This window comes from Diadema antillarum, unplaced genomic scaffold, assembly GCF_040938485.1.
Source record: "Diadema antillarum isolate AM-2024a unplaced genomic scaffold, OU_Dant_1.0 seq00000725_RagTag, whole genome shotgun sequence".
Taxonomy (NCBI): Eukaryota; Metazoa; Echinodermata; class Echinoidea; order Diadematoida; family Diadematidae; genus Diadema; species Diadema antillarum.
In genome coordinates, this window is record NW_027271628.1 from 901,182 (window position 1) to 1,045,360 (window position 144,179).

Here is a 144,179-nt window from a genome sequence, read left to right on the forward strand (position 1 = left end):
TGATGAAACATCAGGGAGGCAAAATGAATTCAGTGAAGGTATTTTATTGCCCCCATCCAGCCGAGAAAACGCAGTCTTCAGCAAATCTTAGCGTCAGCACTTACCCCACGTCGTTTTTTTTTTTTGGGGGGGGGGGGGGGGGAGGGGGGGGGAGGGGGGTTACAATTTGAGACGATTTGGCATCCTTGAGGCGCGAGCTGATCGGCGAGGAGGAAGAGCGTCCTTGATGCTAGTTTGTGTTCCAGCCTGTCGTTTATTGTTTAGGGAAAGGCCGACAACAACTGTTCGGGACAGTTCCCGCGTCCAAGAGGGAATAGTTGTGCTTACGAATGGCTTTAACCGGTCATGGTGCAACACTTTCCGCTTTCCTTTTGGTTGGGACTGAATTTCGAAGATGATATCGCTGAATTTCCGCGTTACCACACAAGGCCCAATCCAGTTCGCGGCTTTTAACTTCGGGGAAAACCCTTTTTGTCTCGTAGTGTCTAGATAGTAGACAAAATCTCCAACACTGTAGTTATTAACTGAAAGCCTGGCATCGTAATCTCGCTTCTGCCTGGCCGAAGTCGCCGATAGGTGTTCTCGGGCCAGGCGGCTTGCCTCCCCCATGGTCGTTACGAGGTCGACCGCGAAGTCGTCATAGTTGCCGTGTTCGGCATCCGGCCGATCAATGCCTAGTGCAGTCTCAATTGGCGTTCGCACCTCACGTCCCAACATGAGAAAATTTGGGGAAAACCCCGTACTTTCATGGATGCTGCTACGATAAGCCGCAGTAAGAAGTGTTAAGTTTTCGTCCCAATTTAACTGTCGTTTATCCACAAATGATGCAATCATATTCGCGAGAGTTTGATTAAAACGCTCTATCATTCCGTTGGCAGACGGGTGATAAGGGGTAGTTCTTGTTTTATTTATTTCAAGCAATTTGCATACGTCCTGAAATAAATGTGACTCAAATGTCTTGCCCTGGTCGGAGTGGATCTCGAAAGGCGTTCCAAACCGTGAGACGAACTCGCGTACGACCACGTCGGCTACAGTTCGGGCTGATTGGTCCGGAATGCCATATGCCTCGATCCACTTTGTGAATGTATCTCCGATTACAAGGACATACCTATTCCCTTTAATGCTAGTCGGGAACGGCCCCATAATGTCAATCGCCACTCTGTCCATTGGCGCTCCCGAAATGTACTCAGTGAGAGGCGCCCTCGGTTTCGTTGTTGGACGCTTTCGCGCCCCACATTTAGCACAGTTAGCAATAAACAAACGCACATGTTGTTTCATATTATACCAATAAAAACTTCTTTGGATGCGGCTATAGGTTTTCTTAACCCCGAGATGACCTGACATCACCGCAGCATGATTAGACCTAACAACGTCGTCTCGAAGTTCGGCGGGAACCACAAGCTGTAATGTCGACGTCAATTTGCTATTCGTATCGTGACGCTTATATAGTAATCCATCAATGATGGTCAGCTGCGTCCATGATAACCACAAATTCCGAACTGCTGGACTCTTATTATGTACAAGTCCACGGTCGGGTCTTTCCTGTGATTTCAAAAGCCAGTCGACGACGATCCCAATGTCGGGGTCGTCCCGTTGCATAGCGATCAACACCTCACGGCTTACATTGTTGAATACGACTCCCTGCTGCCCGGAAACAGTACCGGCTAGGGCACCTGTGTCAGAGGTGCAGGGCAGGTTATCAGCTTCAGCTACGTCGGCTGCGTGGTGACGACGAATCCTTCCGACTCGAGATACGAACTTCGAGAACCTTATAGGTGGGGGCCATCGGATCTTTTTCACAAACTCTCTCACATCACAGATTGAATACACAAAACATGATCCCATAGCGCTAACTACAAGTAATCCAAAGAGATAGCACATTATAGTAAACAAATCACAATGCGAAATACAACATCCGATCACGACAACGAGACACGATATAATCCACATAAATGTCCCGACATCAAACAGCAACCCCGTTTGGTGGTTATCACAGTTATCGGCATTTACATTATCCAAACACGATAGGTCAATAATAATAGATGGCGGCTCCACAGCATTAATACCATGAGAAATTTTAGACGACGATCGAACATTATTCACAGAAAGAGGGACGACGTCGTCTTCTTCGAAGAAATCCGACCACGCGATATGCCGTTTTCGACACACGGAACATCCACCGCAAGGGAGCTCCTCCAATATGCTGTCCCTGTCGTAACAGTCGCAGCTATCCGGGACGCATGGTAGTCGTGACATTGCGTCCGCGTTGTTATGCCTCTTTCCTTCTCGATGTTCGATATTGAAATTGAACTGCGATAAAATCTCTAGCCAGCGGGCCATCTGGTCGGTAGGTTCACGAAAAGACATTATCCATCGAAGGGATGAATGATCCGTGCGAATGAGAAATTTCCTCCCTAAAAGATAATGGCGGAAATGGCGCACAAATGAGACGACTGCTAGAAGTTCGCGACGCGTCGTGCAGTATCTCCGTTGCGTCCTCGTTAACGACCGGCTAGCGAAGGCGATTGGGCGTTCTACCTCACACTGGGCGATGTCGTCCCATTGTATTTGCGATAACACGGCGCCAATTCCTGATGCTGAGGCGTCCGTATCAAGAATGTATGCCCCGTGATCATTCGGATAAGCCATGACGCTGTCACTCGTGAGCGCAATTTTCAATTGATTAAATGCATCTTCGCATCTATCATTCCATTCAAATTCGCTTGATTTTTCCAACAGCTTGTTCAGGGGAGCGGCGATTGTCGCGAATCCACGAATGAATCGGCGGTAATAAGAACACAGTCCTAGGAAAGATCTTACTTCACTCACTGATGCTGGTGTAGGCCAGATTCGTAGCCGATCAACCTTTTCGGGGTCAGGCTTGATGCCGACCTCGCTCACGATGTGGCCCAGGTACGCGACTTCGGATCGAAACATGTGACACTTGCTTGGTTTTAATTTAAGGCCGGCATTTCCAAGGCGACAAAGTACTTCATCCAAACGCTGAATGTGTTCCTCAAATGTTGAGCTCATCACAATTATGTCGTCCAAATAGAGAATTAGGGTACGCCACTGGAGTCCCTTCATAACGAGCTCCATGGCCCGCTCAAAGGTGCTGGGGGCATTACATAGACCAAAAGGCATAGTTACATATTCATAATGGCCACTCCGGGTACTGAAGGCAGTTTTCGGCCTGTCTTCCTCCTTAATCTCGACCTGCCAGTACCCGGATTGAAGATCGAGGGTTGAAAATATTTTGGCGCCTCCCAAGCAATCGAGACAATCCTCAATCCGGGGGAGGGGGTAGGCATCCTTCCGGGTAACTTCATTTAGCTTTCGGTAGTCGACACAAGGCCGTGTTGTCCCATCGCGCTTTTTGACGTATACCAAAGGGCTCGACCAGGCACTGGTTGACTCCCTAATGATACCAGCCTTTAGTTGAGTTTCAATTATTTTGTCTTCTTCGTCCACGAAGGCACGAGGTGGACGTCGGGGACGCTGCTTTATGGGCTTGGCGTCCCCTGTGTCAATGGAATGTTGAACAATAGAAGTACGTCCGAGATCCGTAGGTGAATTTGCAAATATTGATTTGTGCTTCTCAAACAATTTGCAAAGTTTGTCTTTGTCATGCAAATCAACATGTTCACACGAACGATCGTATAAACTCAATAAATCATCCGACCATTCGCTCGTCGTGCTTTCACTATTTAGAGCTGTACTCGTTTTCACATTACTAATACCAACATTAACGCGTCTCTGGGTACTGTCCTCACGATCATAAAATTCATGAAATTCATCAATACTATCCGCGGTGGCTATCCGCGTGCCCTCGTGCAAATTAATTTCGTTGTCCGTCAAGTTAACGACACGTATGGGAATATCGATGTCATCCCGGGTAACATCCACTAGGCATGTCGCGACATTGAGGTTGTGTCTATCACTTGCCTTCGGAATGGGCTCAATTATCGCTAGCGACATTTGAAAACGATGTAATTCATCGATAACCCCCGGGACAATGAACTCTGATTTGGGGGGAATTGTTACGTCGTGTTTAACATATACAGCATGATTACCACTGTCATTTGTGAGTTCTATTGGGTACAAACGGTCATTAATTCGAAGTCCATGACGAGCTTCCAACACACAGTCAAAATGATGCAAAAAGTCGAAGCCCAATAGGCCATCATCATACACATCAACTACATATGCATCCCAGGTAAACTGGTCCTTTTTGATATTTACACTTACTTTTATTATACCGTGTACTGTCAGCAGCCCTTCATCCGCGGCCTGGAGCTGGATATGTTCGGATGGGGAATGTAAATCTGGGCGGGAATCTTCCGGCATTTGTTCATAAATTTTCCTTGAAATAATCGTCACTGCCGCCCCGGAATCGACCAATAATTTACACATAACACCATTAACATCTGCATTAATGTAGGCAGTTATTCCTGTACTTTCATTAACACGTATAATCCTAGGTGCGTTTTCACTAGTTCGGGCGGGGCCCTGGTCGACGAAGCCGCCCGACATCAGTTTCCCGATGAGCGATCCATGCTGGCTGGTTGGCCACTTGACGACTGCTGCTGGCGCGCCTGCTGGGGAACTTGGGGTGGGCCATGCGACTGCTGATGCAGGAACTGTTGGTGATGCTGAGGTATTGACGATGACGGTGGCGGCTGCGACATCCACTGCGGCATTCCTTGCCCCTGGGTGGTGATATTCGACGGAGAAGGAGCGGGGTTGAATTGTTGGGGCATGTTGTCTCGTGGAGAGTACCGTCGATAGGGGCAATTTCTAGCGAAATGCCCTAGCTCTTGACATTCATAGCAGCGGAAAGGAGTCGATCGAGGCCGAGGTCGATCACGGGGCTGCCCCTGGTATTGGCGGGAGTCATTATTTCCTTGTCGAAATTGGGTTCGTATTTCCTCAGATAGCTGCGTGATTCGGGTCTCGAGGGTCGACATTAGGTTAACTAATTTCTCCTCCGAGACCGATGTCGACCCCGATGACGACACTGAACGTATTCCACCCCGAGATGTGTTTCTGACGGCCTCCTCGCGCAGGTGGTGGTATCTTTCGGCTATATCCCTAGCCTCCTGCAGAGTCGTTGGCTCCTGCATACCAATCGTCATCGACATCGAGTTGTCCCCTAGCCCTCGCAAAAAGTGCCGTGTGGCAATCATCTCCATGGTCGCAGCATCCGCGGTTGGATAGCCAAAGGTTGTCAGCCGTCGGATGTCCGCCGCGTAATCGGAAATTGTCTCCTTTGGCCCAAGCCGACGTGATTCGAGTTGCGAAACAAAAGCCGTTGGGGTCTTTCGTGCAGCGAACCGGCTTTCCAGTGCTGCGATGAGCTTGTCGAGGTCGTTGACCACCTCCGCGCTCAGCTGTTGAAATGCAAAGTCCGCAGCGTCTCCACGAAGACACGCTAACAGGCGAAAACGCTGTTCCCTCTCGTCCCACTGACATGCTTGAGCTAGGCTGCGAAACGAGAAGATGAAACCCTCCCACGGTCTGCCTTGTCCATCGTAATGTTCTTGCGGGGGGAGGCTAACAGTCACACGCGTGGAAGCCGCCCGGGTCCCTTGCTTGTCAGTCTCTCTGGCGTGATGCCGGTCGTGTTCGAACTCGTGTTCGTAGTCGTGCGGTAGGTGTTTGTTGGCTTCTTCCAACTCGCTCTCGAGACGTTTGATTTCCTGCTCCATCTCCGCTTTCCTAAGTTTCCTCCGAGCCATAGTTCGAGTCTCAGAAATTGAAAATTGAAAATTGATAGAGGCACGTGTTGAAGTTCAAGGAATCCCACCGCTGCCACCAGTGTAACGAAATTTTGGTATGGAGAGGGCGATTTGTAGGTTGAGAATACTTGACTTCCTTTCCTCGCTTACTCTCCTCAAAATCCGTTATGTGGTTAGTAAGCGTGCCTACGGTTTAGCCAGTGTACTGGAAATTATGTAATTAATTGTAAGGTATTGCGGAACAAGAAATATTAGAGTCACAAGTCACAGAGACCACAGGAGGCATCATATGGAGTTTGTCCAATTTATTTGTGAAGAAAGTTCCTTCCACCACGAACATTTCAACGAACAAAACTTATTGATCTACATGCTGAAACTCCTAAACGAAAAGACTCTTCAACTAGGCATAAACAAGTCTATTTATACTGAGGTCACCTGTTAGCGGCCGCGAGAGTGGCCTTGCTGGGAGAAAGCAATCTGACCTTGCGGCCAGCTGTCGCCGTCCATCATTGTGAGGACGAGGGCGTGGCCTTACATGTCCCTGTCCTCACGCGACCCTGTCCTTAGCTGGGGTCGCATACGGACGCGTCCTTTCGTTACGTAAGAGCGAGGTCGCATGCGGACGCGTCCTTTCGTTACGTAAGAGCGAGGTCGCATGCGGCGTCCTTGCTTTTTACGACACGAGGCCACTGCTCGCGGACGCGGAAGTTGCAGAGTCAGAGAAATCTCGAGGGAAGGTGAGACGAAAGTGCAAGCGAGCAGAAATGAAAAGAAAGCGTGGGGGAGAAATAATAGTCAGCAGAAAACGAGAAGCAGGAGAAAGTAAAGTAGCAAGGATGACACGATGACAGAGGCCGATCGTCGAGCAAGGACGAAAAGAACAAGGATAGAGCGAGGACGAGAAGCAGACATGATATAGAGCCTCAGTTTACTTTCAACATTAATTCAAATGTAAATCGATACAATACATAAAGATGAATGAATAAAAATGGAATAAAAATGGAATATACGGAACATATGATGTAAATGCTATATCGTGAATTATGTCTCAACAGGATTCGTAACAATATTATAATGATAGCCTTTCTATTGGCTCTTCATGACATTTCAGTGTAAATACACTCAGAAGATATCACAAGATTTTGATAGAAAGTGTGTGCTATGTTCTACGGTCATGGTAATGTGCATCATGTTTAAACATAATGTGAAATTTATTGTGCTAGACCTCACAGCTAATAACTTTCCATAAGGCATAGTTGTCATGTGCGTGTAGGAAACATTGTTTTAAGAGTAAACTCCAATATTTAGTAATCGATTAATCTTACTGATACTCTGGCAACACACAAGGTTCCTTACTGGAAAGAACCCTGTGTCCCGTAGTGTGGTCACATAGTAAACTATGTGAAAGCGCTCGAATTTAACAGTGCGGGGATTTCACACTGTGTGGTTTGGTTTTCGCAGAGTGTTCACATGGTAATGTTCTGTGTCAAGCTGTGAATTGATGATTCACAATGTGTTCACACTGTTAAAAAGCTCGAATTTAACAGTGTGAAGAGATTTCACAGTGTATTCCCATTGTGTTCACACTGTGTTTTTCACACTGAGGGACACTGCGTTCTTTCTAGCAGGGTTGACACATGGCTAATTGTCAGATTGGCAGTTTAAGCGGTTTGAATCATTTTTAAAATATTTTTTTTATTTGATGGAAATGAATAAACTATTGAATTGAAATGATTTGATTTGAACTGTCGATGTCGTCAGCCTGTTGACACAAGGACATTTTTTCTGTTTGTAACAGAATATTTTGAAAGTTGCTGACATCATCTGAAACCGGATTATTCTAATATTTCTTACATATGAAGCATTCCCTTATATTTGCAAATTAATGATAACTTAATCACATTTTATGATAATTATGTAATGATAACGAACTCGGATATGACCATAGAAATATGAAGCAAAAATAAGCATTGATTCTACGAAGGTATTTTTGGATGGTTTTGGACAATAAGGAGAACTATACATGTAGAATTGAATTAAATTGATTTGATTTGAACTGTTGTTTGTCGTCAGCCTGTTGACACAAAGACTTTTTCTGCTTGTAACAGAACATTTTGGAAGTTGCTAGCATCATCTGGAACCGGATTGCTCTAATATCTCTTATATATGAAATTACATATAAAACATTTCCTAATATTTGCAAATGAATGGTATCTTGAATTACATTTTATGATGATTATAATAATATGATAATGACAAACTCAGATAAGACCACAGATATATAAAGCTAAAAAAGGTATTGATTCTTCGAAGGTATGTTTGAATGGTTTTGGGCAATAAGGAGAACTACATGTAGATCTATGTAAGGTATATATCTAACTGCCATAGGATAATTTTACTTATCATCATTGTGAGGACGTGTTTTATACAAAGTACAAGCAAGTATTTGTGTCATATTTTGGTGCACATTTTCAATCCGAACTTACCTGAGGGATCTGGCAGTAAAGTAAAGCAATCTACTCCCACGCCTTCACCGCGTGTACATGAACTGTTACCTCCGTCACTATATGTAACGTTACAGCTGACGAGTTCAGTCTCATTCCCATTGCAGTCCACGAAGGAAAGGTGGACAGATCCATTACCTGGTGTCGGAGAGTAGAATTCAATATTCACTCCGTCATTCCCTAGTTGACGACAAGTTACCTCTGCTTCCTTGGGACCCCAGGTCGTACTGCACACAGTTCCCCATTCGTTGTTGTGGTAGATTTCAAGTCGACCGTCTCTAGACGTCGGGCCGTCAGCCAATCTTACGTCACCTTGCAGGAAATGATACAAGATTGAAGCCCAACCACCATATCTCTGTGACTTTATAATTTTCTCGTTTGTCATAGAAGGGATCTACAACATCTCATTGACAGAACAGAATAGGGCCTACTAATCTTACAAATTTGTCTTCATTTGCACTTGTTTGTATGTTTTTTGTTTCTTTCTTCTTGTTGTTTCTATTGATCATTTATGAGTAATAGTGGCGAGAGAGTAATGTTGAGTTAGAAGGCTCATCCTAAGCATCTTTCTTTTTACAAGGCTCATATTGCTGACTGGTCATGATATTGCTCTCTGAGACACAAACATGCACCCTGACCTGTAGAGATGTTTTCCCACGTTGATATCTATCATTAGCAATAGAAAAAAAAAGAAAATGAGATCGGACTATGACAACAACATCGATTAGGGGTAGATAAGGGCATCTGCGTAGATTATTCAGTCACTGAGGTCAACTGGATAAAAATGCCACATATCACTGAGTAATTCTGTAAAGGATTCCCTTTGGACCAAAAAGACCAGGTTGATGCAATCGCTCTTGACTTCTCAAAAGCTTTCGACCGGGTGCCCCATGAAAGACTATTGTTAAAACTCCATCATTATGGTATTAGAGCTCATCTCCTTGACTGGATCAGATCCTTTCTCACCACTAGGTCACAGAGGGTTGTTATTGATGGTGTCTCATCTGAGTGGACCCATGTTTCATCAGGAGTTCCACAAGGGACAGTCCTGGGGCCTCTCTTTTTCATCTCATTCATCAATGACCTCACAACTGACATAACAATCCAAGATAAGATTGTTTGCAGATGACTGTCTCATTTACGTCCCAATCCGTAACAATTCAGACCACCATGCTCTTCAACAAGACCTACACCGCCTCCACCACTGGTCCAGCATATGGCAGATGAAATTCAAAACTGAGAAGTGCCATCTTCTCTGATTCACCCTGCGTCATAACATCCTAGAAGGAAATTACTCACTGGGTAACTCCCACCTCACAGCCGTGCAGAGTTATAAATACCTAGGACTTACTTTCACCCACAATCTTTCATGGCAAACCCATGTTAATGACATTGTTTTTAAATCCAACAAAATGCTAGGTTTAATAAAGAGGAATTTAAGACGTTCTTCGCAGAAGATGCGACAGAAGGCTTACTTCTCCCTCGTGCAGCCACGACTGGAATACTGTGCCACCGTCTGGAATCCATTTACAAAGAAGGATGTATCCAGAATTGAGACAGTACAGCGACGAGCTGCTCGATTTGTACTGCAGAGGTACCACCACAGGGACAATGTGTCCGATATGATCTAACAACTTAGTTCTTCTCTACAAAATAAAGGACAACAATGTAGCCATCAACGCAGACCATCTCTTGACACCCATGCCCTACACAAGCACTAGAAATTATCATCCACACAAGTGCAAATCCATACCTGCACGAAACCGGCTATACCAGAACTTTTTTTTTTTTTTTTGTCGAGGACCATACTGGCATGGAATGCGCTCCTCGCTTCCACATCAATAGCAGCCTTTTAAAGGGTGCGCTCACATTACTCAACCACTAAATGATGTGGCCTTTTTTTTTACTTGCACCTTGTACTATAAGCACCGTCTGTCTGCACTGCACGGGACACTCACAAGTCCCCTCGATGCTACATTCAGAGTGATAGGTCCTGTCGAGCACCGTAGTAGAATTAGAAGTATTATGAGTAATTATATTGATGTGAGAATGTAATGTAAATTTCTTTCATGGAGGAAATCCGTGGGACAATATGTATTCTTGTTGTCGACAAAAAAAAAATGATATGTAACTATTTCTCGAGAGCTGAACGACTCGACTGGCCAGCAGGCAATAACGGGACAACAAGTAAACATTTTTTTTTTTTTTTACATTCAACAAACTAATATCTGATTTAAAGTAAACAAAAATGAATTTGAAATTTCAATTTAAAACTACTGAATCATTCGCATACATTGTTACTTGTAGGTTCTTAATGTTCTTAATGTGTAAAGCCGTTGTAACAAAAGCGTTTTAGATACTTTCTTCGGTATCAGAATTATTTAAACAAAATCAACAAAATGAGAAAAATTGTCTCATATTTTTCATGTGTCAAACATATTTTACCGAGAACTATTGATTACATTTTTTTCTCTAATGATTTTCTCAATTCATTCATGACGGAGAAAACATATCTCTTCCGAACCTTTAGGTACACTCATCCCTTATGAGGCCTGTCCGAGTTCTTCCAAATTTTTTTATTGACTTGTAACGTAGTAGCTCCAGGTTTTTGTGTCCAGTGTTTTCTTCTGTCATCATATATTGATCGGATTGTGGATATCAATTCCGTGCTGGATAGATTTCTTACCAGGACTTGGCAAATTTTGATACATGTATTACAAACCGTTCTTTCTCAGCTCAAAATTATTTTTAAGTTCGAAATTATGAGAACATGATGATATCTAAGTGTCATAATTGTGTTCAGTCCTCTTAAACGATTGCTCTTGTGGATTAAACTTATCAAAATATACACATTCACTTCAATTCATTTCAAATCACAAATTGCTAATGGTAATTTTCGTATTTACTCGTCAAATTCTAATGCTTAATTTGTTATCATTTTATTACCGCCTTTGAATTTCACTGGATATATTTTCATCAGAAAAGAGTTGATGGACTTAGTTCCTTTTGATAATCATGTACAGAGTCAAAAGGAATTGTGCTGATATTTGTCAATTCTATTGAGAAACGGCATTTCAGTCTTTGCCAATCAAAAATTCATTCATACATTTTGCAGTTGTAAGTTCGTTGAAAACATTCTGCTCGTTAAGTACATCACCAGCAAAGTAAAATGAATAAATAAATAAAGTATAAAAGGAAATAAAGAGTAAGTAATAAGAATAACCTTCATTTCTTAACATCTATGAACAATATGAAAATCAGCAAGCACCGATTATTCGGTGTTTGCAGTGGCCATGATAAAAATCCAAGTCGCAATATGTCAACCAGTTGCATTCACCATTTTTTTTAAAGATCCTCACCTTCGTTTTGCTCTACATAACACCTCACGCCCGCGTCCTCGTAATGTATACAGTCCTCAATACCCCAACCCCTGTGTTCACAGTCCATTAATTCTGTTTCATTCCCGTTGCAGTGTACGTCATCTAGGTAAATAGGCTGATCAGGTTTTCCTCCGCCAAAGTATGCATGTCTGAAGACATCGGTGGCGTTAGCACAGCCAAGCTGTCTGCACACGACCGTTGCATCGGCTATATCCCAGTAATCGTCACACACAGTCCCCCACTGAGAGTCGTAGAAGATCTCTACGCGCCCCTCGTAACTTCCTGAACCATCAACAAGACGTACTGCGCCTGTTTCTTGAGCACCTGTACATGACATTTAAGAAAGAATGCAACCAGATAGACTAGAGTGTTCGCGATTTTCATGCCACCTAGTATGACGATAATAAATGGAGAAAAGAAGAAGCAGTCGTAACTTTGTTAATTCTTCACTTCGTGACAGGAAAGCACCGAATCATCATACACTTTGTGTCGAAACTTCCGTGGGATGATGCGCGTTTTCCGAAGTGTCGTTGATCCGAAAATGAAATATCGCTAGTAATTCTCAGGGTTCGTTAAAAAAGACGCAATGAGAAATAAAAAAGTAACATAAAGGTTCGCAGCAACAAACCTTCAGAATATCGAACTTTCAGTATCAGAAAATCTTATTTCATATTCGGATTAACCGTTTAAATAACGAACTGTAATCAGTTCTATACGTCCCAGAATTCTCAAAGCCCAAACTTTGAACAGGTTAGCAGTGCCAGTCAAACTATCAGAAATTGTTTTCAATTTGGAGCCTCCTCTTTCAAAGTTAAGTGAATCTTAAAGTAGGGCCTGATGGGTGCTTCTAAATGTAGTATCCTGCATCAAAAATGTGCATGGTCTTAATTGCGAAATGGCTCACAAATCACGAATACACCGAAATGTTTGGGTATTTTCCTTCCTTCATTCTTACTTCTTCAAGGAGAAATTTTGGTGGTGGATTTGTGAGAGAGGTTTTCTGTTTACAAACGATGCATTATCCTTGTCATTTGGATACTGTCCAAACACATCCAAATAAACTTGCCGAGAACTAGACTTTCATAAATCAACATTTAGTATTAAGGCCTTCTTTTTTTAAATTCTTCTCAAAGTCAGTAACGCTTGTATTACCTCAATATAGGGCAGACTAAGTGGGATTTCTTTTTTTTTTTAATTTAAAGTTAATCGAAGGTGGTACTTGAATTGCTGATCCCTTTGCAAAAAGCAACAGAGTTAACTAATACAGATATACGCTTATAAATCATTTTTTCAGCTACCTGTTAAAAATGCACAGCCGTCGTATGATCTCCTCATGATGAGCAATCAATTTGTGCTGCACACCTATAGCTCAATTGTTCAGACAGCAATACACCCACTATTGATATTGCTTTTCTACTTTTATTTTTGTGGGTCTTTGTATTTTTCCGTGTCTACTCTAATCACATACGGGTTACATAGATTCGATGAGAGATTCGATTCACAAGAGCTCTTACCAACATCTGCAAATGTCATTCCGCAAAGAAGAGCCAGAAAGCATGCTTTGACAGATTTCGGCATCGTGTCTTGTCAATCCAGTGTCTGTTCTTTACCTCGTACCTCAATGTTAGATGAGTGAAATAAACTACTGCCTCCTTTAGAGCGGGAATTCATATATATCATAACGCATACAATTTGCGTACAGCTTGACGTGATATGTGTATGAAGAAATATTATCGCTTTTCTCTGGCATTTCGGGCTATCAAAGCTTGATCCTGTGTGGATGGGAAGGGTACGCATTTTATCACAGTCCTCTTCCAAAGTCCACATACCTAACCTGAAGTGTGCCGTATCTTCCATTCTCTAGCAAATGAGTAACTCATAACCAGCGTCGTGTATTAAAATAGATTATTGTTACCCATAAAAACAAAAACATGCCATTAACTCGGGAAACCTTTTTGTTGTTGTTGTTGTTGTTGTTGTTGTTTTGTTTTGTTTAAATCATTACCTTCAATACACCAAAATCATTTTCTCCAATGGATTTTTTAAAGATAAATGTAGTGTAGTAGTATTCGTCATCATAGAATACAACATCCACTGGAGCCGAATTTCGATTCCATGACTAAGCCATACACCCCCACTCGTACACAGACACACGCAGATACACAAACACACCACACACACACACACACACACACACACACACACACACACACACACACACACACACACAGCCACACACACACTGAGGCGCACCCACACAGCACTCCCACACACGCTTAGTCCAGTGCGGGGAAACAGACAATTGAGATATTTCCTTGATAGAATGGCAAAGTTTAGTTATAGTTTAACACAATGTTTGAACTATATTAAAGCACTGCTTCTCCCGGGTTCTCACCATCAGTTCAACTATTCTTGCTTTTTACTAAATTTACTTGTATATATGATTATGTAATTTTGAGTGTCTTTTTATTGTACTCCAGAAAAATAGTGAATAGATGAAAAATGATTTTCTTGATAATCTTCATCGCGTGACATTTGCTCAAACAAAATATTGATTGTCAATGTTATCTTCATTTCTCTCACACTCTGTATTTGTCTATCTTTCTCTCTCTCTCTCTCTCTCTCTCTTCATCGATTTAATGACATAGTTAACTGTGAGAATGAACAAACTGAGGCTTTTTTTTTTCCACAACTGATTTTAGGATATTAAAGATATGCTTCTCTCCTCTCGCCAAAATGCTTATAAGTTTTGATGTGATATGATTTATTTTATGAACAGTGGTTTCGTTACAAAGACCTAGTTCTAAGCTGTGCGGTTACAAGCGTAATGGACTCTTCACACAAATATTATTACGAGTATGATAATTCAGGCAAAGTAATACATAGGTCTTTAAGATGACTGTCATGTGTTTATCTGACCGCTGCAGTTCAAAAGTGGTGATTATTAAATGCTTCTCTTCCTGTCGACTTTATTCATACTTTCACTTTATCCTTTAATATTTCCCCCCATTTGAGTTTTAATAGGTTTCTCCGCTCTTCGGAGATTTCTATTTCGTTGTCGGAAGAACAGATAGTATGAACGAGGCAACAAGTGACTTCCAGATCATCTCCGACTTACTTTCAAATCAGATATAAATCATACACACATACAAGACTATTTTGTTTATCCGAAATGTTATTTTACATTAAACTATTACTGTAACATTATCATGTCATATTTCATTTTGTAACTCTAACACCATGGTCTGTAAAGTGAATGACTTATCATTAACCCAGCTGATAAATTCCGTTAATACACAAACTTGGTGTCATTGGTTTATTCATTGCCGAATTCTTTCCATCAGTATTAAAAGTCAAAGAAAAAAATAATGCGTTAGCTTTTCATAGCCGTATATTGCTTAGTATTGGTCCAAGCTTCAACAATAAGTAAAGAAAAAGGTGAATGCGTAATTTTACGTAAATACGAATGTATACGTATTGATCTTACTAGTCTCTATAAATCCGTATCTATAACACGCACTGAATGTATAAGAATATGACGGCATACATTAACCTGCAGGTATGCTCATACAGTATCATAATTATATCAAGGAAGCCGGTAACTAGGATATTTCGAGGGAACGGGGGGATGATATTGAAAAAAGGTCACTTATCTTAGGGAGTGAATCGACAGGGGGTCTTTTGTCGTTGCGGATATTCTTTTTTTATACAGTTATACGGGCCTGTTATAAAAGTATTGAAAGACAACAAAACGTAATGTGATAGATCTTATAATCACTGAATCATATAACATTGCACACAAGATTGCACATCATAATCAGTTTCACATCATCCTCAGACATACAGTACAAATATCTGTCCTAAACGAAAATAGATTTTGCAGGTACGTTATGTATTCATGTAGTTTATTACATCCATATTTGCAGAATATAGCAATTTGAGCATAAGTATAGTACAGGAAAATCAGATAAACTAAGGCAAAACAACCTACCATTTCTCGTAAAATTTATTCTGTTATAACACACACCCTTTGTCTTTAGGCAACGTCTATTGCGGAATGTACACGTATGTACATGCTGCGTTTTAATTGGTCAAACCCACTAAATCGGCGCAATACTTAAATTTTGGCGTCGCTGACCCTTCTTCCTTCATTTCGAGGACATTAAAGATTGATAAACCTAATTCTTGCATCTCGTATATTCTGTGGCATGTGCTAGTAAATTTCAAAGCATATCCATAGGGATATAAAACTGGTACAATGTATCATGGCCCCCTAAGTTGGGGATATAGGTGGACAAAAAAAAATGTCCCTAGAAAACAAACAAACAAACAAACAAATCCTGTCAGGGTAATGCTAATGAAAATTAGAATCCTTCTTAAAACTATGTTTATATGAACGCTTATGATTATTCAACGCAAATAGGAAAGAAAGATCGTTTTGTCGTGCTTTTTAATGCCGTTTTTCACCTTCCATTACTAAACCTTCTCTAACATGTTTTACAATTAATATTGATGGAACAAAAGGACAAATATTTTGTTTGATTTAAACGATTTCCCATTTCACAGCAGTCATAGACACTACAACCAATTATATCAAGATTGATAAACTACATTTTTCTGCCACGTATCTAATTACAAAATTATTCAATGATCACTTTAATATAAAAACGTGTAACATACGTTACCCCGGTTTGAGGTTTTTTCAGAAGAGTGGATGGGGCTTTACTTTATTTCTAAGTGCTGACTTCTTGAAAGAAGCCAAAGAAACACAAGAAAAATAATGCTCTTTTATAGTTAGATATATTGTTATAGATACATGTGTATTGTACTATCATTTCTGGGCACTTCATTGTTCCGCGGAGGAATATGTAAATAAAGAGTTCGACAAGATGACCGAGATCGACCAAACACCTTGTTTGAGAGTCTGGGTATTTTTGGTGGTATACATGTGTATTGTACTATCATATTTGGGCATTTTATTGTTCCGCGGAGGAACATGTAAATAAAGAGTTCGACAAGATTACCGAGATCGACCAAACACTTTGTTTGAGAGTCTGGATATTGTTGGTGGTTATGATGGTTCGTTAGGCCAAGTTAACTTCCGTAACAATATGACATTTATTTTCATAATACTTGGAAGAATGTATTGTTGCTTCAAAATGAGGGATATCTTGTAACATTCATTACCCTACGTAACGTAGGCAACCGATTCGATACCTTTCATTTTTTTTTTCATTTCATTTCATTTCATTTATTTCATTCTTTCTTTTTTCAGCAAACATAACACAAAATGAATCAGAAGATATAACATAGGCATGTATTTGACTTTACATGATAGATAATGGTAAACAAAATAAAAAATTATACATGCATACCGGCAAAATGCACACCGTCCGTACAGACCTTCCCCCAGCCTTGAAAGCTAGAAGGAGTGTCCTCGCGAAAGCTGCGTACAATCTCCGAAAAGAGAAGCATGTGTCCACGAAAATATCGTTGGTAGGTCCAAATGTGTTACTTCACTGGAAAGAGAAAGGCGCCACGAGCTGGAATCTGTTTCAGGATTGAGCTTCTACACTGCTTGTGTTAACCCACTCGAATTCGTTTTCTTTCCCCTTACCCTTCGTCCAAATATGTCAACTAGTCTTCTAAGTATATCTTGGTAAAATGCAATCTTGATCAGTAAAACATATCGTGTTTGCATTATCTTGAAGACTTTTTTTTTTGTAAAAACTAGAACACCACCAATGTTAACTAAACAGAATTGTTGTGTTGTTATTTCATAGCCTTGGCTCATGCCGTACATGTTATACTTGGCTGCCTTTACAGGATTCATGAAATCGTCATACACTAAACCTGCCTTTTATCTTTCGTCTATTTTGCTACCAAGTAGTCCTATTTTAAGCTTACTGTGGTGAACATGAATCTTGATGTTTGAGATCAGAATCCTTCTTGTGTTCCCCTTAAGTATAATATAATCTTCTGTAAATACACATATGTATTTGTACCGATATATTGCTTTGAAGATATATGGTAAATATCTTCACTTAATGACTTAATGCCATATCGCACGTGTCATACTCGGCTGCCACTCTGGTATCATGAAACCTATCACGACTGCTTATACGCCTTTAAATTACGAGTATTTTTCACTCACACAGACTCTGATACCCTGCTATGTCTCTTGTTTTGATATGAGACTAAATCAGCTTCTTTCAAGGTTTTGTAACACAAATTGGTAGTATTTTACTTTAACTCAGTCAAGTTACAAACTGGACAAAACTTAGTCTCAGCTATCTGACTGGGTTGGGGAGAGGGAATGGGGGGGGGGGGAGGTAGGGTGTGTGACCGTTGATACTCCGGGAGTCCGTCCATAACATGTCTATTTGGAGTCTGTTTTGGATTGCTTTCTTATGTGTTTTACCATGCTCGAAGTCAGAGCAAATCCTATTTTTCTCCCTTATTTTGGATATATTTTCCTTCCTGAATATGTTTCGATCAATTTTTACTTCTCAATGCATTTCCTGTATACCAACCAATGACTACCGTCTTACTTTGTGTCTCATCTGTTCCTGCTCGCTATTACAAAAAAGCCACATGTCTGTAAATGTAAGCAACAAAATGCAAGTAATCTTGATTTGTAAGCTATTCGGTAACACCTTCTGGTATTGTCTGGCATTTGGAATTCTTCAACTTTACACTGTTTGTAAGACTAGCTTCATATCCTTAGTCACTCATGCAACGTCTAGAAAAATCCATGAACCTGCTGTTCCAGCTACTTGTTACGTAACGTTTATACTCGATCAACTCACGCGTAGATACAACGAATGTCAAGGACCTCACTTTGTCACTGTCTATAGCGGTTCCTTGTTATTTGGTTCCTTCTTAAAATATTCCATTATTTATTGCCCATGCCCATCTCTTGAAATTGTATACCTGTTCTTAGTGCGTAGTTTCACAATGTGCAATGCACACCTGTCATTACCACCTCTTCATATATTATCCCACGTAAGCGCCTGTACTTCTGTCATTACTTACTATTGGAATGTTGTTTTTGAAAATTTTCTCAAAGTGACAGATGGAAAGCGAATCTACGAATATGCATTCCTGGTAAACAACCCATTATGTAACTTGTGTTTGTTTGTCACCAAATATGGCTGAACAAATTAATGCAAATGTACTTCCTGTTATGAACAATGAAGTATGTGATCATCAGTCAGCTGTACTAAATTCCCCCTTAACGTGTTCTGATTGTGAAGAAGGCGACAGCACCGATTTTATCACATCTTTAAATGCAGAAACCCCGGAATTAAATCTGGATTTTGATTTCAATGATGTTTCACTGCAAAATGTATTTTCTAACTATCTTTTGGAAAATGACATAGTTACCTTGTCTCATTCTAACCCTAAAGATCTTTTTGTTTCGCATATCAACATTAGAAGTTTGAATAAAAATTTTGACCAATTTCTTTTATTTGTTAATGAGTTACAATTTAGTCATATGATCATTGGCCTCAGTGAAACTTGGTTCAAGGAAACGTCACCTGCTTCTCAATACTCCATCAATCGTTTCAAATTATTTACCAATAACAGGACTGGCAAAAGAGGTGGTGGAGTAGGTTTTTATGTTTCACAAACTCTAAATTGTCAATTGTTACACGAATACAGCATCACCTCAGAATGTATAGAGTGTATTTTTATAGAGGTTATAACTCCAAACAAAGGTAACATTATCCTGGGGTAAATTTATAGACCCCCGCATTCTAACCCTACTGAGTTTATTGGGTTGCTTCATGATCTCCTCTCTGATAAATATTTTGACAACAAGACATGCATTATTATGGGAGACTTTAATATAAATCTCCTTAATTATAATGATACTGCAGTTTGTCAAGACTTTCTCAACCTTATGTTGTCCAAATCCTTTATCTCTTTTATAAGAAAACCTACTGGAATTTCCTATGTCACTTCAACTCTCATCGATAATATTTTTGTTAATAATTTATCTCTTGACGTCACATCTGGTATCGTAGTTTCTGACATTTCTGATCACTTCCCGATTTATGCCCTTGTACCTCAGTTCACAACCAGAAAAACTCCAACATCTAACCATTGTACTCGTGACACGTCTGAACGCAATCTAGATAGGCTCAGGGAGGGATTTGGGTCCGTTGACTGGTCCCCTGTCTACAACGCAGGAAATGTAAACTCATCCTTTGAGGTTTTTATGAAAATTTTGATAGAAACTTGTGATAATTATATACCCTTGTGTAACCGATCTAAATTTAATTATAAAAAGATACCAAAACAGCCTTGGATCACGAAATCTCTTCTTAGGTCTATTAATAAGAAAAACAGATTATATTGTAGATACCGTAAATCCCCAAATTCTTCAACTAAATCTCGTTATGTTTGTTATCGAAATACGCTGACCTCTACGTTACGCTTAGCTAAGCAACAGTATTTTTACCGACAGTTCGATAGATGCAAAACTGACATAAAGAGTACGTGGAAGGTGATCAACACAGCTTTAAAATCCAGCACTGAGGCGAATTCCCCAAATCGTATTCTAAAAGAGGGTCGCGTGATAGACAATCCAGGGGAGATGGCAGATGTATTCAATGACTTCTTCGTTAATCTTGGGCCAGATCTTGCCAAGAAAATACCTCGCTCCGGGACACCTTTTCATTCGTTTTTAAGGGAAAGGAATGCACACACTTTGTTTTTTGTTCCTATTATCGAGGAAGAAATCAAAGAAATTGTTCGCAAACTAAATAACAAGAAAAGTACAGGTGATGACGGAATTTCAGTTTTTCTTTTAAAAAATATAATAACTGAAATAATTACTCCCCTTACTTATATTTTCAATCAATCTTTGTTAACTGAAAAAGTTCCTGAAAAGATGAAAATTGCTAGAGTTGTTCCAATATTCAAAAAGGGTGCTAAAGAATCGGTTAGCAATTACCGTCCAATATCTCTTTTAATTTCAATTTCAAAAATTTTGGAGAAACTTGTTCACAAACGAACCCTTAGATTCCTTATCAATTGCAATATTCTTTCAAATTTTCAGTTTGGATTCAGAAAACAGCATAGCACAACCCACGCTTTGCTAGCTTTCATTGATAAAGTAGCCCATGCTTTAGATGAAGCTTCCCATACCATCGGTGTTTTTCTCGACTTCTCAAAAGCGTTCGATACTATAGACCATGATATTTTGCTTTATAAGTTAAGCCATTACGGCATTCGTGGGACAGCTCTAGATTGGTTTAAAGACTACCTTACTAATAGAAAGCAATATGTTTATTTAAACGGTCATGAGTCTCTCTTGAAAACAACTTCTTGTGGTGTCCCCCAGGGTTCCCTACTTGGCCCATTATTATTTATTTTGTACATAAACGACCTCCAATATTCGTCTCAGATTCTTTCTTTCATATGCTTTGCTGATGACACAAATTTATTTCTTTCACATCGTAACTCTAACACGCTTATACATATGTTAAACAATGAACTGAAACTTGTTCAGTCCTGGATCCACGCAAATAAGTTGTCACTAAATATTGAAAGACTCATTACATGCTGTTCAGCAATTCTCTGCAATCTGTTTCTGATTATGTTAAGATCAATGGTATCAATTTAAACCAGGTAGATAGTATTAAGTTTCTAGGACTTTACATTGATAGTGATCTATCCTGGAAAACCCATATTAACTTTTTAAGTAAAATTTTGTCCAGAAACATAGGAATTTTGAATAAGCTGAAATATTTTTTCCCCATACATATATTACAAATTATATACTCAACAATGATTTCCCCTTACCTCAACTATGGAATTCTTGCATGGGGTAATTCGTCCAGATTTTTGCTTGATTCGCTTTTCCTCCTCCAAAAACGCGCCCTCAGAATTATCAATAACGCTGGATATCTATCTCATACAAATGATTTTTTTCACAAGAATAAAATTTTGAAATTGCCTGACTTGTTTGATTACAACCTAGGTATTTTCATGTATAAATACTCCACGAATGATCTTCCTGATGTTTTTCTTCACATGTTCAAAAGAAACTACTCAGTTCACAATTATCCCACCCGCCAACGGGACGCTTATCACCTTCCACGTACTCGAACAATTTTCGCGATGAAAACAATTATGTATGCGGGACCGAAATACTGGAACGATCTCCCCTCTGAACTCACAGGTTGTTTATCACTATCATCCTTTAAATGCAAATTAAGACAGTATTCATTGAATAATTACATTAATTCAGCTCACTGAAATCTGTTTTGTGATGCACAGGACTATCCCGCTGTACCGTACTCCAGGGTTGTTGTTATGTTAAAACTAGCTATTTGTGCCCTCAAATTCTGTCACTGTGTCTATGACCTATTGCATTTTCTTCCTTCTCTAAGACATTTGGGGCGAGGTAACAGCTGGTATTTTAATTCCTTCTGCACTGTAACTGGTTGTTGAATGTCTTCTTTTTTTCTGGGGGGGGGGGGGGATTTGCAGGTGCATGTGTTCCCTCCTTAATACACGCAATGTATAAATCTTTAATATTTTTTAACCGTATTATTGTTATCATATATTGAGTCATATTGTTATTATCGCCAGAACGACAATGGTTCATCCGCCTACAGCATGTGGCTTATCCGACCCCAAATCTGTATTAGAGAAGAATTTGCTGTATAACTGTATAAATGTACTTTTTTATTCTCTATGTTTTGGTCAATGTTGTACCCGTGCTCCCCATCTTAATCTTTAACTCGATTTTAACTGGGACCTACGCTCAACAAGCTCGCTTTTAAGTAGGTTCCTTCATATTTCTTTAGCATCCATTCACAGATTCAAAACGTCATAGATCGACCACTATATGTTTTATATATTTGCAATATTTTATGTATATCTCCAGCTTGATATCATGTACTTCATTTAATTTTGTTATATTTGATGTATTTTTTCATCGAGAAATATGAAAATAAATCGAAATCGAATCGAAATCGAAAATACAAAGTCATGTTTCGAGGAAAAAAAAAAGAATTGAGAGGTCCACAAAAAAGCATGCTTGTAAATTGTGAACCACTCAAAGGATTCTTGTGAACATATTTGTTTACAAAGACAGGACAGAACAAGACAGGAGAAACACAACGACATTACATGACTTGACAGAAGGGTATACCATTGAAAGTAATAAAGCACAACAGGATAATGGAAAGAAAGGAAAGAAAGAAGAAAGAGGAAAAGAAAGGAAAAGCCCACACGCTGAACATCGGGATCGGGAGAGGGAATTGAGGTGCTTCAGAGCTCGAGCAGCTAACCAAAGTTTGTACAAGTAAGATGATGTAAAAATTACACAATGATGAATTCAATGATTGACGATGAACCCTTAGGTTGTAGAGACCAGCTAGCTAATGAATAGTATATATCTTAGTAAGAATTTAACCAAAAAAAAAAAAAAGGTTTCAACTTACGCTTAAACGAATTCAAGGATAGATAATTTTTTATATCATAGCTTAAAGAATTCCAGAATCTAGGGCCGGTGTATATAAATGTATTTTGAGCCAATAAAGTTCTCAGGAGGGGTAAATGAAACTCATTAGATCGCCTGGTGGGATAATTATGAAAAGATTGATTTCGTGGAAACATTGCATTAAAGATGCTGGGAAGTGCATTTGTGTTATAATTAAACATAAATTGACTCAGCTGAAAGAAAAACACCTTCTTTGTACGATCCGTTGTGCACAGTTATGACTTCATAATGGTACAATACTATGCAGGTTTCAGTCGCAGAGTGTGATTTTAACCTGTATTTTGTCATTTTTAGTCTATTAAGAAAAATGTCTTTTGAATTTGTGACATCTATACATTATTTAAAATTGACGAGAGTTATTGTGAGCGACAGGGTGTTTTCACTTTTTTAATTGTACATCCCTCATTCTGAAGCAACATTACATTCTTCCAGGTTTATTTCCCTGCAAATATGTATCAGTTTCAATAGCATTCATCACTGAAAATTAAGATGCAAGACTTTTGTGCTGTCTAGTTTCTCAAATATTATGGAGGCAGACTAGTCAGATTTGATGAAATTTCAGAATTGCGCTGATTGGTGGCTTTGACAATATTGCATGCTTTTTTTTTACTCAACAGCTGCTCTGCATTCACTGTGATGAATTTAGAACCTTTAAAACAATTCCTTGTGATATTTATCATTACATAGATAATTAGACTATAACTTGTACACAGCCTGTAGAATCTTCCTTAACTACCATACATTGATCCTCCCTTATATTCAAAGATTAAAGGGTGTGTACAGTTCTGGTGAAAGTGATGATTGAGCTTTTAACGTTTTGCGAGATAGTCAGAAACTACTCTATGATCGAGATGTCAAAGAGCATGCAACCTAAGGGGTATCAAAAGTTTATTTGATGACAATCGGTTTTAAAATGGCTGAGATATCCAAAAACAAGGTGAAACAAAGAGATCCTGATAGAAGGTGTGGCCTGTCGCCTCCTATTATAATCACTTTTTTATATATATATCAGCCATTTGAAAACCAATTTTCATCAAATAAACGTTGAATCCTTCTTAAAATTACATGCTCTTTTATATTTCATAAGAGGTTTCTCATTATCTCACTTAGGAATGTTCAAAACATGAATCCCCACCTCAACCAGAACTGTACAGTCCCTTTAACACTGTACTCGCATAAGTACTGTTAAGTAGTAGATTTGCTGCTGTCCTATTCTTTCTTCGTGATGAGTGCGGTTCCAGTGGACTCGCGGATATCCACGTTTTGCTACTTTGAAGTGGGTAAGCCCGCCATGACGTCGGGGTAAGAAGGTGGAGAATCTTCATAATTCACTTGGGTATTATTTGGGTCGTAATACATGACGCCATTCTGTGGTAATGCCACGGGGTTGGTATGCCCCGTTGGCATGGTTTGGCGGCTGTCGTGAATTTGTGGGGCTGTGGTTGTCCTCTGTGGTTTCTTCTTCATGGAGCACAAGCACATGATGATGCCAATGATAAAGCACAGCGCCGCCACCGATGCAATGACGATAATTGCAATCAGCTCTCCTGTCATGGGATCCACTGGTTCAGGTACTGCGTGCAATTTATAAAAATATGATATCATTTCAATTGAAAAGCGCACTTGATTGTAGCACGCTGGCAATACAAGCCGAATAAAAAGTCAACCAACAGTTTAATATCATTAAGATCCGCATAGAGTAGGACGCGCATAAGACCAGGCGTCCACTAGGGCGCGGACAAGATGCGGACAAGCCCCGGAATGCAAATTTGGTATTCCGCACTCCTTCGGGAACCTGTCCGCACGTTCCTGAACGTGTCCGCTGACTGTCCTAAACATGTCCGGGCGTTTCCGCGCCTTCGGGAGAGAGAAAAATTTCCGCGTCCAAATTTTGATCGAGACCAAAATTTGGACGCGGAAATGAACTTCCTGACACCTTCGGCGACTTGTCCTGACGATGTCCTGACGATGTCCCGCCTGTCCGGAAACCTTCCGCTCCTTCCGCACACGCTCCGGAAAGAATCCCGCGGTGTGGGGAAGCTTCCCGAATGAAAGCGGAAGACACCAGGAATGGTTTAGGACAGCGCGGAGCCGATGCGGATCTAAATATGCAAGTGTCCGGAACCGATGCGGAAATTTTGTGATCCAGACACGAAAATGTCGACACTTTCCGCGAGCGTCATGCCAATGAAACGCAAAATAAGCAAGAAGGGAGGCGAGGCCCCCATGCAAATATCCCCATCACAGGCACGCCTTTCGTCTAGTGATGAAGAACAGGTAAATCTAAGGAATTTCCGGTCCCACAAGGCAAAGAAGAAGGTAGTAGAGACTGTGCCAAAAGCAACCAGAAAGAAGTGAAATCAGCCCAATAACTTCCTAGTAAGTTTGTTTTGATTTGATCTTTTCAGAAATTATTTTTCATCTGAGTGACTTTCCTGGTTCCTATTGCTTACTATAGTACATTTTCCTTTATGTTGTTTTCGTATTTTATTTGCAAACAAACTAGGTTGTCCCATGTGACAGCCCAGCTGAAAAATCACAAAAGTAGGTGGAAGTACAATCAGAAAAAAAAGCATAGAATTTTTGGCTAAATGTTAATGTATTATATAAACATGAACAAGTTGTTATTCATACGTAAATGCTTTCTAATGATACAACATATTAGAACAAAAGACAAATTCATCACACTACAAAGCATGAATTCAATTGCAAAGATATACCTGTGGCCTCATTACAATGTAATATCTTTGAAGCCCAAAATAACAATGAAAGGTAAAGATGATGGAGGAAAATGAAGACTTTTCTGTCACTTCAAAACTCAAGTGAAATGAAAGAAAAAAAGCAATAAATCATGAACTCGAAATAGTGTTAAATTTCTGTCTTTCTTTTGCTTTGTTTTTTGCTGAGTGTATATATTTAAGTACACATTAAGCATCACAAATCATTTCAGAAATATTCTTTACCTGAATGATTTTCGTAGTTGTTATTACCTAATATTTTTTTTCTTCTTTTTGTTTTAGTTGCAAACAAACTCGATGGTCCAATTTGACAGCCCAGCTGAACCCCCCCCCCCCCAAAAAAAGTAAATTAAAGTAGGTTACAATTATTTCCCCATTTTTACACTTCATTGGCAATAGGCTAGTAAGCTCTTAGCATGAAAAAAAATATTCGGACTTGAAACTGTTCAAAAGTGATCAAAATAAGAGAGGGTTAGAGAACGAAAAACAAATTTAATGATTAGGATCATTTTGGCATGCTCTACAGAAGTATCAGACAAAACATGTATATACTTCACGATGGATAAAGCACATGTCTAAAAAAAGGGAATAAAGAATATATATATATACATATATATATATATATATATATATATATATATATATATAGTAACATAAGTAACAGTTAGTAATATAAGTAACAAAACTGCAACAAAGTTCATGCTGTATTCACCATGGGTTTATTTCTTGTGAAGAAAACCGTTGGTGAATACAGCATGAACTTTACAAAGTTCATGCTGTATTCACCAACGGTTTATTTCTTGTGAAGAAATAAATCGTTGGTGAATACAGCATGAACTTTGTTGCAGTTTTGTTACTTATCTTTTTATCTTGCCCACACGTGGACTACCTTATCAACATGATTATGTATACACATATATATATGTATATACATTTACATTTTTATGTATATTATATTTTTTATGGTTCAAAAAGTTTGAGAATATCATCCATGTGACTGTAGGCAGAGAAAAAATTGTTCTCCCAGATGAGACAAATCAAAAATAAAAAAAATGAGTCGTCAGTCGACATGCAGACAATCCTATTCTTCGACTTTTGGTGGTCACATTTATCAAATGATATTGACCAATCATATTAATATAATATCAGCCGCTACTGCGGAAGCAAAACAAGGAGCTTCAATGACGGCTAGCAGTCAAATGAGGAAAAGTCAAAGTCAGCGCCAAATTTATACCTTTCCATTTTCCTGGTATTGTCCGCAGTTTGTCCGCATGCCTAACTTTTGTTGTCCGGAAGGCATCCTGATTGTCCGCGTGCATTCCTGGTGTGATCCTAGATGTTTCCGCGCTGCCCGGCTACGATTAGCATATTCCGAAGTATTTCGCGCTCTTCCGGAGTGATTCCTAGGAATGTCCGCAGTCAGTCCGCGGACAGTCCGCGGACAGTCCGCGGACAGTCCTAGGAATGTCCCAGGACAACTTGATTCACAAAGTTATTCCGCGCTTGTCGCGGACAGGATGCCGAAATAACAAAATTTGCTTCCGCAACCCTTCCGGGGCTTGTCCGCGCCCAAGTGGACGTCCGCCCTAACACACCTAGTCAACACATTGTTAAACAAAAAGTGATGAAGATCAGTTCAATTCAGTAAAGTCGATATTGTCAATGGTAGGAATATTTTAAGGAACAAACACGTGTATACCTTCTTGCTAAAAATGATTAAAAAAATAACCATGCCGCATTCTAGCACAACATAAATAGGGCCTACTACTCACGATTCGCAGGCACTTGCAGAAAGTATCAACCCTACACTTCGTTGATTACACACTGGGTTAGCTTAAACAAAAAAAAAAAGTCATCTGAGTCAGTGGTGTGATTCAGATTTAGATCCACCCAGTTGGCAACGAAAAAAATCAACTCCATATTGTGATACAAAAATCTGAGATAGAAAATTCCAGGCATCTACGAATGAAAGATATGACATAATCATCGTAGATATCAATCCATTCATGATGATATTCATACATCTTTTTGTACGAGGAGAAGTATTTTTGAAACGGTCAAAATATCAGTATAGTATCAGTATATCATTGTCTTTGCAGGTATATTGCATTGTAGGAGATTCAATGTAAAGAGTTGTTATGACAGTGTATGATTTGCTTACTCTTACTTTGCAAACACTGGATTCCTACGTCATCGTAGTGTTGGCAGTTGTGTATACCCCATCCATTATTACTGCAGTTTATCAGTTGTGATTCGTAGCCTGTGCAAGAAACGTCGTCGAGGTGGATCGGTCCGTCGCCAATCCCGTAATAACTTGACGCAATTGCAACCCCAGGAAACCCGAGTTGGCGACAGGCGACCAGGGCTTCGTTTGTTGACCACCCGTCGTTGCAGATGGTACCCCACTCGTCGTTGTGAAAGATTTCAAGACGACCATAGTCATGGCCGCCAACAAGACGTAGCTCACCTTCTTCATGTACACGACAATGGGTGATTAAAAGAGTACGTAACTACCGAAGGAAGACTTAGAACATAGGGTTAATTACAAGTATTTCATCAAGCAAATATCCTATGCCATTAATATTTACCTTCCACATATAAACCCTACAATTCATGGACGCCCCCCTTCCTCCATACAGTATACTAGTACATTTAATAACCATACACACATTTCATATTCACAAAACTAACTAATATTCACATAACTATACATTTATCATGAATTACTGGATCACCTGATGTAAAACAAGAAACCTGCAAATCAGTCATTCACGTTGCTTCACACCAATTATGTTAGGTAATAAGCATCAAAAACATGAAGGCAAGCGTATATGTAAAGGATCGAAAAGGCAACCTGCCAAGAAAAGTTATTTTTGTGCTTATTTTCTCTCCGTCAAATAGTATGTAACTTTGATTAACTTTGATTGCAATTATGTCCTTAAATGAGAGAAACAATCTCAAGAACGACATTATGGAGTCATGTTAAATTGAAACTTTAAGACCACAGTCACAGCACTTACCGACCCACTCCGTGCACTTTATTCCAACATCCTGTTCGTGGGATGTGCAGCCACTGACACCCCATTCACTGCGCGAGCAGTCCATTAACGTATTTTCGTTTCCCGCACAAGCCACTCCACCCAGTTGGATTGGACCGTACCCCGGCCGGTAGTATTCGTAGGACGACACGACACCTTCGAAGCCGAGCTGACGGCAGACAACCAGTGCGTTCTCGTAGGACCAGCTGTCATTACAAACCGTGCCCCATTGCTGGTCATGGAATATCTGAAGTCTGCCAGCCCAAGGTTTTTCACCATCAACAATTCGGACGTCGCCGTCATGAGCTGATTTGTTACGTTATTCGCAGTAATTAGACACGAAGAATACAACATAAATGACTCGATTACTTTCATGCTATTTCTTTCAACTCATTTTAAATACACAAACTAGAATCTAGTAAAGTCTTCATTGCCCTGAGAGGAACAGAGGAGTTTATGGTGCATTTTATGTGACATATCAAAATGGAACTCGTGAAACTGCAAGGTAATGAAACTACTTGGCCTTTTAACCCTATAAAGCCAAGCTATTTTGTTTGATTGATACTTTATTTTCTGCAAATCAATATATACATAAATTGAATAATCGTGAACATGGGAAACATACAAAGTATATTTGAAACAGAGTCGTTTGACTTGCATAAACAACGATATAAAAGGAAATTAATGATATTACAGTATGCATGTCTATGCAGCTGGGATTACAATAACAATATTATATTTAAGAAATGATAATGCAGAGGGCCGCCATTGTAAGCATTGTTTGAAAAGATGGCCGGCCCGAGGAAAAGGTAGGTAGGTAAATTGGTAAACAATACAAATTCTGCTGCGAAGATAGCAGGGGAAAATAAACTCTGATGTGTGATGGTGGTGAATGTGCGTGCGAGTGCTTGAGAGTGCACAGGGGCAGATAGGCAGGGATTTGGAATGATGAAATTGGTTTACTGGAAGAGGGAATGACTTACGATGTTGCTACTATCGGGAGACCAACATAAGTCATATAAATTACTCGTGCTTAATTCGTATTTGAAGTATACTGTGATAAAATATGCTTCTTTAAGTTTGCTTTGAATGAAAACAAGGAGGCACACTGTTTCAACTCCTCAGGAAGAGTGTTCCATGTATCCGGACCGTGATGTCTAATCGACTTTTGAGCAAGTAAAAGCTTTGGATTACTTAAATGAAAATCATGGGAACGACGGGTAGGGTATGAGTGAATATGATCATTAGTTACTAGGGCATTATGGAAAAATGGTAATAAATTTCGAATGTGTTTATACATAAATATAGCAGTTAAGTATGAATGTATATCATGGGCCTTTAGAGTTTTTAGGCGATAAAATATGGGATCAGTGTGAGCCAAAAAATTTGAATGTGTGCATATACGAAGAGCCTTTTTCTGAAGAAGAAAAATTGTGTTCAATTTGGTTTTGCTACAGTTGCCCCATACAATATTACAGTACATTACATATGGTAAAAATAAGGTGTTGTATAACATCATTAAAGTTTGATCATTAATTAAGTATTTTATTCTCCTTAACACACCAGTTGCTTTAGATATTGCTGTTATAATATTCTGGACATGAGTATTCCAAGTTAGATTGTTATCTAGGGTCACTCCTAGGAACTTGGTTGAATGTTTCTCAGCAATGTTTATATCATCAATAGAAATACTTTGAGGAAGGGTGGGTTGGGATTGAAGCGTATGAAAATGTATAAAACATGTTTTATCAATATTCAATGAAAGCTTATTACTTCTAAACCATTTCGAAATATTACTTAATTCCATGTTAAATGTATCAACCAATGTTACAATATCCTTGTGGGAATAAAAAACATTGGTGTCGTCTGCAAATAAAATGAAGTTTAAACGAGGAGAGGAATCAATGATATCATTAATATAAATCAAAAAAAGTAGGGGCCCGAGGATAGATCCCTGAGGGACACCACATGACACGTTCAAATGGAACGAATGACTGGATTTAAATGCAACATATTGTTTTCGATGACTTAGATAACTTCTAAATCATGACAAAGTAATCCCTCTCACGCCACAATCATGTAATTTTTCAAATAAAATGTCATGATCAATAGTGTCGAATGCTTTACTAAGATCCATAAAAACTCCAATTATGTGCTCCTTTTTAATAAGCGCATCAATAATATTATCAACAGATTTGATTATAGCATAATCGGTAGAAAATCCTTTCCTAAAGCCAAACTGATTCACATTTGATATTTCATTTTCAATCATAAACGAGGAGAGACGCTTTTAAACTAATTTTTCTAAAATTTTCGATATTGCAGGTAACAATGAGATGGGTCTATAATTTTTCACCAATGATGGATCTTCTCTTTTATAAATGGGGATAACTTTGGCGATTTTAAAAGAGTCTGGAAACTCACCGTTAAGTAAGGATAAATTAAATATATGGGTGAGAGGGGCTGCTAAGGGGTAAATTATTTTTTTCAAAAAATTCACCCTTAAGTTGTCAGGCCCATAGGAATTACTACATTTCAGAGATCGAACAATATCAATAATTTCTGATTCATTTACTGGAGTAAAAAACAAAGAGTTTTGATTACTTTCAGGTAAGTAATCTTTATAATTTTTGATATCTTTTATGGGAATAGATGCAGCTAAAGAAGGACCAACATTAACAAAAAAAAAATGTTAAAAATATTTGCAATTTGTAGTAATAACTTTATCATTATGGGTAATGCTATCAGGACATTCCGTAGGTTTCTTTTTGAGTATTTCATTAACAATCCGCCAAAGAGCATTTTTATCATCCTTATTAGATTCGAGTTTATTTGAAATATATGATTTACGTGAAACTCGAATCAAAGAAGTTAATCTATTTCTATATGTTTTATACCTTTTCACGTTTTCAGGAGTAGGTTTCCTCAGAGATATTTTATAAAGACGGTTTCGAGTAAGAATGGAATGTATAAGACCTTGAGTAATCCACGGTTGCCGAGCTCTTTTCCTTCCATTTACTTTGGGAGTTAAAGGAATATGTTTATCATAATAATCTAATAGTTTTTGTAAAAAAAAATTCGTAGGAAGAATTAACATCTTGGAGTTCAAAGACGTCATTCCATTGTTCTTCAAATAAATCTTGATTCAATGAATCAATATTTTGTGGCGTTTCATTTTGATACATTTTCAAATATTGTTTGGGTTGACGACGTATTGGAGTTATTACAGATTTATCATTAATCATAAAAATCGGTAGATGATCAGATATATCTGAATAAAGAATACCGTTCGTACAGGTTTCAGTTATAACATTAGACAGTATATTATCTATTAATGTTTTACTATGGGTGGTGTTATTTATTCTGGTAGGTTTATTGATGTGGGGATGCAGTGAGTTGGAAAGTAATATGTCATGGAAATGGGTGATGGGTTGTAATAAATCATATTGTAATCTCCCATCAAAAAAATGGATTTTCTTTCTCCAAAAATTTCGTTAGCACATTGGTCGAAGTTGTCAATAAAAGATTGAACGTCATTTTGTGGAGGACGGTAAATGGTACCAACTATAATATTTTTCTCATTATCATTTAAGATTTCAATAAATAAACTTTCTGCTCCCTGAATACCCAAATCAGTTCGAATTTTAAATCTAATTTGATTATCAACGTACATGGCAACCCCACCTCCTATGCCATGCTTTCTGTCATTACGAATAAAATTATAATTTTCAATGCCAAATAGGTCCGGGGAATTGGTGTGCAACCATGTTTCGGTGACTCCTATAACGGAGAATGGAAAATCATTGAGGGAACTTAAAAATAGTTCAAACGTATCAAAATTTTTAGTTAAGCTTCTTGAATTAAGGTGAATTAAACTGAAATTAGCACAAATCTGATTTGCCTTATTGAAAAAAAACTGACTGTTGAATTCATTGATAGTGAAATACTGGCTTGTGTGATTGACTAGCTGTTGGTCATCTATTCCAAAATCAAAATCCATTTACAATGAGTGACATTACGCAATAATGGCCTATCATGGTGCAACGGGAAGTGCAGTGCACATCGTATACACGGGATGTATACGATGAGGTGCATCGGTGCGTGACGTGCTGTAACTGACCATTAGGAGGAGTGACTGAACCAAAATTACTGACATGATCTGCAGGACTGCAGAGCATAGACACACAAAAACACAAGAAAGAAAAAAAATATTGAAGAGTAATAATCGACCGTAACTATCTGCCTTACGCAAAGCAACATAGAATCAAAACGGCAATAAACCAGCTCTGAATTTATCAGTTCTAACATTAACTTTAGAAAATAAACGTAAACCTTATAACTGAACTGAGTACAATATCACGATTTCGGTAATGAGAGTGACATGAACAGCAAAGTTTCTCGTAATTTTTTTTTGACCCCTTCCAGGCCCAAGGGGGAGGGGGGGGGGGCACATTGTGCCCCCTATATAACTTCTTTATTATATGATGTATGACCGTCATATTGGGCACATGGGTATAGCAACTCATACTCTACATGACTCATTTGAATTTGAAATTTCTCAAGGTCATCCACTGAGGGCGCTATTTACCAAAATATTAATTAATACATAGGAAATATGCTAAAATCATTTATTTTTCTTTTTATTTCTTTATCCCCAGTATATATGTTTCTATTTTATATTTACCAAAAAGGAAAAGCAACTCAATCTTCACTATTGTTATGGTTGAAATTTGTCAAGGTCAAGATATGGGGGCGCTATTCAATACAATATAAAGAAATATATGAAACCTATGATGTATTGATTGGAATGGGTACATATTCGAACTTAAAATTCAACCTTTATTTTCACTTTTTTTTTTCAACAGAATGTACAAGAAACAATATTATGAATTTGACAAGAGAGTCGTTGAAAATATACATAACCAGACAGGATTAACAATATGTTCATGTCTACATGATCAGTACAAAAAAAAAAAAAAAATACACTGTATTATACACTCTGCGAAAAAAAAATGGAGGTACCCACTCAAAAGACTATGCTTATATCATGTGGGTACCTCTTAGGGAAAGGGGGAAAAAGGAGGTGAAAAACTTAGAACTACAAAGAGTGCGGAAAACTGGGAAAGAGGGGAATAAAAAAAAAGAAAGCAAAAGTGTGAAAAAAGGAACAAAAAACAAGGAAAAGGAGAGAGAGAGAGAGAAAAGCCTAAATCATTTTGATGCATACACCAAGGGCGAAAGCCCACAGAGACAGCTAGCCAAGTGTCTTCGAAAGTGATACATTAACGAGCTGCTTTCCAGCGGAAGAGATTGTAACTGTAAGGACGAGAGCACATTATGGAATACTAGCAGGCAGTAAAAATTTGATTGATGCCTCAAGAGAACACAGCCTGTAGTGAAAGAAGAGAAGATAATATCGTGCTTACGAAATATATTACAAAATCAAATTCATTCGGTGACATTATAAAACTTCAAAAGACACATTTTCAATCTCTTTTTAAAAGAATTCAATGAAGGTGCATTTTTTATATCCGTAGGAAGGGAGTTCCAGAATCTTGGACCTACATAAATAAAAGTCTGCTGAGCTAGCAAGGTTCTTAACAGAGGTAAATGAAATCCATTTGACTGTCTAGTTGGGTATGTCCGGTTGCGCATAAACATGGAGTTAGAAATAAACGGGAGGCAATTATTATTATAAGTATACATAAATTGCCCTAATTGAAGTAAAAACAAATCTTTGATTTTCAGAATCTTATCGTCAAAGAACAAAGGATCTGTATGAGAATATGGAACGGTATTACAAATAATGCGAAGAGCCTTCTTTTGTAGAACCCTATCCAATAATAATTGGTGTGTGTTTCCCCATATCAAAATTCCATAATTCAAATAGAGCAATATCAAAGATGAATACAACGTAAACAACGAATGTTGAGGAATAGATAGTTTTAGTCTATTAATAACACCTATGTTACGTGAAATTTTCTTGCAGACATTATCAATATGAAATTTCCAAGAAAGTTTATTATCAATTGTAATACCGAGAAACTTTATATGGGAAACACTTTCTAAGACAGCGTAACCAAAACAAATGTCCATATTCAAATTATCTAAAGTGTTACTAAAAAGCATATATATTTTTTTTTTGATATTCAAAGACAGCTTATTTGCTCGTATCCACTCACATCAATTTTGTAATTCAGAATTAACTGTCTGCACAAGAGTATTTGGGTCTTCATGTGAGTAAAAAACATTTGAATAGTCGGTAAAAAGTATGAACGATAACACATCGGACGAAGCACAAAAAATCATTAATGTAAACAAGAAACAACAGCGGGCCCAATAAACTACCTTGTGGCACGCCACACTTAAGTTCTCTCATATCAGAATTATGATTGTTCAAAAAACATATTGTTTGCGATCAGTTAGATAACTCTTGATAACTCCTGAACCACTGCATATTAGTATCACATTTCATACTTCCAAAATATAAACATTTTTAATTTGCAGATTGATAATATGATAAACAAATGATGTTACAGGCCAAGCTTGTGTGAAGATAACACAAAATAAAAGGTTAGTTTTTGGAAAATGCTGTAATTTCGATTATTTCTATTATATCTATTGTTTGATGCATATGTCATATAAAAATAAAGGAAATAATTAGAAGATCAATTCCAGGATAATTCACAACCATTATTACTTCACATTTTGGTTCTTCAGCAAATTACAACCAAGAAAACTCCTATTTCATCCATTATTATATTGTTAACTGAAATTGGAACAGAAAAATCATGCAAAATCTGACGAACATGGTTGTCAGTTTACAGTTGCCATGGCAACCAACAATATCTGACATATATAAAAATGTTTGCAATAAGATTCTTGAAAAAATCACCAAATTTGGTTGAAATCGAGTATAGGGTGTAGGAGTGGCAAACGAAAATATGGTAGGGCACAATGTGCCCTCCCCCCCCCCCTTGGGCTTCATAGGGTTAAAGAAGACCAGATCCGATTGAAATCAAGAGTGTGAGCGCTAGCAATATAGTGGGAGTCATTCTTGACAGATTCTGCCCTTGTCATTTCGTTGGATTAAGAAAAATGAATGCACCAGAAAATTGAATCATCGCCTTCATAATATAGAATTTCATCTGTACTATGTTGATGAATCCAGGTATCAGTTATATGTGCAATGGGAAGATGGATTAAATAAACATTATGGAACCAACTATAGGTATGAAAGTTAATCATAGTAACTACAATTGTAATACAACTCATAACTTGTTATGCTTATAAACAATATCATTAGTATCACCAGAATCTGATTATTGTCCCAGTGAGCTTTTACTTATGAGTTTACATTTATAGCCAAAAAATGTCATTGCCATTAACACAAACGACTTTTAATCAGACGTGCAGTAAAAGGCTGTCTAATGTCATTCTCTCATCATTTCTTATCTTATCTTGATTTTCAAATATGAATATGACATAAATTCTGGACTAAATTAAATCCATTCTGTGCCATAAGATATCATTTAATGTTCAGTCTGTATACTCTGATGCACCGGATTTCAAAGAATTAACACCGTTCACTTACAAGCTGTATCTGTAGATGTATGTTATAAAAATAATATAAATTGTGTGGAAAACTTGACTGAAATGACTAAATGAATTGACAAAATGTAATTATGGTAGGACAGGGCGATCGTGGGGTACTTGTGGTTGTTGGGGTCAAGGGTCAGTGCTCCCATCGCCCCCCCCCCCTTTCTTTGATAGGATCGGGGCGGTACCTTCGACACTCTATTTCCTGTTTGTTTGTTTTTTATTTCTAAGTGACAAAATTGTGGGGGCAGCTCCCCACCCACCCTTCAGCCCTCTGTTCCTCTGTTGTGTATCATACACTTTATGGTTGAATTTTGACTCTGAGACCATTTTTTCTATTGCGGAAAGGTGCGTTCGTCTTTAACAATTTGATTTTCCTGTGATGTCCCTCCTTCATCTTCAGGTGTACAAAAATAATTTCATAAGCATGGTTGCTTATGACTGATGTCAACTGACTTGAAGTCGGACCTATAAAGGATAAATAATCACAATATATCCAATTTGCCTATCACAAACAGTATACATATTTGTCATTTGCCTCGAAATAGAACAAGAAATAAAACGTTATCAATTTTTTTTGAAGTTGAACATGATTTTCCAAAAAGTATGGTATGCATAGTAGACTTGGAGGTTAGGGTGTTCCTCTGGTTGATTGGTACGCAAACACCATACAAACTATCGGGTTTTTCCACCGCTAATTCTCATATCTCTAAAAGAATTAGATGCGGAGAATGTAAATACTTCCTCTTGAATCTATGCGAGAAATGATGATAAAGACATGGTATCGTATACGCTGTATAGTAATACGTTACATGTCACCTTTAAAATCCCCATAAACTTCCTATAAGTAAGGCCGCGGCAAAAGGGTTGAAGATATATAGGCCATACATATTGAACAGGTACTCTCATTTTTTTTTTCCTGGCAGTGCATATTCATTTTTTTATATCAATCTGTAAAATGTTTTATAATTTCGCAGAGGCAGCTTGAAAAGAATGCAATCATGACCCACTTCAACAGGAAAACCGTAGAGGAGAAATTATCAGGGGGAAAGCGAAATTACGTTCGTAAGGCAATGGGAAACTTGTCATCCTATGACATCATGATGTCACCAAATCCACTTGAATTTATCCACAATCACTTTTCAGAGAAAATAATCACGCAAAAATATTCAATTCCAATTCAATAGGCACTCACCGTAGTAGTCGCGTAAACATGACAGCCATATGTCTCTGGCATGTCGACATTCGTTTTCTCCCAAACCACCGTGGGGGCAATGAGAAAGTGCAACCTCGTCCCCAGTACAGTTGACATCAGATAGATGGACAGGCCCTATGAATCCCCTCGGTGCATCGATCTCGGTAGCGTCATACGCATCCAAGAAGCCAAGTTGCCGACAAGCAACTTGCGAGTCAGTTTGATGCCATCCGTCTCCACACACGGTGCCCCAAGAGTTACCATGGTAGATTTCCAGGCGACCATTTCTTGGTACTGTCGTGCTATCGGTAAGGCGAATTTCCCCTTGCAAAGCTGCAGGAAATGAGCAATATTTTCATCTATCAAAATGCAGGCTATCTGATGATTTAAGGGTATCATGATATTTTGTTTTATACGCTGATGATTCTAGACTGGAGGAAATACCAGATAAAAGTCTGCACAGTTATGACTGATATCATGAAAGTTGCAACAGGCCTTAAAGCAAAATGCCATATATATGAAAGCTTGATGATTATGTTCACTTCTTTTCATGGCTAGTACATACGACGTCACCCCGCTGTCAACAGGGTTTTATGCTACAAAACTGTCTCATGATTCACCAGATGTGTTTTCGACAGGCAAAATGGTTATTAGGTTAAGAGACCTACACTATCGACTCCTCTTTAGCGCTTACGCTTTGGCCCACTTCCCCGAGTCCGAAGAAGTCCGATCCACTCAGGGCCGGCGCAGCCGTGGGGGCCGTGGGAGCTCGGGCCCCCACACTTTTTTGTGCACCATACAAAGGAATACATAAGGTGTCATCACTTTGGGCCCCCACACTTTCTTCAACCCGGAAGTACCTAAGCGGCAGTAAAATAGAAATAGATAGAGATCTTGAAGTATGGCGGCGGTAAGGTTATGTGTTTTCTCTGACCTTTTTTTTTATATATATAACACCTTTTATAACACCTGCGCCGGCCCAGCCACTGCAGTCAGTGGTCCGATCACAGTTCGGCTCATGATTCGGCTGAGGGGGATGACAGCTTTAGCAAACTTCTTTTGTGATGTCATAATAACAAGCACATTATGCAGGCACGTACCCTGGCATTACTACAGACTGCGCGATGCGCAGAGAAGACGACGAAGGCAACGTTACTTAGCAACACCTACGCACTTTACTCTTGATGACAGCCAAAGAGATTTTCCGCAGTGACTGCGGTGGGGAGGAGAAAAATCTCTTTGATGACAACTTCGGTAATCTTCGTATCAATGCTGACGGTGATCGGCAGTATCATCAACAGCGCCCTCTACACTACCGGGACTATGCCCCTTTAAAGTATTAGACAGGCTGCCACCAAACTCTGGAATCGACTGCTCCTCAGTCTCTACAGTGTGAACCTGCACTTGTAGTAGACAACAACTAAAACTTCCATGATGTTGTAAAGCAAACACGAACAACACCCCCCTCCCCCCCCCCAAAAAAAAAATAATAATAATAATAAATAAATAAAATAAAAAATAAAAAAAGAATGGGGATAACATTTTGTCAAGCACAGCGTGTTTTGATTTGGTTTTCGGAACAAGTAACTTCGAAATGATGTTGTATGTTCTGAAGTCAACATTGACGAATATGCCCGACCCCATACAAGCATGATGACACCACAAGCTCTTACAAGATTTTCAGAGATGTTCCTTATTATCAAACTGGAAATGTGGTATAATTGAGAATACAGTCGAAAATTCTGGTCCATATTCTCAATTCGAACTTACCTGTTGGATCTCTAAGTAAAGTGTAACAATCAACACCCACGTCTTTGCTGTGTGTACATGAGCTGTTACCATCATCACCGTATGTAACGTTACAGTCGACAAGTCCAGTTTCATTTCCAATACAGCCCACGTGAGACAGATGGATTCGTCCATTACCAGGTGTGGGTGAGTAGTACACATTGTTCACTCCGTCATTCCCTAGTTGACGACAGGTTACCTCTGCTTCCTCGGGACCCCAGGTCGTACTGCACACAGTGCCCCATTCGTTGTTGTGGTAGATTTCAAGTCGGCCGTCTCTAGACGTGGGACCGCCAGCCAATCTCACGTCACCTTGCAGGAAATTATGACATTTTGTACGGCAATCATATTTCATACATTTCTCATTTTTTACATTATTCTTATCACCGAAGCAAGTGGGATATCGGAAAGGCGCCGGCATAGCAATTATGTAACAATAATTAGTAAAGGACATGATGTAGTTCTAATATCAAGCCATGGAAGACGTTTCACTGAGATGATTCTATTAGTAGAGATAATAGGCTCTAGGACTGCACTTATTTGTATCATCACACAGGGCGGAGGCGAGGGGGGGGGGGGGGGGGGGGACTCAGTCGATAGCGTGCTTGCCAAAAGGAAAAGACGGAAATGTAGGATTCGAGTCTCGGCTAGTCTAATATACAGTCCCTTAACTCCAGTAAGAAACAAAACACTTTGCCCACTAAATCGACATAAGTGGCGGTCCCATGTCTGAGAGAGACATAATTTAACCCTAACTAGGCCGGGCTATTTAGGTAGGAGGCCCCCCCCCCCCCCCATATCTCGGCCGTCGAACGCGCGATCGCGACGAAAATTGGCACACACATTGCCTATGATGTAATCTAAAATACCATGAAGTTAATTTTTCAAAAAATTATCATTTATGCTATCAAAATTATGCTAATTTATGCATAATTATGCATGAAATCAGACTATTTTGTATAAATCACAAAATAAAGCTCAAAACTGGCACTTTTTTGTAAATATTCTTTTTAGTGTCCTCAGCAAATGTTGTAAAAAAATGTGATATCAGAAAAAATTCAGAAGTATTTTATTGTTTTTTTGAATTTCTTATGTATTCCTCTGTTTTTTGGACTTTATGTTTTTCATTGTTTTTTCGATGAAATTTGTCCGCGACATCGCTCCGAACAAGAAAATATGTTATTCATTGATTTTAATCAATAAAACACCCAAATAATCATGCTTTTATGAAATTTGCCTGTAAGCACAGTTTGCATTGAAATTGTACACGAATTCACGTTTTTGAGCAATTTTGGGTCTGACATGCATGTACATATTGATGCGTAACTTCGGAACCGAGCGCCCGGGCGTCGCAAATTTGGTGTCAAAAGATGCGGGAGACTCGAAAAAAAAAGTCATGAAACGTCGCGGCGATAGCTTTTTGCAATTGCGATACATCGCGCGGAACGTCGAGGGGTGGGGGGGGGGGGGCCTCGGAGGCCCCCCTCCCCCCGGCCTAGTTAGGGTTAAACATGAAATTGACCCAGAGAACAGGTGGGACATGCTGACCCCTCATGGTCTGCCCCAGTTGGCAAGCAATCGTCATACAAGCAGAAGGAGCTGACTTGTTTGTTGTTTGCCATTTATTAACTTAAAATGTATGTAGTCCAAGAAATGATGGTGCATATGAAGAGTTGCTGGTCTACACACATTATCGTATTGTGCATTTTCAATTATCTTTGAATATGATCGGCCATTGTACCATCTTATAAAGTGCGAGGGCAAACATGAAATCTTGAAATGCCTGGCAGTCTAGAGATATTCTTTAGGTCAATAGTAAGTACTTTTATTACATCGTCTTGATTTGGTTAGAAGACTGCCTGTGCCTATGCCTATCAAAGAGTGTGTTCAGAAGCTTGAGGTTTTTTTTTTTTTTTTTTAGTAGACTGCAATGTCGTACAAATTTGTGTGTGTGTGTTTGTGTGTGTGCAATTATGTGAATTGAAAAGTCTCTTTGCAGTTATATTACATTTTTGGTGGAAACGAAATGAATAAATGAAATAAATTTGTCATATTATATGCAGTATGTGCAATTTCAATGTGGAAAATTGCTATAGGATTTTCAATATCTTAACCGACCTCACTTTGATCGATGTTTTCAGTTACTTATGACTTCCTTCATCTTTGGGTTTTTATGCCATCCTTTGTGAGAGGGCAAACGTGTGATCTCGGAATGACAGGCTGTCTACATGGTCTAGATATACATCGTCTATGTCATAAACATGCCTCTTGACCTTTAGAGATAAAACGTACTCTCTTTAGGTTAACAACACCTGTTTAATGACATCATAACCATGATATTAAGTTCAAAGTAAGTTTAAAATTAACGCAGCCTCATCAATAACTCTTCTGTTCATTAACTATGTGATAACGTATACAGTGTACTACTGAACTACCCCACAAGTCTTGAAAAGACAGAGTTTTACCATTGCTACAGTCAAATTTCTTGCAACCAAGCCTTCTGTCTGATATCTTTCACGAAACCTGGTCAAACCTTCTCAATTCTCGGTACCTTTATTTCAACTCTTAAAGGCTCTTAGTCCTTTCTGTGAAAGGAACATTGAACGCTGTATAGGCTACAGCACTTAATGGGGTATTCTCTGCCGATCGGCTCGTAAAGCACACTTAGGGTTAATTAGCACTCTCAAAACTTAGCCTAGATCAATTCACACTGTATACTAGGGGCAATGTAGTCGTTCGTCTGTAATCTCTGGAATCTAAAGCGTAAACGTAAGAAGACGACCTACTGCGCTTAACTTAAAGATAAGTGAGACAGAAGGGAACTTCTCTTTTTTTTTATGGGAGCTATGGTTATTTGAAGATATGTCAAGTTATTGATTCGTTGACGATCGCCTTGAATACCACACACAAATTTTACTACTTTTCTTACATGGTATAATTATAATGGTTTTTCTTCAGCTGCTTAAGTCCCTGATGTGAAATTCTCCAATGATGACATTAGAAAAATGCGTTATACAACTTGTCCATTTGAATTTAGGCGTTAAAAGCTCATACAAACGTTTTTGTTTTTGTTTTTAATCCTCATTACAGAAATGAACATTGGGCATCACTTACTTCCATTGGCACTGAGAAAAAAAAATACCCTTTAATTTTTCAGCTAGTAGAGGTTATTAAGTTTTTCTCTTTTTTTTAAATCGGTTATACGTATACCAGCAAAATGCATATGTTATATATAACATCATTTCTCATGTACAGGAAAGATTCTTAGGGTATATTACACAGTAATGTAGTAACACGCCTGTCCTGGTCAGACCCCTGGTTGAATATGCCTCCTCCGTGTGGGACCCATCAACTGCAAGGAATATCAGCAAGATTGAGATGATCCAGCGGAGGGCAGCCAGATACACTCTAAACCGATATCGGAATACATCAAGTGTATCATCAATGCTGCAGGAGCTGGGATGGACATCACTACAACAGAGACGTGAACATCTGCGTCTTGTGATGTTCTACAAGATCCACACCCAGCTTGTACCATTCAACTGTGAGGCTTTCATCACCAAATCCACCAGACCATCCAGAGGTGTGAACACCCAAGGCTACCACATCCCTCAATCCCGGACACAACAGCACCAAAACTCGTTCTTTCCTAGAACTGTTAGATCCTGGAATGCCCTCCCTGACGATGTTGTGACGGCCTCTTCAGTTAACGCCTTTCGTCTCCTGCAGACGGAAGGCAGCAACAGCTAGAATCGAGGCAGTTTTTACTTGCCCCCTGTAAATTATTGGCACATGCACCTTACAAATGTGAGGAATATAAATATACAGAGACAAAGTGAACGGCTTAATCTATCTCTGGTTCTGCGTGTGCGTCTTTCACTATTTACTGAGTCTATCAAGATGGACCGAAGGAGGAGGGTGAGGAAGAGAGCATCACTTTCGTTTCTGTATGTACTGCCTATCATTGATGCTTCTTTTCCAACAGCCTGCGAACGAGGTATTTCGTTCACCTGCTCCCTCTCCTTAAGTTCCAAACGCAGAAATCATTAGTTAGTTGTTGCTATATCTAAGGTAGGACCAGTCTGCGATGAGCGTTTTGGTTGTAAAGGACAACTTTTGTGAACAAAGCATGCATAAAATAAAAGCACGGTTTCAATTATGCATTTCACCGATTCAGATTCCATGCAAACAATTGTTTGCATGTTTTTATTCAGCTTTTTCATTATAACATTTATTTCAGGTTTGCTTAATTTCCATTAGATTCTTACCTTCTGTGTACTCTGTATGACATCTCACTCCTGCGTCCTCAGAATGAACGCAATTATGAATTTCCCATCCGTTGTGTTCGCATTCTGTTAGCTCCGTTTCGTGGCCACTACATTGCAAGCCATCCATAAAGATAGGCTGTTTAGGCGTGCCACCACCAAAGAAGGCCCATCGGAAGGCGTTGGTGGTGTTAGCAAAGCCAAGCTGTCTACACACAACTGAGGCATCGTCGATATCCCACAAATCGTCACACACGGTCCCCCACTGAGAGTCGTAGAAAACCTCGACTCGTCCCTCGTAGCTTCCCGAACCGCTGACAAGACGCACTTCACCTGTTTCTGGCACTCCTAATGATCATTGGGAAACAATATAATTGTAATGTGATGACTTTTAGTATATTGACATAATCATATTTTGTTACTCAACTGAAAGACAGATAGTTTTGAATGTTCCCTCCAAGAAACATTAGAATTTAGTGAAGACATAAGACAGCATGCCAGTTTTCATTTATCTGCGATCTAATTCCGGTTTGAAAGTTCTTCAGAGGAGATTTTTCAAATAACCTATTCCGACCTTGTATGGCAAAGTATCATAGAAGTGTTATAGGTTTGCATGTCTTGAATTTCATAGAATAAGAAAACTGGAAGTTCTTCTGTTTTGAAAAAAAAAAGGTTAATGTTCCTGAGGAACAATGGTGATGGAAAGTGATGATCTTATTTTTCATGTATCCTCTGAAAGCTCTTTGCACTCCCATTGCCTTAAAAATATACAAGAAATAAACTCACAAGAAGGAGACAATTGACAGTTGAAAGATCTAGTGACGCAAACATCGGCAAAGGTAAGACATAAGTAATGAGTTCCATAGTGTGCACAAACCTTTTTTGCTTCATACCAAAGAAAACAACGCAACATCGTTTCATATATATTTCCAAACCTGACATTGTTAGGTAAGCAGCTTTGACCCTCATAATCATTATCTGAGGTGTAATTCTACTAGAATTGTATTGCCATTTGAGCTTGCCTTGTAGTTAAAAAGATATAAGGTGCGTTAACAGGAGACACTGATGCTTATTACAGCTGGCCTTACTGTTGATGACATCAGGAAAGAAAAAAAAAGGAGCAGGAAATATCTTAATTCTGAAATTATCAATAATACGCCACACGTATTTTAATCAGTAGGTCAAGAATAGATAATTCATGTACCGTCCAGATTAGCTTCTTTTTTTTTTTTGCTTGTCAATTAACCCCGCAAGTGGTACGAGAAAATTCCTGATGAGGTAAATGGGGAGGGGGGCTTATCAGCTGATTAAATCAGGAAGTGACGTCAGAAATTTAAACTGCCTTGCCCCTTAACCCCTTACAGAATTCCTTAATCCGCCCCTGGCTTTGGTTGAAAGGGACCTTAGATTTCCAATTTTTTAAGTGACGTAATGAGAAACCATTATGAAATAGGAAAGAGCATGCAAATCTAAGATGAATTCAAAATTCATGTCATGAAAATCGGTTTTGAAATGGCTCAGATATCAAAAAACAAACGAGAGGTCCTATTTTAGAACCACCTTTTCAGAACCACCGTGTTTAATTTGTTTTGGGGGATTTCTCAGCTCTTTCAAGACCGATTTTACATAAAATAAACTATGAATTTCTCTAATAGTCTTTAACATCATGTCTTTTCGACTAGTATAAAAGTATAGATTTGAATCTCTCATCTCATTCAAAATTCTACCACCCCTTAAGGCTATTTGTGGCTACTTTTGTGTATGCTTTTCATGCAAAATTTAAAAAAAAAAGTAAGGGGAGGGGTCTGACTAACCTAAGAATAGTGAAAGAAGATAGGAAACTCTGATTAATGCAGTTCTTATGCTACATAATTTAAATGAACGATCGTCTATGAACACAATCTGAACTTATTTCTTTTTCAGTTGCGATTAAGTTTGATTTTATTTGTCCACTTGTATAGACATACAAAAATACAAACAAATGCACAATGGAAATAAAATAAAGACTGCTAATCTTACTTGTGACATAATATAGGATTACGGCCTGTCAGGTACACAAAAGGAAATGACGTACATGTACGTTTGAACAGTTATATATTTCGTGGACACCGTCATCAATAAGCAAATAGAGTGCTTGTTATCATGCGATGAGAATTAATTTAAGTGAAACCCCTTGTTACTTCATTTAAATATATTCACTTTCATCAAACGAATGTAGAAAGTGTCATTTTAGAATTAAATTTTACAGCTACAAATGAGGTCCAAATATGTGCTTTTGCACAAAGTACCACGGGGAAAATATTATATGGGACTACACAGACATCGCAAAACATGATTCATGACTTTAGAATATCCTAGCAAAAAATAAATGAAGACCTAAAAATCCTGTATCGGTTTCCCAAGACACTATAATAATAACGTTAGTTTGCGAATTTGGGAAACGTTCCAGTAATATTTGAAGAATTTGACACTCTTTTTTTTTTCAATTGCGGTATCTTTTTCAATATGCAAATTTCTTTGAAATGGTGTATTATGACATTAATACATTCAGGTCATACAAATGTAACATTTTCGAATAATATCCAAAAAGTAAACCAAAACATTTGATGGGAAAAATGTGTGTGATTATCTAACGAGTACTTGATTTAAGCTGTAGAGTAGCCAAATGATACTTAACACGATCCACGGACAAAAGAATGAGGGTTAATTTTTAAATGAACTGTTCCCACGTACCTATACAGATTGATATCAATATCAGTCACAGATAAATTCTTTCTCTTTTTTTTTCTTTTTTCTTTTTGCGCAACAACAATCACTGTGGATCCCTTACCAATGTCTGCGAATGTGATCCCACAAAGCAACAGCAAAATACATGCTTTGACCAACTTGACCATTGTGTCCCTCACCTTCCAAATATTTCCTCTTTCCAATACCGTCACAACATATTATGGCTAAAATACTGCGTCCTTTTGGCATGGCAGTTCAGACGTATATGCGATTCGCGATATACGATCTGACATCAGGCGTATATGAAGGAAATAACGCTGCTCATCTATAACATTCTGTGCACAACCTTTGAGCCCAGAACGTAAATGCAAACAACCCAAGATGATCTGAATGTATACGTCCTAGAGATAGAGTAGCCATGTAGATTCATACAAAGTCCACGCACTTTACCAAATGAGTGCTTTAATAATTCGAGCTAAAATGAAATGATTACTTATAAAACGGAAATCTAAAGGACAAGTCTAGTTTCGTATACATATGGATTGAGTGAATGCAGCAATATTAGTAGAAAACATCAGTGAAAGTTTGAGGAAAATTGGACGATTCGTTCAAATGTTATGAGTTTTTGAAGTTTCTGCGCAGTCACTACTGCATGAGAAGACTACTATAGTGTATATGTCACATGCGTAGAACGATATAAGGGAAAATAAAGAGTATTTCACAACATTTTACTTTTTGAAAAAAACAAGTGTTCATTACCTTGACTTGTAACTGACGTACGTTAAAGGCAATATTATTCCCCTTCCTTCTGAAGAGACAAGTCGAGTGTTCTTTTATCAAGCGAAAAAGTGAAAATATGTCGAATTTTCTTCATATTACGGAGTTTCTTTATATCGTTGCACACATGTGATATCACAAGCTGTAGTAGTTCTTTCATCCAGCAGTGAATGCAAAGAAACTTCAAAAGTTCATAAATTTTGAACGAATTTGTCTAATTTTCATCAAGCTCTCACTGATGTGTTATACTAATATTGCTGCATTCACTCGATCCACATACCCATGAAGGCGGGCTTGTCCTTTAAGGCTCTGTCATGGCCAAAAATAGGTAGGAGCCTATTTTTTTTTTCTTGAGGGAGGGGGGCGTGACTGGTACCGAAACAGCTAGTGATACCTTCGATTCGCATCGAAAATGGAGGAAGCAAATTTCCTAAATGTGAAATCGAAGTAATAAATTCTTACATTATTGATTCATTCTGATTAAAATATTTTCACCTTTACTTTGCCCGCAATGTTTTTGAATTGCATTGGTGATTCATAAACATGTTTCCCTGTTACAAATTTTGCTGAAATGATAGATTGTTCGGTATCGTTGTATATTCCGTTCTTGTTATAATTGTATCGTCAACGTTATTCCTGTTATACAAAAAAGCACTGTGTGTTATTATGCCCTGTCAAAAAAAAGGAAAATAGAATAATATGAATCGCGTAAATCATGAAATTGGACCAATCATTGATTTAGCATTCTGTTTTCACAACAACAAAAAATGCCCCCATCTCCGATCCTAATTAGGGCAATAGTCACCATCAATAGCCTATCATACAGTTTTTGTATATCACTCTTGCTCATTACCAGCGCTTTCGAGTCAGAAACCAGAAATTTAATGCTGCTCCCATCACTATACTATACTATATTTTTTTAACTGGTCGCATTCTTTTCTTCCCGTCGAACCCTCTATCTTTATCCAGGCCTTGGGACTGACTGAGTCTTGCACTGGTTTGTGCACTCCTCGGGCGACATTAGCTTAAAGGGATGGTACAGTATTGGTAGAGATGAGAATTGGGCTTTGAACTTTTTGCGAGATACCAAGAAAACACTTATGATATAGTACAGAGCATACCATTTTAAGAGGATTCAAAAGTTTATTTGATGAAAATCGGGTTTGGAATGACTGAAACATCCAAAAACAAAGTACAACGAAGCGATCGTAATAAAGTGTTGGTCCAACACTTTATTGGAATCACTCTTTTTTGGGTATCTCAGCCATTTTAAAACCAATTTTCGTCAAATAAACGTTGACTTCCTCATAGAATTACATGCTCTTTTATATTTCATAAGAGGTTTCTCATCATCTCACAAAAAAAAATGTTCGAAACCTAAAATTAGGTCTCAACCGAAACTATACGATCCCTTTGGTAAGGCAGTGATATTGATATAGACTTACCTTACAAAACAAAATAGCTTCTATCATAGTCTTTATCCACGTTCGTACAGTTTTGGCTCTTGAGACAGTTATTTCGACAGGCACTCCCATTTGGAATAATTTAGATTCTCTTGTAAGTCAATGAAGTACACCTGTATTTAAGGTCCTTTAAGCGAATACGTATTGAAAGCCAATTTCTCAGTATGCTTCGTGTCACTATTTCCTGCCTGTAAATTAGACTTTTTTATTCGTATCCTTACAAGGGAGTTTCGCTCAGGCGATGACATTTTTGACCAAAATTGTCACTATAAAAACTTCGGTACCTTTTAAATGTGGTCATAAGCACTTTTAATTATTAGTGCTTACGTATTACTTTGCAATATCTATATTCTGTTTCTTCTTCGTATACCACTGTTTTATTGTCACTAATGCACTTTACTTGCAAACGGTCATTCTGCTTTGTATGTGTACGCAGGTTCCTCATAACACACGTTATTCTTATTTGCTTATGTTTAATTTCTTCTGGATCTGCAATTCACTATTTTGTATCGCTCATTGTGCAAAAAGTATCGTAGTAAAGGTCCTGTTTACCTTTTGGTGCGGTGATATACAAAATGTTCAAGATATCAGTTTTGATGTTTATGTGTCAGTCAAATGTATCACAAACATGACAAAACATCCTACCATATAATCATTTTTCAATAAAGCCTAATATGTGTATAGGAGATACCACTGTTTTTCCTCATTAAACCATAGACGGTTTAGTCTGGAAACATATCGTTCACATTTTGTATGTTTATCAATACTTACCGTCGATTATACTGGTTGATATGTTGACATTGGTTGTTTCTATTACTACCTCACATTTTAGAACTATTTTGAAGCACTAATGCTGGGTTTTTGTTTCATCTCCAAACGGTAAATAGTGCCTTTAGGCATTTTGCTAACACTATTCAATTCAATTCAATTCAATTCAATGTTTTATTTCATTTTTTGACAAGAACATATAGACATCACTTTTTAGGGTAACAGAAAATAAAGTGCGTAAAACAATGTAGGATGAAAAGACTGTACAATGATTATAGAACCATAAGATAATTATACATTATCATAAGACTCAAGTGATTGGAAGTAAGTAAACAGTATGCAAAATTCGAAAAAAGGAGGCACACACTGAAAAGAAAAAGCTTGTAAGATGTGGGCCCCTCAGAGGAAAAACACCAGTTGAAAGCAAAGAAAAAGTCTGGAAGCCCACTAGATAGAGAGATCAGCGAATTAACATGAAACAGGACTGAAATAGGAGTAACAGTACAACGGATAATTAACTATGAGACGAGACAAAATGAGACAAAACTAACATAACAGTAAAAGAACAGAACAGACAAAACGCTCGACAGAGACAACGATCTCGTCAGAAGTATGTCAAGAGAGTGGGGAAAAAAGTGACGCGAGAAAGAACAAGGTAATAGAGATATAATCGCAGAATTATTCTAGCATTATATGAGTATAATAATAGGAGCTAAAGTATACGTAGCAATCATTACGTGAAAACGTAAGTTCTTTGATAAGGAGTTATAGCAGCTGGTTAATTCCATTCAGGATTATGATATGATTGCAATTATAAAAAAAAAAAATCAGTTTGATTTTGAATGAGTATACAGGGGGACATTTTTAATATTGGGATGCAAGGAATTCCAATAACATGGGCCAGTATAGACACATGTGTTCTTGGTTAAAATCGTACGAAAAACAGGTAAATGATATTCATTAGAACGTCGAGTTGGATATTCATGAAATGACAGATTTTTAGGAACATGGAATGGAAAACATCAGAAAGATAGTTATTGCTATACATATACATAAATTGTCCTAAATTAAATAAAAACTAGTCTCTAAATTTTAAACAGCTTATTTCAAGCAACCAGTGCATCTGTATGAGAACGTATGGGAGAGTCACAAATGACGCGAAGAGCTTTCTTTTGCAAAAGGAACACTCTATCCAACAAATTTTGGTGAATGTTACCCCAAACTAAAACTCCATAATTAAGGTAAGGCAATATCACTGAGGAGTGTAACATAAGTAATGATCTTTTGAGGGAAACACAATTTTAGTCTCTTGATAACGCCTGTATTACATTTATTACAAATATAATCAATATGCAATTTCCAAGAAAGTTTCTCATCTACAATAACACCAAGAATTAAAAATCAAACTCTTTCTGAAGGAGTGTCATCCAAAACTATGTCTGTACTTAAACAGTATAACTAAAAAGCATATATTTCGTTTTTTGAAAATTCAACGAGAGCTTATTAGCTCTAACCAAATATATATATATATATATATATATATATATATATATATATTTATTTATATATATATATATATATATATATATATATATATATATGTGTGTGTGTGTGTGTGTGTGTGTGTATATATATACAAGCGTGTACAAGCATATCAATGTGTAGGCCTATGTGTGAAGCGTCTCGCATGCTCACATTGGTCAGGCCAATAGCTAGGATTTCCAGTGTATGGTTCAAAAGATAAGAAATAGTGGATTTTTCTGTACGGTACAGTAGGGTCTCTTTTGTTTGTTCGTTTCGTCGAAAGTAACATTCATTAAGAATAACAAAAAGCTTTCTGAACAATAAGAATCACTGCATTACATCACATTGCACCATATATCTGCCAAAGCATGATGAATCTACAGAGAACTTCAGGCATACACAAAATCAGAGATTGCAGAGTCATCATCGATATATTAAATATTTGAGCATCTACAATTTGAAGAATAAGCTTTACGCAAAGAATGCATGTGTGACGAAAATCTGATCAACGAAGAAAGCAAAACAACCCACCATTCCCTCTGAAATATGGTCTTCATGCAACACATTTGGTGTATCCGTATGGTGATACAATCATCCATTGGTAAATAGCGGTTTTGAAATGGCTGAGATATCCACAAACGAAGTAAAACCAACAAGAGGTCGTTATGATAAATGGTGGTTTTCACCATTCATGAAGATCGTCTTGTTTAGGATATCTCAGCCATTTGAAAACCAATTTGTATCAAATAAACTTTGAATTCCTCTTAGAATTATATACTCTTTCATATTTCAATAGAAGTTTCTCATTATTTCACCAAAATAAAAAAAGTTGGAGACCTGAAGTCCCATCTCAACCAAACTATGTCATCCCCTAAGCTCTCTGAATTCAATGTTACGATGGTTTACATTTGCCTTCCATATTTCATTTCATTTTATTTCATTTATTGTCATATTTCTCAATGAATAAGAAATACATCAAATGTAACAAAATGGAATAATACATTATGTCCAGCTAGGAGACATACATAGAATACTGTAAACATATAACACATAGTAGTCGATCGATAAAAGTTGGAATACGGGAATAAATGCTAAAGAAATATGGAGGAACCTACTAAAAAATATCATATCATTACCTGAATAATCAAAATCTGCAGAGCATGATCAAAGGCAAGCCAGCATCAATCGTAAACATAATGGAACTTACATAGGAAAATGTTCATTCTGCTAGTTCAGAATAAATGGCTTATGGTAACAATGGACATCACGATAACGAACTCTGAAGAGCAACTCTTTACAATGCTTAATGTGAATATACGTCTTTTTAAGGGTTTCAAATTGGAACTCTCAACACACTCTCTGAATAGCGACAGGTGAAATCTGATCACAATCGAACGGATTCACGATGATAGTCGTCTGCATATTTTGCCGCTGACAATATTGCTGACAAGTTTGTAGTTTGAATTGAATTGAAAAGAATAGAATAATTATATGAGAAACGCAGCAGGAAATAATAGAACGTTTAAACAAAATATAAATTATCTGTTGTGATAGACAAGGTAGTTGTATTCCCCCTTGTGCCGTCGTTACTCGAAAAGATATATTGTACAGACTCTATCAATCAAGAGAGCTACATGGGGTCTTCTTCAGCTGCCATAGACGAATTAAACAGGGTGTTTCTAAAGAAAAAATATTAAACGGAAGTTCAAAGGTCAGCTATGTCAAAAATACATGGTTTATTCTTGTGAAATGCTTTTATACTAAAGTACAACAAGTGGTTGATCAACTTTAATTTGGCACTTTGCTTTCGTTATAATTGTCACGGATCACAGAATAAGGGTTCTTCGAAGAAGACGGGTACAAAACCTTCTATGCCAAGTTTTTGGTTTGTTAGGTACTAAAATTAGTTTTCTGTAGGCTTTCAGATTTATCGTTTATTTTTGACACCCAGTTTCAATGAAATGCTACCCCCTCTGCTACGTTTTTGCAAGTGAATGTAATATTACATAACCGGCGTCTAGCTGCAATCTCTGTTTAGCACATCCTTATTTCCATTCATTTCATTGAATAAAAAAATGAGAGATGAAAGACGTTGATTGCTTCGGTTACCGGTGTTTTCTTTTTAGGAACACCCTGTAGGATATAGATCGTTCATTATTTAAGAAAGATTAACACTGATGTATAGATATTAGTTCTCTCTAACAGATTAAATACTACCCACTATCTGAATTCCTGCAGGTGACATTCCTGATCCTTCTTGGACTGGTGTAGCTCCAATAGACTCTCCAATACCCATGGATGACTTTTGTAGTCGTGGGCAAACCTGTCACGGCTTCGGAGTAAGTAGGTGGAGAAGTCCCATAATCCACTACAACATTATTTGGGTCGTAGTACATGACGCCATTCTGTGCTAACGCCACAACATTGGTATGCCCAGTTGGCATGCTTTGGCCGCTGGCTTGGATCTGTGGGGCGGTAGCGGTAGTGGAGCTCCGCGGTTTCGTCTTCATGAAGCACACGTATACTACGATGCCAACAACAAAGCAGAATCCCGTCACAGATGCAACAACGGTAATTGCAATCAGCAATCCTGACATACATGTAGGTACAACAGGGACCACTGGTTCAGTTGCTGCAATCAATGCAAAAAAAGAAAGAAAGAAAGAAATAAAATACAGTTATGAATCCAATTAGAGAGAGAGAGAAAGAGAGAGTGTGTGTGTTTACCGTTCTAGGACAGCACAAAACCAAACTGAAGAGCGATTCAACATTACAACATACCACCATCTGTTCTGAACGACGAGGACATTTAAAAAAGCAACATATTTTCTTCAAATTGACAATGCAGTAATGGAAAGAACTTTGTCAGTCGTCAAACGAAAAGTTATACGATTTTTGTTATATTTCTCTTTAAATTACTTTGACTTAACGTCATTTCCTAAATTTGTCATTCCACATCTTGTAAAAGTTAGACTGCGGAAATAAAATAGAAATTGATAAACTCAGTGGTATTTAATCAAAAAATGAGACGAAAAACATGGCAATTGGAAATATTGATTTTTATTTACTTTCACATAGCAGTTTATGAGCAGACAATACGAATATGCTTAAGTGTAAATAAAATTGATTTCATCTTCTCCTGTCCCTAAAGTATGCTTTGTCCTTCCACTCCTTAACCGGATTTGGAAGAAGTTAGGGGGGGGGGGTTGCCGTGTTTTTGTGGTGTTTTTTTTTGGGGGGGGGGGGGGGGTTCGTTTTCTGAGTAAAGCGGACTTGTAGGATACTAAACATAGGAATGCTGATCGACAGCCCTTACTAGTCTCAGTTTCGGAACACCGGATTCCTACGTCTTGCCCGTGTTGGCAGTCGTGTGCACCCCATCCATTGTTGTTGCAGTCTATCAGTTGTGATTCGTAGCCTGTGCAAGAAACGCCGTCGAGATGGATCGGTCCGTCGCCAGTCCCGTAATAACTTGACGCACTCTCAACCCCACGAAATCCGAGTTGACGACAAGCGACCAGGGCTTCGTTGGTCGACCACCCGTCGTCACAGATGGTACCCCACTCGTAGTTGTGGTAGATTTCCAGTCGGCCTTCGTCAGACGAATAACCACCGACAAGACGTAGTTCACCATCTTCATGCACATGTGAAGGGGTTGCTGGAAAAAAAAAAATACAAGCACACTTCAGTCGGTAAGACACTAAAATCCTGGAATGAAAGATTATGTATCAAGAAATAATGCCAGTAGGGAATATCAACCCTTTCAGTACAGGAACCTGGTGCACCTGTTTTTTACGTCTATGGGTATTTAAAAATTCAGTATGATTTGATTTGATTTGATTTGATTTGATTTGATTTGATTTGATTTGATTTAATTTGATTTATTTCTGCTTAATTCCGTTACATCAGATATGATTGTGTACAAATCGTTTATGACAAACAGTATATCGACACATAGTCTTTAGTACAAAACAAAACAAGTACAAACAGCTTAGGGTCTCCAAAATAAGCCGAAGCTTGACGGTATGGAGACTCTATACTTGGCTACTCTGGATAGAATAAGGGATAGAGAGAGGGGGGGGGGGTGGAAGGGGGAAAGGGAAAAGTACAGATTGCATGTGTACCACTCCAACTACTTTACAATAATAGTAATGATAATAATAATAAATGAGTCTGCTATTAAAGTTAACACGTTCCGTTGCCTTTGCCGCAGTAATGATCGAATATACACTATGAAAAATAGTAATAAATGAATACAAAGCACTCTACATGTGGTTATCTGACATGAAATAACATAATACATCGTGGTTAGATGTGCACAGTAATAATAAGGCACATGGTATACATAATATACATATTATAAATGTCATATACATAATAATGTGCACATATCATATACATACACATACATAACCATGATATTTTTAATATATATATATATAGTATATATATAGTATATTTTTAATTTGAATTGACAATATTGTATGCCTGTATGTAATGTATGTGTACGTATATATTGTTTGTTGGTTTATTGTCTTATTATTTTCTGTGATACTGTTGTAACATGACACAATATGTACTCTGTTCTATAGCGCCTTGAGCATCTTTTTTAGGTAGAAATGTGCGCTCTACAAGAGTCTCACTATTACTATTATTATTATATATATATATATATATATAGAGAGAGAGAGAGAGAGAGAGAGAGATAAGTAGATCAATATATGTACAATTGTATGCACACATACGTGCATCATGTGTCACGTACATGTTCATATACATTTGATTATGATACATAACAATAAAAGAAATCAAAATGTTTTCCTGTGGAATACTGCTTAAGGAGGTGGAGTTTTACAGCCTTAATCGTAAATAATAGGTTGTGGTCATGTTTTTGATTTCGGTGGTAAGGGAATTCCACTGTATTGAACAAGATAACATAATGAACAAGTGGTTAATAGGTACACTGACATCACTTACTTAACCTCGGCATGCATTCAACACCAACATCCTGTTTGTGGGACGTGCAGCCACTGGCACCCCATTCACTGTGCGAGCAGTCCGTCAAGATATGTTCGTTCCCCGTGCACACCACTTCACCAAGCTGGATTGGACCGTACCCTGCCCCGAAGTATTCGTAGGACGACACGACATCGTCGAAGCCGAGCTGACGGCAGACAACCTGTGCGTTTTCGTATGACCAGCTGTCATTACAAACTGTGCCCCATCTCAGATCATGGAATACCTCAAGTCTACCGGCCCAAGGGGTCTCACCGTCAACAAGCCGGACGTCGCCGTCATCAGCTGATTTTTTACGTCATTTTGATACGATAAACATGAAAAATGAGAACATCAATGACGTCATAAATGTCTCTTCTTTTCGTTTAAATTTAAGCGAAGAATGTGACACTTAAAATCTGTCTCATAGGGAAATTTTCCATGAGACATAGCCGTTTCCCACAAAGTAAGAAGAACCTTAGAGTACTTCGCGTCTTGAATGTCCAAGGTAACGATTAAGATGTTAGATTTTTTTTTGAGACTTTCTTTGTTTTGTTTTGAATCAGGGATGTTGTCACAATTCGTTTTGAAATTCAATTCCATGCAGCTTGGGAAGGGATTCAGAGTGAAAAGATGCACTATGTTCAAACTATCTGTCACAGATGGAGGCTGCCGATCGTTACCGTTTGGATGCGTTGGGGGGAGAATAGTCAGGTTTATTAATTTTTTATGTGCTTGTCATTTTGTTTGCTCATTTTCTTAATTCGTTCTTCTTCTTTTTTTGGGAGGGGGGACCCAAAGTGAGTGTGGAGGGAGGGGGAGGAGGCTGTAGCCTTCGTCCCAATGCTCCCCCTCCCTCCTTTGCGACCCCTGCGAGTTTAATAATGATGGAACAAGCAGGAAAGTTCAGTGCCATAAATTTGACAAAAATATTACAGTTTTGGAATTGGACGTTGAACCTGCATTGATATGATAGAGATGTCACTCTATAATCGCAAATCTATTACAACAACAATGACATCTGATAAACGTCGGATCACCTCCAATAAACTCTGGTTTGTTCGTACTAGATAACATGAGACTGCTGTTATTTGGCATTGTTTAACACAATCGATTCAATATACACTGTCTTTATTGTTAGATCATCAAGGAACTTGGTTCACATCGTGTGAAAGCTATACCTTCGTCTACTTGAAAGAAAATTTTGTGAAGATTTATACAAATGCGCACTCGATACAGTTGCATGTGCGACGAGTCAAAATCTCTTTGAATTTTGCATACATGTATTAGTAAATTAGTATTTTTTTTGTTTTATATCGCTTGTTTATTGTTCCCTATTTGTATCATTTCCCATTTTCACTTGTAAGCGCTTGAACACTGCTGTCGTTATAGCGCTAAGAAAATGAATATTATAATTGTCATTATTACTATTATTATTATTATTACTATTACTACTACTATTATTTCTACTATTACTATTATTGTTTTCAATATCGCCAACAGCCAATACTATCATTTGCAACTACATAAAGCAAGGGAAATCACAAATTCATTGCCTGTAGTATCGCTCAAATTAAATGAGAGATTATAAAGGCTTATTCTCCTTTTTCATGTAATTTCATATTAAACGTTAGATGACAGGTAAAATACTCTCATTATTACGTTATTTTATTCATTAAAAAATGAATTGATTTCATTTTGAATGAAAAATTTATTGACACGTACCAGAGTAATCGGGATAACATTCTAACCGTATATCTCTAGGATGCCGACATTTATTTTCTCCCCAACCACCGTGGGGGCAGTGAGAAAGTTCATATTCGTCCCCAGTACAGCTGACATCCGATAGATGTACAGGCCCAATGAATCCTGTATTCGCGAGGTTGTAGAGAAACGCTCCCGGAGACAGGTACCCGAGTTGGCGACATGCGACTCTCGAGTCGAAAATGTCCCATCCGTCACTACACACACTACCCCAAGAGTTCTCGTGGTAAATTTGCAGGTGACTAATTCTATGTGTCGACGACGTCCAAGCTTGTCGGATATCCCCTTTCGAAGCTGCAAGTGATCTGTATATTTGACATATTTTATCCATTGTCAGCAAGCAAATTACAAAGGCTGAAGTTATCAATATCAAATTAAGTTCAAATCAAGTTAGAATTTTAACTTTATTTCATTCCTTGACACGCTCAAGATCAAAGTCCAATGAAAATGCAGAAGATTCGAAAGGGCATAGAGATCATTTCATGCGCAAACGTATGAATAATATATAACATCTGGTTCATGGTTAGGTATGATAAATTCCATAAATAGGCTTTTCCATTTTTCTCAAGGCACGTATTCATATGAGTAAGGATGAAATCCTGGAATCGACTATAACATATCTAATGAGTTTTAAGGTTTAATATCAGGTGTTGAGGTTTAATGATTAAACATAAAGATAATTACAGTTTCCTGGTGATCTTGGGGCTTGATGATAGAGAATTGACAAATGCAGCTGCGTACAAACTCCTAACAGGACTACTGAAATACCTTCTAAAGCCACACAAAGCAAATGTATTCAAACATAAAGATTTTGTTAAAATCGCTTTAAAAGCAATTTTGTGTAATTCAGCATGTCGTGGAGAATGATACTGTATCATCCAGTCAGAATTCAAATTTACCTGAGGGGTCCGTTAGTAAAGTGTAACAATCCACTCCCACGTCTTCGCTGTGTGTACATGAGCTGTTACCATCGTCACTGAATGTAACGTTACAGTTGATAAGTCCAGTCTCACTTCCAATACAGCCCACGTGAGACAGGTGGATAGATCCATTGCCAAGTGTAGGAGAGTAGTACACATTGTTCACTCCGTCATTCCCTAGTTGACGACAGGTTACCTCTGCTTCCTCGGGACCCCAGGTCGTATTGCACACAGTGCCCCATTCGTTGTTGTGGTAGATTTCAAGTCGGCCGTCTCTAGAAGTAGGGCCGTCAGCTAACCTTACGTCACCTTGCAGGAAATCATGCGATATTTGAAAGCCATTATGATAGATCTACACTTGTATATATATGTATTGATTATTATATATATATATAGTTCCTTTCTATGTATGTATGTATGTATGTATTTTATATATGTATACATATGTACATTATGTTTATAATAGTGTGTGTATGTGTGCTTGTGTGTGTGCGTGTACTAACAGATGGATGCAAAATCATCATATTCTACATTTCTGCGCGAACTTTCTTTTATCATCTCACTGCTTGTTGGTATAGTTACTGCTGCTCCTGCTGCGTTATTTTGAACAACTCGGCAAGACGTTTATTTTGTCATGCTTTCTAAGCAAATATCGAGCTAATTTTTAATGCTTATTTTGTCATGCTTTCTAAGCAAATATCGAGCTAATTTTTAATGCCAATTAAGTCTTTATTCTTTTCGTTTCTTTAATTTCATTTGAATGATAAAATAGTGGATACAAATAATGAAAGTTGACAGTAGATATCTATTCGTTCGAAACATTGATTTCTTTTGGTAAATGGTATTTCTATGACGTAGTGTCTAAGCAGTAAATTCTTTTCATGATGTTTTCTGACCAAAACGCAATTGAATAAAGTAACTTATATTTTCCATGTGGCATGTTGTATATGGCACATCCATTTTATTGATTGTTTGCTTTCAATTATAACTCTAGATTTGAATCGCCTGTTTTTTTATTCATATGACTTGCAGTTTATATAGGGTATTCATGTCCACGGTATAAGATTTGAAATCAAATTTGTCTATATTAAGTTTGTAAACGTGTATTTATCAATGTTCCTTCGGGGCAGCATGTTTGGTTTAACATGCGACGGGCAATAATAGATGTTTTTACTTTTGTATGCCCTGACAAACATGTTGCCACCATCTATTTCCCTATTATTTTGTGTTACATATGATACGGTATCACTGGCCTAGCCAGGGGGGGGGGGGGGGCGATGGGGGCGATCGCCCCCCCCCCCCCCCCTAAGATTTGGACCGGGGATTTGGGAGGCGGAAAAAAAAAATGCGTGTATACTGTATGCATGCACATGAAGCGGGTCTCCTTTGCAACCTTTCATCAAATAAGATTTTTTTTTTTGAATATTTCACTCAAAGTGTGCACCAGATCGTTGAATTTCAATTCAAAATATGCAAAATCTCTCGTGCTTGGGAGGGGGATACCCCCTCCCAAACCCTCCCCCTCTGTGCCTCTTTCCCTAGCTTAGTACACTTTTTAGATTTACAAAAAATTATGAATAATTCTGAGTGCACAAGACTTATCACTTATATTCCGAAAACTCAAGGTTCCTCATGTACAAGGGGAATTTCCCCTTTTAATCGACCCTTTCCTCCCTCAGTCCCCCCCCCCCCATCATTTTTTTTGTGTGTGTGTGATTTCCCAAATGTTGATTCCATCAAATATGCGTGGACGAGATATCTCAATTTCAACCTTAAAAAGGCAAAAGCTCCATCGGAAGGGAAGGGTGGAGATAACACTCGCCCATGCCTTCTCCCTGCTCGCCCGCCCCTCCCCCCCCCCCCCCACCTTCCGCCATGCATAGAAGTAGACTGTGGCTATACCCAGATCGCTTTATTTCAATTCTAAAAACGCAAAAGCTCCGCGAGCGGGAGGAGGAATCCCCCTTCCTCTAAGCTCTACCTCACTAGACTTTATACATACACACAGATGGTGCACATTCGGAATAAGAGCTAAATTCCGTGATTTTATCACTTCGATGAAAAAGTATTGCACCAAAAATTTGCAACAGATCGCTGAATTTCAGGTCTGAAAACGCAAAATCACCTTCGTGTGGGAGGGGATATGCCCCTATCTACACCCTCGTGTGCATGCTTTTTCTGTTTGACTGCTGAACAGACAGTGTTCATGATATTCAGTGTAAGAATATACAAGAAGATTATTTGATGATACCATTTTATAGGCAAATTGTTCAATAATAATCTACACTAAAATATACTGCAACTTTAAACAAGCGGGACTGTTTCAACGTGTTAAAACACGCAAAAACATGCATCAAATTGCACCATTTGCAACATCAAAATGCAAAAAGTTCTCACCGTGGGAGGGGGGACACCCCCTCCCCTCCCCCTCGCTCGCTCCTCTCGCTCGGGTTCAGTCGCGTTCATGATATTCAGTGAAAAGAATTAATACAAGAAGTGTATTTAAATTATACCATTATATAGGCAAATTGTTCAATGATAATCTACATCAAAATATACTGCAACCTTAAACAAGTGGGACTGTTTCAACTCGTTAAAACACGCAAAAACATGCATCAAATTGCACCATTTGCAACATCAAAATGCAAAAAGTTCTCACCGTGGGAGGGGGGACACCCCCCTCCCACACCCTCCCCTCCCCCTTCACTCGCTCCGCTCGCTCGGGTTCAGTCGCGTTCATGATATTCAGTGAAAAGAATTAATACGAGAAGTGTATTTAACTTATACCATTTTATAGGCAAATTGTTCAATAATAATCTACACTAAAATATACTGCTACCTTAAACAAGTGGGACTGTTTCACGTCGATAAAACGCGCAAAAACATGCATCTAATTGCACCATTTGCAACATCAAAATGCAAAAAGTTCTTACCGTGGGAGGGGGGACACCCCCTCCCCTCCCCCTTCGCTCTCTCCGTTCTGTCGGGTTCAGTCGCGTTCATGATATTCAGTGAAAAGAATTAATACAAGAAGTGTATTCAAATTTATACCATTATATAGGCAAATTGTTCAATGGTAATCTACATCAAAATATACTGCAACCTTAAACAAGTGGGACTGTTTCAACTCGTTAAAACACGCAAAAACATGCATCAAATTGCACCATTTGCAACATCAAAATGCAAAAAGTTCTCACCGTGCGGGGAGGGGGGACACCCCCCTCCCACACCCTCCCCTTCCCCCTTCACTCGCTCCGCTCGCTCGGGTTCAGTCGCGTTCATGATATTCAGTGAAAAGAATTAATACAAGAAGTGTATATTACTTATACCATTTTATAGGCAAATTGTTCAATAGTAATCTACATCAAAATAAACTGCTACCTCCTACAAGTGGGACTATTTCACGTCGATAAAACGCGCAAAAACATGCATCAAATTGCACCATTTACAACATCAAAATGCAAAAAGTTCTTACCGTGCTAGGGGGGACACCTCCCTCCCACACCCTCCCCCCCCCCCCTCGCTCGCTCCGCTCGCTCGGGCTCGGTCACTTCGCTCCCTCGCAGACTAACCGCCCCCCCCCCCCTAAGATGAAATCCTGGCTACGCCGTTGTACGGTATAGTGTATCCCTTTGCAATGTGCACTCTGGGTTCTGTGTCATGTTTGTAATGTTAATGATTTGTATCCTATGCTCTTAACCTGCTTGAATAAGTGAGTTTACTCATAATAATTACTACGATGATATCGATAATAACAACGATGATATCGATAATAACAACGATGATAACAATACTAATAAAATGAAGTCTATAAAAGGCGCTGCTTATTTCTTTTTATTTCTTTGTGCGTTTGTGTGTGTGTGTGTGTGTGTGTGTGTGTGTGTGTTTCTTTGAGTTGATATACATAATGTAATATCAGGGAAAGCTTACGTGCACGTGTCTACATGTGTATACACTGGACGAATGTTAACAGTAAACGAAACAAAAAAAAAAATCTGATTAGGAAGTTAGTTTTCTTTGCGAAAAATTATATTGCCACCTTTCATTCGAATCTCACCTTCGTTGTACTCTATATAACATCTCACGCCCGCATCCTCGTCATGATAGCAGAACTCGCTTCCCCAACCATTTTGTTCGCATTCCACCAGCTCCGTTTCGTTCCCTCTGCAATGGATGGCATCTAGGTAGATAGGTTGAGTCGGTGGCCCTCCGCCGAAAAAGGCCCAGTCGAAGGCGTCAGTAGCGTTAGCAAATCCCAGCTGCCTACATACGACCGATGCATCCAAGATATCCCAGTAATCGTCACACACAGTCCACCACTGAGAGTCGTAGAAGATCTCAACGCGTCCCTCGTAACTTCCCGAGCCATCAACAAGACGGACTGCTCCTATTTCGGGAACTTCTGACAGTTATTGAAAAACATTACAGCTATGACTTTCTCCAAGAAATGTAGGCCTACTGAAGTATGTTCTCATACACATGTAACTGAGAGCTGAATATTATCGCCGATGCGTACATTTATTCAACTTCAGGAGAAACTACTAGTGGAGTATAAGCATTCGGCTAGCGCAGACCTCCGCCCAACAGTTATTTCCATCTATACATGTGTGGCCCCTGTTAGGTGCAACTTTAAAGTTTTATTTGTACCTGACGGAGTGTATGGAGGCTATGTACCAATAATTCAACTATAAAGTGACAGGAAGCTACTGTACGGTAAATGCACGTTCCGTTTTGGCCACTCATGTTATGGTCAGTCTACAGTGGACCGTGCACACTAGACAACCCGCTAAAGTGCTCTGTGTGGTTCTCATGGCAACGCACACTTCATATTATATGCCGGACTAGACCACGGGATAGTGGGTCACTGCGCCACCCCAACCATCCTCTCTCTCTCTCTCTCTCTCTCTCTTCCTCTGTCCGTTTCCCTTCTCTGTCTTCATTCCGAGAACTTTTTGTCTATACTTCCTGTACACAAAGGTGAGATATCAACGCTTTTCTCTTACTTTAATGTTGGAAATTATGAAAAGTTTGAAGGAACAATTTAATTGACCATTTTAACTGATGAAGATCTTGGAAAATTTGTTCTGCCGTGATTGGTTGTTGATAATATATATATATATATATATATATATATATATATATTGCCTTAACACTTCGGGTTAGAGTATTTACAAAGTAACTAGCAATGAAATGATGTCATTTACTCTAAATTGCTCGGCAGTGAAGATTATGAGGTAAATAAATAGAAACTTGCTATACTAAAAACACACACATACACACATACACATGTATACACACAAGAAGTTGACATTTTAGAGGGAAAATGCTTTAATAACGTAACAACGTGACACAGAATGGCGTGACTTATCACAATTTCGAACATTACACAAAGTACACAAATATAGTGAAACTTTCTATTACACATCACATTTCAAGAATATGGGGTCGATAGTATTTCAAAACTTATATTATTAGATGATGTTACTACAGTTGTGTATAATGCGATCAAAATGGTAGAAGTCCAAATTTTTTAAAACATGTTTTAACATTTGGCCTTAACTTTTTTTTTTTGCCAAACTGGTCATTTTTCAGGGATAAAATTCCATTGTAATAAGTGTAAAGTGGTAAATGGGCTAACGTAAAACTTGGCACATTCACTCTTCACATTCTACTTACCTTTAACGATCAAGTATTACGACTACTGTCTACTTATAGTCTATGCTTTTCATGTTGTTTCGTGCACACTTCCAAATAAACAAGGATCTGACCAACTTAGGAACAGTGAGGAAAAGGAAATTACTTATACTAGATATTACAAATAAACGCCTTCCGATCTAAATGAAGTTAATAATATATGAATATCATTTTATTTGAATGTATAAAACTATATTTATAGAACATGTCCCCCTATTGAGGTTTTTTTTCATTTTCGAATGAGAAATTGTGCAGTTTGGCGCACATTCACAATTTTACTAGCATAATTCTCATTTATTCGTTATGGAAGATGGTCCTGGAGAAAATTACTTTGAAAATTTCTTTGGATCAAATTTTGGTCAAGGGTGAATGAGTCTAGAATGTATAATGACTAACATGACTTTGTAAATGACAGAAATCTTGTGGAGACCTCTTTGGATTATCTTTTTGGGAATTAAAACAGCTATGTAAGATAAGCCATGGATGTATCCTCAAGCCAACAAAAAGAATAATGAAAAGGTTTACGGAGCTAAGTTCAGCATAGCCAGGCTTCTCATCCAACGTTTCTTACTGAGTTTCCACATGAGACTTGGTAGATCTGTATCATGAACATATATCTAAATTAAAACCCTTGTTGTTTTATTCATGAGTGCCTAATTTTGTCTAAAACCAACGCAGAAACAAAATGGCTTTCATCGTAAAAATGACATTTTACAGCTACAAAATCATAATATTCGTTTTTGCACAAAGTACCACAGAAAAATCACCACATGGGACTGCACGGACATTGCAAGCATTAGTCACTACTATGCAAATCTCTTTGCAGTTAAACGACAGTAACTGAATTTTCTGCAATGGTTTAGTAATGTATTCCAATATACAACATTAAGTTTTTAAAAAGGAAATCATACTAGTAGGCCTATGTATGATCATAATTATCATATAACAACACGTTACTGTTCCTATGATACTTATCTATGTATATAGGCCATAATTTGTTTGCAATCTCAGTAACCAGTAGACATTCCTTTACCCAAGATTTATCACCGTGGAGCTCTTACCAACATCGGCGAATGTTATCCCACAAAGAAGCAGCAAAATAAATGCTTTGACACTCTTTGCCATTGTGTCTCTCAACTTCCAAACCTCTCCTCTTTCTAAGCACCGTCCCGAACTCTAACTGAGAAATCGCTTCCTTTGGCACTGCACAACGCACATCAGATTTATGCGATTCGCAATACAGTGTGTATGATTTGACATTATTTGTGTATGAAAAAAAAATGCAGCATATATCTGCAAGGTTTTAATTGCAAACAACCTTTGAGCTCAAAATGTCAGATTAGAAAACACATATGCGACTTTAGATGACCTAACTGTGACGTGCGAGAGACAGAGTAATCATCAGAATTCGTACAAAGTCCTTGCACTTATCAAATATGTGTCTTGATAAGATGCTCTGAAACGAATTAGTTACTTATGAAATTATGGCTCTGTCAAGGCCATAAACATATATATTTTTGACCTTCCAAAATAGTGGTTTTGCTTTACAACTCGCATTCAAAATGGAGGGGGCAAATTACCTATTAAAGCATATGTGAAGTGCAAATCATCGCAGCACTATTGATTCATCCTGATGTAAATATCTTTTTATTTTTCCCTTTCCAAAAGTGTTTTGGAATTGCTAGTATATAAAGTCCATATTGATCCATCCGTGCTATATTGTGTCCTACCCGGTTAAATAGTCATTCCTTCACAAACACATTACAATTCCTTTCTTTGTTTTTTGGGTTTTTTTACAATGTTTGAATTACAAAGTATCAAATCAGCCTGATATTTCATACCATCTATTATCCGAGGGCAGTTATCAAAGATTGAATTTTCCCACAAGAAATTTCCTCAATGAATCTATTTCCCTCAATCTTTCCATGTAGCCCAAGTACTTATCTATGATAATATACTTCATCCGAAAACAAAGGGAAATATCAGCATGACTGATAAATTCCTCAATGTTTAAATTTCAAACAGTGATCTTACGCTACCTTTCTTTTCCCCACGTTCGTACTATTTTTGTTCTTCTTTCAACAGACACCCCGTTTTGGAACAACTTAGCAAAGGTTCGTTCTGCGTCTTTGCTATATGTGTGCCTATAGGTTCCTCATGAGACACGTAATTCATGTTCGCTTATGCTATGACTTGTGCAATTGACTATTCCGTATCATGATTTTCTCTTACAATCAAAATTAATGATAAATAAGATAGCATGAAATAAGGAACATGAAAAAATAGGAAAAAGTATTTCACTTCACCCTTTGGTTGAAATGCATATCCGTCAATTAATCATTCCATAGATCCCTTTTGTCTATGCAATATAAGCAGATATAGAGAAAAGAGTGATAAACTGATGTTATAATTTTAATGGCCTTCGTCAGACTATCAAAAAGAAAATGTGTAATGACTACGCTATAAACTGCAGAGTAACTGAAAAAAAATGTACATCCTGCTTCATCAAAAAAAAAAAAGATGTTTACTTTTCATTTTGTTAGACTCTCAAGATAATTTGGAAATGTTTCCCATCGCATCAGTTGGTCATTACAGTAACCTGTCACCGTTGTTTCCTTCGTTCTGTCCTTTTCTGAAGAGGCTACCATTGATAAAAAAAGACATTATACTATTATTATTATTATTATTATTATTATCGTAATTATCGTAAATATCATTATTATTATTATTATTATCATCATTATCATTAATGTTATTATCATTATTATTATTATTATTATCATTATTATTATTATTATTATTATTATTATTATTATTTGTTACTATTATAATGTAGACTTTACTGTAGAGCTTGCTAGACATAATTTGCTAATATATGACTTTCTCTAAATTGAATTACGGAAATTATTTTAACCATATCTGTTTCTGACTAAAAACATTCAAAGTAAATGACACTAAATTTTGCAAAATTCCCTCTTTATGTTTTCGCTTACATAATGGTCAGTTGCCATCTTCTTTCTTCTCACTATTTCAATTTAACAAGGACATACATTCTTATCGCACAAGACAATCTGCTCAACTTCATTTATATAATCTTAAAACAGTGATGGCTCTAAAATCTACCAGACACACCGAACCCGATGTTTGAAACTCTCTTCGTTCTGAAATTCGAAGTTTAAAGTCCGTGTCCTCTTTTAAGAAAATTGTAGAGCAATGTTGTTCTCTCGGTATCGGTAATTTCGTTGTCACTGTTAGTGTATAATACAGGAAACTCCTTCGTAGAAATATCGCCGCATTTCATGTATTATGTAATCATGTAACCAACTGTGAACTGTAACTGTTCACCTGTACCTCGGTGAGAAATATTTTATCATGATTTACTGATCAGTGATCCAGGTGAACTAACTTTGTGTAAGCCTGTAGTGAAAGCAGACAGACCTCTCCTTTCCCTTTCTCCTTTCTACTATCCTGTCTCTACACAACATCACTTTTCCCTCCTATTTTTCTATGTGTATTATGTACGAGAGTTGCACGCAAAGGTCATGACTGTATCATTCGTTGTACGGTTGCATTGCTGATACATTTCTGCTGTATATTGTGTAAAGGCAATAAAGAGAAATATTTTGTTAACAACTGATGTTTATGTATAATGGCTCCAGCAATGTATATACATGTACATGCATGTTCACGTACAATGATAATACAGGAATCAATAAATCAAATCAAAATCAAATCAAATAACCTGCACACCCCACTTCTCCAACATTCGTTTCTTAGGAACTCAATTCGACTAGTTATAATGATCTAGTATTTTTACCATTACATCGATTTCAATGAACTCATGGAGTATGACGAGCCTGCTTGATTTTTTGTTTCCTCTACAGAGGTACTTTATTCATTTATTTCCAAAATTATACATCGAACGTTTTCTCTTTTTTTAAACTATTGAATGGGCACATACTAAAAAAAGTACAGCTTCTTCATTGGTTATTAAGTAAATGATCTCATCATGTTTGATACAATCTCAGAAACATTGTCTAACAACATTTCATTCCTGAAACTAATCCATATTTTCAAACTATTTTACAAATTCCCTTGAAATAAATGCATCATATATTGTTTATGAATTGCTTACAGAACATATATCAATATTTTGTTGATATTTGTTTCATTTGGACTTTTTAATTCCACCCCAATAATCCATAATTTCTCGTTTAATAAAATTTTTTCTCTAAAAGCGAACTGAATAAAATCGGTGAACTTTTTCCAAAACATAGACACTTTAGGACACTCCAGAAGAACATGACTAAAGGTTTCTGTTTCAGAGCAAAATGTACACAAAATGTCACTTACAATTTTCCATTTGAAAAGATTATGTCTATAAGGTAAAATACAACGTACTGTCTTTAATCAACATTGCTTAACTTTGTTGTTCCATAGTTTTCGAAATTGTTGTTTCAAAACGGTATTCCAATCAAAATCAGTATTTAAATCAAATCTCTCTTTCCAATATAACAGTAGAGTTACAAAACTGTTTCGATGTTGTTTTAGATAATCTGATATAATCATTGTCCTTTATTGCATATAAATCAGTATCACACTCTTTGTGAGCGTTTTCATATTTATCTACTTCTGATATGCGTTCCACCCATATCTTTGGAATTTTCTTTTTATGTTTTGAAAACTTAAGGTCCACTAACAAATTATCAAAATTAAGAGCACAACAAATTGACTCACGAGATTTTAAAACATCCATTTTCAACTACATCATTAAGTTTTAAGATACTTGTGCCATTCTTCAAAAAACAAAGTTTTTCCATTAACTGCCATGGTGGAAACCCCCTGTCTGCCACGTTATTCCGAGACTCGAAGGTAGTCATGCTTTGAGAAAGAATTCTGTTTTTCTAATTTGTGTAACCTCTAGAAATTTCTGTTAGGATGGGCATAATAGTAGGCAAAGTTAAAGAGGAATGCCAAACTTTGTTTCCATAAAAATTGTATCACAAATCTATTTTCAATTTCTTTTTCGAATTACCAGTTGCTACATTACCAAGATTGCTGTAAAGGCATGACTTTTGCACATAAAACCGTAACAGAAACTTACAATGTACTAGAAAATCTAGTTGGGAACATCGCTTGATAGTCAATCAGCACATAGAATGCAAACCGTATATGAGAGGAACAAAAGCACGAAAAACGCTTTCATTGTGCCGCGGGATTAGTAGTGATTAGCGATTTATCGATCGGTTTTGGCGGCTTTGTTAGTTGAGCAGAATATGCGAAGTTGGCACGCCGTCGACTGAGCTGGACGTGCGAACGTGGCACATAAAGAGTTAATACATATATTACTGTTATACCACAATACTTTATCTAGTATGTTATTCACATGAAGAAAATCACTATATTTTAATTCTTAAAAATTCTTAAAAAGTGTAGAAACGAGGTAGTCTATGCTTCTTGCATAGTGCTAACATATCTTTACATTAGCAATTCGTTTTCATTATCAGTGGACTTGGACCGATTTTCTCTACCCAAAATTTGAACATAAATTTCCATGGCGAGTCTGGATGACAATTTTGACAATTTGTGAACCATGACAAATACAACGATTGAAATCGAGCATGTAAATCAAACATATTCAAACCGCCTTTTTCAATAGGATTTAGTAAAATAGATCACTTCACTTTTTCTACCCTAGAATTCCAAAGAAAATTGTAAATCAATTTATTCAATTGCATAATGAACTTCTCTGGAAATGGTAATACAAAAACAAAAGCTTCATACCCGAATTGTGAAATGATCAATGATTTGATAATTACCACTTCACCATACAATGTTAAATTTCTCATTCTCCAGAGCTTTGAAATGGCTTTGACCTTTTCTAATTTTGAAAACCAATTTAATTGTTGCAGATTCGTTTTTGTTCTTTGTTAAAAATACACCCAGATTTTTCACAGGGTCACTAGTCAAATTGAAATCATTTACTCTATTTTCTTGAAATTTCATTGTTACTGCTCTTGTTTTCATGACATTCAAAACTGGTCCAGCAAACACGTTTAACTTCCCTGAGTGCTAAATTGGCAGACTCTATCGAATTAACAAATGTAACAGTATCCTCAGCCAGTTGTGGGATTTTGTGATTCTTTTTGTTGGGTTGTGTCGCCGGAAACAGCAGTGATACCCTTTATGACTGTTCTGCTTAATTTTCAAGGCCATTACTTCAGCTACAAGTACATGTAATAATAAAGCGGAAAGTGGGCAGCCCTGCTTTATTCCCCGTTTTGTTTCAAACTTCTCTGATACCCATCCACTATTCATAACACTCCTCTTAACATCAAAATATAATGCTTAAATCCAGTCAATAAAACATTCTTTGAAATTCATTTTACGCAATAAATGATAAACAAATTCATAACGAACACAATCGAAGGCCTTTTGAAAATCGATAAATGATTAAATACCTGGTAAGTCACAGTAATCATAATATTCAATTATGTCTTAAACTATCCAAAACGTAAATTCTGCATATCCGAACGATGTTTGATATAACCTGTCTGATCAAAAGAAACCAACTTTTCTACTACTTTCTTCAATTTTTTACACAATACCTTTGTTATAATCTTATAATCTATGTTTGATAAGGATATTGGTCTCCAATTATCCAAACATTGTTTACCCCCTCCCCCCTTCTTATACAATAGTGTCAAAATAGCCAGCTTCTGAGATTCAGATAATTCTTGTTTCCGAAAACATTCATTCACACTTTCGGTTAATAAAGACTTGACATCATCCCAAAAACACATATAAAACTTGGCCGACAGTCCATCACTACCTGGTGACTTATTATTTTTCATAGGTAAAAGTGCTTCGTGACATTCTTTTTCATTAATCAGCCCTTCACATGACATTGCCTCTTCATTAGTAAGAGTGGGGATTTCAATTGAGGTTAAATACTCAGCACATTCAACATAAAATTCAGACCTCTGAGAATACATTTCCTTGTGTATACTTTCTTGATTTGTAACATACTTGCCATCTCTTTTAATACAGTCTATCTGTTTTGGTTTTTTTAGCATTCCTCTTTTCAACTTGAAGGAAATATTTAGGGGATTTTTAACCATTTTCCATCCATTGCTGTCTTGACCTTATAAACGCGCCTTTATATTTTTGTGTTAAAACATCATCATATCTCTTCTGAATTTCTGTTAATTTCCTTACACTTTCCTCAGACGGATTTTCACCAGTTTTCACAACAACAAAAATCCTCTTATTCATTTTGTAGCTTTCTCCACATTTCCTCTTTTTCTCTACATTTTTGTTTCGCACACTTAATCGTGTATTCTTTAATTCGTATTTTGCACATATCCCATTTAACTTGTGCATTCATTTGAATATTTTCCAATCTCAGTTTGGCAATTACCCACTTTACATTTTCTTCCTAACCATCATCTTTCAACAAAGAGTTGTTCATCTTCCATCCTCCACTTCCTCTCTGATTATGCGAAGTTGTTATTCAGAAAGTGATGGCACAATGATCACACTTTACAACTGGTTTTATTTTTTGTTGCCTGAACAAAAGGTAAAAGAAAGTTTGATGTTAGCCAATAGTCTAATCGCGCAAAAACATTCAGCGTTAATTGACGCCAATTGTATTATTTTCTGAGTGGAAAAATAAATGTCTCCATACATCTATCAACTAAAGTCGCTTAAGCAATTTCTGAAACCAATTCACTTGTTCATACGCATAAGATATGCCACGAGTATCAAGCGAAGGGTTGTGCACGCAATTCCCATCCCCTACTAATATCAGTAAGTCACATATGCTTTGAGTGATTGAGAACGTCATACTATGTACTTCTTTCAAATTTCATTTCGATATATCATCACCACCATGGGTTTCATTATTATCATTCACTTGTTTGCTTGTTTGTTTTGTATGTTTTCTATTTTTGTTGACTCCCTCTTTTCCCTCCGGATTTCTTGTCTTTTTTCACTTTTTTTCTTTGGCTTTGGAGATTTAGGTGTGGCAATTGGTTGATCGTCATCAGTGCAGGTGTCATCGGAGGAGCTGTTATTCGAGCCTGCTTGATAAAATGAGAGTCAGATATTTATCCCCAGGATAGTCATATCTTCCTGTGGAATCCTCTTTCTCCGTTCACAAATTCTGTTCATTTATTTTTTTTTTTTGTGAAACGCAGCCAAACGAACAATGCAGACTCAGCTTTCCTACTCATATCACAGCTGTACTATGGTGTCATACCCGGCGTTTACCTCGGAAACATAAAATATGAAGATTCAAGTTTTATCATCGAATAGACGTTATCCTTCGGTCACATATTTTTTGACAGTGATATGTACTTACTTTGTTTTATTATTATGTCGATGTCGTTTATTCTTTTTCGTCGGAACTTATGGTTACAACACAGATCATCATAGAGCATTCAGCGATCTCCAGCACTTACAGGTGTCATTGGTTTATGTAGAAATATTGTTTAAGAACTTTCTTCGAGTGGAGGTATGTTAATATAAACACACACACATACACACACACATATATATATATATATATATATATGCATATATATATATATATATATATATATATATATATAATAGCATACATACTTATGATACAGGCCGGCAGTGCATGACAAAAGTTATAGTGCACGCTAAATACAACGATTGCAAACGATAACCCACTATCGATTTGACTATCGGTTTTTGCTCCCTTATTTAAATCATCGAGTACTTGAATCCCGCACCTTATCGACGCGATTGCGCCACAACCGCGATATGCTTTGCTCGATATTATCGTTATTCTCAATTCTCGCAGGCTATGCCAGCAACTTATCTGTGTGTGACTAGACTTTCAGCGGTAGATTTAAACATGGAAGCTGAAATGAATAGGTTCGCTACTTTTACATAGACTGATCTATATAAACAGTATATCTTAGACGATAAGGACACAAAGAAAACAAAGGATGCCATCAAATACGCCCTACGAATTTTGGACTCCTACTGTTCTGAAAAAGGAATCAATCCGACGGATATTGAGCAAGTCAACCCAAGATTTGTGCCGCTTTCTCAGTACATTCTACGCGGAAGCGTGCCGTGGAATGGGCAGCGTGTGTAACGGTACACGCTAAGCGCTCTTTGATCACGCTACGCTATGAACTTTTACAATGACATTTACAACACACTCTCGGAATCCACATGTGTAGCAATGGTGACTTCAATGATGCCTGGCACGAGCCTTGTGATTAAATCCAGTAGATCCCTAATCCTACAAAACATCATCTAGTCCTGGTCCTGAACCCACAGTGCAGTAAGTAGGGCGTCTAACGTGTTACTGTTAGATCCATAGACCTATTGTAATGTGGGGTCAAGTGTTAACTAGCTAGCTCTGTCGCTCGTAGATCTAACGTTAGGGCCCCCAACGTTAGTCCTAACCTATCGTAGGGCCTAGAAAACGTTAGATATAGACCCTAGACTCTATAGTTGAATTTGGATCTTAAGGAGTTTGTCTACACAGGTTCATAGAAACTGGTATTGTCTAGACACGTCTAGACACATCCTATTGCACTATAACAAGTACCAAGCACCTCCAAATTCAGAATTTGTCGGTGCTTATATTGTTATAGTGCATTCAGCCTCATGCACTATATATATATATAAATATATATATATATATATATATATAGAGAGAGAGAGAGAGAGAGAGAGAGAGAGAGACATATATATATATATATATATATATATATATATAAACATAGCAAACTTTACCTTACATGTATACATATACATATACATATACATGATGATACTTGTAGTCCGTGTGTTGGTACCAGTATAGAAAAGATGAAGAAGTAGAGTGGTAATGCATTTTGACAGACCAGTTCAGTGCTATTTATTCAGACCAAATTTTCGATGAATACATTCGTCTTCCTCAGGGTCGACAACGAATACATTCGTCTTCGTCAGGGTCGACAATGAATTGTCATTGTCGACCCTGAAGAAGATGAATCTATATTCGTCGAAAATTTGGTCTAAATAGATAGCATTGTTAGACTGTCAAAATGCATTACCACTCTACTTCTTCATCTTTTCTTATTAGGTAAAGTTGGCTCGGCATCGTACGTGATGGGTAAAGGTAGCCTACATAGTTGTGATGAGAGGACTGGCTGCTGGCAGATGTTGCAGTATGTGGACTTTGCCTTTAATTCTCCATAGCTTTCGTTGCTAGATACAGGCATTTTTCAAGGGCATGGGACGTATGCCAGCAGCCATACCTCCATCGCAATTATACACACACACACACACACACACACACACACACACATATATATATATATATATATATATATATATATATATATATAGTATATACACGGAATTAGATTTTACGGAGTCACGGAGAATCTATGTTCCTTGAAGAATACAGTAGCTTATGAAAGGAATGTATGTGACGAAAACCTGATTATCGAACACAGCAGAATAGCCCACCATTCGTCTGAAATATGGTGTTTATGCGACCCATTTAGCGTATCTGTACGGTGGTGCAATTATCCATGATAAACATGCTGCAATTATATACTTCTCCTATTACTAAAGCTGTCTGAATTCCAAAGCTCGATGACTTCCATGTGGCTTCCATTGTATATCATTATACGAATAATCAAAATCTACAGAGCATGCATGGTCAAAGGTATGTCTGTGTATCATCAAACTTAATGGAAATAGAATGTATAGTTTATGACGCGTGGTTCTCAAGAGCAACTCTTGATGGGAATATACTTCCAAAGGTTCCAATTTGTGTGAGATCTGATCACAATCGTAGAGATTCACCGTAATAGTTGTCAGCATATTTTGCCGCTGACAATTTTGATGACAAGATTATAATCGATTGAACGAACTATAAATGATATAAAAATGTGACGAACTAGGTAATGATATTGCCCCTTATTACTCTAAAAGATGCATGGTACATACTGTATAAATTCCAACTCAAGAGAGTTTCATGGGGTCTTCTTCAGCTGCAATAGACGTAATATCATAGTATAAAAGATCATTAAGTAATTAAAGATTAACACAGCACGTGTATTACTTCTCTGTGAGATTAATTACTACCCTCTGTCTGAATTCCTGCAGGTGGCATTCGTAATCTTTCTTGGATTGGTGTAGCCCCAATAGACTCACCAATATCCTTGGTGGTCGTGGGCAAACCTGTCATGGTATCGGAGTAAGTAGGTGGAGAAGCTACATAATCCACTGCAATATTATTTGGGCTGTAATATATGACGCCATTCTGTGCTAATGCCACAGGGTTGGTATGCCCAGTTGCCATGGTTTGACCGCTGGGTTGAAGTTGTGGAGCCGGAGTGGTGCTCCGCGGTTTCTTTTTCGTGGAGCACACGCATACTACGATGCCAACAATAAGGCAGAACGCCGTCACAGATGCAACAACAGTAATTGCAATCAGCCATCCTGGCATATGTACAGGGACCGCTGGTTCAGGTGCTGCAAGCAGTAGGAAAAAAAAAGGAACAGTTATGCATCCAATAAGTATATTAGAGAGAGAGAGAGAGAGAGAGAGAGAGAGAGTTTACCGTTCTAGGACAAGCCCAAAACCAAAGTGAAGAGCAATTCAACATTACAACCCACCACCATCCGTTCTGAACGACGAGAACATTTAAAGTGAGGCAGTCCTCACGAATTAAAAATATATATACATGTATATTGTTGTTGGTACCTCCAATGAACTACTTTCACCAAAAAACAAACTTTCAAATCACCAATAAGCTCGTAAATTTTGGTTGAAAATGTGTGAATCTGCATGGTGAATATCCTAATGAGCAAGTCTTGGCGGAGAGTCAGACATCACCGAGGCACAACACTCTTCCCAGCCGTGTTCTGTTCGTTATTCGTACGCTCCCTAGTTACCCGGATGCATGAAGAAGTCGATGGCTACTAGCATTTGACATTGTTTTACGTACTGTGCGTGCGTGTGTGTGTGTGTGTGTTTGTGTGTGTATGTGTTGTGTATTGAATATTTGCACGGTACACGTGTGGACGGTACTACTAGATCTACCGGTTTGCCCTTCGCACTTTTTCAGTCTATCACAGCGCAGCTACAGCCCTGTCGCGCATGCAGTTAGCTAGCTGTTTATGTTCTAGTACGACAGATTGCAAGTAGAAACGGTTCTACACATTTACTTACACGAGAGGGGCGACCGCATTCAGCGTCGTCTGGTGGGGCTATCTTACACCATGCCGATGTGTCAAGTAGTAGTTTTGCTCGAATCGTGCACAAAATTGTCCAGGAAAATCGTTTTTTCTCAGACCCACAAAAGTATCGTGAAAGGTGCGCTGTACGGCTGAGAAATCTCGGTACATGTACAACGAAGCCGAACATAAAAAAACTTAGGGCCTACAAGAATTCTCGATATCGTGTTGTGACCTACCTGCGCGTGGACCAATTGAGAAGCAATGTTTTTTACGTGGACAGGCAGGCTGTGGCCCTCGATTATAAACCGAGAAAACTCCTGAAGCCAGATGCAATCCCGACCATATTTGCTCATATGAGTTATAAAACAGAAACACCTCGAGCATCGACTGAGCTAGCTGCTGCCAGTGCCGACTGGACATGCACGGCAAAGTGGAGCGAAATCATATCCCTACGACCCCCTGTGTTTACCCTGTCCGGTAGACGTCATATTTTTTCGGGGAAAGGCGATATCTGAGTACTTACAGAAATATCGAGATACAAACAATATTTTCTTTGAAGAATTCGACTCTCTAATGCACAGGTTAGATCTTCGGTTTGAATGCCAAACTCAGCTAGACGGAGTATACTGTGTACATTAGTATGGTAAGAATTCGCGCGCGAGAGTGGTTTGAACGCAAAGTAGTATGCAACACGGACAGAAGCTAGAAAAGGACCGTGCCTATGTCAAGTACATGGTATATTTGATTTTAAAATATACACAAATTTATGTTTACAATATTAATTTACATGAATTTTGTATAACTAAACCAGAAATATTTTGTTTAGAATAATAAAATCACATACTTTCACATTTAATGATAAAATTACAACTGATCATTGAACACTTAAATTAGTTTTTAGAGGCACGGCTGTCAACTTGGTGAGTAGGGCATGAATGACGTAGCATCTTTTTGCAGGCTCTTACACGATCGCTGGCAGGAATTGTTTTTCAAATATCGCGTACAGAGACAGTCTTTAATTTCCATGCTTGTAAACTGGTGAAAGGTTATATTTCGTACTCTTCTTAGTTATCAGTACAGTGAAAATCTCAGGACTGCCTCCCTATACACATTTTCTTCAGATAGACAATGCAGCAATGTAAATAACTTTGTCTGTCGTCCAAAGAAAAGTTATACGAGTTTACGTTATATTTCTCTTTCAATTGATTTGACTCTGCGTCGGTTCCTAAATTGTTATTTCGCATCTGGTAAAAGTTAGTCTGCGTAGATAAAATAGAAATTGATAAAAATCAGCGACATTTAACGGAAATGAGAAGAAAAACATGGGAAATTTGAAATCTTGATTTTTATCCATTTTCCCAAAACAGTTTCTGAGCATTCAATATGAATGTGCAATTTGTAAGTTGATGATGTGATTGCCTCCTGTCCCTACACAATGTTATATCCATGCACTCCTTTTATATGATTTGAAAATTTGGGGGATTTTCTTTCATCTTTTGAGTATTGAAAAGCGGATTTGAGGATACTAAACATAGGAGTGCTGATCGACAACCCTTACTTGTCTCAGTTTCTGAACACCAGATTCCCACGTCTTCCCCGTGTTGGCAGTCGTGTACACCCCATCCATTGTTGTTGCAGTCTATCAGTTGTGATTCGTAACCTGTGCAAGAAACACCGTCGAGATGGATCGGACCGTCGCCTGTCCCGTAATAACTTGACGCAATCGCTACCCCAAGAAATCCGAGTTGACGACAGGCGACCAGAGCTTCGTTGGTCGACCACCCGTCGTCACAGATGGTACCCCACAGGTAGTTGTGGTAGATTTCCAGTCGGCCTTCGTCAGACGAATAACCACCGACAAGGCGCAGTGCACCATCTTCACGTACACGTGAAGGGATCATTGAAAGAATGCAAGAATAATTCAGCCGGTAAGACCACAGTCATGCAATGAAATATCGTGTATTTTATTTATTTATTTATCTTATCAAGAGATATTGCAGGTAGGGATTAATGTACTAGTACACATACAATGACATTACTTACCGAACATCGGTACACACTCAACACCAACATCCTGTTCGTGGGATCTGCAGTAAGTGCCACCCCATTCGATGTGGAGGCAGTCCGTTAACGTAGTTTCGTTTCCCGAGCACACCACTCGACCCAGTTGGATTGGACCGTATCCTGGGCCGAAGTATTTGTAGGACGACACGACACCTCCGAAGCCGAGCTGACGGCAGACAACCAGAGCATTCTCGTAGGACCAGCTGTTATAACAAACCGTGCCCCATTTCTGGTCATGGAATATCTGAACTATACCTTCCCACGAGTTCTCTCCGTCAATAAGCCGGACGTCGCCATCTTCAGCTGGATATGATAAACATGAAAAATGATAACATCAACGACGTCATAATTGTTCCTTCTTTGCAGAGTTAAAACTACTGATCAGTGGTTTCGAGCTGTGCGTGCAGAGTTAAAACTACTGATCAGAGGTTTTGCTTTGCTCGTGCAGAGTTGGAAACCTGTGATCAGTAGTTTTTACTTTGCACGAGCAAAGAAAAACCTCTGATCAGTGGTTTCCCCGACTTTTGCAACATATGGCCTTCCATACAAGCAGGAAAGTTCAGTGCCTAAACTCGAATACAAAAAAAAAATGAAAGTTTTACAATTGGACGTTGAACTTGCATTGATAATAAGAGATGCCAGTCTATAATCGCAAATCTATCATATTAACAATGACATCTGATATACGTCGGATCACCTTCAATAAACGCTGGTTTGTTCGTACTAGATTACATGAGACTGCAATGATTTGGCATTTTTTATCATAATCACATCCATATTATACACTTTCTTTACTGTTAGATCATCAAGGTATTTGGTTCACATCGCGTGAAAGCTATACCTTCGTCTACTTGAAAGAAAAGTTTGTGAAGATTTAAACAAATACGCACGCGATACAGTTGCATATGCAATGAGCATATGGTCTCATATTCAAGTAATGTGCAGTTTAATGCTTCCAGGTTAGCGTCCCTGGTCAGTGACGGAGCATTAATCTGCACATTACTTGAATATGAGACTGTTCTGAAGCAAATCATTATCACACAACAATAGATATACAATGAACTCTTGAATGAATCCCATAAGGATTGGAACAATCATCTCCCAGCATTTCCACTGATTCCCACTGATCATTTACTAGCCTTCCCCTTTAAGGTTCATCATCAATCGTTGAATTCATTATTACGCAACGAAATACGGCATCTTATTTGCACAGCTGCGTGTAGTCACCAGCTGTCCGAAGCACCTCCTCTATCCCCTCTCCCGTTTCTCTTGTTCAGCGTGTAGGCATTCTCTCTCTCTCTCTCTCTCTCTCTCTCAGTCCTTTCTTCCTTTAATTTTGTTTTTGCCCTCATAGTCCTTCCAATCGTATCTCCGTCAATTTTGGTCATATCATGCGGCTGTATTAATTATTTTTGTGTTAAATATTTGTAATTACAGTACGTATTAAAAAACACGTCTGAGTGGTTCACAACATAAAAACGTTGCTTTTCAGAGGACCTCTCAGTTCTCTTTTTTCCCCTCCAAACTTAACTGGGTATTTTGCTGATATGAATGCATATCTCTATTTGTTAATTTTTGTTTCGCACATTCTAATGTATTATAATGCTTATGTTATAATTCCTGATTTATTCTGTGTTATGTTCTGTTGGAAGAAAAATAAGGATAAAAGTAAATGAAATGAATTGAACTGAACTGAACTGAAATGCATTGAACACTATCATTTCCCATTTTCACTTGTAAGCGCTTGAACACTTCTATCGATATAGCGCTATGAAAGTAACTACTGTTATTCAGGAAATGATTATGATTATTGTCTTCAGAGTCGCATGCTCCCTCGCCATGTCTTTTGTTAGTCACATCAATATCACAGAACCAGGCAAGTTATGCTGAGTCGAGAGGAAGGTGCATTCCAATGTCTTTTGTTAAACATTTCAGTACTTTAGCAATGATTGACAAGATGAGGTCAACTCAAGAATATTGGTTTCGATGGATTTTTTTTTTTGTAGGCGTTCCCAAGTAATCTGAAGAAAAATAGAAGAAAAAAATCATTAAAGATATATGGAATGTTTCTAGATATTCGTTTCACCGTAAAAGTAATATCGAGGGAATCATAAATCAACACAAATCAAGATACATTTGGATTTCAGGGTCCCTTTAATACTCTCCTTTTTATTTGCTGTTATTTTATTTTCTATTATTTTATTCATAAAAAATAAATGGAATTTATTTTGATTGTAAAAATTATTCACACGTACCAGAGTAATCGGGATAACATTGTAACCATATGTCCCTTGTATGTCGACATTCATTTTCTCCCCAGCCGCCATGGGGGCAGTATGGAAGTCCATATTCGTCCCCAGCACAGCTGACATCCGATAGATGTACAGGCCCAATGAATGCTGTACTCCACTGGTGGTAGACATACGTAATTCCCGGAGACTCGTAACCGAGTTGGCGACATGCAACTTTCCCGTCGGTATAGCCCCATCCGTCTGCACACACGCTACCCCAAGAGTTCCCGTGGTAAATTTGCAATTGACCAATTGTATGTGTCGACGACGCCGAAGTTTGTCGGAGGTCTCCTTCCGAAGCTGCAGGTAATCAATGTGTTTGAATTCCATCCATTGTCAGCAAGAAAATTACAATGGCTGAAGTTTTCAGAATGCTTCATGATGCCCACAAGATCAAAGTCAAAAGAAAATGTGGAAGATTTGAGAGGGTGTAGAGATCATTTCATGCGCAAATGTATCAATGATGCATAGCATCTGGTTTATAATAGTTGTAATTTTAATATTCCATAACTAGGCTTTTCCATTGTTCTCAAGGCACGTAGTCCTATGGATAAGGATGATTTCCTGGAATCACATGAACTGCACGTAACAAGTGTTAAGGCTTAATGTTAAGTGTTAAGTTTTGATGATTAAACACGATGATTATCACAGATTCCTAGTGATCTTGATACTTGAGGCTCTTAACACTCTTAACAGGACTACGGAAATACCTTCTAAAAGCAACATAAACCAAATGATCGCTCAAACCACAATGCAAACAGCAACTGTGTGTACTACCATTGACTATCTACAAGATGTCCTGGAGAATTGTACTGTAATCATCTGGTCAAAATACAAACCGCGTTACCTGAGGGATCTGTTAGTAAAGTGTAGCAATCCACTCCCACGTCCTCGCTGTGTGTACATAAGCTGTTACCATCATCACTGTATGTAATGTTACAGCTGACGAGTCCAGTCTCATTTCCAATACAGCCCACGTAAGACAGGTGGATAGGTCCATCACCAGGTGTAGGAGAGTAGTACACATTGTTCACTCCGTCATTCCCCAGTTGACGACAAGTTACCTCTGCTTCCTCGGGACCCCAGGTCGTACTGCACACAGTGCCCCATTCGTTGTTGTGGTAAATTTCAAGTCGGCCGTCTCTAGACGTCGGACCGTCAGATAATCTTACGTCACCTTGAAGAAATTGTACAAGATTGAAAAGCGATTACGAGGCACAGGTAATCCAAATATAACGACAATTTTTAAACACTTTCCTTTACTTTGAGTTCCGATCGGCACACAAAACTCTACAGCATTATTATATAGGCCTACACACTGTTCAAAGTCCCTTTTTTAGGAAAGGTTTTAAACAAATTATTTCCAATATGGCTGTGGCCCTGTGGCTCTATCGAGACCACTAAAATTGATGTCGGGCCACCAAATTTCCAAAACTGCTTTCTTTTGTTGGACCGACAAGGGAGGTGAAATGGAAAATGAATTTCTATATCTGCTTTCATTGTTCATTTTAGATTTTAGTGGCCCTGACGGGTCACCAGAAGAAGAAAAAAACAGATAGTGAAGAGCACGTTATACTGTATATCATATACATGTATATGATGTAATATGTAGGCCTGTGTGTGTGTGTGTGTGTGTGTGTGTGTGTATGTGTGTTTGTTTGTACTATTGTAGATGGATGCAAAATCAACATATTCCATGCATACTACAGTTCTGTGCGAACTTTCTCTAGCTCACTGCTTGTTGGTATAGCAGCAGCTACTGCTGCTCCTGCTTCGCTATTTTGAACACTTCGGCAAGACTTTTATATTGTCATGCTTTTAAAAGAACATTTACAGAAGAAACTTTTAATGCTAATCAATATGTCTTTATACCTCTAATTTCTTTCATTTCATTTAAATGATTAAACAGTGGGTCCGAGTAATGACAGTTTGGAGTAGATATCTGTTCGTTCCAAAATAAAAGATTTCTTGTGGTCAATTAATGGTATATATGACGTTGTCTCTAAGCAGTAGATTAATTCTTTTCATGACGTTAGGTATCCTACCAAAACGCAATTTCAATCAAGTAAATTATATATATTCCATGTTTTGAATTATAACTCTAGATCTTATTTGCCTGCTTTTACATTCGTATGAATGCAATTATATAGGTCAGTCATATCTACGGTATGATATTTGAAATCAAATTTATGCATATTAAATATTTAAAGGTGTATTATTCATTTATGTTCCTCAGAGGCAACTTGTGTGGGTTCACATGCGTATGGGCTTTGAATACCCTGACCTACATGTTGCCACCATCTCTTCCTCTTTTATTTCGTGTTACATAATATCATACAATCAGTGTATCCCTTGGTAATGTGCACTCTTGGTTCTGTGTCATGTTTATAATGTTTTTGATATGAATCCTATGCTGTTTACATGGTTGAATAAATGATGATGATACTACTAATAATGATTGTGATGATACCAATAATAGTAACGACAATGATAATAGTAATAAAGTGAAAAGTCTATAAGGGGCGCTGCTTTTTCCATTTCTGTGAGTGTGCGTATGTGTGTGTGCTTCTGTGAGATTGATACACATTTTAATATCAGGGAAAGCTTACGTGCATATGTCTACATGTGTAGACATTTGACTCTTCTGAATATTTTTGAATTACGAATCAAAATGTTGCTAAAGCATTTTATTAGTAATATTACCAGTAAAATAAATAAGAAAAGTAAAAATCTGATGAAGAAATAGTTTCATTTGAAAAAAAAAAAATTACTGTCACCTTTCATTTGAAAAGATCTCACCTTCGTTGTACTGTATGTAGCATCTCACCCCCGCATCCTCGTGATGATAGCAGGAGTCGGTTCCCCAACCATTGTGTTCACATTCCACCAGCTCCGTTTCGTTTCCTCTACAACGCATATCATCAAGGTATATAGGCTGAGTCGGTGGCCCTCCGCCGAAAAAGGCCCATTCGAAGGCGTCGGTGGCGTTAGCAAAGCCAAGCTGTCTGCACACGACCGATGCATCCAAGATATCCCAGCCATCATCACACACAGTCCCCCACTGAGAGTCGTAGAAGATCTCTACGCGTCCTTCGTAACTTCTCGACCCATCAACAAGACGGACTGCTCCAATTTCAGGAACTAGTGACAATCATATGAATACCATTACAGCCGTAACTTCCGCCAATAATGTAGGCCTACTGAAGTACATTCTCATACACATCTAATTGGGGGCTGAATATTTCCGCTGATACGTACATTATGACGCAACTTGAGGAAAAACAGTACAGAAGAAAAAAAAATTAAAAAAATTATTTTACTGAATTTCATAAATAAGATACGAGCACAGACCTCCGCCAAGCAGCTCATTTCCATCCATACACGCGTAGCCCCTGTTAGAATAAAATTAAAAGTGTTATTTCTACCTGACGGAGTGTATGGACACTATGTACTTATTTCATTCAACTTTAAAGTGAAAGGAAGCTGCTGTACAGCAAATGCACATTCCCTTTGGTCGCTCATTAGTATATAGTCAGTCTACAGTGTACCATACGCACTAAAGTGCTTTGTGTGGTTCCCATGACAAGGCACACTTCAAAATTATATGCCTGACTGGACCGTGAGTCACCGCGCCATCCCCCCCCCCCCCTTTCTCGTCCCTTTCCCTGTTCTGTCTTCATTCAGTATTTTGGTCTAATTTTCTAGAAACAATTAAAGGGGAGAGAACAACGTTTTCTCCTACTTTAAAGTCGGAATGTTCAATTTTTATGAAGAGTTTGAAAGAACAATTTATTTGAGCTTCTTAACAACTATTTTGGTGATAAAACCACCACAACTTAATTGCCACATATTCATGTGTGCGGATCCATTGAGTCGATAAAATCTAATTCGTTATTTGTACTAGGAACATACTATCTCTAGTATATTATACTATAATGACTAACGCTTCGAGACGTGTACATGGTCATTTTGTACACCTGTTCAGCTTTGTTACTGTACGCCGTGCGTGATGCAAAATTAATGCTGGAATTACATGGCTTTGAAGTGAAAGTCAAACAACTTTTTGGATGAGCCAAATTGGTATTCAGTCGACCAGATTGATTGTAGCTATCTATCTATGACAGCAAAACTACAATGTACATCAAGCACTCGATGCTTTTTCGAAAGCTGAACAGATTGTGCGTTTGCTACATTCATTTTTGCATGTGTTCCATGTTACAAAATGATTACTTATCGTCTTAATTGATGGGAATCTCGATGCTCTGGTATTTATCTATTTATTCATTGCCTGAAATTGGTAAGACCTTGGTTAGCTCTTTCTGATTTTGCCTCCTGGAGAGTATGCTTCTTCAATTGGTTTAGAAAAGTTTCTACGCTCGAATAATGAGCTACGAAAGAGTATGGCCCTTGTTGAACCCAATTAGCTGAAACACTAAACCGGATTAAACCCTTAAAGTAGAATGTGATGAATTATGATCAAGCTTTTATGTGTATGTGGATCGATACAAACAAGACATGATAATTATTTGAATAGGAATTGGAAATGCCGTTTGCATAAACCTTTGTAAATATATTAGATAAACGATTGATTGTACGTTTCGATATAGTTTTTAGACATTTTTGAGATACGTTATGCAGAAGTCACCTTTACTTTGAATATATAGTGGTATCTGGTGGGTAGGTGTGAATGTATAGGTATGCATGTGTAGCTGTGTTTGAGTGATGACGATTATACTTTAGAAAACATCATATTAGTAGACCAAAAGGTGGGATACTCTTTTTAATGTTGGTGTGTATTTCATATACAGAAATCACAAAAGTCGCGTACTTCAGCTGTATAAATGTAAAATTTGCTTAAAACCACCAAAAATAAAAAAGAACAACTTTCACCTCCGACACGGTCTGATATATATTTTGGTATGGAAATGATTATGCTCTTACCTGTGTTGCAAAAAAAAAAAAAAAAACAGCAATTTTCTTTCCAAATTTCATATGTAACATACATGACCTTTTTTGTGAGGGCATATCATCAACTCGCTCATTTGAAAGTTTATGAGGACTGGTCAGGAAATGTTTTCCGCAAACAAACAAGTGTGAAATTTCAAAATGTCACATCTTCCTTCTTTTTTCCTCTGATTTTTGACATTTTGGAACGTTCTGCAGGAATTTCTTTCTCTTTCTTTTCAGATGTACTTATTTGGGGGATGGATTTCCTTGTGGATATGAGGAGAGAAAGTCCGATCACTGCACAAGAAAAATGGGGACATTACTGACTATTTTTTCCACTCAGATTTGAGGCAAGTTTTCTCATTATCCCAGAAGTTTTCCTAAATTGAAATAAAGGGGGAGTCATTTTCCAGGTTTTCACTGATTTTTATGTTGGAACGGAATCATGTTGATATAGTAAAGGGAACCATAACGATGAAATATTTCTGTTCATATAAAAGTTGAATTTGAATAATAATAATAAAAAAAACAATTAAGTGAAAGTTAGCCTGCATTAAGAAACCTTACATAATTAACACTGTACATGTAAAATGTGAAACTTTTTATGTTCTTTTTTTCTGGGGGAGGGGGAGGAGAGAGTTTGGGTGGGGAAGGGGTAGATTTCCAATGTTCAGTCCACCTTATTGTACATTCATGTGTCCATGAGGTACATTACAAATATATTATATATGTACACTTAATTCTGGAGATTACTGAAATCATTATTCCGGAGCAATTAACCTGGCCAGTAGGTAACATCAATGATTAATTTGAAGCATTCAAGCAATTTACCTTTCAGTATGTATTCATGGAGGAAGAGAAGAAAATTCATCTTTTCAAATTTCGTACTATATGAAATGAAACTTTTAAAAGAAATAATTATGTAAACGTCTGCTTTCAACTAATTTAATGTGAAAGCACTTTTTAAGAATCTTCCTACATTTTGTATAGGCACCTATGTTCCTTCAAAGAAGTATTGCACAAAATGTTCTTGGTAGGTTACAAAAGGTATGTACAAAGATGGGAGTACACATACACCAGGATGAAATGTATATTGTTCTTGTCAATAAAAGCTATGCTCTTAACTTTTTGTTTCTTTCCTTGGCAACTATGTCTGTAAATTTTATGTTTTATGTGTAATGCAGTAACGAACATCTGTTTTATAGAAATAGCGAGAAAATGACTTAGAAATGAGTTGAAACAGATTTGTGGACATATTTTACTATTGATATCAACTGAAAACTTTACACTAGTTAGCTAAAGTACATTCGCTTTGAAATAAAAAAAGAAACAGTATCACATTCTTTTTCAATTTCAACATCCAAAATGAGTAAAGTCAAACTTTGAAAATCGTCATCACGTAGATGCATATTTATATTGTAAACAATATTCCTGCCATTGAATAGGCCAAGATTATTTTTCTACCCTAATCAGTAAATCAAGTGGAGGCTTATGAGCATATTGAATACAATAATAGTTACGATATTGTAGTCTGTAGTAGGTTTAGAGTTTAAGGGAATGATACAATGTGATAGAATTGATCCAAAAATCTTTTATGACTTGCTGAAATAGGTTGCCTATCATGCCTATTCAGAATCATCTGTTGAACTGCAATGGAGGATAAAACAAATGTCACGCTTTCACGCGTAAATGACGTAATTTACTCCAGCAAAGAAGCTGATGATGACGGCAATTAATTGAAACCTGCTTTACACAAAAACCACACAAAATTTAACATTTTAGAGAAAAAATATGATCTAATGTCGTAACGCTGTGACACGTAACGGCGTGGCATATCATCAGACTTTCGAAAATTATACACTGTACTCAAATATGGTGAAAATTTCCATCACACATTATATTTCAAGAACATGGGGTCGACAGTATCTCATAACGTAATCATATAAGATCTTATCATATTTCAAAATCTGGCCTAAACTTAAAAAAAAAAACTGGCCATTTTCAGGGATAAAATTTCATTGTAATAAGTGTGAAGTGGTTAGTGCGCTACCATAAAATTTACTCTATGCATTTCATGTTGTTTTATGCACACTTCCATATAAACGGATGGAAAAAGGATCCGACCAACTTCAGAATACTGAAAAAGAGAAAGGAAATTACTGATACTAAATATAACAAAGATACGATCTTTGATCATATCTAGTATATGATCTATGAATTCATAAGGAAACTATATAACTATGTATAGGGAACACGTCCCCCTATTGAACCTTTTTTCATTTCCGAATTAAAAATTGTGCAATTTGGCGCACATTAACATAACTATTTTACTTGCATAATTTTTTAACTATTCGTTATGGAAGATGGGATTATTTGAACATTTCCTTCCTAAATGTTGGTTAAGGAGTCTAGAATGTGTAATGACTAACGTGACTTTGTCAAGGGCAGAAATTTTGTAGAGACCTCTTGGAATTATCTTTTTGAAAATGAAAACATGTGAGATAAGCTATGTAGAGATCCTCCAGCCAACCAAAACAATAAAGAAAAGGTTTACCCAACTCTACAGTCAGGTCAGCATAAGCAGGCTTCTCATCCAACGTTTCTCACTGATCTATTATTTTGCAGCAGATCCACCCCCCCCCCCCCCGGGGGGGGGGGGGGGGGGAGAGAAAATGGTTGCTATGCAAATGAGTGTGAGATTTCGTGGGAGTGAGATTCACGCCGTAGGCATGAGACTTGGTATAGGTCTGTATTATGGACATGTATTCAAATCAAATACCTTGCTAAATATTTCAGAGATATCTAATTTTGTCAAGCCAACTTAGAATCAAAGTTATTTTATCTTAAACATGAGATTTTGCAGCTATAAATTAAGTAAAGAATATGAATTTTTGCACGACGTACCTCAGAAAAGACCCATTACATGGGAATACACGGACATTGCAAATATTATTCGCAATTATGCAAATATCTCTGCACTTTCATTGAAAAGGGAAAATAGCCCTTCAATTTCTGCATTGGTTTTGTAAAGTTCTCTAATATACAAATTTCGGTTTAAAAAAAAATGGAAACCATACTAGTATACATCATATCATTTAACATAATAACTGTTCCCAACTACGTATTTATACGTGTAGGCCATAATTTCAAAGCAATGTCAGCAACAAATAGCTATTCCTTTACCCCAAGACTTATCACCATGGAGCTCTTACCTACATCGGCGAATGTAATCCCACAAAGCAACAGCAAAATACATGCTTTGACACAGTTTGCCATTGTGTCTCTCAACTTCCAAACCTTTCTTCTCTCTATAAGCACCGCCACGACCTCTAAGTGAAAAAAAAAACGCTTTCTTTAGCACTGCACAACGCAGATCAGATTTATGCGACTCACAATACAGTGTCTACGACTTGACATCATTTGTGTATGAGGAAAATTATTTTGCAGCTTATCTGCAGGTTTGATTGCAAACAACCTTTGAGCTCAAAATGTCAAATTTTAAAATACACGCAACTCTAGATGCCGTAAATGTAACGTCCTGGAGACAGAGTAATCATCTGAATTCATACAAAGTCCTTGACTGGACTTGATGAAGTGTCTTGATAACATGCCCTGAAACGAATAAGTTACTTATGAAATTATGGCTCTGTCATGGCCATAAATAGAATTTTTGACGCACCAAAATAGCGAGTTTGCTTCACAATTCTCCTAAAAAATGGAGGAAGCAAATCTAATACCTACACGTTTGTGAAATTAACATCATCGCAGCATTATTGATTCTTCCTGATGTAAATATTTTTACCTTTTCCTTTGGCCACAGATGTTTTGGAATTGCTGGTATAAAAAAAAAAAAGGTTCATGTTGAACCATCTGTGCTATACTGTCTCCTCCCCAGTTAGATATTACAAACAAACTTATCAAAATTCCTTGGTTTGGTTTGTTTTCTTTTCTTTTCACAATCTTTGCATAACAAAGCATTAGATTAGCCTGTAATTTCATACCATCTTTTATCCGAGGGCAGTTATCAAAGAATACATTTCCCTTCAAGAAATTTCCTCAATGAATCTATTTCCCTCAATCTTTCAATAATCATATAGGCCTACTTCACCATTTCATTGTCTGGTTATATTGACTGGTCGTTGTCCTCTTGTCATCTTGTCGTGTTAGTCTTATCTCTTTTTTTTTTTTTTTTTTGGTGGGGGGGGGGGGAGCTTCCGAACATAAGAGAAATAATTATCCTCATGATCGGCCTGCATGCTTAGCATAAATTCCTCAATGTTTGAATTTAAAGCAGTGATCTTAATTTACCTTCTTTTTTCCTCACGTTCGTGCTGTTTTTGTTCTTCTTTCGACAGGCACCCCGTTTTGGAAAGACTTAGCAAAGTTTCGTTCTGCATCTTATGTGCGCCGATAATTATGTTCCTCATAACACACGTTATTCATGTTCGCATATGCTATGTATTGTCTTCTTTTCATGTGCAATTGACTATTTCGTATCATACTTCTCTCTTACAATCAATATTAATGAAATATAAGATAGTATAAAATAAGGAACATGCATATCCGTCATCGCATCATTCCATAGTTCCATTTTGAATAATTATGCAATATCTGCTATAATTATGCAATATCTGCAGAGATAGAGAAAAGAGCGATTAACTGATGTCATACATTCAATGACCTTCGACGTCAGACTATCAAAAAGAAAATGTGTAATGACTACGAGATAAAGTGCAGAGAAACTGAAAAAAATAAAATGTACAGGAAATGATTTAGTAGAGCCTGCTTCATAAAAAAGGTTACTTTTCATTTCGTTATACTCTCAAGGTAATTTGGAAATGCTTCCATCGCATCATTTGGTCATAACAGTAACTTGTCATCGTAGCTCTCTTCGGTTGTCCTTTTCATGACTATAGCTATTAAAAACAAAACTATTTCATACAAGCATGGAGAGATTGTGGGGGTGCTATGGTATAGTGTATAAGACTCGATCCCCGTCTGTTGCTTAAGTCCTTGGACAAGATGTTTTTATCCGCAATAACTCCCTGGACCCGCAAGTCTAGAATAATAACAATGGCACGGCCCTATGGTATAGTAGTGGCAACACTGAGGAGGCTACCCTGAATTTAAAAAAAAAAAAAAACAAACTTATATATTATTATTAATGCTATCATTATTGTTGTTATTATTATTGTTATTATTATTTGCTATTATCAGAATGTAGACATACATACATGCACTATATCTTGGATATGTTCACTCTGTCGATTTTTTTAGTAGAGCTTGCTGGACAATTATTAGTTAAGATATGACTTTCTCTAAATTGAATTTCTGGAAATAAATAATCTTAAACTTTGTTAAACGGCACAACCCAATTTTCCAACACCCGTTTCACAGGAGTTTAAGTTCGATAATCAGAACAACACGACTAGTTATTGTGATCTACGAGTATTTTCACCATCACCATGGAGTATTACGAGCCTATTGATAAAGTAATAGTCAAATATTCATCCCCAGGATAGGCATATCTTCCTGTGGAATCATTTCTCCGTTCTCAAATTTTATATTGTTGACATGCAGCCCAACAAATCATGTAGACTCAGCATTCCTACGCACAGCTGTGCTATGGTCTCGTACCCGGCGTTTACCTCCGAAACATAAAATACGCAGATTTAAGTTTTATCATGGAATAGCCGTTATCCTTTAGTCTCATATTTTTGGAGAGACATCTACTTTTCTTCATTATCAGGTTGGTCTCGATTATTTGCTTTCGTCGGAATTTTTTATTTACAACACATATCAAAAGTCATATATCAACCAGCAATCTGTAGCACTTACAGGTGTCATTGTTTCATGTAAGAACCTCCTCCTGGTGAAGGCACGTTAATATACTCGCAGACACACACTCACACACACACACACACACACACACACACACACACACACACGTATATATATGTATATATATAATTATATATATAAATGATGTCAATGAAAAAATTGTCCTTACATAACTTACACTTTGCAAGTACTTTGATTTGGAACACAATATTGATCATTATCATCCTCTCTCTACGTAACCGTCCTGATATAATTATATTTAGCAATCATATTCAGTGCCATATATATATATATATATATATATATATATATATATATATATATATATATATATATATATATATATTAGGCGATCATATTCAGTGCATTATATTTATATTTATATATATAAAGAGAGAGAAGGGAGAGAGAGAGAGAGAATTAAGAAGAGCTGCAAAAACGATCGATCTGGTACACTTTACATATGCGTTAGCATTAACACATAACCGTTTATTGCTTCGTATTGTTACAAGCTTCAACACAATCAAATAAACGTGTTATTTCTATATAAGGCATTATAAGTGTGGATGTTACCATAATGTAGTCGATAAACATAATGACCCGAATTCACGAAGGTGATTATCATACAAATGAAACCATGGTTTAAACCATGGGCAAAAACCATGGAGCGCCAAGTGTCGCTTGGAATATTTCGTTACGAAATCAGTCATTTCGTCGACGAAATCATTATTTTGTAACTAAATGAACATTTCGTCCACGAAATGATATTTCGTTAACGAAACGGTCATTTCATCGACGAAATGACTGATTTCGTAACGAAATATTCCGTGCGACACTTGGCGCTCCATGGTTTTTGTTCATGGCTTAAACCATGGTTTCATTTGTAGCACCTTCGTGAATTCGGGCCAATGTATTTACAACCACCGGTTGAAAACATGCATATTTAATGAGGCCTGCGTGTACAAGCATATTTAATATACATGTGCAGCTGCTGGCATGCTCACGTTTCCAGGTTAGCATGGCTGTACAATGACGGGGTGATCCCTGACGGCCCGTTAACGATCGCCCCGTCACTGTACAGGCATGCTAACCTGGAAACATTAAACTGCACATTACTTGAATATGAGACCATTCTGAAGCAAATAATTTTCACCCAACAATAGAAATATAATGTACTGTTAAATGAATCCCACAAGGAATGGAACAATCATTCCCCAGCATTCCCACTGATTCCCACTGATCAGTTACTAGCCATCCCATTTAATCAAGGATTTGTATGGGTTGCGTTGAAAATAGGAAAAGTGGACCTTTCGAGTGACAGAAAGAAGCAGGGTAGGATCTTTTTTGTTCGTTTGTTTGTTTGTTTGTTTGTTTTGTCGAAAGTGGCTATTCATTAACAAAAAAAAAAAGCTTTGTGTAAAATAATAGTGCATTACGTTATATTGCACCATACTATCAGGCCAAGCATATTATTATCTACAGAGAACATCCGTCACACACGAAATTAGATTTTACGAGTCACCATCGATACATTTGAGCATCTATATTCCTTCAAGAATATGATAATTTATAAAAGCAATGTATGTGACGAAAACCTGATTAACGAACAAAGCAGAATAGTCCATAATTTCCTCTGAAATATAGTGTTCATGCGACGCATTTAGCGTATTTGTACGGTAGTGCAATTATCCATATGCTGTAATTGTACACTTCTCTTATTACTAAAGCTTTCTGAATTCCATAATTCGATGACGTCCATGTGGCGTCCATTGTATATCATTATATGAATAATCAAAATCTACAGAGAATGGTCAAAGGTATGTCAGTGTCAATCTCAAACTTAGTGGAAATAGGATACATTCGATAGTTTATAATGCATGGTTCTCAAGAGCAACTCTTAGTGGAAAGATACTTCTAAAGGTTCCGATTTGGAACTCTCGATGCATTCTTTGTATTGCGACAGGTGAACTCTGATCACAATCGCAGAGACTCACTGTAATGGTCATCAGCATATTTTGCCGCTGACACTATTGCTGACAAGATTATAATTACGTGAGAAAGGCAGCTGCAAATAATTGAACGAAATATGAATGATATGTTATGATAGACAAGGTAATAGTAGCCTATTGTTCCTTATTACACTCAAAGATATATGGTACAGACTGTATAAAGTCCAACTCAAGCAAGTTTCATGGGGTCTTCTTCAGCTGCAATAGACGTAATATATCAGAGTACAATAGATCATTCAGTACTTAAAGATTAACACTGCACATGTATTACTTCTCTGCGAGATTAACTACTACTCACTGTCTGAATTCCTGTAGGTGGCATTCCTGATGCTTCTTGGATTGGTGTATATCTCCAACAGACTCACCAAATTGTTGTGATATCCAATGTACACAGAATTTCCATTGTGGACAATACAGTAAGCAATCAATCAATCAATCAATCAATCAATCAATCAATCAATCAATCAAACGATGAAGCAATCAATCAACCAATCAATCAGTCAATAAATAGATCAATCAATACCCATGGATGACTTGTTAGTGGTGGGCAAACCTGTCACGGTGTCGGAGTAAGAAGGTGGAGATGCCACTGCGATATTATTTGGGTCGTAATACATGACGCCGCTCTGTGCTAAAGCCACAGGATTGGTATGCCCAATAGGCATGGTTTGACCGCTGGCTTGAAGTTGTGGAGCGGTAGCAGTAGTGGTGTTCTGCGGTTTCGTCTTCATGGAGCACACGCATACGATGATACCAACAATAAAGCAGAACGCCGTCACAGATGCAATAATGGTAACTGAAATGAGCCATCCTGGCATATGTACAGGGTCCGGTGGTTCAGGTGCTGCATGCAATACAAAAAAAAAAAGTTATGAATCCAATAAGAAAGAGTTTTTCGTTCCAGGACAACGCAGAACCAAAACCAAAGAACAACTGGACATTAAAACTATCCGTTTTGAAGAACAGAAAATATGAAAAAATAATAATATTCTTTTAACGGACAATGTAGTGGTGCGAGGAAGTTGGACAGTTGTCATAATATTGAAATTCTTAAAGAAGAAATTTACTTCATAATCTTTATTAATTTCATGACGGAAAAGAATCCCTGAAGGATTTTTTGAAAATAATCAAATGGGATTAATAAAAGAAAGTTGTAACACTTTGAACTTTTGAATTTGTTCTAAAAACACGTCTTGACCAGTCATTATGAATATTGAAATTAGCAAGTTGATGATACCATACATCGCAATTTCATATACAAAAAAAAATACAAAAATCTTATATGTCAGCTTGTGAATAATAAAACCTGCCTTCCTACCACCGAAAATTAAAAAAAACACACACAAATTAACAAAGAATCAATTTTATTCTGAAATATTTTGCTATGGGATTATCCTTTCACCTTGATTAGCTAAAATTTCATGTAATCTTGATTCATTGGCTACATTACAATTCTGCAATGATTAATGAAACTAAGATCTCATCGTCTCTTATCCCTAAACAATGTCCTGGGTATGCAATTTTCTTTCTTTTTTTACTGTTGCATTATTTGAAAACCTTTTTTTTTCATAATCCAAGCAAATTGGATTTTTATAAGACTTATGTAAACAGTGCTGATCGGGAGCCCTTACTAGTCTCAGTTTCTGAACACCAGATTCCTACGTCTTCATAGTGTTGGCAGTCGTGTGCACCCCATCCATTGTTGTTGCAGTCTATCAGTTGTGATTCATAGCCTGTGCAAGACACGCCGTCGAGATGGATCGGTCCGTCGCCAGTCCCATAATAACCTGACGCACTCTCAACCCCAGGAAATCCGAGTTGACGACAGGCGACCAGGGCTTCGTTGGTCGACCACCCGTCATCGCAGATGGTACCCCACTCGTAGTTGTGGTAGATTTCCAGTCGGCCTTCGTCAGACGAATAACCACCGACAAGACGTAGTTCACCATCTTCACGTACATGTGAACAGATTATTGAAAGAATACAAAAACAATTCAGTTGATACCACACCAAGACAGTGGAATGAAAGATTATGTTTCAGGAGACGTTGTTAGTACGGATTTTTGGTATTGTGTGCAAGTGGTTAAAAGATACACTGATATTACTTACCTAACCTTGGCGTGCACTCAACACCAACGTCCTGCTCGTGGGAAGTGCAACTAGTAACACCCCATTCACCGTGAGAGCAGTACCTCAAGGTATACTCGTCCCCCGTGCAAACAGCTCCACCAAGGTTGATTGGACCGTATCCTGGCCCGAAGTATTTGTAGGACGACACGACACCTTCGAAGCCGAGCTGACGGCAGACAACCTTTGCGTTCTCGTAGGACCAGCTGTCATTGCAAACCGTGCCCCATTTCAGGTTATAGAATACCTCAAGTCTACCAGCCCAAGGAGTCTCACCGTCAACAAGCCGGACGTAGCCGTCTTCAGCTGATTTGTTACATCGTCGGATATGACATACAGGAAAAATAAAATGACAGTGTCAATGACGTGAAAATTGTCTCTCATTTTTTCCTTTTTTAAGTGAAGAAGAAACTAACGTCTAATCAGTAGCCAATGAGACTATAATCACTCGAGCCCGAAATGATAGACATGCCGTTTGACATAGTCTTATTGAAATTTGTTTATTGAAATGTTTTTCTTGGGTGTTTACGGAATTAATGTCAAAATTCGTTTTCATAATTCAATAACATGTAGCTTGATATAAGGCAATACATGACGAAGACGATGAACATCGTCAGTCCATTGTCACCCTTTCTCTCCCCCCCCCCCCCGAACAAATCTTTTGTCAGGACAGGCTTCTTCCTCTTTTTTACATTGGCTTTCTTGTTCAGTATCTTTTAGATTGTTTTTGTGTGTGTGTGTGTGTGTGTGTGTTTGTTTAATTAAAGATAAGGAGATTGTGCAGCGACCCCAGACCCTTCTGCGGCCCTGCAAGTTCAATGTGAAACATGCCCCCCTCCCCAAAAAAAACCCAAAAAAAAAACCTAAATAAATAAATAAATAAATAAATAAATGAATAAATAAATAAATAAAGCAAAATAAAATAAATAGATAAATCAATCAATCAATCAATTAATCAAAAATATGACAGTTTTTTGGATTGGACGTGGAACGTGCGTCATTAAAACAGGGAAATCAGTGAATAATGATTTACAAATTAATCACGGCAATGATGCTACCTCCAACACCATCTGTCGCACTGGTTTGTTCATACTAGATCAAATAACAGATTATGATGATTTGATGTAAGTTTCATAATCAACTTCAATTCATATTTCGTCTGTTATAAATGTCGTCAAAATCCCTTGTATCGCAAATATCACTGCTTGCAAATACCCCAAGACAAATGCATATCATAACATGAGAAATAATATGATCGCATAAAGCTTTGACATTATCCTAATTGAAATAAAAGTGTCAATACTCCTCTCTTTTTCACTAAATAAGATGTTATTCATAAAATTTTCTCATTTTACAGTAAAAATTGTAAAATGTATTGACACATACCAGAGTAATCGGGATAACATTGTAACCATAAATCTTTAGTGTGCCGACATTCGGTGTCTCCCCAACCACCGTGGGGGCAATGAGAAAGTGCAGCCTCGTCCCCAGTGCAGCTGACATCCGAAAGATGTACAGGCCCAATGAATCCTGTAATCGCGATGTTGTACATAAACGATCCTGGAGACAGGTATCCGAGTTGGCGACATGCGACTCTCGAGTCGGAAACGTCCCACCCGCCTCCACACACAGTACCCCAAGAGTTCTCGTGGTAAATTTCCAAGTGACCCATTGTTTGTGTCGACGACGCCCAGTTTAGTCGGATGTCTCCTTCTGAAGCTGCAGGTAATCAATGTGTTTGAAATTTCTTCTATTGTCAGCAAGAAAAGTACAAAGGCTGAAGTTATGAATAATATGCTTCATGATGCGCTCAAGATCAAAGTCCAATAAAAATGCAAAGATTGAAAAGGGCAGAAAACATTCTATGCCAAAATGTGCATTGCGATGAATTACGTAGACACGCTTTCCATATTATTTCTCAAAGCGTTGGTCATCTGAGTATGGATGATATCCTGGAATCAACTGGAATGCACCTAAAAAGTGGTAATAAGATTTAATGATTAAACATGATAAATATTACAGTTACCTGGTGATCTTGATGCTTGGTGATAGAGACGTTTGTATACCTTTTTGTACACACTCTTAACAGGACTTATGAAATACTTTCTAAAGCAACATATAACAAATAATTACATTGAAACATGTAAGGATTTTGTTGAAAACCAGCAATATTGTGTACATTATTGCGTGTACTTTCAGGTTAGAGGTACAGGTTGTTGTGAAGAATCTTACTGTATAATTTTAGTCAAATGCCAAATTCCTTACCTGGGGGATCTGTTATTAAAATGTAACAATCCACTCCCACGTCTTCGCCATGTGTACATGAGCTGTTACCATCATCGCTGAATGTAACGTTACAGTTGACGAGTCCAGTCTCATTTCCAATACAGCCCACGTGAGACAGGTGGATAGGTCCATTACCAGGTGTGGGAGAGTAGTACACATTGTTCACTCCGTCATTCCCTAGTTGACGACAGGTTACCTCTGCTTCCTCGGAACCCCAGGTCGTACTGCACACAGTGCCCCATTCGTTATTGTGGTAGATTTCAAGTCGACCGTCTCTAGACGTCGGACCGTCAGCCAATCTTATGTCACCTTGCAGGAAGTGTATACAAGAATAAAAAGCGATTATGAGGAACATGGAAAATTTTCGTTGTTGTCATGTAAGTTACTGCGCTCAGTCATTCACAGACTTTCTCAGCATAATTCGGTAACAATGGGAAGAAAGAGAGTACCCCGGCCTTCCCTCACATTAAACATTCACCTATCCATAGGTGACAATCCAATGATTTAATTTCTTTGAAATGACATCCTACTCATTATGATTATGCTATCAAGTAAAGGGCTGTACTCAAAAGGGACTGATAAGGTCTGCATTGAAAAGCTGCAAAATGAACAAGAACTGTCCGTATGAATGAGAATGGTCGGGAAGAGTAAATAGGGAACATGTTCTTTTGTTTTATTTCTTATGTTCTCAACTGGTTGCCATGAAGGCAAATTTCAATAGACATCTTAACTTGACATTCACGTTTTCAGTGGTGCCATGCCATGTTTTATGGTTGTACATCATGCCACGTGTAAGCAATATTCAAAAAGCCCGCGCCATAGGGCAAATTGAAGCTAGTATGCTTCAAATAGATGTGGCACAGTGTGAGCCCTGGCACCATCACCGAATGGAAACAAAAAATTCCGAGCAATAGGAGATGCCAAGGACAGACAGAGGAGTGAATGTCCGCAGATCACAACGGAGCAGCAAAAACCGTTACATCAGGGCACTTGCTCTTCAGGATCGCAGGCGAACGTTACAGCGTATCAAACAATGTTTTCGGCTCCGAGCAAGAAAGCCTGCCAAGAAACCATGACTGCTCAACAGAAGCAGGCGCGCCTTCGTTTGTGCCGCGATCATCTTCGCTGGAACAGACGTGAATGGCAGATGGTGATGTTCAGCGACGAGTCTGCGGGAAGTTGATGGACGAGCTAGGGTGTGGCGTAGACGGGGTTTTGGCGATCGCTGCATCGAGCGCGTCACACCATTCGGAGGAGGGAGCGTGATGGTATGGGGAGGAATATCCATTGTAGAAAAGACAGAGATCGTGGACATCGACGGCAACCTCACCGCTCAGCGATATAGTCACGAAATTCTCCAGCCAACTGCTGTTCCGTATCTACGGAATATGGGTGACGACGCAATCCTGAAAGATGACAACACAAGACCACATAGAAAGAGACTTGTGAGCAACTTTCTCAAGAGAGAGGGCATCACTAGAATAGACTGTCCTGCATGCAGCCCCGACCTCAACGCCATAGAACATCTTTGGAATCAACTTGGCTGAGCTGTGGGGAAGAGGGTCACAAAAACAACGACATTGGCGGGACTCCGTCAGATACTGGTTGACGAGTGGAACGCCATTCCTCAGCAGCGAATCACAAAGCTAATCAACAGCATGAGGACACTGTGCCAGGCGGTGGTGCAAGCACTTGGGTCGTCCACCAGATACTGAGCCCCGATCCTGTTCTTTGATTATATAAAGACAAAGTAAACATAAAGTAAAGACAAAATAAAGACAGAATAAAGACAAAATAAAGATGAAACTCCAATAAAATCAAGTCCACGCCATGTCACTTCTTTATCTCTTCGTTGTGGTTAATGTGGCGAGGTTCTGTGAGATAAAATGGTTTGAGTCATGATCGTTTGTGTGTTTTTGTGTATGTGTGTGTATGTGTTTGTTTATCTGTTTGGTTGAACGCACACATGTTTCACTCCACACACAAAAAAAAAACTGATGTTACAGTAATTGAACACTAAAGAAACAATGGGGCACTCACTCATCACGAGGAAACTGCATAAGGGACGTCAAAAATTGGACCATTTTGCAGCTATTAAATTCTGACTTTCCAAATTATTTGTAAGCACTGTACCTCCAAGTAAACGATAATCATAACAAGTATGGTATCATTTTAAAGAGAATTAAACAATCTATTTGTGGTAATAACGACAAATAAATTATTTCTAAGGATATGACAAAAGTGACAAATGGCTGATCATGCAAACTCAGATTTCCGAACTTTTTTAGAAGTTTATATATATATGTATATATATATATATATAAGAAAATTGGTCTGCTCGGCATCTTGATGATAATAACTAAAAGAATCAGTAGAAGAAGAACGCCGTAAAAAATAATAAATCCTAGATCTTGAAGATCTTAACGGAGCATAGCTCTCAAATACTGAAAGGCAAGGTCACACTCTTCATCAGTGCCCATAGTGTGACAAAAGATCTTAATCAAACCCGTTTCTGAAACAGACATGAAAACACGAGTGCGAGAAGAAGAGCATTCGTGGACGTATATAGTGATCAACGTGCGTGTTTATTGCCGAGCTTTCGGTCTCATTAGGACCTTCATCAGGGCTGTAATGATACAAAAATGACTCACTCGTATGGCTACACTCGTAACAAAATATAACTAGCGTGAGTCTATAATGGCTATGTCATCAATAGATTCGTAATTATACAACAGAACACAATAATAATAATATACATAATTAATTTCATATCATTGAATACATTTCATATCAAACTCGTGTTATTGATTGAAATGAAGATGTATAATGAAAACTCCAATTCAATATCTTCATATTGTGTGTTATATAACATATAGACTATAATAATATAAAACTAATCATTTTTATGTTGTCGACAATAATACAGCATGTGGCAGCAGTGCAAATCGTAAGTGGCTATATTATACATTGTATATATAACACGAGGATAGTAAATTGACCACTATTGCTGTATACCCTCATACTGTATTCTTTTTATAACCAATAACACGTGAATGTTTAGTGTGATATCATCATACCTTTATGAAATGTACCCAATTATTTAAAATGATTTTATATGATATTATAGATTCATGTTACCCCGCTAACGAGTGAAGGCATGTTAACCAATTTATGTATTACTTCTGTACAGCCCTGATGAAGGTCTTAAGAAGTTAAAGACCGAAAGCTTGGAAATAAACTGCATGTACGTTCGAATAACTACGTCCGTGAATGCCCCATCTTCTCGCACACACACACACACGCATATATATATATATATATATATATATATATAAGTTGGGTATATATCCATATATATATAAGTTGGGTATATATCCGTCAGGAATATATAGTTTGTTGAGGATTGAAAAGTGCTCAATGCTGTAAAGCAGAGCACTATACGCCTACATAATATATGTATACATATATACATGTATACTATGTCATGCCTGTCTAATTTGTTAGTCACATTAATATCAAAACATGGAAATTATGCTGAGTCGAGGGGTCCAAAGTCTTTTGTTATGTTTCTAGATGTTCGTTTCGCCGCAAAAATAATGTTAACTGTATCATAAAACAACATGAATTTGCCAGAGAACCTCAAACCAGTCTTCTTGCGCGTTGGTGGAAAACCCGCACTGTAGTGGTGTCAATGCAATGAGCGGGATTCGATACCATCTCATGCACTGAAAATAATACAGGTTTTGGACGTGTCATAATCTATGTGACATAGAGTGGAACGTTTATCAAATCACCAGCGTGATATAGCATATTCTTTTTACTACTCTCCTCGGGAAATGATAACAGTTATAGTAATAGCAGTAGTAGTAGTAGTAGTAGTAGTAATTACTAAAGGAAAAACATATTGCGCAGCTATTATACTCTACAGCGCATTGCAAGGTAATAATCACGACATGCATAATTCAAACATAAAATGCATTATTCAAAAGATAATCGTAGTGTGACGGGACAAAGATTTATATGGTAATTCAAATAGATTTTGTCGCTTTCAATCCTGTCGACCAGTCAGAGGACTAGAAATGCTTTGTGAGGGATGTAAACGTAATAATGTCTGTGTGTGTATGTGCGCATAGACAGATGGACGCAAATCAATATACTACTGTTCTTTGCGAACTTTCTCTAGCTTACTGCTTTAGCTACTGCCAACTGCTGCACTGCACTAGTCTGAACACATCGGCAAGATCTTTATATTGTCATGTTTCTAAACAGATCTCGAAGAATTTTATTTTAATGAAGTCTTCATGGCACTAATTTCGTTAATTTTAAATAAATGGTAAAATAGTGGGTGTAAAAATGAAAGTTGAACTGCGAAGATATTTTCATTCTTTCATTATTTAAATGTTGTAAAATTGGAAGTGTAGATATGTATTTGTTCTAAGCAAATAGTTTCTTTATTAATTCTTTTCTTGACGTTTTCTGGCCAAAGCGCAATAAATCAAGTAAAGTTAACAGTTTTTAAGAGGCGCTGCTTAATATTTCATTATTTTAAAGATTCTTATGTGCATGTGTGTCTGTGTGTTTATGTGTTTTGTGAGACAGACATAAACACATATTGGAAGCTCATGTCCACCATGTGTAGACATTGGACTCTCCCGTACATTTTTGAAGTCTGAATCCATATTCACATTTCAAATAAGTGTAAAGAAACAAAACAGCTGAAGAAGTTGGTTTCCTTTGGGAAAAATCGTACCCTTTCATTCGATTCTCACCTTCGTTGTACTCTGTATAGCATCTCACGCCCGCATCCTCGTTATGATGGCAGAGATCGCTTCCCCAACCATCGTGTTCGCATTCCAATAGCTCTGTTTCGTTCCCTCTACAATGCATGTCATCAAGGTATATAGGCTGAGTCGGTGGCCCTCCGCCAAAGTATGAATATCGGAAGGCGTCGGTGGCGTTAGGAAAGCCCAGCTGTCTGCACACTACCGATGCATCCTCGATACCCCAGTAATCGTCACACACTGTCCCCCACTTGGAGTTGTAGAAGATCTCTACGCGTCCCTCGTAACTTCCCGAGCCATCAACAAGACGGACTTCACCGTTTTCTGGAACTCCTTACAGTCGTTTAAAAGCATTATAACTATGACAGGATGCTTCCTCAAGAATCAAGTAACTTTTCAAACACATCTAAATAAGAGCTTGATGTTCCCGTCGATACACATAATGATTAAACTTGAGAATAAAACCTTACAGAGCAAAGAAACACTTCCCCTATTGAATTCATAGATAAATGGAATAGTCATTCTCACATGCGAATACATATAAATAAGAGATAGATATCAAGATGAATAATTAGTTTAAAAGTAACTATATGAAACAAACATCTAGACTAATTTTTTTTTGTCAATGAACGATATATATCACAATATAGAAATCAAATAAGGGAAAAACTTAGATGCATACCCCATTAAAGTATTAAAGCATCTTTGTCTCATGAATCGATGTATATAGTAAACATTAATACACAAAAAACAGCAAATTTTTGTGGACAATTTTTTACGAGATAAAAGGTTGGAAGCCATAACTCACTTCAATCACTGTCAGTAAAACTAAATCAGTACTGCTTCACAATAGCAATCCGGTTTCGTTCAGTAATCTTTATCAATAACCATGTCGCAAGCTTCATTACAACCAATTACGGAATGTGCGAATGGTTGTGACATTCTTACTTCACCGATTCAAGCTGTAAGTTTGTAGCCAAATAATGTCCAGCACAGCTAAGGCCCCCATGACGTTTTGCATTTTATTCAACGCTCCTAAAAAACATAATTACCTAACAGCAATTTAGATAACGAATGGATCATCTTAACCACAAGAACGACCACAGCTGAGCTCTTACCAACATCCGCAAACGTAAACCTACAAAGAAGTCCCAGAATACATGCTTTTACAAGCTTCGCCATTGTGTCACAACTTGGTCAAGACATTGCTTGCTTTGGCCAGGCAATCCAGAGTTATGAAATTTGCCAACTGCGATATGACATGATATTGTGTATGATGAAGAAATATTACACTATGCCTATCTATGTCATTTGGCGAGCAACCTTTGGGCCCAATATGTAAACTGAAAAGAGTGCATATCTCAAGATATCCTGCACTCAGCTTCGGAGAGATTGAAAGGTCCAGCCTAGTTCACGCAAAGTCCACTATCGTACGATATGCATGTCTTAATCATTCGCCCTGAAGCAAATTAGTAACTTATGAAATGATACGTAAGACGCTGTGATGGCGTAAACAGTTTGCTGACGTAGGAAAACGATAGCGAGTAATTTTACGAACAGTATATACCATACTTAAAGGGGAAATCCAGTCCAAATATAAGTTAGTATGATAAGAAAGAGTAAAACATTACAAGTTCAACGGCATAAATTTGATCAAAATCAGATGAAAATAAGGAAGATATGACATTTTGAAGTTTCGCTATTTTTGGGGGGAAACAGTTCTTGAACAGTCAATATGAATATGCAAATGGCAAAGTAAGCATGTCATTCCCTCACAACTACCATATAGTTTGTACATAAAATTTTGACATTTCCTGTTTTTCATTCAAAGCAATATGCCAGTATGCCCGAGGCTCAAATCCTCATTTATCTAACTGATCACTATTCTGAAGTTCAACCAGGAATAACACCATGTTTCAGACTTCAATGGCAGAAACATGAATTTTTGCCATTTTTTTTTTTACACGATGAATGCAAAATTGTGAGGGTATGACATGTTTAGCTCACTCATTTGCATATTCATACCCACTGTGCAAGACTGTTCTGGAAAAATTAGCAAAACTTCAAAATTTCATAACTTCCTTATTTTTCATCCGATTTCATTCAATTTTTTACTGTTGAACTTGTAATATGTTACTCTTTGTTATCAGGCTATCTTATTTGGACTGGATTTCCTCTTTAAGATAAATTGAGAGAGCAAATTAAAACTCAATGCATCGCTTGGGGCATGTGTCGATTCGTCCTAATGTAAATATTCTTATCTTTATCTTTCTAACAGGGTTCAATCATAATTGTTGAGAAATGATGAAGCCAACATTTAGCTGCTGTGTACCCCTGTCTCCGGCCCGAGTATGCCCGCCGTATTGTACGGTGCCAACTTTAGCAATCGTATGTTTCACAAAACACGTATGCCTAACGCCCGGCCCAACCCAATGTAAAGCAACGTTTTGTTTTGTTTTGTTTTGTTTTGCTTTGTTTTGTTTTGTTTTGTTTTGTTTTGTTTTGTTTTGTTTTGTTTTGTTTTGTTTTGTTTTGTTTTTCAAATGGTTTTCATAATGTAGAAACTGTGTATTACTAGTGATCATTACCAGAGCTTTCAGCTCAAAACTAGAGACTGAAAGTTGTTTCCACTACTTTCCCTTCAGTAATTCCATGAAATTAGAAATAACCTTTTAAATTCATCTGACGAAAAGAACTTGAGAGTTACCTAAGTGGCTATTCAACTGTTGAACTGCAAAATGTTAAAGTGTACCGAAATATAATATCCTTCCTCCTACTTTAAAGGAAAGAAGCTGTCGCACTCTGGCGAAGTCAGGGATAAAGTTTAACATAGTTATATAGTAACTGAGACATTAAGCAAATTCTTTTCCATCATGGTATAACATTCGTGGGATCTGATCACCAACTAGTGCTGGCAAACCTACGACTGAAATTCAAAATAAATAAGAAAATTAATTACCCAAAACATTATGATGTCTTCAGACTGAAAGATCCACAGGTCAGGGCCAACTATGAAGTGGAAATTGGAGGAAGATTCGCCCCTCTGCTAGACATGCCAGACACTGACACACAAACTGTGTGGGAAGAAGTAAAGACAGCATTTGCTGAGACCTCAGAAAAGATCTTGGGGAACAGGAAAGCTAAGAAAAGCAAGCCATGGATCAGTGAAGAAGTTATTAATCTGTCAAACGAATGTAGCAAAGTGACGCAAGCTAAATCACATGATTCATCAAAAAAGAGTAGATATAATTTTTTGAATCGTGAAATTAAGAGGAAATTAAAAGGATGTAAAGACACCTGGCTCAAAAGCTTGTGTGCAAAAGTGGACAAGGCTCACCAGGCAGCAAAATTAAAGGAGGTCTACTCAACGATAAAGATCATTACCAATAAAGCATCTATCAAAATGCAAACAATAAAAGATAGGAATGGAGAAATTTTGACAGAACTCAAAGAGGTCGAAACTAGATGGAAAGAAAGCTTTGAGGAACTGTACAATAATCAAAACCCAGTTGATGAGGACACAGCAAGCTGTATACCCCAAATGCAGAACACAGATGAAGAACCTGATATTACAAGGGAAGAGATTGCGAGTGCTATCAAGAGATTAGCTGATGGAAAGGCAACCGGATTTGATGGCATTTCAGCTGAAGAGATAAAAGCTGCTGGAGATGCCGGGATAGACGTCTTGCATCAACTATGCCAAGAGATATGGCACAATGAGTCTTTCCCAGATGATTGGGGAAAGGCAATTATAACCCCCATCTATAAGAAAAAAGACAAACTTGACTGTCATAATTACAGAGGAATTAGTCTTCTCAGCCATGCTGGCAAAATATTAGCCCTTGTCATTCAGAGACGCATTCTAGATAGAACAGAACAAGTTTTGTCAGAATCACAGGCAGGTTTTCGACCAGGAAGATCAACAGTAGACCAACTCTTTACTCTACGACAAATCATTGAGAAATATATGGAAAGAAAAAGAGGACTATTCTTATGCTATGTAGACTTTTGAAAAGGCTTCGACTCTATCTGGCAAGAGGCTTTGTGGAAAGCACTCAACTTCTTTGGATTTCCTAGAAAAATCATCAATATTTTGAAAGCACTTTACCAGAAATCACAAAGTGCAGTTAGGGTAAATGGCGACCTAACAGATTGGTTCAAGGTAACAGTGGGAGTAAGACAAGGATGTGTAATCTCACCACAACTATTTAACGTCCTACTTGAACTTGTTATGCAATACGCCCTCCACGACATCAAAATTGGAGCTAATATCCAAGGACAAGTCATCAACAACCTATGCTATGCAGATGACATTGCTTTGATAGCAGAAAGTGAAGAAGACCTCCAAACTCTTGTTGACAAGGCACATCTCAGCAGCTCCTCCTTGGGTCTGAAGATAAATATCAGGAAGACAGAGGTGCAGTATATCAGCAAAGAGCCCAAACAAATACACATCAGTATAGAAGATAATGAGCTGACACAAGTGGAAAATTTCACCTACCTAGGTGGAATTATTAGTCAAGATGGATCCAACGCTCCGGAAATCAAAAACAGAATTGGAAAAGCAATGGGGGCAGTCCAGAAACTTCACACCATATGGAGCTCAACAAATATTAAGTCATCAACAAAGACCGAATTATACAGGGCACTAATTCTCCCTATATTACTAGGTATATGGAGCAGAGACATGGACACTCAGGAAAGAAGATGAAAACCGCCTGATGACTTTTGAAATGACATGCCTGCGGAAAATATATGGCGTAACACGAATGGATAGAATAAGGAACACCACAATAAGGAACCAATTGAATGCAACAAGAACAGTATTAAATAGAATCTCCCAAAGAAGATTACGATATTTTGGACATCTCATACGTATGCCGGTAACACGCCTTCCTAAATTAGCAATGGAGGGAAGAATTTCTGGTAAGAGACCACAGGGAAGACCACCAAAGAGATGGACAGACTGTGTAAAAACAGACTGTAGGAGCAAAAACATATGCTCACTAGTAGAAGCCAGTCATCTAGCCAGCAACCGCCAAGAATGGCAGGACATCATGAAGCGGATACCACCACTCAACCCTTTGTTGGAGTGAAAGGCATAGGTCAAGGTCATAACATTCGTACGTTTTTCGCTATCACTGTTAGTTTCAATATCTTTGTATCTTTTCGTATTTTATATCAACTTTGCAATATCAGCGGAGATAAAGGATGGTAGTTATAAACTTGCATCGTTACGTCGTACACTTTGAATCTTTCACTAAAAACAAAATGAACGGTTTTAAATGTGAATATGTGAAGTGCACATGACACACAGACAAACTCATATCATAATTGCTCTGTCCTACATCTTGTAACTTGCAGCACAACGATTGGTTGGTCTCTTATTGTCTTCAATGAGAATTCGTCACACTTAAAGTGGTTTTCTGATCATAAAATGCATGTAATTGTACTACCCTTTCTCCGAGGGTTCCGTGAAATTAATTTGCTCTTGTGAAAATTTGCTCCTAAGAAATATCTAAGCGCTAACACATTGGCTGAGTCAAACAGAAATTCTACCCACAAACGTAACCTCAACCCTAATCCTAATTCTTACATTAAACTAAACCTAAAAGCCTATCACAACCCTAAACCTAAATCCTTAGAGAGAATACGGGCAGAGCAAGCATGGCAAGTGTCGCAGTGAGCTAAATGTCGCCGCGAATAGGGCGGACGCAGCGATCGTAGCCGAGAGCTCGGCTGGGCTCACTTCGCTCACCTGTTGTAGCCGCCCCTGACAGTGCCAGAGTGAGAGGGCCTTGTCAAAAGGTTACGCATTAGCAATGACTAGGCTACATTGAATACATTGTACACTTTTATCATTTCAGGTCAAACATTATGATCTAAAGATAAGGTACATCTGTCATAGATTTCACAGATACGTTATCAGTACATGGAATTATGCAGTTGATCATTTTGTAGAATAGTAGCAATTTAAGCATGTCAGAATATCATTCAGGAAAACCTGATCAGAGAAGCAGGTAAAACAACACACAATTTATATCCTCTGAATGAAATCGCGTAACTCACTAGTCAGTCAAAATTAAAGTTTGACCCATTGCATATCATCCCACCTTAAAGTTCACATCAATATCAAATTATCTTCACGAAGATGTCTGTATATAGGGCCTATCAGAATTAATTCCTGTCGATTTGATGTAGAAAAAAGGAAAACGAAGGTGTCACAGCTTGTAGGCATGTTTGATTGGCGACCCTCCGTTTCGTCGTATTGCGCATGTCTTGTACATTTTACATTTCGTTTGAACACGGAAAAACAACAATAACAGCATTGTATCTCGGTGTAAAGGTCGTAAACGTTCTATCCTAATTGCTATAAAATTGGGAATCAGCGTGTTCACACATGAGCCTCAGGATAAAAGGTCTACCCTTAACGTTTCTCAAATTTAGCCAGTGATTTTACATTAATGAATATCACGGAACAAAAGTTTGTTACCGTTATTGATATTCATGGTTACTGATAACATTTAGGAGATTAATACCACTGCTTAACACAATATGCAAACTAATTACAAATACTTTGCAATAGGCCTATACGGCAACCACGTTTCAATGACTTAAAAGAGGAAAGGGATTTGGTGAAATTTACTTGACAGTGGCAAATATCACACGTGTAAATACTAAATAAAACTTAAAAAAAATCTCCCAAAACACGTAAATTCTAATCACAGTACGTCTCGTAAAAGGTGATTAGCAAATAGCTGTTATAGGTCTTATAGCTCATATTCATACTGAAAATACAAATGTCAAATCAAACAGTGTATTACCATAATTACTGTTAGAAAGACATGATATACTCGCACTTATGTTGCGCAACAAATTCAAAATGTATCTTATTTTCATTTTATCATGTTCCCGTCATAATTCTCATTAGTATTCCATTTAATTCAGGTTAGTTTACCGCTATTTTGAAATTAGTTTGCCACCGAACATAACAAAATAATAAGAAAAAGTACAAATTAGTAAACAAAAGTTGATTATAAGATACTAATTGAAGTTAATAAAAATGAAGATCATCAATCACTAGTAATCATTTTAAGCAATTAAAAAAATACGAATACGACCCATTCATGTCTTAATGTTCTTGCTGAATGATTTTAAATGTGTATAGGCAATAGATAGGGAGTAAATTAAGTTCAATAAAGAGCTTGCGTAGACTTTATTGTGTGAATTCGCAAGAGATTTTCAGTGTGTGTGTATATATATATATATATATATATATATATATATATACCTGTATGTATAGTAGTGTGGTATGTAACAGTTTGTATGTCGGAGAGGAAGGTACGAACATTTCATTTTATTAAACATGGCCCAACATAACAAAACAATAATTCAACATAACGTTACAAACAAGGCTTGACTGATGTCTAGCAATCAACTTCCTCAACATATTTGACAGGTTTGCCCAGAGTCCTCTGTCTGCTCACTGAATAATGGCGCCCTTATAGTCTTCCCTTTCCTTGAAGAAAACAGCTCTCCTATCGCCGCGCGGAATTCTGGGTAACGGACGGTGTAGATAATTGAGTTTGCGCAGGAGTTTCCGAAGGAGAGGAGAACTATACGTTGTTTTATGAACTGTACCAGTAGGAGCCTGGAAGCAACCCTATGTTATATACAATGTAGAAACACGGCGATGGTCCCCAACGAACGATGAAGACGAGAACCACGATGAACAGCATCTGTAAGACTCGTTTCCTTGCTGCTAGATGTCTAGCCGACGGGTTCCATCTGCCCTCCTGATTGCCCTGTCTACGGAATACCAGCGACTGGCAGTGCAGGGCGTGGACAGTCATTCCCCGCATGGTGAGTGACAGTACGGCGGGTATGACAAAGAGAATAAAGAACAGAATCATTCCCGTAGGCATTTTGGTGACTTTGGAAGGGAATACCTCAGAGCAATGATTCGAGGAATTATCAACGTTTGTGGTTCCGAATTTGAAGGTCGTGAGCATAAACCCCACGATTCAACTTCCTGCGATAACGATGACGACCCTTTTCCGAGTGACCATCTGCTTAAAATGAAAAGGATAAGCCACAGCGATGTACCTTTCCAGAGCGATGGCCGTTAAGGTGAAAATAGACGCATTGAATGACACCCACAAAAACATAAAGGAGAACACCACTTTGCAGTACACCTGCCCGAGAACTGACGAAGGGACCGTGAGTGGTAGTAGGTGTGGTATCATAAAGATGGACGCGAGGAGATCCGCCGCAGCCAGCACACCAATCAAAGTATCTGTGGAGCGACTGAGTTCTCTTCGGGTGAAGAGGACGATGATCACCAGGGAATTGTCCACAATACCCAGTATGGTGGTGAACATCTGAATGATCAACCAACACGACCACACTGTGGAATGCCAGGACCATCCAGACAACATCTGGTCTGTCGGACTGACATCAGACCCATATCCATCACTGTCTTGAAGGCGCCACAGAGTCCTGGAAAACTGCTCTTGAAGATGCCGATATAACTTCTAAAGGCGTGGTCCACGGGTCTCTGCTCAAAGAGTCTCCTCCAGGAATATGCGTAGCTTCTTCTCCCAACATCGTAATAGCATACGGCTTGGTTTGAATGGTTTTCCACATTACACCATCCGCTTTGGTATCGGTTGTAGATGAAGTGGTAAATAAGATCGGACTGCTCACCCCTCTTTCTAAGTATGAAAACAGCATTATCAGTTGAATGCTTGTTAATGTGGTAAAGGCAGACATTACCATTGCTGTTTACGACCTGCACAAAATAAACAAAAACAATTAGACAAAACACACACACACACACACACACCCATTGTATCATATTATACTTGTTATCACAGGCAAACAAACTGCACTTTTTCCCCTTTTTCAACTTACTATTGAAAACAGGACGCTTCTGCTTCTGGCAAGGAAGTAGATACCTACACGGCCGGGGCCTACTAAAATGAAATGCCTTGGTCAATCTTGGGGGAACTGATTTAACTCAATTAAGCTCTTGTAAGAAGATATTTCCCGAATGAACTTCTGATGACATAACTTTAATGATGCCGGTGATGGGCATTAAAGTATCTTCTACCGCAGATCTACAGGACAGATGTAATTTGGAATCATTATAAGTCAGATGGCTGAAAATATTTCTTCAGACGTAATTCCACTTACATTATTATGGAGATAATTATATCTAGTGGTTTTTTTTGACATTTTCAACGTCCCATTAACGATAATAGCTTTGCTTTCCCCACTTAGTAATATTCCATGTTTTGGTCTATAATAACTCTTTGATATTGACAGTAAACGTTCAAGCATTTAACGGGCATACACGGGCATTTCGGAAGCGTTTCAAGAACAGAGCTATAGTACATGTAATCAACGTTCACTGGAACTTCACCACTTACCACGACCTGTGTACATCTGCTATAATGCCGGACAAGACCAATCTTCCGTGTTTTCTTCCTCAGCGCACATGATTATGCACATGAGATGATTATATTATAAAGCTGCCTGACTCATGAAATAGCTTGCGATAACCCTGCGCATGCGTACAAAACGTAGCCAATGACGAGTCATCCTTGAGCTGCAGTATTCTGTTGGAATAAGTGATTTTTTTTCTCTGTCTAGAGAGATACGGAGAGAGAGAGAAAGACAGAGACCGAAGGAAGGGATGTAAATTGAGATGCGGTGTTTAACACTTTATCTTTTTTTTTCTTTTTCAAAACTTACACTTTTGCTCCTTGTATGTTTGTTCTTTTTATGGGGTGGGGAAATCTTTATTTTTCTTAGATATAAAGTATACATACATATGATTATTGTGTACTCATGTGGAAGGTAAGTATTCGTGCATTTGTGAGTATAAAACTTCTAAAGGAAGTCATACAAGAAAACTGCAATAAGACTTACTTATAGAACAATTGAAGCATAGTCTGGTTTATGATCTTATCAAGCTAAGAACATTATCAATAACAAAAAGCCTATATCGTCAATGATGTTGGTAAACAACAAAAAATGATTGGACATTACAGGATGGAAAGTATGGTTTTATAGGTGACTTAACTAGACCAGGTGTAGACAGTCAGTTTCTGACTAAATCATCTTATACATTAGTATTCAATATTGATAGCAGTGACATACCTTGGTCAAGCAAAAGAAGAGTAGAATATGAAAAAGATATAACAAAATGAAAAGGATTGTACATCGAATAACTCACATACTATCAATTCAATAGAATAAATCAGTCTGACACACTTTTTGATTATATAATATGTTTTGAAATTCCAGGAGTAAAAACCAATTAATTATATAAATATTACGTACAAATACGTGTGTATTTTGTGTGACACTTTTTTTGTTTTCTATATTGCAATAGATACCCTTGATTGATATATTCATGAAGTTATGCTCGACCAAAATAAAAAAAAGTAATTATTGATTCTATTGTACTCGTACTTGATTTAACAGTCTCGTCGTAGTTATTTTTCTCGCCTCATAGATCTCTTTCTAGTTCAAGTGAAGCATTTTTGTTTTATTAATGCACTTAAAAGCGCCAGTATTGAGCGCTATGTAAGTGTTATTCAGTACTGAAGTTATTGCACAATGCAGCCGTAGAGGTGGAAATGGTCTTGAGTGATACAATACACAATCAAAAAGACTGGAAAATAGTTATTGTATCAGTACTAATACCTATCGTTTTTCACTGTGATTTTCAATTTCATGCCAAAGAGAAGGTCACTTCCCTGGGAGAAAATCGCGAAGACAAGTTATTGATTGGATATGAAGGAACACAAAGGGGAAATAGGAATAAAAGAAAACATACAGAAAAGAAACTTATTTAATGGTGAAAATTGAGCAAAGAATATGGGATTCAAAAGAAACTTTTGAGACTGGAAGGAGGGAAATGAGGAAGAGGGAGGCCAGCCAACCATCCCTCTAGAACACGACAGGAGTAAAATCCTCGTGGACAAATAACTAGTTTTACGTTCTTGCACATGATCACAAGATCGATCGAATTTTTTTAGCCGTCAGTCATGCATTTTCTTTTGAAAATGGTCAAAACATCTGCATCTGTGGTGAATGGAACGTCAGTTGCATGTCAACATGGGGACGTTCTGCTATTTAAAATATTGTTTTGAGAGGGAAAATGTTATTGAAATATATCTCCCTGGCGTAGGAACATTGTATTACGTAAACGTGATGCTTTTATTTTGTCGTATTTTGTCAACTGAATGCGGTGTTTGTTTGTTCTATTTTGTGCAAGGACTTCAAGATCCCATGTTTTTACTTTCCCTTAAGTATGTAGACTTTATCAATTCGCCTTTTTTAATGTTTGTGTCGTTTATTTGGGGTTTCTTGTCTTCAAACACATCTAATATATGCAATTATATATATATATATATATATATATATATATATTTATATATATATATACATATATACATATACATACATATGAAGCGTTCCCAAAGGTTGCACCTATCTACATGTATATCTATCTATCAGATTGGATAGAAAATGTATTCAACTATTATAGCATTCCCTTACACGCTAAGAAATACGGGTTCAAATTTGAACCCCAAAATTGTCGCTAGACAACCACCCTATAGGGTGCAAATTTGCAACACAATAAGCAATTTCCACCCTTAGAGGTGCAATACTCTGAATTTTTAACCTGCAGGGGTGCAAAATTGCACCCTTAGTTTAGTGCTAATCAAGGGTGGAAACATGCACCATAAACATTAATACATTGTGAATTGAAAATTTGGACCACAAGTACCAAGGTTTTGCTCGTAAGATCAAACTTACACTCTGATGGATATGTCTGCATCTTTATAGGTACGAATATAGATCTTAAAAGGAAGGTACCGAGGGATACAGTATTGGTAGAGATGAGAATTGGGCTTTTAACTTTTTGCAAGATTCCAAGAAAACACTTATAACATATACAGAGCATACCATTTGAAGAGGAATTCAAAGTTTATTTGATGAAAATCGGGTTTGGAATGACTGAAACATCCCAAAACAAAGTAAAAGAAAGCGACCGTAATAAAGTGTGGGTCCCACACTTTATTAGAATCGCTCTTTTTTGGATATCTCAGCCATTTCAAAACCAATTTTCATCAGATAAACATTGAATTTCTCATAGAATATACATGCTCTTTCATGTTTCATAAGAGGTTTCTCATTATCTCATTGACAAATGTGAGAAACATAAGATTAGGTCTCAACCAAACTGTACGATCCCTTTAAGATATCTAATTTACTATACCTGCGTAATAAAAGATGCAATCATTGTGCACCAGGGTGCTGCTATTATAGGGACAAATAGGGTGCAGATTTGAACCTTTATTTTTTTTTTTTACTGTGTACAGTAAACTTCTTTAAATTATTGGAATTCTTGTGAGAATATAGATAAACCAAGCAATGAAAATGAGTTTTGTTCCGAAAGTGCTAAATCCAGCAGGATCCAATCAGAATCCCGTATATGCATGATTGATTTCACTTTACCCAGAGTGGGGCCAGACTGGTCTATAGCTTTTCTGCCTGTGTAGCTTTCTAGATGATCAAAACACGACTCGATCATACTCTGGCTGTGAAATTTCACTTTTATTCATATAAATTCTTTAGAGAGATGGAGGAAACCGGAAGAGATTGTGTAGAAATAACAGCTATTCCCAGAAAAATACACTTAGTGACAAAAATGACGTTTAAAAAAGCGATTACGTGTTGTACATCACAACTTACCCTCATTACCCCTTTCAAAACAAACATTAAATCAAAGCGAATAAAGTTGTTCTAAAAGTGCATGCCTGTAAAAAGTATAGTTTCTGCCACCAGACACTTATATTCCCATTGAAATGCCATGGAAATGATAGTGACAATAGGTGACTACACCAACTGATGTTACTGTGGTGTACCCACCTTTTTTATATACAAAGAAAAACAAGTATTTTATCGGAAAGTTCTTGATCGTCTCGTTGAAGTTCAGTAATTATTCAAATTCAACGATTTTTCAAAAATATTTATTTAACTATTCAAAAAACAATTTCATGTTTTGAAGTGTCACTCGTAGGTGATAATCTAACACAACAAATGAGCACTGGAAATGTTAACACCATGCAGCTCGGTGTTTCATATTCAACACCGGGCACTTTGCAGTGCAAGTTTTAAGTGCGCATGATTTTGCTCCAAATTTCACTGAGTATTTCAGAAGTATATTTGAAGTCAATAAACATTTACCTTTCGGGAACCTCCTTTTTAAGGTCTCTCATTTACATATTTGGCTACGACTATGCAAATCTTCAAAGACATTGCCTTGTTTGGTCGTCCCTGAAACAGTTCGTGAAACAGTTTCATAGTCTTAGACAGAATAATTCATGCAGAATACACACTCATATATGTATTTTCTGTATATACATATATATATATATATATATATATATATATATATATATATATATATATTATATACTGTATATACATACATATATTTCATTTCATTTCATTTCAATTTATTTTCATATTTCTCACATATATCACAATAAAGTATATAAATACGAAAATTATACAAAACATAATTCAGATGAGACTTCATCAGAATGTACAGAAGTTTGATTTGGTATAAACACGAGGTCTGTATGCATGCGAATTACACTGTGGTCATAATGCGAAAAAAATATGATGGGGCCTGCGTAAAAGCATTAGCTTGTACAGCCGCAGGTCCCGTGAGTAATCAGATTAGGGGAAGTTTAAAGTACGGATGTTTTTTAAGACCAACTATATCTGGGGAAACCGATTAAAACAAACAAAACAAAAAATCCAATTAAATATATGTCACTAAATAAAAATACAGAAAAACAGAAAGCTGAAAGGTCACATGTTGCAGCAGTGAACAACAACTGCAGAGATTCAAGGGGTGTGTTGCAGAGTATAGAAAATGGCGTAACTGTATGTCATAAATACATAAGTAGAAGGTGGGATAATGAGATTTGTCGTGAATGTAAACAATACCGAAAGCTCAGGAGTAACATTCCAGCATGGGTCCTAAAACCAAGCATTCCGTGTGACCATAGTAACCGATAGCTGTCACGCGCGAGAGTTTCGATAACCGAGTGGAACAATAGGTGCATGAACAGCGCAATAGGCAGACTGTTCAAAAATAGTGTTCATGGTTAGGATCCCGCCGGACTAAGGTGGGATAGACAAGGGGTAACATGTAAAGAGCAACAAGAACTATACACTATGCATGCCGTACAATGTAGCTGCTAAGAAGATATTGCTTCAGTTTTCGTTTGAATGAGGTTACAGTGGTACAACTTACAAGTTCCATAGGGAGGTCGTTCCAATATTTGGGCCCAGCGAACATAATGGTTTTTTCGCGAAAATTGTTCGGGTACGTGGAAGGTGATATGCGTAACGTTGACGAGTTGGATAATCATGAACTGTATAATTTCTTGTAAACATTTGGGAAAATGCGTCTGGTAAGTGGCCAGTTGAAAATTGAAACATAAACAGGCCGACGTTGTAATAAAATAACTCGGGAATTTTCAAAATTTTATTACTTACAAAAAGTTCGTTCGTGTGGGATAAATATCCAGTGTGGTTAACAATTCTAACAGCTCGTTTTTGTACAAGAAATAACGAATCGATAAGGTTTTTAGAAGCATTTCCCCACGCCAGAATCCCATAGTTGAGATAGGGAGATATCAAAGTTGAATATATGCTCTGTAGAATATTACTTGGAAAATAATAGCTAAGTTTGTTAAGAACCCCGGTATTTCTAGCAATAATTCTGCTTACATAATTAACATGGGTTCTCCAAGATAAATCACTATCGATATGAAGACCCAAAAATTTTGTATTGTTGACCTGTGACAGATCAATGTTGTTTATCTTGACAGAGAGAGGTAACACAGGTAGCGAATTACTGAATAACATATACTGAGTTTTATCAATGTTTAAGGATAATTTGTTCGCAAAAATCCAAGATTGGACAGAAACAAGTTCTTTATTTATTATGTTTATAAGCGCATCAGGATTTTGATGAGAGAAGAACAAATTTGTATCATCTGCAAAGCAAACGAAGGAGAGAATCTTTAGAGGAGTTCTGGATATCATTAATATATAAAATAAAGAGAAGAGGGCCTAACAAGGAACCCTGTGGAACACCACAATGTAATATATATATTATATATATTACATATATTATATATATTATGTATATACATCATAATATTTATATATATATTATATATATATATATATATATATATATATATATATATACATTATATTGGTCGCTCATAATCTAATTGTCGAGATTATGCAGATAACGATACCTTGAATACATCCTCATGAAATCTCGGGCTCGCGTATTACATTGCAGACAAATTTCCATATCTATTTCTTTTGTCAAATCCTAATTCATTTACTTCGTACCTGATCTTTTGGTAACTTGAGAACATTATCATCAGTTCGTCCCCTGTAATTTCAAAAATAATGCAAGACAATATATCATAGGCCTATCACACTGTTATGCGTGTATCATACAAATTCCAATTAGTATGTATTCTTATCATAGTTCAGCTAATTTGTATTATGCAAGTTTTACTTGTAAGAACAAATCCAAAATCCGGGCCAACGTGTTAACGGACCTAGAAAATGTGGTTTAACTTTGAACATTTAATTTGTTCAAATCGCATGACTGGAAGCCGATCGAAATTTACGAATATTCTCTCATGACAGGTGCCAATTTGCATGTTAGGCCTATTGTGCAAATATCGTTAGTTTGACCCCCTGGAATCCATGATTTTTTGAGACTTTTAGAATGGTGTTCAGAGGACCCCATAACGAATTGAACTGCTTGGAATTCTTACCAGCCCACTACATTGCAATAAGAGGTGCCCCCCCCCCCCCCCACACACACACACTCTCCTCAAAAACCCGTCTATTTGCTGGACTACATCGTGGAGCTACTAGTACTTTACATTACCATCATGCCCACATAACGTCTACCTGCTGTACAAATTCCCATTCTGTACGTAAATGTTGTAACACAAACTTTTCGTGATATATTGGGCCTCACATATCGTTTCACTAGTCTATGGTTTAGCTGTCTTCATGCTATTACGGTGAATTAAAAATCGAACACATGCACTTCTCACCGCTTGCACATTAGTGGCCGCTACATTACATTGTTCAAATTTGCATACATACAGTATTCCAAGGGGCCCTATATTACACGCCTCCTCCGTGAACTGTACAGCCATAGAGGCGTACGGACAATGGTTGTACGTACGCCGCTGTGGCTGTTTGCACATTCGTTGGCGATATACTGGCACATCTGTCGTGTTTTGCACAACTGTGGGCGCAGTGGGCATAGTTCAATCCCAACACGACCAACGCGGCTTGCTCCATAAAATTTACGTTTGTGGTGATGACATACGGCAAGCCGGAGAAGGAATTATGTTTTACGATGATTATAGTTTAGGCTTAGAACGTAAATTTAGGAGGAATTGGACAAAATCTCAAGAAATGCTAGAGGTAATGTAAAGGGACGTCGATTTCCACACACAGCTAGGCCATCGCAAGCTATCGGCACGACCACGCAGATCGCTCTACTACTGATATCGGCATCATCAGCGGGCATTGAGTGTTTTCTCCAAAGTACTTGAAGCAGAACAGAAGAGCACTGGATTTTTTCCTTGGGGGACTGTTGAATTGTTATTTCAAAGAATCAGGTATGCAATTCGCTAATACATTGTATACAGCATCAAATCTTTGAACACACTCTGACATTTGAAATTTCGCTATTTATAAAAGTATATAGCCCATATAAAGAAGGTATATAAATATTCCCGCGCGCTATACATATAAGGTCACGTGTTTTTTGTTTTTGTTTTTGTTTTGCTTCTGTTTAGATCAATTGATGTCATTTCATGAGTGTCTTTCCCAAGAATGATATTACTGATAACATTTCTTTCTAATTATATGTCTTTTCATACTATAGTAGATCGATTATCCATTCTCACTATCAACTGACTATTATGTTCATTCCTGATTATCCATTCTCACTATCAACTGACTATTATGTTCATTCCTGACACCAGATTCTCATGTCAAATCTCAAATTATTGTATTGATACCAGACCGTTATCTACCCTTATCACATGTAAACCAAAGTGTAAACAACGGTTCTTTTTTTTTCTTTTTATCTCTCGCATCATGCATTCTCAGTAGTCTTTCATATGTTCGTATGAGTACAATTTGAATAGAGAAATGAAATCCCGAGATATACATGTTTGAATGACCCTCGTACATTAAATTGCTTCAGTATACCAGTAGATGCTCACCTGAGAAGCATGATACTATTGATAGTGTTGGAAAACTTTGCAGTGCCATGATTTCGCACATTTGAAGCACTGATGGGGCTTTTAGAATACTGTATCTGACATGAAGAAAGATCAATGGCTGGCGCTGTCTGAGCTTTGTACTATATGGGCTGAAGCCCAGACCAGACTACAAGCTCGGAGTGTATGCGATCACCGCAACAACCGTATAGAGATCGAGAGCCAACGGACTCGTCCATTGAACAGAAGTCGGGAGAACCATGCGTGCGTTTACCGGAGGGACAGAATACGTCAGTCAGAAAAAATTGAATCCACATATCTATACTGTATCTGTACTTCCGTTCGTTTTTCAGACTCATACAAATGAATAAAAGCATTGCAAATAATGTAAAAGAGATGATAAGTTTGACATTCCATTTTTGTGTGTCGAAATTGGATTAGCATATTATAATGCATGCATGGATGCACTATGTCTGCCAATTCTATGAATGGATATTGTACATAAATTGAAATTGAATTTCCCACTCGGGACACTAAAAAAAGTCATTTCTGGGAGCGAAGTGCGCAATTTGAACCTCAAACTGTGCAATATTGCTGAAATTAATGCATTGCTGCTACACACTGTAAGATGGTCAGAATATTGATAAAACTATGCTTAATATGCAAACTATGACAGGTTGTGAGGGAATGAGGTCAGCGCTTCAATACTTACATATTCATATTGAATGTTCAGGAAGTGTTTCCTGAAAATTAACATAACTTCAAAATGATATTTAACTTCCTTATGTTTCATCCGCATGGAACAAATTTTTAGAGTTGTGCTATTGACCTGCTTACTATCAAGACTAACTTTCAACTGCACTGGGATTCCTTTTCAAAGATAGATGGCGCTAATAGCTCAGCATGAAAGAAGGTTGACCAAAAGATCGGTTTTCAACTTGTCGTTGGGGATACTAGTGAAGTTCCGCGGAGATTACTCCATCTGGCTTCACGGAATCCCTCTCCGATAATGTCTACAGAGGAGAGCCGTAAATGTCAAAAAAAAAGAACTCCTCTGGACGAACGGATTTTTCTGTCTGGATACAGGCACTCATTCCTAGCTTAAAGGGAACGCAAACCCAAAGAGCAATGTGGATTGAGTGAAAGCAGCAATATTGGTAGAACACATCAGTAAAAGTTTTAGGAAAATCGGACAATCGATGCAAAAGTTATGATTTTTTTAAAGTTTTGGTGTTGGAACCGCTGGATGAGGAGACTACTAATATGGGTTATGACGTATGAGTGGACAACAATACAAAGAAAATATAAAGGAAATTCAACGAAAATTCGCTTTTCTAGTATTATGAAAGAGCACTTGACTAACCGCTTTCAGAAAGCAGAGGGAATAATTGCTACAAGTCAGTATCAAGTTGATGGAATTTGTAATTTTCATAAAAAATGAAGTTTTGTGGAACTTTCTTTATATTTTCTTTATGCTGTTGTCCACTCATACGTCATAACCTCTAGTAGTCTCCTCATCCAGCGGTTCCAACACCAAAACTTCAAAAAATTCATAACTTTTGCATCGATTGTCCGATTTTCTTAGAACTTTCACTGATGTGTTCTGCTAATGTTGCTGCTTTCACTCAATCTACGTTGCCCTTTAACGAGCATGATGCCTAGGGGTGTATGGGGGCAACTTTCCATGAGAACTCTAGTGATGAGGCCCAGGGAGGTGTTAAGGATATATTCTTTTGCTTTTTTGTTAAGTCTTCCAGCCCCCACCCACCCCTGTCTCCCATTTCGCGGTCCCTGATAAACATCATAAAAGTGCGTATCTTGCCTGAGTGTATTGAGTATAAATACGTGATGATATAAAGAAAGAAAATCTAAAGAGAATTTCACAAAATGAAAAGTACACATTCCCTCGACTTGTTACTGACACTCATATCTTCCACGTGCTTTCTGAAAAGTTAGAGTCTCAGTCAAGCGCTCTTTCCTTTTGCTAGAATTGTTGACATCTTTATATGACATTTAAAACAGTTGATGCAATACAGATCTGCATATTTCACGGCATCGAAGACGTTTGCACATTTCGCACTTTCCGCACATTTCCCGGCCAGACGTTAGCTTATTTCCTGTTGTTTAGCACATTTCCCGGGTTTTACACATTTCCCGGCTCCACAGGACTTCTTGTGTGCACGTAGGGCTTATTGTTCGCACATAGAGGACAAAGTGTTTTTTAATGCGATTTCCACAAATGTGGTTTTCGCACAGTTCAAGAGTCCGCATGTATACACTGTATACCCACCCGACGCAGCTGGGACACAACGTGTAGGCGATCAAAGCATGCAACACGCTTTACGAGCTTTTGTTATGCTGACTACATTCTGGGCTTAGAACGTACAGTTGAGGCGAATTGGACAAAGTCTAATGAAATCTAGGAGAAAATCCAAGGAACTTGAATTTTATCCTAGTGCTCCACAGAGCTAGGTCATATCCAGAATCCGACATTGACCAGGAATTCCACAAAACTTCATTTTTCATGAAAATTACACATTACACCAATTTGATATTTACATAAATGTTAAGGGAAGCAATTATTCCCCTTGGTTTGTGGAAGCGATGAGTCAAGTGCTCTTTTATTATGCTAGAAAAGTGTTTTTGTGTGTGGAATTTTCTTTATATTACATGTTGTCCACACATACGTCATAACCTCTAGTTGTTTCCTCATCCGGCGGTTCCAACACCAAAACTTCAAAAATTCATAACTTTTGCATCGATCGTCCGATTTACCTCAAACTTCCACTGATGTGTTCTACTAATGTTGCTGCTTTCGCTCAATCCAAAGTGCGCTTTTGGTTTGGGAAGGAAACCCCCATTCGATTTGTTTAAGTGGTCAAAGAAAAATGAGGAACTGTGTAGAGCATGACTGTCAGGAAACCCTTTCCTCCAAGTGCTTTCCATTGTGTTCAACCATTGATATGCAGTGCCAAGAGCATCCAAGTGCTAAACTTGGTATATATTATATATTATAGGTATGATGTTATATTTAGACACGGAAGTACAGAAATAACTTTAATCAAATTGTAATTATGAAGGCTTAAATCCGATTGTTTTTGTTTGTTTGTTTGTTTGTTTGGTTTTTTTTTTTTTTTTTTTGGGGGGGGACATACGGACTGTGACTACACCAGGCTGTGTTTAACCCAGTCTAAAAAAAAAAAAAAAAAAAAAAAATCGCCTGATCTATAAACCAGGAGTGATACTATACATAATGACTTTTAATTTTGTCACGCAGTCAAAGAAAAAAAATAAGAGAGTAGTTTACGGTTTCTTTTTCTTTCTTTTATTTTTACCAAAGGTGTACCTCCAATTATTACAGTTCTGAGAAAAATAACGTTTGTTGTTGTTTTTTTATTCTCAGGTATGGTAGTGGTTTATCCAGTCATAAGTTCTATGTTGTAAAAAAAAAGACAGTCATAGGGATGGGGCGGTCCTCATTGAAATTATGTTTGTCTTGAATTTATTTCTTAGCGTGATTTTATCATTTTTGTTCCTTGCAATTTCAACCTTTTTTTATTATAACAATGCACATTCATAATTCAATTCAATTCAGTTCACATGATTTCATTTCCATATAACGTAATACAAAGTAACATACATAACGCTTACATGAGTGCATAATATTTAAAGGAACTTTTAATCACATACGTTTCAACAAAACATGAATACAATTTTTATAATGGTATCAACTCTGGCTTGGATGAATAAACAAGTAAGCAGTACAGTCTTGATTTAAAACTCCACACGGAAAAGAGGAATTCACAAGAAATTCATAGTTTGTAAAACTTTTGAATAACTCTTTATAGAAGGTGAGGGCATCTGAAGATCCATCAATGTCAGGCCATGCCAATTTCATTTCATTTTCATTTTAGATATTTTGTACCACAGGACGGTGAATCGTTATTTACTCATTACTAATGGTTGATCAGAATTTAAAAGTAGGTTCATCTTAAAAACAAAAACATGTTAACAATTTTTTTTAAATTTACTCTATTTTGTTTTCATTGCAAAATATTTCTGTAGGTACTCTCAATTGAAGAAGTGACTACTTATTTTTTTTTCTTTTGAAGACTGTATTCTTTTTGAAGACTGAAGTTCGTTCACCTCTGCAGTGTACATCTAAAATGTGTATGATGTATATTATGAGACGAAAACTGATGACATTGTTCAAAATAACCCTACTTTTGCGCTGACACATTTGTATACAATGTTATGGAAATTGAAGTGATATTGTAAAGCAATGCCATACGGTAGATCAAATGACTTCATATTTATCAATAGACATTTTGAATTCAGATTTAGATTTCTTTCTCTTTTTGTACTCTCATTTTCTCCCTCCAGGATGCAGTTCCTAACATGCATGGGCCTTGTGCTGCTCTTTGTAGCGGTGGCTGAATGTCGGGGAAACAGAAAACCATCTGCTATGAACGATGATACTTACAATATAATAGTGAAGCTCGTGGAAGGTTCATTCAACGTTGCATGCGCCAAAAGAACGGTCGCCGAAAAATCGGCCATAACCCGATTTAACCGATATAGAGGAAGATTCACTCTGCAAGGTGACCCACCAAAACTATTTCTAGACGGGCGAAGAGTATTGAAAAAGACGGAAATACAAACTATTGTTATGGAGGAGTACTACAAGGAAGAAGGATCAGGAGTTAGGCGGATACATAATAGACTGAAGGATAGGTTTTCCTTCATTTCTGAAGAAGCCGTTCGAAAAGTATTATCACAATGTACGACACATCGGCGCTTGTACGAGAAATTTACACACAAGGCCCCATATATGCCAATTACAGCGAATCGTGTGATGGAAAAAGTTCGGGTAGACCTTCTCAAACTGAAAACAGCAGCTACACACAAGGAAAGATGCTACAGATACATGCTAACCGCAATCGATGAGTTCAGTCGCTATACGTGGTTGAGGCCGATAGAAACTAAATCAAGCGGCAGAGTGGCACGGAAATTGTCGGACATTTTTGACTCGTTCGGCCCTCCAACCTACATACAACACGAAGCGGGATCAGAATTCCAAGGGAAGGTAAAAGCTATGTTGAATCATAGAGGGATCAAAAACATAACAAGTATCCAATATCATCCTGACCTTGAGGGGACGGTTGAGAGATCTCACAAAACTCTTGGGTCAGAGATACTTCTCCACCTGATTTCTGAAAAGCGAAGTGTAGACTGGGCACGCAAACTACCCGAATATGCAACGGTTCTGAACGACGAACCTATGGAAATCTTAGGGTGGAACACCCCATTCAATGTTTTCTTCGGCCGATTCCCTGATGGTTCCTGCGGCGAAAAGACAAGTGGAACAAGTAATATACAAGAATGGCTCAGGAGAGTGAGCCTCATCATGGAGCAGGCTTCCACGCAAACATGCACACAAGGTGCAGGACTGGGATTACACCAGCAACGGAGTTTCAAGATACCTGTGTATCATGTTGGGGACAAGGTTCTCGTTCGATTAGCTAATACATCGAGGGCGACGAACAGATTGACAATTTTGCCTGGCAGAATTATTGAAAGGAAATGCAAAATACGTAAATATAAGATTGCTTTCACACATCCTTATACGAATACGAAATCAGAACAATGGTTTCGTTTGGGGGACATAACTACCGATACTTTGTCTAATCAAAACAAACGCAAACGAGGCACACTTCCAAGAAGGCAACATTTTAAGAATTATTATATACCTGTAACTCAGAAAAATCGAATTGACCAGCTTTGCGAAGACTCTGGACTACCTGTACGTTTAAATCCGACGGGAGATGGTAATTGTCAATTTAGAGCTGCATCTGATCAATTAGCATTAATGGGAATCTCTGTACCTTATGTCACTCTCAGACAAGTAGTTGTTCAATACCTGGAAGCCAACGCTTGCTTCAGGAACGGGAGACGATGGTCTGCATTTCTCACGGAAACGCCAGAGAACTACCTTTCTCGTATGTCAAGCAATGGAAGCTTTGGAGACCATCTCACCTTACAAGCGATTGCTGATATCTTTAACATACAGGTATTGGTTATAAGTTCATTGAACGGAGGTACGACATTGATCTCACCGGAAATTATTGATGGTAACATTTTTACCTTTCAGTTACCATATATTGTGTTAGGACATCTATCAGAAGGTAACGGTGAGCACTATCTGTCGCTTTCAAACGATCAAGAGCAAGTACTTAGAATCATTCGTAATAGTGCCCAAATTATTTTTGAAGGAGACTGGATTCAAAATGCCGCAAGTGAGACAACAAATGACGAAACCACAGACGAAGGGGTAGACGACCATGGCTCAAATGAAGGAGTACACAACGTTGGTTCATCAGACGGAGTTAAGAGGGAAGGCGCGGACGAGGGGGTAAACAAGGGGACAAATGATGATGGTTCACATGTATTATTAAACGAAGAAGGAATATATGATAAACAAAATATTGCAAGAAACGTAACCGTATATTTTGACAGATTACGCAGTGAAATTCTCGCTCTGGACCTCACCCTTGCATTGAGCCAGGATGTACAGAGTGTAGTTCCTGCTGTTAGTGAATAGAAGAGTCAAGACTGCAGTAGAAAAGTCGTGCCTTCATCTCTGGGAATCATGGGTTTAACCCGAGTGTGGAACGCTCTTTAGGATTAGCTCCTCGGGTAAACTGATGTGATGTTACCTGTAAACAGCCTACTTTTATAAGGAGGACTTGGAATCAATATTCTATCACAAATTACTGTGTCAGCATTGTTAATTGCTTGGTTGATATTACAACCATGTAGAAATTCATCAAATGAGTCAGTCTGTTAGTGGAAATCAGGGAAAAAGTAGGAAAAATTATTACATGTAGATGAAACAGGAGTCAAATCTCAGGGCGGATCAAGGAATTCTGGAGGGGGGCGCAAAATAAATAGAAAATAAAAGGGGTCGCGCGCCCCCTTTAATTTTTTTTCTCTTTATTTTTTTCTTTCATTTTGATAAAAAATAAAGGGGTCGCGCACCCGAACCCCCCCCCCCCCAACTGAATCCCTTGAATAAATCGTCACCATCGCCAATGATGATTGGCTAATTATTTTTTATTTTGCTCTGAGATGGGAGTGAATGTAACAAAAACATACACTCATCCTCGCAGTTACAGCACTGGTCCTTAATTCATTATGGGGTAGACAATTTTTTTTTGTATGTCCCATATTTTCATATTTATTGTCATGTGCACTTTTTGTCAAAATCATTCTATTTCAGCCATTTCATTAAGTAATTCTATGTGGGTTATTCTACAACTTGCCAATGAATCACGATATATAGCATAGCTATTCTAGAAGTTAATGGTCTTCGCCCCAACCGTCCTCCATAGACTGTATTGCTTCTTCCGACGGTCACGTTCCTTGAAGTCGTTGTTTTGTTTTGTTTTGTTTTTTGTTTTTTCATCTGATCCTTTTATTTTCATTTCCCGCCACTCACAAATAATAGCCTCTAAGCTGTAAAAGCTGTTGGCTATTCTTCCACAAACATTATAAAGACGCTCACTGTAATTTACGTAAAAATAGACTCAATGATTTAGAGTTGACGGGTTATTGCTCCACTTCCCTCGTTAATTTCAATGCTGTTTATTCGTTCTGAAACGTGTAAAAACTGGCTTGAACACCACGAAGAGTCTTTTACGTAACAATCTTTTGAGTTTTGCTACCCCGGCTCCAAGAGCGAAACGTTTGCGATTCAAACGTGAATTTCGTTTATTGTAACATTACTATTGTGTGCTAAAATGGGGACACGTGTCATCGTAATATTACGTAACAAAGCATTGTTGTTTGATAGCTAACAGGTTGTTTGGCCAGCTCCCTGGTTTAGCTGTTCTATTATATTGTTCTTTTGCTACTCCGAACACACGGTCGTCGACACGAAACATTTTATCATCTTTGTCATATCACGTGTAACAGGCCAGTTTTCGTTTGGGGCATTATGTACGTAACATCCTGGATTCGATAGAAAAGCTCAAATCAATGGCTCTCGCCATTTACAAATCTATTCGAAAAGTGAGAGTCAACGTGCCCAACATATTTCATACGGCATATCTTTTGGCAACGAAGTCTTACGTAAAACACCTCATTGTTATTCATTTATGGTTGGCTGGTCGTTGCCTTACTATTCAAAGCTGCTCAGTTCAATCTTTTGCACATGGGGCTGCAAAGTTTCACCCTTTCAGAGGGTGCTCACCTGTTATGAGGTGTTCGACTGGTATTTATCCCTAGGTTAATTTTAATACATGTATACCAAGTTGCGTCTCAGTTAGCTGTATTTTAGTTTGTCTCTTTGCTCTTGTTTTCCATGAGGGAAATTACAAAGCAGAGATTGTTATACTTTCCGAAACGTATGAAATGACTATGGACTACTGCCGCCCCCCCCCCCCCCCTCTTTGCGATTTCTGTGACGTAGGAGACCGGAGGTGTTTAGTGATTATTGATTGCGAGATAATTATATATGCATATACATGTAAATGTTTGATATGTTTGAAGAATAATTCAGTGATATGGATGATTTCTTTTCCTGCCAAGCAAATGTATATCGGTAAATAGCTGATTGTTTACATTTTTTTTCTTGTCAGTGGGAGCTCTGTCCACTTCCACTCTCCACTGCCTAGTACGTGTATAGATTGCACACGTCCTTGCTTGTTAAATAAGTTCATGTTAGGCGTTGTACACGAGGCCATGGCCTTGTGTACTATCCGCAACGATGTTGATTCCGTGTCATCTGTGTTCATGTTCGTCTCCCTGTTTTGTGTGTGTTTCATGTTTCTCTGTACGCATTTCGGTTTCCTTTCTTCTTTTAGGTCTGCATACCCCCACGTAGCTGCTGAGCTAGGACCAGGCGGGAAGCCAGCTATTAATTCCCGAATGTTTTATATTTTAACCCATGGCTAACACAATAGATTTTGCTTTTAATTCTTTGAATAGTGATGAATTCTATAACACAGTAAGCCACTCTGAATCTGATCATGTAAATATTATTTCCAGTGTATATGAAGATTACATATCCGATAAATACAATACCTCAGCACAAGAATTTGAATATAACTTTGACTCAAATGATCCAGTCCAGAGTCCATCGTGTGTTTATTTGACCGAAAATCAGTATAAAAATCGGATCACGAATACAGTTGGTGAAACATTTTTGTTAGCTCACTTTAACATACCCAGTATCAACAAAAATGTTGATAAGTTGCGCTTACTTTTAGAAAACCCAGATCATAAATCTTGCTCCATCATAGGGTTAACAGAAACATGGTTGAACTCTAACATCAGTCATTTATTTTTTTTTACCCGGATTCGAATTTGTATTTAGAAATAGAAGCGAGAGAGTTGGTGGTGGAGTTGGTTTGTACATCTCGAAAAAATTTAAATATATTATACATGAGGAGATTAGTGTCATGAGCGATGTACTTGAATCCCTTTTTATTGAATTGATAAATCCACATGGAAAAGCATTATGATTGGCGTAATTTACAGGCCCCCTCGTTCGAATTTGAATGATTTTTTGACAGTTTTGCAGGATTTAGTAAAAAATCCCATGGTACTTAATAAAGATACATTTTTGATGGGCGATTTTAATATCGATCTCATGAAATGTAACTCCCAAAACAGTTCAAAAGAATTTATAGAAACATTAATGTCTGCTTCGTTTTTACCATTAATCTCTAAGCCTACCCGTGTCGCCAGCCAATCGGCTACCCTCATAGACAACATTTTTTGTAATGTTTTTCCACTTCCTGAGTCTGGTATCGTCCTCTCAGACATCACTGACCATTTTCCTATCTATTTGCTCAGGTACCAATTAAACTGATTAAACAAAATAATTATTATAAGCGTTGTAAGATTACTGCAGATAATCTTTCAAGTCTCCAAAACAGTTTAAAAGAAATCGACTGGCCTTCTGTATACAACACTACCGATGTCACCTTGTCTTATGACTATTTCATATCTATTCTTACCTCCGAAATCGATAGCCATATTCCCCTGCGTAACATAAAAAATAGATATAAGCAAATTCCAAGACTCCCGTGGATAACCCATTCTATATTACGATCTATAAATAGGAAAAATAATTTGTTTTATAAATATAGATGCAATCCCACTGAAAAAAATAAGAAAAAATATGTTTCATACAAAAACACACTCACCAAATTATTACGTACGCAGAAGAAAATGTTTTATGTTAATCAGATGAGCAAATACAAAAATGATATTAAAAACACATGGAAAACATTAAAGAATGCTATGAATACATTTAACAATTCATCTAATATCTCTGAAATTCGGTGGGACAATGCCTCCAGCAACACTCCCGCTGGCATGGCGGAAATTTTCAATGACTTTTTCTCTTCAATTGGAAAAAATCTTTCTCAAAATATTCCTCTTTCTAGTAAATCTTTTAATGATTTTTTAGATACACCTAACTCCAAAACTATATTTTTTGACCCAACATATAAAGAAGAAATGATAAAGACTGTCGCTAATTTGAAAGAAGGAAAAAGTCCTGGCCATGACGGAATTGACAACTATTTGATAAAAAACATAATTCCTCAAATAGTGGATCCCTTAGTACACATTATCAACTCATCGCTTACAAGTGGTCATGTGCCAAATAGCATGAAAATTGCGAAAGTAATTCCTATTTACAAGAAAGGGGAAAAGGATGATGTCAATAACTATAGACCCATATCTTTATTATCTTCTATTTCTAAGATTTTTGAAAGAATAGTTTATATCAGGACAGTACGTTTTCTTAAAACCTGCGACATATTCTCAAACTTTCAATTTGAAATTCAGGGAAAATCACAGCACAACACACGCACTACTTGCCCTCATCGACAAAGTCACACACGCACTCGACACACTTTCACACACAATAGGTATCTTCTTGGACTTCTCCAAGGCCTTTGACACGATTAACCACGGAATACTTCTCGCCAAACTGTCTCATTATGGAATACGTGGAAAGGCCTTGGACTGGTTCACGAGTTACCTATCAGAAAGATCCCAATTTGTACATGTCAACGGCTTTGACTCTCAAAGTAAAACAATTGCATGTGGTGTTCCACAAGGGAGTTTATTAGGCCCATTGTTATTCATTATTTATATTAATGATTTTCATAGATCCTCGGAGAAACTATCATTCATATTATTCGCGGATGACTCTAACCTTTTTTTTTTCTCACTCTGACCCAAACATTTTAATAAGAACAGTCAATGAAGAACTGAAAAAGGTTATACAATGGATATACGCAAATAAATTGTCATGAAATATTCAAAAAACAAAAGTTATGCTTTTTAGTAATTCTTTAGATAGCCTCCCAGGCAAAATAACATTTGATACTACTCCTTTAGAAGAACTTTCTTCTTTTAAATTTCTTGGTGTTTGCGTCGATAACAAGCTTTCATGGAGGAATCATATTGATAACATATGTAAAATTATATCACGTAACATTGGCGTAATGAATAGATTAAAATATTATCTTCCTTCATCTGCATTATTAACTCTTTGTTCTAGTTTGACACTACCTTATTTAAACTACGGGATTCTTGCTTGGGGTAATACATATCAGATGTTACTTGATAAACTTCTTTTATTGCAAAAGAAAGCGCTTAGAATTGTTTTTAATTTACATATCCGAGAACATACAGATGCTTTGTTTTCTGACCATAAAATATTAAAAGTAAATGATTTGTATGTGTTTCAACTTGGCCAGTTCATGTTTAATTACAGCAGTAACTCTTTACCTAAAATATTCCACGATTCATTTCATCGAAACAGTCATGTTTATAACTATCCCACACGACGATCCGACGAATTTCATCTTCCATTAATGAGAACCGCACATGGCCAAAATACATTTCTTTATACCGGACCCAGACTTTGGAATAATTTAGATAATAGTTTAAAAGATTCCCCCAAATTTGTTACATTTGAATACAAACTCAGAAAACATTTACTTTCTACTTATAATCTTAGATAATTTAAGTTGTTTTAATTCATGCTTGAGCTTTCACCTGTCCTGATGTCGCAGTACTTGGCGTGTTCTGTGTGCAGACTTCTCTTCTTTCTTCTCTCCTCTTCCTTTCCTGTCTTTTGTTCTTCGTAGACTTGTATTGTTACCGTCTTTTGTTCTTCGTAGACTTGTATTGTTACCGTCTTCTCTCCTCTCGGTACTGTCTCGCGTCGTACAGTGTATATACGTGTGGGTAATCGAATGTGTGTACGAACGTGTTGTCCTTGTCATATTTTCCCGGTACACGTGGTTCAGTGAGCAGTGTCCGGGCACTAGCATTGGTATTCTATATTTTTTTCCCAACCGGTGTATCTCAAAATAATTACATGTATATTGTTATAGAATAGTATATCATTTACTCATTATTTATCTAGCGATCCACGTCCGACAAGCTTTGCTTTTTAGTGGATCACTATTTTCCATAATCGAATTTATTCTCCGCTCGCCCACGAAGTATTTATACTGTGTTTTTTCCTAAATATTGTACATGTTATATGTTGTTCTATAATTTGTCTCGTATATAATTATATTACATGAACCTTTTGCAAACGTTTGAACAATATTATTTCATCACATGAATACTTTGTACTCTGTTTTTTGATTTTCGATGATTGGAAATAAACTATGATTGAATTGAATTGTTACTATTGGAGGCTCAAATTTAGATATTGTACAATGTAGTTGGATCTTTCTTCAACTCTTTGAACCCCGCCATCATTGAGTATATGTTCTCAATGACAGGTGATGCGGATGCAAATCTGTCTGGGGTTTGATATATTATGATATTGTTTGTCCAAACGCGTTCTTATAAATAAATCATGCATCATTGCAGACGTCATTTATCTATTATTAGATACAGTATTAATAAAAGTGTTGTGCTTTTTCTTTCTTTGTTATGACAAGTTAGGTAATAAGCAGTGTTCCCTTTATGACATATGAGACAAATGAGTACGCAGCAGAAACATAAGTTCCAGGTGTCTTCAACAGTAAATTTCAGATGAGATCCTGTTTAATATGAAACTTTTCCACATTGATATGTACATGTGTATTCGTTTTGTACAGTCATAATTCTTTATGCATGAGTTAGTCAAATAATGTTCTCTTCAGTCTGAGTTATGGCTTTAAACCTATTTTAACGCCTGATTGTTATTGACTACATCGGACTATAGCGATAACAAGTAAAAAGGAGATCCTTTGAAATATATGTTATTACACGTGTATAAGTTATGCATGATTCCTCTTGTTACGCCGAAGTTGTGCAAGTATGGAGGCTCTTATTTGTTATAGTTGTATATATATAAGTTATTTGAAACGAGTGTATATCTGTAATGTAGAATTGATGGCTTTTTGATTGATTTGATTGAAAGGTATTTATTAAATAACATCTCTTGCAGCCAGGAGGCTGAATTGAGGACATTTTACAAAGATCATCATGAATACATTCAAATATACAAACATACATTAGGAATATTAACTATTGCACAATAAAATTGACCTTTACCATCAACAAACAAAAAATACAATTATTCACATCTCTGTTCTTATTTGCATAAATAATCTCTTTTGTTTGATAAATAACCTTACTAAAAAAAACGACTTTCTTTTCCTCTACTCATCTTTTTTTTCCTCCATCTTCTCTTTTACCCCTCCTTATAAACTCTACCATCCTCGTCTTCACTTTCATTCCTTCAACCTCTTCTTATTCCCTGAAATTATCCTTATCATAATCACACATTATTATTTTTCATCATTAAAAATCAAAATACCCTTTAGTCTCAATTAAACAGAAATCAATATACATTCATAAAAAATATACTATTGCAATGTATTATGTAAAACACTGGTTTCATATCAGTAAAAATATTCCAACTATAAAAAATTTCTTATTTCACATAACACAGGACAGAGGAACATAATATGGCGATTAAACTGATCTAAAAAATCTGCTTAAGAATTAAAAAATTCTGACAAATGAAAAAAAATTGAGATGAAATCAGAAATAAATGAATGAATGGAGGGCCCATAATCAAACACATCATTACAAAGAGAGAGAAAAAAAAAACAAAACAAAAACAAAAACAAAAACAACCTTTACAATAATGAATCATGAATCCACATGCGATTTGTAACAAAGTTGAGTGTTATATCAAAAAGAGAAAGTTTCGGCGTGCCTGCAAAAGGCTGAACTTGAATAATAAAAACACAGAGTGCATGGGCGATATAACTTTCAGTAAAACATTGATTATATTCTTCTCTGTCAAAAAGATATATACATATATTTATATAATCATATTCATATTAAAACACTTAAAAAAACTTTCAGATCTTACACATATGAAAATAAAATCAGTTGTTATCTCATTTTCATAAATAATCTCGATTGTTCATACAAATGACCCGACTAACCACAACTTTTTTTTTCATCTACTCATTTTCTTCTTCTCTTTCCCCCGCCTTATAAACTTTACCGTCCTCTTCTTCACTTTCCCTACTTCAACCTCTTCATATTCCCTTACTATCTATTACAAAACTTCAATCAAAAACTCAGACCTTACATTCACCAAAAAGTATACTACTATTATACAAAACACTAAGTTCATATCAAAAAGATTATTCAAAATACAAAATTTTACATTTCACATGTCACCGAACAAAGGAACGTGACGTGGCGATCAAAATGAAATCAGAAAGTCTGTTTAAGACTAAAAAATTCTGACAGGTGAAACAAAATATTGAGATAAACTCAAACAGGCTTTACACATATATGGAAAAAAAGGCGTTGGCATACTACTTTTGCTAGTGTCCTCTACGAACGGTACAATCAAATAAAAAGGGGAAATATCTACACATACATCAATTATGGCGTATAAACTCCCCTATTCGGCATTAATATGGCGTCTGTTATTTTCTAAGAGGCATTAGCTCAGTTTGATTTCTCTTCTTTTTTTTTTATGCTGGGGGTTTGTTGTTCAGTGTACAAAGTGGTGTGGGCTTTCTTCTCTGCAGAGGTTGAAGAAAGTCAGGGCACTGAAATAATTGACTGAAAGATCCCTGGTGAATAATATTAGTCAAAAGAAACTAATAACACGCTTCCATGGTGAATTTGCAGGAAACGGCGATTAATCGCAATCACGTTGCAAATGGGCTGATGAGTGTAAATGGCTGAAAAAACCGGATACAGAAAGAAATGTAGCACATCTACCCATTAAAAAAAAAAAAGAAAGAAAAAGAAAGAAAGAGGGATAGAGAGAGAGAGAGAGAGAGAGGCTGAGGCTGGAATGAGAGTGACAATCCATAAATCACATATTCTATTGAGTATTATACAAACGAATTAAAAAAGGAAGGGGGCTATTCTTCATTCTGTTTGTTCTACAGAAAAAGTCAGGTATTTTTTGAGAATGTCTTAAAAGTCTTTCATTTCTTGGTTTCTGAGGTAGATAGTTCTTGAATTGATCAGTATTGTTCAGAGTTTTTTGTATGAAATTCAAACACAACATCTTTCTCCTTTCCTGCAGGGTGATCATGCTTAACTGGGCGAGCATGTCACAGTAAGTACTGTACTGGCAACCGAAGATGATGCGGAGGGCTCTTTTTTGTATCTTTTCGATGTTTTCAGATTGTTTCTGCGTAATACCGCTGTGCCACACCGGGGTTCCATATTCAAGCACTGGGCGAATGTAACCTTCATAAATGGTCAACATATCGCGGGATGGTAAACAATGGCGCTTTAGGACTCGGAGCATATGGAGCTTCCTATTGGCACGTTTCAACATGTCATTAATGTGGGACTCCCATTTGAGGTCGCTTTGGATGAGAATTCCGAGAAGTTTGATGGTTTCAACAGACTCGAGCTGATGATCTCCTAGTAATACGGGTAACAATGGTGGCGTGTTTCTCATGAAGTTAACTTCCATTGTCGTGCATTTCATAGGGTTTAATTTCATCATGTTAGCATCCGACCAATTTGCCAAATACGAGACAGCCGCTTGCATCTCAGATTGGTCATTCCCAGAGCGGCATTCCACCAGCGTCATATCATCAACATACTTGTAGGACCGGATGGGTAGTAGTGGCTTTGCGTCATTTATCATAGCAAGGAATATGATAGGGCCCAAACGCGTTCCTTGGGGGACACCTGCATTGAGAGATGCCCAGTCAGACAAAAATCCTCTGTAGCGCACACATTGCTGACGTCCAGAAAGAAAGCTTGCAATCCATGGTATTATGCACGGGCGGACTCCCATCTGGACGAGCTTCGTTATTGCTGTTGTGTGGTCTATCCGGTCAAAGGCCTTTGTGAAATCGGTGACCACTAGGGTAGACGATGATTTTGATTTCTCAGCATTAACATAGATGTTGTGCAGCACATTGATGATGCAATGCGAAGTTGACAGGCTCTTTCTGTTGCCAAATTGCATGGGGTCCAAATTGGGTGCCATATCGCTCATCACCCACTTCGCTACAAAACCTTCTGCAACCTTGGCAATGTGGTCAGTGAGGGAAACTGGACGGAGTTTCTCGAGGGACGGGGGAGACGTTTTCGGAATGGGGATCACAATTGCGCGTTTCCAAACGTTCGGCACAACACCTTCCTGGATAGATGTATTTATTATGTGTGCAAGTGGTGTAGATAATTCATAAGAGAATTCACATAAAAACCGGGAGGAAATATTATCAGGGCCACCAGCAACGTTTCTTTTAATTCTCGAAAGTGCTTTTTGAACATCCCAGGGATAGATATCAGGACACCGTTCACACGCCGGTAGAAACGCAGGAAGATGCTCCGAAGTCAGTGGGTCGAACGATTCTGTTACAGACACGAAGTGATCATTTATGGCACTGGCGATCAATCCGGTATCGTCAGAATCCAGTCCAGGAATTGAGATCAAAGGTTCATCCCGTCTTCCTCCTGTCATGATACGAATCTGTCGATACCAAGCAGCTGGATTGGATCTTTTCAGCCGTTGTACGCGAGTGGAGTAGTAATCAGACTTTGCAGTCGTGATCATTCTCTTCACTCTGTTGCGCAAACGTTTCCAGTCATCATCGTGGTTTAGAAGGAAGGCAACTTGCCGACGGTGAATCAATGATTTGATCTCACACGTTATCCATGGTTTGTCGCGAGGATGCACATTGGTTTTACGAAGAGGGAAATGCGTGTTGATTGTTTCAAGTAGCCTGTCATAAAAAGCGGTGCACTGGTCATTGACGTCATTACTCAGAAAAACTTCTGGCCAATCGTATGAGCTAATCCATCGGCCAAAGGAACATATTGCGCTTGTTGGCATCGGTCTATTGAAGACAGTCTTTGTTGCGTTAGATCTCACCTGGGGGCCTTTCGGCATCCATAACAAAGCAGCATGATCGGAAAGCCCTACAGGCGATTGAAGTTGCACACTGTTGTACAAGTTGTTGATGTTACTTATTATTTTGTCCAATGTGCGATCTCCTCTCGTTGGGTTATCTACGACCTGTTTGAAGCGGTTGTCAAGGAGCAAAGGTTCCAGATTGAGACGATTGAAATCACCAAGTACGATGAAGCCGGCATCTGGATGTTTCGTTGTAAATAGATCGATGGTAGACTGAAGATGGTCTAAAAGTTGGGTGGCTAACAGGTTGTCCGGCTGGGGGTAATAGACAACAGCGCAGAAGATGCATGAGACTTCGCGGGGCAGACGATTCGGACGAACCCGAATCCATACAACTTCAAGGTTGTCAGGAACTGACACGTCCTCTGGTTGCAAGGGATGAAGATTACAAAATGTATCAGTGCCAAATGGAATGGGATCTTTAAGGAAGTTTTACCATTTGAACGTTAACACTTATATGGGTATAACTTAAGCCCACCGCACACTATACGACTCACGACCTTACGACTGACAGACTTTGGATCCGAAATAAATCGCAATATCCTCAGAATTAACACCGCTTGTTTATTTCAGATCCAAAGTCTGTCAGTCGTAAGGTCGTGAGTCGTATAGTGTGCGGCGGGCTTTAGCTACTAGGCATGTACTGTAGTATGTGGTAGCTGGCAGTCTGAAGTTATCGTCAAAAACTGTTTAGAGTAACAGCTTGTATTCTCAACGAAATTTATAACGGCTTAAAACTATCTCGTTAATAATGCATCCAGTATCATGTAAATGAAAAGTGACCAAATGTTTACTTTTTATCACTGCTTTCTACATGCAACACTAGATAATCCAAATTGCTGTTGTACTGTAACGCATTTTGTGCTTCCACGTTCTAACGAAGGAGTGGGTACATTCGAAAACGTATCTTTACTATCTTCTTTCTAGTTCTTCTTCGTTGTTTTGTGATGTAGTTCGGTTTTGTTTTTTTCTTGGTAAAATATTGCGTCTTATGTGTTCATATGGATTTTATTTTTGTAATGTGCGTGAGCAACAGTGTGTGTGTGTGTGTGTGTGTGTGGGTTTTTTTTGTTTTTTTGTTTTGTTTTTTGTTTTGTTTTGTTTTGTTTGTTTTTTTTTTGGGGGGGGGGGTATGGATGTGTGTAAGCGCGCAGGTACACGTGACTCATTGAATTGTCGGTGCCGTAACAGTGATAATACATGTACACGGTGTATTCCTAAATTGAATTTCATCTGTACTTTTACACATAATTATGTGTTAATTATTCAACGTGTCATTATACTTGCCCAACATTTGTCATTTATCCAGCTGCACATAGATTTTGGATAGATATGTCATGCGCATATTCTTATCGAATATTTCAGTGCACGTCTTACAAGCTGTGCTTTCGGGTAGGTCACCCCTTTACGATACTGTGTTACTTTCTGTCATCCATGTGAAGTGTGCATTGTTTTCTGTCAATACACTATTCATTGTTTTGTACAATTATTGTACATACATTTTGCTATAAACATAATGTACTTTGACTCACTTGTATTCAACGTATACACTGTATAATTTCTAGAAATCCTCATACTACTCTCTAAAAAAATCGAGTTAAAATATTCACACTTAAAAGAGTGAATACAAAAAAGAGTGAATTTAGAGTGATATATGAGTGAATTTTGAGTGAAAATTTTCATTTTCAGTCATTTTGGAGTGACCTCAGGGATCACTCGAAGATTTTGGAGTGATCCCTGAGGTCACTCCAAAACGAGTGAAGATGAATATTTTCACTCCAAATTCACTCTTTTGTGTATTCACTCCTTTAAGAGTGAATATTTTCACTCGATATTTTTAGAGAGAGTAGAAAATATAAGAAATGTATGCTGTGTTTTCCGTATTATCCTTGTGCTGGATGGAAGATGGAAGCCGGTGTAATTGAATTGACTCAAAAGTGCCATAATTATGTAGGCTATGTATGTGTGTCGCTGCGTGTGTGGGAGACTGTGTGTTTGTGAGTGTGTATGTGTGTGTTTGTGTGTGTGTGTGTGTGTGTGTGTTTGATACTGTTTATTTATTGGGGACCGACATGTGTAGGCTACTTGTGATTGTCTTCGATGTTTAGCTGTACATGTAAATACAAGTGTATTCATCTTACACATCAGTCATATTACATGGACTGTGAGAATGTCATAACACGTCAACCACAAATTTCAAAATTACCACAAATGCCCTAACAAATGCCATAACACGTCAATCACAAATGTCAAAATCTGATTAACCACATACGTGTACATATTATGTCATTCATACAGTATTTAGCTGTCAGTGACGTGGGAAGAGTCTCTTCCCACCTCCCTGGTCTGTCTGTCCAGGGAGGTGTGAGAGAGACCTCCCTGGTCTGTCCGTCTTGTCTGACAAATGGGATGAAACTTGGTTGGCGAATGAAGGTTGATCCCGTATTACCCGTAATTGTCATAACACGTCAACCGCAAATGCCAAAACTCATTGATTACATTATATAGTGTGCATGTAGTACAAATGAAGAGTTAGTGTTCGCAAAAACCGATAAGTCCATATTTGCCAAATGGAGATATTTGCGATTAAAGGACAACAAAAATAAGGAGAATAATAAGAAAATGTTTGCTTCTTTTGACCATAACTTCAAAAATGTACCTTTATATGTAACGACCAATATATCATTTAAAAGGTATTATTTTGTACTTTATGACAGAGACCGTACTTCAAAATCTTCAAAAATGGACTTATCGGTTTTTGCAAACAATCTCTTCAAATGTAAATGTGACTATACTGTAAACCAAAATTTTCTGATTTCGCTCGCATAATATACTACAGTGTACTGACTTCATAACTTTTGTGGTAGCTCTTCTTTTGTTTTGCGCAGTTCAATTTAATCACCTTTTTTTTTTGTGTGTGTTTTTTTTTTTTGTCTTTCCATCTGTCTGTTTATTGGGATGAAACTTGGTGAGTGCAGGATGAAGGTTATTATATCCGCAAATGTCAACAAGTCAACCGCAAATGTCAAAACTCATTGTTTGCATAAATACATGTAGAATGAAATAAAACGATTAAAATACAATCAAATTGAATCAAATCAAATCACATCAGTGCCTCTAATGTGTAACCGAACATATCAATCGTCTGTTCAGGGCACGGGATTTTCATTCATTTGCTAGGCGGGCCTGCAGAAGAAACGATGAAAATGCAGTCATGTAGATAGCGGGCCACTGATTTTTGGTAGCTTATAGTTACTCCATGTATAGGGAGGGTGAGATAACAAAATCGATGGCAATTGTTAACACTCTACACATTTCAAATCGAAGTCCTCGAAATATGAATGGATTGTGTCAAAACATCTTAGTTTAATAGTTGTGTAGTTAAAATGGAAAATGAATTTAATGCTATTGTAATGGTTATAATCCTTTTAGGCCTTATTAATGATGCGCTCAAGTGCGTTGAGTGCGAGCGTCACTAGAAGTACATGACTGTATACATTCTAATCTCTGGGAAATTTCAGTCACGAATCACAACTGTTTTATATATGCTGTTTTTATCGGACATTAATTTCATGAATATCATCTATTTCAATACTTCCGGACCATGTAAACTGCGCAAAAATAAACTATCCTTTCTGTCGTTCAAAAACTGTAAACCTTTGAAAAGCCATGCCGTTCGGTTCACTATTCTGTCAATATACTAAGTGATAATAAAGAAATTCCTGTCTTACTTGTTCTAAAGTCCTAAAGATGCCGGTCCGCTCAGAATATAGGTTCTCGTGTCGGTGAATTCATCCAAGGTCAAAAGTCAGAGTGCCTGTGAACTTTCGAATGGTTAAGCGGTGCCATTATTATCATTCTGTGCTCTCAATAACTTCTTTTCAGCCTTTGAGCTCTGGTCATTAATTCAATCAAACCACTGACAGGTGCATGCCTGTGAAGGTCGAACATTGGTTAAGTCGGACAAGTTCAACAGATGGCCGGCAGCGCATTTTGAAGAGTGGGGGCGCACTTTGAATTTCTGGTGCCACTTCCGGGTTTCATCAGCTGACAACAACAACAAACAAAAAAAGTAAGAAAAAAAGTTCCTTCTCTGCAAAGGTCAGTTAAGTCCAATGAATTTACATTGTTTAGAGGCCTATATGCCTACACTCTCAGTAGGACTATTCACAAATAATTGCGATAACGTCGGCGAGACGATGATCTCAGTAAGGTCAGTGGAGTTAAAAAAATTGGGATTGTGCTTGAAGCGGCCTAAAATCATGCTTAATTCCCATGAAACAGGTCTTCACAATTTTTTTATTTTTTATTTTCGTCGACATATCAGCTGGCAAACTGCAGGAACTAAAAAAAGAAAAGTCCACATTTTTTCCCCTACGAAAAGTGTTCTAAACTGAACTGTGGGCGCTCATTGGTAAAAAAAAAACAAAAAAAAACAAAAAAAACAAAAAAAAACAAAACAGGTGTCAAAAACTGTCAATTTCATTTACATATCAGCTAAGAAACCAACAAAAAAAAAAAATACCGCAGTATACAAAACCCCTAGAGGCTTTCTTTCTGTCGCGGTTATGCTTTATGCTAAAAACAGTTCCCCACCATACACATGCTAGATGCTGAAGCTTCTAAAATCATGCCTGGGGCGTTTCACACACACACACACACACACACACACACACACACACACACAAATATATATATATATATATATATATATATATATATATATATGGTATGCCGTTAATTTCTCTTTTTAGTTCCATCTAATATTCCAGAATCCTCTTCAAATTTTTATCAACATTCTACAAAAGGCAAAAATCCGCTGTCCCTGAGGCCCTGCTCTTAAACATCTGTATGAAAAAGTCTCCAAAATTTTCATTCTATTATGAGAGTTTGAAATTATTGAATTCACACACAACCTTCCATATTTTAAAGTTCATCTTAGAATTTAAGATCAACTTAAATTGTATTTAAAAAATACAAACCTCAAATAGACCAAAGTTATAGTGCAGCTCATCTTTCTTCTTCTTCGTTTTGAAAATCGCGCGTGCCTGAAACGATTGAGGGCGCTACACATCGAAAATTTCTTTGACTAGCTGGACCCATGAACACCAACTTGTAAACATTAGGCAATTGCCATGAAATATCTTGAATTGCCTTAGATAATTGTGTAATGTTCCCGCAGATTGGTGCTGTCTATGTGACCGAAGTGATTGTGATGAAGTGAATTACTAGGAAGAATGGATCAGCCGACGGTCAACATTCCTGAAGAGGTTTTGAGTTCATTGTGCACGTGAGTGACATTGGTTGTTCTGTCTCTGAAATGAATTCCCAAACGTTGAAAGTTGTGTTAGTGTTTGTCTGCCTTAGACAGAAAGATCCGTCTGTCCGGAGGACTCTTTTATATTTTGCCATTGACGCTGTCCTCCGTAGACAGACGGAAGCTTGCAGTACCCATTGCTGTGTGGATGTTCTTAACCACTGTCTCTATGGAAAATTGGGTGAGGTACCTCACCCTTCTCGATTGCGTCTAATTCACGGCCCTACGTCGGCAAATTTAAGCTTGTATTGTGAAATTAGTTTTTTAAGAATACATTACACTCACCAGATTAATGAATAATCCAATATTTTAGTAGAATTTTCAACGTAAAACACAGCCTGTCGCGTCGTCGCGTTCGAACTGCAGAAACACACACTATGAATCTATTAGCCAATCACATGTGAGGTAGCTTCTACGTGTTTGTTTTACTAAAACACGTACCTCGCATGTGATTGGCTTTCAATGGCTTACAGATTCAAAATGGCGACGTACTGCTTGCGAACGGCGATGTTGCGATATCGATAAAATTTCTGCGTTATAACCGAGTTACTGTGAGTATTTCGATTGCACAATGTGAGAAATTAACCCCAAATATTGCAGCATAATGTGTCATGTCATGTCAAACTTGTTTGAATGTAAAATAGCTGCCTGAAATTTGGTTAATCGTAACGTTTGATCTGTGCGCTACTGCCACACAGGAGCTGGCATCATTGACTTCGGTCTGTATACGGAGGGGATCCGTGAAGCCAGACGTAGTCTCCGCGGAACATTCCCCGACGGACAGATACAGACCGATCTTTCGGTCAATGTCTGCCTGTGCCTGCGCCTGTTTCATGCTGGGCTGCCTGTGTCATGAAAGTTGTAGCTGGATCTAACGTCAGAAGTAAATGTTGTTAGACCTAGCCATAGGGTCCTAGAAATACTCGTAGGTGCCTACCAAAATGTGGAGACAATGCGATTTCTAAAGTGTAAACCGGTAGGCCGTGTAGTAACTGCGACCAGTGCAGCAGCCCAATACATAAGCTGGTTGCACTTGCAGTTAGCCGTGTAGCACTAGCATGACTAGGCA

At 37.7% G+C, this 144,179-nt stretch overlaps 2 protein-coding genes across 2 annotated transcripts in view; one reads left to right on the forward strand and one right to left on the reverse strand.

Annotated features, from left to right (window-relative positions):
* Positions 1-22,740: 22,740 nt before the first annotated feature.
* On the reverse strand, positions 22,741-110,894 carry LOC139738157 (scavenger receptor cysteine-rich domain-containing protein DMBT1-like). The gene is made up of 22 exons (XM_071648819.1): positions 110,675-110,894; positions 102,958-103,302; positions 99,519-99,594; positions 98,168-98,412; positions 95,885-96,208; positions 95,407-95,724; positions 94,329-94,619; positions 83,778-84,119; positions 78,667-78,990; positions 78,182-78,499; positions 75,595-75,915; positions 62,762-63,106; positions 56,003-56,326; positions 54,342-54,683; positions 53,349-53,615; positions 46,673-46,750; positions 43,770-44,114; positions 39,484-39,813; positions 37,714-38,046; positions 28,902-29,225; positions 28,049-28,351; positions 22,741-24,717 (listed from the first exon to the last, which is right to left on the reverse strand). Exons 1-22 carry the CDS (start codon positions 110,892-110,894, stop codon positions 24,410-24,412), a joined length of 6,423 nt encoding a protein of 2,140 aa, XP_071504920.1. The 3' UTR covers positions 22,741-24,409.
* A 32,007-nt stretch (positions 110,895-142,901) lies between these two features.
* LOC139738160 (m7GpppN-mRNA hydrolase-like) overlaps positions 142,902-144,179 on the forward strand; it is a gene marked incomplete at its 3' end in the record, with an annotated part of 7,064 nt that continues 5,786 nt past the window's right edge. The window contains exon 1 of the mRNA XM_071648822.1: positions 142,902-143,083. Within this exon, the coding sequence (XP_071504923.1) occupies positions 143,031-143,083 (53 nt within the window). The remainder of the gene's footprint in view (positions 143,084-144,179) is intronic.

Bases quoted from the DNA above. Each gene is read 5' to 3' on its own strand.
- LOC139738157 (XM_071648819.1), bottom strand. From the start codon at position 110,894: ATGCCTACGGGAATGATTCTGTTCTTTATTCTCTTTGTCATACCCGCC. The intron at 99,595-102,957 runs GTGAGAATCGAA...GTCATCTTTCAG, and splicing joins CTATACAGAGTACAACGAAG to GATTGCGTCGTCACCCATAT. The intron at 28,352-28,901 runs GTAAGTGCTGTG...GTGTACATGAAG, and splicing joins AAAGTGCACGGAGTGGGTCG to AAGGTGAGCTACGTCTTGTT.